We start from the raw sequence: 144,179 nt of genomic DNA on the forward strand, positions 1-144,179 counted from the left end.
TCCTCCAACTCTTAGATGTCTCCCTGGTCCAACACACTTGAACCCAACAGCTGAATCGCCTCCTAAGTGCAGTCAAGTTCTCCAGAGTCCTGCTAATGACCTCATTATTTGACTCAAGTGTGTTGAAGTAGAGATGCATCTAAAAGTTGGAGGAGACCGGCCCTCCAGGCCTGGAGTTGCCCACCCCTGCACTAGAGTCACGTTCACCCAGTCGCACTCACAAACATGGCACATTTATGCACCTATACGCAGATCGGTAGACAATTTGGGGTTAAGTGCCTTGCCCAGAGGCACATCAAAATGTGGCAGGAGGAAGCTGGAATCGAACCTACACCGTTCCGATCACAAGACGACTACTCTACCCACTCAGCCAAAGTCACCCATCAGTTGCTGATTGACAGCGCTAAGACCCTCCTCCTCGCTCTGATTGGTTGTTTTTGTTCGGGAGCAGTGCAGTTATTTAGACACGACTGTACCTCAGGGAGGAGGTGGAGGAGATTGATCTTCTCACAGATTATCTCATAAACTGTCACAACATGATGATAGCTAAGAAATATGTAAAAAAAAACAACTTTTTTTTATAAAAGTTAGAAGCTTAAGTTGCAGCTTTAAGGCTACCGATGAGAGGGTAAAATAGAACATAAAATAATCTGGATTACTTGTTTAGTATTATATGGGTTAAGATTTATTTTATACCATTGACCCATTTTTACCCATTCTCCCCAATTTTATTGTATTTTTTGTTATATTCAATCAGGTGACAGAATATAAAAACAACAAACTTGTAATACTTATAAAACATTCATTTGAACATAATGGTGTACATGTCATGTTCTGTATTGACTTTATTCATTGGTCAAATTTTTAATGTTTAATTAGGCTTAAGCTTTGTGTTTAAAAGGGTGCGGTTGGATTTTTTTTCTACTGAGGTTGTGTGACATTGTCATAAGTTATAGTTCTCTCCCTTGCAAAAATACGTAAAATCACAGCAAGTTGGTAGAAAAAAGAAGCCCTCAAAGTGGTTGGCTAAAAGCTAGCCAGACACAAGAGGATAAAAACAACCTAGCCAGTGGAAATCACAATCTTTTAGAGAAATGGTGCAAATATTCTTTTGTCCCAAGCACTATTAAAGCTCTCAGTAAATTTTGACCATGCATGGCAGAATGTCTAAAGATGTTTACTGTCTTGCCGTTGAGTGTGGTATTTGTGTTGACATGTGTATTATGCCTTAACTAGCTTGACCGCTGGTGTGCACTACATGTTCCCGTTTCCACATGCGGGACAATAAAGAACTGGACTGAACTAAGACCGATTCCAGGAATGTCTATGTTCATTGAATCAAACGTGGTATCGCCACTATGACAAAGCCTAATTTTTTGCCAACTTGCAGTTCTGTTTTTCATTTAGCATGTGAGGTCTGAACTCTTATTTGTTGCTTGGTTCAATATTGCAGAACCTTTTCCAACCTATAGGAAGCCGGGGTCACAATACTGACCCAATGTTTGCTTAACAATACCAAACTAAAGTCCCAGCAGCACAAACTTTGCAATGGGTTTGAGAAGTAATACAAGTTCTTGTGTAAAAAGAATCTTGGTGCTATATTTTGCAGAATGTTTTATTCAGGACAACACTTGAGTAATATTCAGGCTACTCTGCTGGTGTAAGAATCTTCCTGTACTTTAAGTTCTGGCACTCATCAGTTGGACAGCTATTAACTCTCCCAGACATCCTCAGCGCTCTGGGTAATCTGTGCCAACCAGCTTTTATTTCCTCAAAGTCAAAATGTAAGTAAGACAGTCCAAGGAGAAAATTCCCAAAGCTTAACATCTGTCTCTACGAATATTTACAAAATATGCAAATATATGCCTTTTAACATAATTTTACCAGCAGGAGAAGGGATTTCGAACTTTCCGTTGAGTTTCCGAGTGCCGCTTACTCTTAAGGCTGTATGTCTCTTTCCTTTTCTTTTTTTTTACCATCTTGATATTTGTAGCCCCCTCACTTTAAAATGCTCGACCTTGACTCACGCGGCTCCCATAAACGGTGGCTTCTTGGAAGCATCAAACGTTTGCCATTTCTCTCTTTTGTCAGGCTTAGTCCCACACCAGTTTGGTTTATTGTAATTTACTGGGTGTGATCTTATACACATCTATAAAAGTTAACAAGCTCGCTGTTAAACCCAGGTTTGGACATTTGTAAGGGCTTTGTGCCTCTCTGCACTGCACAGGGAGAATACAGAGGACAGTTGTCGATGTATTGGCTGTTGGTGGGTTTTGGTAAATACATCTTTTCTTTGATCGGCTAAAGTTGTTTCCACTCGCTCGTCTATTACTGGCTTACTCATTACTGGCTTTCCCATGGGAGTAGTAGACTCCTACCTTTTAACACAATAAGATGGGACACTAAATTATCAGAAGTCTCCTCAAGATTATAAGGACACATCAAGCAGTCCAACATCTGTGCCGCCAATACAGTTTCCCCCAGATTATTATGCGCCTGGTGGGCCACCAGGCTTTACTTGCATCCCCACCAGGCTTAGTATTGTTTGCTTATTATAGGTTTTCTTATACACCAGTGACAGTAATGGCAAAGACGGGTTAAAGAGTCTCTTTGGTGAAACGGCTGGAAGCACAATGGCAACATGGTGTGGTCAGTCTGTGAACACAAAGGGAGTCAAAGGTGAGTTGTCTTTTTTCCACATCTGGTCTTGGTGTCAAGTGTGGAAAGACAGGAAGTCATTTACTGGTTTACACACCAACAACCTCAGCGGAAAAACTGACTGGGCATGGATAAAGGATCAAAGCTTTTGGACACTTTAATCAAGATGAAACAACTGAAGTGCAAAAAAATATATATTTAATTGTATTTAAGACTTTGTAGTTGGTGTTTAGGTGTTGTTAATAATGTCATGCAATAGCTCCTAATTACCAAGTGATATTTTCAAATTTCCTGCCAACATTAAACTTTTTGTTTTTTACATCCAAAACACAATAGGACCAACACAATGCAAAACATAAAATCTTACCAAGTACTTTTAGTCTAGTTGCTAGTGCAAATATCAAATATCTTAGTACACTTGAAATAAGACAAACATAACTTAGCAGTAACTTTTCAGCAAGATATACAAGCTTGTTTTAACTCAATAATTCCTTCATGTTGTCAATAATGTACTTGTACCATTTGCAGATTATTAATCTTATAACAAGACATTTTCCCCATGTTATTAGTGAAATAATCTGCCAGTTTAACTTTTTCATCAATATAAGGGAATTATTTTCTGAAAACAAGCTTCTACACCGTGCTGAAAAGTTACTTGTGAGCTAGTTTTGACTCATTTCAAATGTAGAGATTATTTGCATTAGAAACTAGACCCAAAATACTTGGTAAGATTTTGTGGTTTTGCAGTGTAGTGCCTTTACCACCGGGTTTAGCAAATTTTCTGGGGGAAACCTTGCAATGGGTTGACAGGTCCGTCTTTGGCTGTGTCATGAAACTGTACCCTTTTTTTTAAAAAAAAAAAAAAAGGAAGAGATAACAGCAATGTGTGGGATAGTTAATCCCTCTGATTTGGAAGCCTTGTTCCAATCTGGCTCCAATCACCGTGTAGAGTTTCTGAGGGCACTGCTGATTTTCTCGCCTTGGTTGAGCAATCGCCAGGAGACGGGCGGACATGCGCTGCCAACCCCAGGATCGCAAGTTTTGTAAAAAAAAAAAGAAAATATAATCTCACGTTGAAATGACCAACTGTGTGTATTGCTTGTGTGCTACTCCTGCCAACTTTGGCAAAACCAAAAAACATTCCAGCTGGACTCCGGTATGAAATTTCTTCATACCCTTCCTCTGCATCAGAGAGGTGGTACTGACATTTTTACACACACACACACACGTACGCACGCACCCTTTCAAGTTCCGCAACACTATGATATCACGGTGTTTGGCGTTTGATGTGGGCATCTGAAGAATCGTCTCGTAACTCGGCATAAAGCCGCCGCAGTCGGAGGAACAGCCCCGCCGCTCCCATTGAAGCCCGTCAATGGCGACCCGCTGGATCAAAATAACCGCAGAGAAACCCCTGTGGCTTGCGCACCTTTGTCGCTCCCTTTAGAAGGCACATTGTTAGACATTCAAAAGGGACGTGGAAGAGGTTATTACTTTGTCAGAGAATATTTCCAGCTGACAAAGGAGGAGAAATATTCTTCTTCGTCTCTCTATCGGCCTGCTCACAAGCGTGAGCACAAGAGAGTGTAACCTTGGTGGTTGGTTGGCGAGGCGCTGACCCGGGTCACTTTGTGTGATGTATGACGCACCGTCACGGGGCACACAGCACATTTATTAGACTGTGTAATGATAAAAAAGATAGTGAGGGTGAAAATGGATGATAGTTGAATCGGGGCCCCACACATGGAGACGAGGACGCCACTAGCAGTCTCCCGGCGGTAATATCATAAAGCAGACGAGAGGAGATGCTCCCCGCGAATACAAATGCCACCTTTAAGTTGGAATCATGTGACCTGAGATATGCCACCATATTGAAACGGGGGGAACTGTGGGAGGAGGATGGTGGGGGGGCGAGGTTTAACTCTTGGGTCGATTAATCCTTGTCATCATCTTGGCATTGTGGAGAAGCAATTTAGATGGTAAATACAGTTTGCATTCCATATATCACTTGGTTGGTGTCGGGGCGCGCTGATGTTTGGATGCACGTTTGGAGGCTAAGCAGGATTTATGCTAAATAAATGGTCCCATGTGTCATTGAGATTTTAGATTTCTTTTCATGGCAACAGGAGAGAGAGAGAGAGAGATTTTTTTTTATTTTTTGCCAGGGCACATTTACATTTCATCACCTGTAGAAAAAGTTCAACTCATAGGACAAACTGTTTTTGTGTGTGAGGAGGAGAAGAAATGCGGGATTATAAATTACATTTGCCAACTAAGAGTAATGGAAGGACAGGGGTGGAAAAAAAAACGGCTTCGCAATAACATAAACCCAGGAAGGAAAGTAGTTATGATGATGATGAGCTTTTTTTTACAGAATGCAAGGATATTCATATGTTCTTACAAGAAAAGACCAGAACTTACATAGACTTCCTTCACATGCGAATTATAATATGAAACTAAAGTATAAACTTTTTCTCATCTAAATTCACCTTTTTCTTTCTAAACATTATTTGCTACAAACTACCAGCCAGTACAACTTGCTACCAGTTTACTTGAGTTGTCTCAACAGTCTCTGGGAAGTAAAAAAAAAAACAAAAAATACATCAGAGGATATTTAATCTGAGCTTCTATTGAAAGGTTATAAGCAGTCATTATCTTATAAGCAACAGGAGGTTCACAAGCTAAAAGCTAATTTTTAAAGCCACCCAGACATCTGGAGGAACTCGTCTAAGAGATGTCGTAATGGTGGACTGAGCAGTTCGGGTGGTTTGGGTATGAGATGAGGACACTCCTTCAGAGCTACTTCATGCCAAGAATGTACATATCGCATCTGAAAATGGAAGGAACCGCACAGGAAAAGGATACCCAATGCTAAGCCTGTTGCCACCACGACCCAATCTCAGATAAATGACAGAATACAGATTGATGGAGGTCAGCCTTGATTGTGGCGAATCTTTCACATTCCTGCTTTGACATCCTGCTGCTGTTGGCCCTAGCAACAATACAGTCTGAATGTTCTGTGACCTTTAAAGAGCAAAGGTCGTCCAGGGATCTTGGCTTCACAGAACAACTTTCCATTCACGATAAAACAGGAGATAACGATGAGGTCTGTACAGCTGCTGATAAAAAACAATGTGAGTTTACTGGACAAAACAGAGTCCTGTGGGAGGACAGACATTTTCACAAAATAAGTTTCATACAGAAATAATTTCAACAAAATTAGAAATTATTTTCTCCTCATTAAGACATAGCTTCCCTTCCTGGCATACAGGAGAACATACCAAAACGCGGTGGCCATTTCGCATTGACAACGTACAAAGTACAGTGAAATTTTGCCCTTTCATCAGATTGCAACCAAAATTTTGGGATTATTCTTGTACACTAAAATGAAACGGATGGGAAATGTTTGTGAACATCAATTTCCAAGTCCTATCTTAGATTCCTGGTCCGTGTGGAAGTTCAGACTTCCCTGTGTCAAACAAACCAAGCCCCTTGAAAAACCTGTTCCCCTCCTCGCCTGTGGTGGCGCTGCACCAAGAACTGCAGAAGGAAATGACAAAGATCTCTGAAGAGCTCTGTAAACAAAAACCATGTGCCGTCAGTTTTTCCCATAAGCTAAAATGTCATGTTCCACTGGCAGATTACTTCACTATTAACTAGTATTTTTTTAAAATTAATATTAAGAAATGACTCGAAGTACTTGGTCAAAAATCTATATGGAATTTAAGATTTAAATTCAAATGAACCTATCAGATTGCAGCAGAAAAAAAATGTAGGTAAACTGAAAGGTTAACGGGTTTGACGAAACGTTGCAAACATTCAAAAGTTGTGAAATGCTCCACGCAAGGTACCGTAGAACAGATCAGTGGCATTAAATTTGCTTTTTGCAGTGCAGCTCTCTACCTCAAACAAACGTTTGCACAAATGAACTCGAGCCTTCGCAGCACGAAGCCATGATGCCTATTAGTCTTTCAACATATGTCACAACTACCTTCACTAGAATCAGACTGGGAGGATTTTTGCTCAGCGCCGCTACACCCCGTCTGACTTTCCTCACATCTTTACTCTTAATGAGCAAAAAAAAAAACACTTTTGGAGGCCGTCCAAACACCGAAGTCGCTACTCTGTGGCTCTATAGGAAGACGTGGAATCCGTAGGAAACGGCGAGGGAAAAGAAACCTAGCAAAGCATAGAAATCACGACGCGGTTCCAGCACTCCCCTGACTGTAATGTATGAGATCTACGGCCTTAATATCTCTATTTAAAATCATAAAGTGTGTCTCTTTATAAGTCCAGAGAAAACTCCGCGGCGGCTGCTGCTCCACTCCACTGGCGCGGTGACAAGAAGTGGCTTGATATGGAACTCATGTTTCATATTCAGTAGTCAATGGGGTGAATAGTGAATTATGCTCCAGTCCGCCGGCAGAGCATACGCACTCTATGCTCTGTGTGCATAACAAATGCAAAGCAGTTTTACATATGGTATTGGTATGACATCTGGAGCTAATGGAAAATATATAAAACATAGCTTCAGAGTGTGTGATTGAATTCTAAATTGTACTTTTCACATGGATGCCTCTCTGGGTGATCATTCGACCAAATACGTAATTCTTTTTTCTTTTCTTTTTTTAAATGGTAAACAGGGAATATGAGCTGGGTTTCACTTAAAAAAAAAAGGAGAAAAAATGTAAACAGCAGAAACCAAGCCCTCTTTGTTTTGCTTTTGTCTACCTTGTACCCGACTCCTACGGAGGGGGGATGATGTCACCCCGAGACGTTACACACACGTTGACCCTGGATGTCTGTAGTCGAGTGAAACTCGTGGAGGGAGCACAGCTTCAGATAATTGACAGAGGAGCGGCTTTGAAATGCTGATTAGGCAGAACCTGCCCTATAACCACCACCACCCCCTCTAGATGGATCGCTCTGCATGCGGAGGAGGAGGCTTTTGACACGAGGAGGAATCCTTAAAAGGAAGCTGTTTCTGATGGAGTTACAGTATCATCGCACATCTGAATTCAGAGGCGCTTCTCCAGAGATTCCCTCATAAAAAAAAAAATAAAAAAATGGGGAGATGTGAAAAGCCTTCGTTAGGGCGTCAGAGCTTCATTAAAACCTCCTTTCTGGGTTAATATTTCCTGGGTGGATGCATGTGAGGTTCTGTCACACTGCCTCGGCCTCGTCGCCGCCGCTATTGGCGCTTCGTTACGCTCGGAGATAGCGCCACGTTGGGAGATTAGGATCACGTTTGGAATTAAAATTTTAAGGCTCATTAATTTTAAAATCGTCCCGAACATGCCAGCGTGTGTTAACACGGCATGTTTTGTCTTTTTTTTTTTTTAATTATAGTATAGTGGATCTCCTTGATTAAGCCACCAGGAATCACTTGGTAACTTTTGTCACCGCTTTTAGCGGGACAAAGACATGTATGAGTGTGGACAACCTCATTGATTTCATTGCTAAACCAAATTTTGGTCCAACTTCAGGATTCAGTCTTCTTTAGTTCGTGCCAAACATCAACTGTGACCCACAACAGCACAAAGAAATGAACCGGACCTTTTGGGCCACAATTCCAAACCGTAAATTTGCCACAGTAGCAACTCCGAGCATTACCAAAAAACCACCATGCCCACAGAGAAACATGGCGGTAGCATGACGGTCTGTGGTTATTGTTCCTCAACAGTGCAGTATTGTGTGTTTTCCAGGCACAATGCCAATTTGTACCTGGAATCAGGTAACTATGTTACGTTCAGCTGTTATAAAATTGCTGTTTAAATCACCTATAGCTTAAAAAAAGTGATTCTACATAGCACCGCCCCTTTAAGTGAAGATTGCGTTGTCAAAGTAGATAAAATTATTAACAGTCTGGTCATTGCTTTCCTACATAATTCTGTTTGATTCTCATCATCCTTCACTGTACCGTCAGTGCTTTCTCCCATTGAAATGAATGTTTTCCAGTAGAATTTCAACTGGGCCAATCAAAACACAGAAAAGGAAGTCACATTGATTTTCTGCACTGTTTTAGACTTGTAGTCTGCCTGTAGTTATAGCGATAGCAGCGGAGGAAGTGAACATAGTCGTTGAGTTATGTGTTGGCCACGCTTCCAAATATCAAACTAACATTATCAGCCGCCTCGTTGGATTGGCTCTTCTCTCTTTGCAGTGGAGGATGGTTGCTGAGAGCATGGGCCATTTCCAGTAAGCTTCTTAGTATCGAACTGGAGCATCGTGTCATGGCCAAGTATTAGCAATTGGGTAGGATTTAAAACTTCAACAAAAACCACACATCCAGAAAGCAATTTCTCAATAGCCAAGAGACCAGACCCTCTGTACAAAGTCAAGGGTTTTTACCCAGCTATGAACAGTCCCAATACTAAGTCAATTTTAACAAAAAACCTTCAGGTCCAGCATAATAGCGAGTCTAAGCAACATCCACATAAATAAGTAGATAAAAGATTTTTGCTAAGTTTTGGGGATAACATAGCCAAATTTTAGAATCGTCAAAAAAAAAAGTGGGTCCACGTGAAGAGAGCTGTGGTCAAGAGACACCCGTATAATCTGATGGAGTTAAAGAACTGTCGTCAGATTTGGAAAATGTTATTGAGCCTATTAAGACCAGGTTTCCCCCAGAAAACTTGCTAAGCCCAGTGGTTGGGCGCTAGGGCAGTCATTCATCTGGTGGCCCATCGTGTTTTTGAGTTAAAAAATGTTTCAAGTTTACAGAATTTCACTTTCAATTTCACTTGATACTTATGTGTTATTAAAAGATTAGAATACCTGAACACCAACTATAAAGTCTTAGAAAATGAAAACATTTGTAAAAAACAGTGCTTAGCCTGGTGGGGGCACAAGTAAAGCCTGGTGGGCCGCCAGACTTATAATACACTGGGTGAAACCCTGAGTCAAGATATGGGATGCTGAAATAGTTAAACCAAAGGAGATTGGATGCTTAGTTGAGTTAAAATATTAGCTCAGGGTGTGTACACTTATGCAACTAGGTTGGCGCATAAAAGTGACAGGAGACCGGCCCTCGAGGCCCGGAGTTGCCCACCCCTGCTTTAGAGGAATGTAGTGTTTTTTGTACTTTTATGTAGAGCCTGAGATGTCCTGTTTGAATGTGAGCTATTCTCCACAGCAAGGTCATTGTTCCAGAGGGTATTTGTCTCCCCTGTAATACAATGAGAAATATTGACCAAGAAGCTGTGAAGAACCCAGAAAGGGCTGTGGCACAACTTTGTCACCCTGACATATAAGCAAGGCAGAACAGTGAGCGTAGATTAAAAGACTTGATGGTGAGGAGAGACCTATCACTCAGGATGAAGGATTGAAGGGTTACCCAGAGGCTATTTGCTCTCACCCTTTTATTTATTTTTTCACGTCGTATAGCCGCCACACACTGGAGGCTGGTACGTGGAGCTCTCCCCGACAAACAGGACGACTTACCCCCGTCGTCTCGCTACGCTCGGGGTCCTGACAAATTTGTCCCCTGGGAGCAGAAAGACCTCCTAACATAACTCAGCACTTTGACCTTTCAACCCAAAACGAGGCCTTTTCTAGCTGTGATGGATGGCGGTGTTGTGAGAGTTTCATGATATTTGGAGAACATCCCCCCCATCCCTTGTTTTTCCTCAGATACGTCTGCTGTTGATTGAAACAGCTCTCCCCACCCTCATGTTCATCTTTTCTTATCAATTAACATGTTGCCAGAGGATCCTGTGGCGCTTTACGCGGGATTACAGATGGATATGGTAATCTTCAGGGAGTCTCTCTCTGTCTCTGACGTCAATGGGGCAATTTTTCACTTTTTTAATATCCAACTGCCAGAATGTGCATTTAATGGCTTCCCAGGGGCTATAAGCTCAAATGCATTTTGTGTCAAAGTGCTGTACCTTGGAGTGTTATGGGAAACTCCCATGGTGAGGTAACCTTTCCATTAGGGATATGAAATCCTTTCTATCCATCTTTGTTTTTGACCCAAACCCTAAACTGTTAGTCTACAAAAACTCTTGTAGCATTCTAAAGCGTGTAGAAACCAATCAGCAACCAATACAAAGAAAAATGAGGGTGGGCTTAGGTGGAGGGCCAACTGGAGTTTCTTGTCTCACCTTGTCCTACCTCGGTTGACACAGAAACTGTTGAAAATACAAGTGCCAAGGTTTGTTGTTCTTTGTGAAGCATACCGTAGTGTCTCAACTTGTACAGTTTCAGTCAGGGTTCATTTTTGCCTTTTTCTTAATATATTTCTTCCCTTCTTTACGTTGAACACAACTTCACCTCTTCTATCATTTCCTGAAGTCGTTTCACTCTTCACCCAAAAAACGTCTGCGGCAGATCTGTCGTCAAATCAATCATTAGAAGGGATTGCATCCTTCTAACTCTTGCAGTACAGCCATGATTCATTTCATTTCACCAGTTAGTTTTACAGCCATTCACACCATGAGAAGTGACCAAAACGTCTAGCGTTGGGGCGATTCAAGGTGTTTCTGTCATTAAGTCACAATGATCAACACACTGAAACAAATACAGAGTAGGACCAGCAACAAACATGACCTTAACGGACTCTGTAGATGTGATTGTTCAAACGACAAGTTAAAAGCCTGATACTTCCAACTGTGGAACCCTTTAGGGTGAGAGGAGACAAGTCTTCAGGAAACAAGAGAAAAAGTGCAATTGTCTTATACAGGTACAAGTCAATAAATTTGAATGTTTTTATAAAGCTCACTTTAGGAACTCAATTGGCCAAGTGAAACACATTACATAGATTAATTACACATAGATTTATGTTTTCAAGCCACTGTTTCTGGTTTTTAAGAAGATTTTCTGCGTACAGATAATAAAAACACGACATTGATTTTTTTTTGTAGTTTAGAGTATTACACAAGAACAATTAAAAAAGCTATTTTTAATTCGCTTACAGGTTGTTATTTTCAAAAGATACTTTTAATCTGAAAAACAAGTCTCGACGAAGATATATTCCCATTTACTGACAAATATCCTTACTTAAATACTCTGGATATTTCTGTCCTGGATGCCACAGGCTGAGGTTGGGGCCATTCCAGAAGCTACGTCCTTTCCAAAAACCAGTTTTATGCTCGTTTGTCCTTTCTGAACAACTAGCTGGCTACAAGCAGCTTGACCAAAAACTGAACATTTAAACTCGAGGTTTTTTTTTTAACCCCTTTTAAGAATTTACAGGAGCCTTGCAGCATGAAAAACAGCAAACAAGCAGAGAACAGATAAGAAACGTGGCTATGTGGAATTTTTGCTTTCAGACGACAGAATGATGATGTTCCGAAACAGCTTCGCTTTACTTCTGTTTAAACGTAAACCCTTTGTCCCCGTGCTACTGTGTAATTGTTCATGGTCACAGCACTGCCAAACAAAAAAAAGAAAGAAAGAAAGAAAAAAACCCCACCTGATTTCCCATGAGCCATGGCCTTTTTCTGGGATTCAACACAAGAAACTGCACATCTGAATCCAACAGTTGACAGCGTGGGAGCTGACTTTTTGTGTTTACCCATGTGGATTACACAAGCAAAGCGAGTGTGAGCTAATTGATTCTTAAACCTCATGGATACGATTGTGCATGGTAGACAAGAGCATCAATTTTTTTTTGGTTTTGTTTTCAACTTGAATTATTCAGAACAACTGCTACTCCAAGCCTTCCAAAGCAGCCAGCAGATGACCTGCAGTCGGTAAAAAGACAAAGTTCATAGACTTTGGTCTCTTTTGCTTTAGCTCGCCTCTGTGTGTCTAACACGAGAGAACCTGGGCAAAAGGATTTCGGCTTCCGAGTCCTGCCGGTTTCACCGTGAAATCCATAGGCTGAGTGGAGAAGCAGGAGCAGCGCATGGGGTGAAACGGGGCGATGTGTTACATAATGACCTGACAGGTCTGAGCAGTGCGAGCTGCTCCCTGCAGATCGGTGACCCAGAAACATCTGCAGCGGGTTTTATGGCTCATACTGTATTACAAACAGCAGAGCTCTCGCCCACGTCTGCGTACTGTATGGCAATGAGGGAAGCAGAGGGCTTTTTGTCCCCCCCACCTCCATAATGATCTCAAACACCACAAGTAAATATCAAATACCTTATAACTATGTATCCATTATATATCTATATAATAATGTCATAGTAACATTTACATTTGGCCATATTTCCTTGCATTCTTAGGATTTCTCTAGATTTCCAGTGTTGCTAGAACTCACCAGAGAAATAAGCAACCAGGTCTGCAAAAAATAAATAAATAAATAAATAAGTCACCCCTCCTGTGGCCTCATAATGCACTAGTTATTGAGCATTTTTATGTGTAATAACTCAAATATTCCCCTTGATGTTTACTTTGAATTTGGCTGTGTGGTTTGACTAGCAGGAGCTAACAGTGAAATTAATGGGACATTTATTGCAACATTCATTTCTTGATAATTAATCACTATATATTAAGCCAGTAGCTCAACACAGATGCTTGAGGTGAGATTGGTTATGTAACAGTTTTACGTGCTGCAAAAACACCAAAAGTCTTTTTGGTCTAGAATCTAGTGCAGATATCTTAGTTTTGTCTAATTATTTACAAGTAATTTTTGAACAATATACACTAGCTTGTTTTAAAATCAACATTCTTTGAATATTGATTAAAAAAAATAAAAGTACTATTTCCACAGGTAGATTTTTTTTTTCACTTGTGGCAATTTTTGTTTCCATAAGTGAAAAGAAAATATGGTAGTACATTATCAATACAGAAGACACATTTACCTAAAACAAGCTATTATATCTTTCTGAAAAGTTTATTGTAAGTTATTTTTGTTTTCATTCAAGTGTCCTTAGAAATAGGCACCAGAATCTAGACCAAAAGTATTTAGGAAGATTTTATGTTTGTAGTAAAGGGAGGAAAATATTGAAGGCGTTCTTAATTTTAGCTCACCATAAAACTTCCACCAAATACTAGATTCCAAGATCTCAAATATAAAATATTTCTTAAGTTTTACTTTGAAGACATCAGCACCGGATTTTGTCTGGTATCATGAGGGTCATCTGCTATTTTCAGTCCCAGATGTGCTTGTGCTTTAGATGGACACACTGTCTTATAAATGTCTAAGATTCTTATTTTGAAGTAAAGAAAGCAAGTATTTCTTGACTTCCTCTGCTCTATGGACAGAGTGGACCAAGATTGCTGGTTGGACTGGCTGAGGACACTACATAACATACGCATTGAAGAGGCTCCCATCACTTTTAAATCCTTTGTTTGGCTCCTAGGATTACAAAAAAAGACAATTACTATCTAACCTTTAGTCACTGTGCTCCTAATGGTGATAAGTTAATTGGCAATTTTGACATTTTTGAATGAGTCTGAACTGTATTTGATGATCTCCGGTTTAAAACAGTGGAAAGAGGCAAGAATCAACAGTGCAACCCCGAGTTGTCTTACAGATCAAATTAAACAAGTTTTTGAACTAGAAATTCTGAAATATGAATCTATACTTGAGGGAAGATTTCATGAATTAATATCTTTTTCTTTTGTGTTGATGTTGTGCCAGTTTAACCCTCCCACCGTATTAAAAAAACTGGGTCATTTGGACACTTGCCCTGTGAGCGTTTCACAAGTTTATTTTGCGTGGTTTCGGGAACTGATGGTCTGATGGGACAAGTGGGAGTGTTCGTAAAATCTGGTCTTTTTCTTGTATTGTGTATGGTCTTGTTTTATGAGCAGCGTGAGGTAACACACCTGCAGGATCATTCCACCATTTTTAAACTGTAACTGTCCTTACACCCACCCCACGTACTCTGGCGCACTTCACTACGCCAGAGTAGTGAAGTGCGCCAGGTCCGCTAGGGTTAGCGATAGCTCCTAAAACTTGCTAGCATCAATTCGGATTGTGGGAAATGAAGGGATCTGTCATGAGAAATGTGGGCCATCAGTATGCTTGACTATGAAATCCAAACTGTACGCAGACAACGTATGCGCAAGTCACTAACAGCACGTCTCAGAAAGTGGGATCATTTAATGATGTTTTCTAACCGTTTGCTATCTAGCAATCGTTTCCTCAACCTTTGGACTCACTGGAAGTTTGGGTCTCATTGCCCTGCCTTCATTTCAGAAATTCAATTTGCTCAAATTGTGTTTTTTTTCCAGTCATGTCATGTTGAAATATTTTGTCCCTCCCCTCCACTTCCCCGGCATCCCATCAACCATCCAAAGTGCCACAGGCGTGAGAATTGAGTTGAGTGTATCTTAAATAGAAAGGAATAATACAAAACACCTATGGGCGCACTCAAATGAATTTAAATCTCGCACAAAGCATCAGCGATTCATTTCGGAAGGCCTCCCTCCCTCCCAGCCAGCCAGCTGTGATGTTTACCGCCCCGGCTTGTCTTTAGTTTATCCACACACACAAATCTGCTCCCTTCGCGCCGCTAATGGGTGTGTTGGATGGTGGTGGGGGGAGACAGAGATGACTGAGAAGAGGAAAGGAAAACAGAATAATTAGACAGATCAGAGGAAAAGATCCTTTGTTAGAGGTCATGCGACTGATAAACGATGGGCTCGCCTGCGACGCATGTTAAGTGAGCATCGGTGTAATTATCCGGGCTGCGGCGTCCGTACCAATGTGTGTAATGTCACGGCCTTTCTTCCCCAACTCCCCTCAGGCGCTTCCCTTCCTTGTCTGATGCAGCACCGACAGGGAGGGAAGGTCACTTGACCAGAAGAAGAAGATGGAGGGAAAAAAAACAAAAAAAAAGGTCAAGGGCGGGACCGTGCCCACGCAGAACCGACCAACCCGCTGCCACTGAATGGGGGAATTTAATTAAGAACGAGAGTGACATTTTCTTCTCCCCATCGCTTCGTTCCTGCCTCCCAGTGTGCGAGGTTGGGATTATCAATTTTTCTGAAAGAACAGCCACTTCAATCAAATGAGAACAGAGCCCCCCGAGGGGATTAATGAAGGTTTATAGGCTTATTTTCAGCGCCCTGCCTCATCTTTTTTTTTTTTTTTAAGCAAGTAAAAAAAAAAAAAAACTTTCAGGAGAATCTCTTGACAGAATTTCTCTCTTTTTACCTAATATTAGAACTTGACAAGTTTGTGTGCGACACAAAGCTTTTTTTTCGAAACAAGTATCTTCATTATAACATAAAAAAAAAACACACAAAAAAAGAAAAAAAAAAAACAACTTCAGGAACAGTCTAAATTGGGAGGAGCTGGTGCCGTGACAATCTGTGCTTGCTTTGCAGATTCTCTGGAGCCGAGGGGAGACCCGGCGCAATAGAAAAAAAAAAAAAAAAAAAAATGGAGCCCCTTCCTGAAGGTCTTTCGGCGCGTTTCCGTGGGCGACACGCGGGGAGATCAAGGGAGGCGAGAGAAGTGACTGGGCAGGCCGCGGGCCGCCTCTCTCTCCGGGGACCCTTTGCTTTAATCACAGCGCAGCCGAGCAAAGTGATGCTGAGCTCCACATGCGTTTAGTCTCCTTCCCCTCGCCGCGTCGTCTTCATCTCGGCTTTCCCTCCACGTCCTCACGCTGCCGCTTCGTCTCCGCCTACTAGCTCGCATCTTCAAACGGCGTTTGACAAGCGTTTGTTTATATCACCGTCAGAAAAGTATACAGCATTGGAGAGATGTTAATAATGTAAAAAAAAAAAAGGCAGCTGGTAAGCATTCTCCTGCAGCTCTAATTGAGGAGAAAGCATGTCGTCGTCGTCCCCCCCCAATCATCGCTGAGCCTCCTGAGGCTAGCTGCCATAAAATCAGAGCTTGGAGCAGTCATTACCAGGCAGGGAAACATATGGTGTCAGGTAGCTTCACACCCAGGTGTCCGGCGGCTAGCTGAAGGAATAAAAGGCAGGGGTCGCTGGGGCTGACCATCATTGTGAGCAAACCTGGCCGTGCAGCGCCCTCGCTGCTGCCTGTTCTCTCTTCTCTCTCTGAGAAGCTGCAGTCCTGTCACAGGCTGGCCGCGCATCCTTAAGAGGCCTTAACATAAAATTCATTAAAAAAACGGAAATTTATTTAAAAAAAAAAAATTGAAGTAGGTCTTTAATATGTTAAGTCTTGACAGGACTATTTAATCTTGTATATTCTAATTATACATATTTTTCTCATGAGTTCTTTCTGTCAGGCAAAAGTTTACGTCTGTCTATGACTCAAGGACCACCCATCCGTTTTCTAACACCCTTGTCCCTTAGTGGGGTCAGGAGGTGCAGGTGTCTATCTCCAGCTAACGTTCCGGGCGAGAGGCGGGTTCACCCTGGACAGGTCGCCAGTCTGTCGCAGGGCAACACAGAAACAGAGAGGACACACAACCATGCACACACACACACACACACACACACACACACACACACACACCTAGGGAGAATTTAGAGAGAATTTTTAGACTGTGGGAGGAAGCCGGAGTACCCGGAGAGAACCCATGCATGCACAGGGAGAACATGCAAACTCCATGCAGAAAGACCCCGGGCCGGGAATCGAACCCAGGACCTTCTTACTGCAAGGCAACAGTGCTACCAACTGCACCACTGTGCAGCCCTGACTCAAGGCCATATAGAGTATAATTAAATAATAAATAAATGTTATATATTCATGGTTGTGGCTACCAGTAGGTCACTGCTAACAAACTGTAGAAAATAGCTACCTAGCTAGCAAAGGCATGTTAGCTACCTAGCTAAACGTTTTGCATGTCTCATGGATAAGGGCACTGATTTGCTGAAGGGATCTCAGCGTCGCATCCAGTCATAAAGGTCATCTGAAATATCTCCCCCCTTATTTATACAACTGTTAAGACCAATAAATTCAGCTGCTGTCACTTGACTTCTGACTCACACAATGAAATGATTGAGTTAATCCTGACACTGCGTACAAGCTGCAGCGTCAGTCCAAAGCCAAACCTTTCACACGGTTTTCCATACAAACTGTCGTGAATGTAGAACTGTACTGCGCCAAGCCGTGTGCTGCTGGCGTGATGTTTCTAAGATGTCCAGAAGAAGAACGTATCCCCCTGATGAGCTGTCCAAAATTATTTCCATCTTTTTTGTCATAAAGAACTTATAGTTCTACGTATATAGAACAAAACACTTCCCCCTATGATTGTATTTGCAAAGTTTCCAGTTTCTTGTGGAACCAGCTTCCATTGAGGGGGGGGAAGTACTTTTAAAACTAAACTCTAAAACTCTACTTTTATTGATCTTTGCGCGTCGCTCAGGAGAAGCGCGGAAAATGTCCCGGTCGGACAGCGGGGAAGTTGTCCTCTTCGCTTTTGCCAAAAAAAACCCGTCAGATCTGGAAGGGGAATCTAATGAGCATCCTAATAAATGAGCCTTGAAAGCACACAAGAAATTCCATACTGAATACAGTGGACCCCAGTACAGACGGTTGAAATACAAAAATACTTGGGACTTCCTTTAAAAAACAAAAACAAAAAAAAGGTCTAACTTCCTGTTTTAACAGCTCAAACACCAAATATATCTTAATATGCACGGTGCACTACCACAGGAGCTAATATCCGGAGCCTAGCCAAGGAAAATAAATGACTCTAGATACCTCTGTACACGCAGCTTCTATTTTTCATTGTAATAAACAGAAAAAAGTATGAAAAATAAATGTAAATACTGCTCAGTCTTATGCGTTTTCCTTTGTCGTGAGGCTTTGTTGTACTCTGTGAAAGTTTGACTGGATCACTTTGCAGCCCAGTTCAATCCACCAACCCAACTTCTAGCTTCTTCTCCCCAAACAGCACAACTCCACAACTGCCGAGCGCTTCAGTCTGCAGAGCCGAAACTATTTTCTACTCCACAGCCGGAGTCCCACGCAGCGGGACTCCAACGCTGCAGCCGCACTCCCCGTCAAGTTTAACTCGGAGCTTCTGGCATCATCTCCGCATTCCCAGAACGCTTCTTGAGGCGAAAACGCCGTGACAGTGAAAGCAAGCCAGTAGTGGTGCGCACGTTTTCTCCCAGAACAGCTCCTGGAGTCTGGAGTTGGCGTGCACATATGAGTGCGTTTTTTTTGTTGTTGTTGTTTTTTTTTTTTTTTATTATTGTGAGAAGCTAGGAAGGGGGAGCCATTAGCATCTTAGCAGAGCCTGCGCTGTAAGATGATGCAGAGAAGTAAAACTGTCAGTAAGTCCTTATCAAGTCAATAATGTCTCTGTTGCTTGGCAGGCGTCAAAAACAAATGGCGGTTCATGCTCCGCCTCCGTTTTCAAACTCATTTCCTCTCGTCTGCATGTGCTATAGTATGTGTGTGTGTGTGTGTGTGTGTGTGTGCACGCCAACGCGGAGGAGGGAAGGAGGAGAGAAATGTTATTGAAGTTACTGTGGTGATTCAATTTCAGCTTCCTTCACCCCCCCGTACTCCCCCCCATGTCTCGCTTCCTCTGCTTCACTTCCTCACCAGAACAAAAAAAGAAAATATTTCTGAGAGGAATTCCCTGGTATGCTGGAGCCGATCTGAGCGAAGTTCAGGTGAGAACGCGTTTTTCCCCGCTGGGGGAATCGCCGCTCAGATATGCGTCCTCACAGATGTGCTTGAGCTGCAAAGCTGAACGAAGTAAAAAAAAAACAAAAAAAAAAAAACAAAACAAACAAAATAAACAATGATAATTTCTATAACTTCCGAGTATTTTCTGGGTGAAGCTTTAAGTCTGGAGCATGGAAAGCAGACTTTGTACTTTTACCAAAAGGAGGCGACTGTTAAGGGTGAGTGGTGAACATGAAGTTATGTGTGTTGAATGTTAACTGAATGTTGTTTGGCCTCATGTAAAAACTAATTATCTTAAAATATGAAGCCTTATCAAGGAAAAGTCGGCATGAGTTGGTAAGAGCAATAAAAAATAAAAAAACAATTCTATTATAAATTGCTCCTTTAGTTTAACATCCTACAAATCAGACCAGAGTTCACTGCTACCCCTCTGCCCCCTGACACTGCCTGTCAGCTGGCTTAAAGAAGTATATTACATTCCTATTAGATTAGATGGAGAGAATCCAGGGACTAAAAATTTAAAGTTTGGTGAGTTGGATGACTTTGACTAAGCCGTTCTAAAATTGGAATATGGTTTCAAATTAGGATGTTTTGAATTTGTGAAAACAAGGGAATGATGTAAAGAAGCTCTTCTCATTGCTCTTGGTAAGCTAAAGCTGTTTGAAATGTGAGTTTTCTCTGGACCTAATGTGTGCGTACATTGGGTGTCGATACAACCCAACGTCAAAGGGTTCTGCCGTATGTAGAGGAGGGAAAACTGCAAGACCAGAAATAAGTGTACAAAGAGCAGGAACAACTGTGCAAGTCAGAAAAAAACGTCGGCGTACGTAGATGACGCTGCTGTGTCTTCTCCAAATTTTAAGAATTGGAACAGCTCGGTTTCGACGTCACACGATCCGATGCGAGCGCCTCGTTGCGCCCTTATCGTTCTACATCGCATCGAGCCGCCACAGCAACGAGCGGCGCTGGATGTGTGAGCTTGTTAGCGGGGTGTTTTTATTTCATTTCTACACTTCCCCGTCCACCAAGCGCCGTCCATCCGCCTCCTCACACATCCACACGCGCCGTTTCTCTCTCTCTCTTTCTCTCTCTTTCTTCAGTTTGAGCTGAAGCGCTTCCTCTGCACCGACTGCCTCACAGCCACCATCTGCCATGTTGGAAATCTGCCCTCAGCCCAAGAGCTGGAGGCCGACTGGGGAGCTGTACATATATATATATAGCTCACCATATTTCACCTCTTTAAGAAGCATGAGGCGGCGGGGAGGTGGTGGCGGGCGGGGGAGATCTTGGTGGTTTGTAAATCAGAAATCACAAATCATAAACAATTTCACGCGTCTTTCAAAGCACCTCGGTCTCGCTGTGGTGGGAAGTAATGTAGCCGTGTAACCCCATTCTGTGGTTTTCCTGCGTCGGGCCCTTTGCGGCTAAGTAATTAGAGCCGCCACATGTTCTGGGTGAGGTGGGGGCGAGGCGTTGCCAGTGACCAGGTTGGCGAGCAACACAGGGGAAAACCCCTCGGCGGTTGCCAGAGAGAAGGTTGACGGTAATTCACGTTCCCCTGCGGCCGTCACTGGACTCGAAAGGGAATCCCTTCCCTCTGTTTTGTCAGAGCGCCGCCACGGCAACCCCAGTGTTTACTGTACCGGCCTCGCTAGCAACTACATAGCAACGGGCGGATGACGTGTTGACACAGCAATGCCTATTTATAAGTGTGAGCTCTGTGTGCACAAGAGGGTAAATAGAGCCTCAGCAACAGGTGCTGATTAAACAAGCTAGAAGTCAGCTGATGAGCAACACAAGGTCGCATCCAGAAGAAGAAAAGAAACGCATATGGACGTGGAGGTCTCCATAGCAACGGAAAATAATAGCATTTTGAGTGGAGGCGGATCTTTTTTTATTTTACCACGGTACATGCCTATTAAGAGCATCTTGAAGAAGTATTTATACCCATGAAACTTTTCACACTGTTTCACGCTGCAACCAAAACAAAGACACGTCTGTCCATCGCCGGGGAACAGGGCACACCCGGGACGGCTTGCAAGTCGACCCATCTTCTCCAAGCCAACCACAACCATGCTCTTCAAAATGAAACATTACTCTAAACATAAAAAAAAAATAAAAAAAAAACCTGAAAAAAACCCCCGGAAATGTGTAGCATGCATGTGCTTTTAGTCAACACTTGGTTCACTGTAATTACAGCTGCAAGTCTTCTGATGTTCGCCTCAACCATCCCTCCGCATTTAGAAACAGATATTTTTGGGAATTGCTTAGACGTAGTAACATTTCATGGAAAAATACAGAGTTTTCAACTCGTCTCGGGTTCCTAATTAGATTTAGTTACAGAATTTGACTGGGACATTCATAAATACATGGATGCTTTAGTTTAAATCATTTCTTGTTGCATATTATATGTGGTAGTTTGTCAGTTTACCACATATTTTCAGCTTTGAAAGAGTTTTCTGCCACATGGTTTAGTAACATGCCTGGGAAGCAAATAGCCCCTTTAGCCCTTCTAGGCTGAACGTAGCGGTAACGATTCAGCCAAATTTCCAGTAACCATAATTCTGCCACACTTTAAGCTAGCCGAAAAAATTCCAACAATTTCTGAAATGGGAGATGTTGCGCTTTACAGCCAATATCGGGTTATTACGGTAATTTCACTCCGTAGCAGGGAGTGAAATGAATCTGAGGGGCCACTCTTTTAATAGATGGTAAACTGCAAAGATAACTTGCTAGACATTGAAAGTTCCCGTTGTTATGGGTAAATATATTTACTCACAGGACATTTAAAGAGCTGCATACAATTAAAACAGGCACAAATATCCAGGCGGAGATTTGAAACGCAGGACTCAGAGGGTCGAATGCTGAGCAACAACCGTCGCATCGTGTGCACCTGATATGAAACGCATCTATATAGTGAGAGCTGAATTCTGACACAACCCAGCACAATTCAGCATCAGACAAAGTGGGGGTAGAAAACAGACTTAACTCGTCCGTGGTAAAATATCAACACCCAAAGAGAGCTGTGTAAAGATGCAAAGTCGAAATGAACGCTAAGAAAAACTAAAATAAAATCCATAATAATGAAAGAAATCCCTGCCAACAGCGAGAAGGATCGCCGGATAGGACGGCTCTGTGGAGCTCAATTAGAAATCATCTCTATCATTAACTCAACCCATAAACTATTAATGATCTCCAGCCATTTTTCATGATAAGGCTTCCAACATTTGAAAAATTCTCATTAGGGCCTAAATTAGGGCGCCGTGGTGGATTTAAAATTAGTCATATCTGTTTTTTTCAAAATTCCAAAATAAAGATTTTATGACATATCTCCCTTCACAATTATTTTTTTCTAGTCCATCTTTCTCTCTCATTCCCCCCACTGAGGTGTGTGCTCTGTTAAGACTACGAATACCTCAGAAAGTAAAGCTTTGAAGTCAAAATGGGTCAGAAATTCACACACTTCCCCACACAAACAGTAGAAATTGAAGGGGAGACCGTGTGCTTTCCAGCCTGTTATACCCATCTCTCAAACTCACGCACACACATTGTTTCTTCGGTCGCGTCAATTCAATGCGGGAAAACCCAATAAGTTCACCCTCCGCAAAACACCTGACAACTCTGATTCTCTACCTGAAAGTGAGCGCGGATGTAGAAAAGCGCGTCTGCGTGAAGACCCCAGCTCCCCTGAATTTTAAACAGCTCTATAGGAACGAAAATGAAAGCCATGTAAAAATTAATATTACATTTCCGTGACTTCCTATGCCGTTTAAAAAGTAATGAGTCTGAATAAAAAAGCACTCAAGTTAATAGCCTTGAAATATTGCGCCCCTGACATTTCATCTGCGCTACCAGGAAGCAGACAGTGTTCACATTGTTGGCCATATAACCCGTCTTTTACATAATGCTCGTGTCCATTTGATAACTTAATTGTTCGCTGCATTAGCGGGAAGCTTTTAAGGAGAATCTGCTCGGCGTGACGGGGATCGTCTGAACGATCGTCAGGTTTTGGGCAAAACATGGCCGAGCTGCGAGAGGTCTGGAGGAATTCTGCAGATGAGGGAGCCGCACATGCAGACGATCACACATCCCTGGGTGTGTTCTCCTTCTGTCCCGCTGCACAAACACACACACACACACACGCACGCACGCACACACACGCACACACACCCACAGACAACACCCCTTCATTCCTTCTGGGTGTGATCCTGTGGAGGAGTGTAAGTGGGGACATCCCCCTATGGTTTTCTGAGTTGTTTGACTCAATGCCAGTCTCCTTTTTTTTTTTTCTTTTCCATCATGAGAACATGCTGTTCTGTTTGCCCGTCTAGAAGAAGTCTGTTTTCATCCGCAGCACGGGGGTTTGTAGCCAACGTTTCTAATAAAAAGTGAGCGTTGCTCTAAATGTGTGCACTTTGACGCATCGCCTCGTACCTGCAGCAAACCCGTGCAGCTGTGTTTCACCAGCTGGAGGGATTTTATTTTATTTTTTTTAACAATAATAGAAATGTATAAACTTCTTGTTTGGATTTCTTTCGTGGCCTTTCCAAGCTGAGCAGCCAAAAAAAAAAAAAAAAAAAAAATGCAAGTGCATGTATGTTCGTATGTGCATAGCAAGAAAAAAAATACAAAAGAAAAAAAAAATACGATAATGTCAAAATATTACAAGAATAAAGTCATATGAGAATGAAATCAAAATAACATGAGAATAAAGTCATAAGATGAGAATAAATTCATATTTTGAGAATAAAGTCATGTTACAAGAATAAATTATGTGAGTAAAGTCAAAGCAATACAAGACTATAGTTATAATAATATGCGAATAAAGTTAATATTTTGAGAAGAGAACCATAATAATACAAGCCTAAACAAAATCATAATAATCATAATAAAGTAAATATTTTGAGGTCATCTAAGGAGCTCTAGCCAATTAATATTCATTTATTAACTTTGAAGCAATTCCTCCTGAGCAAGAAAGTGGCGACAGTGGAAGGGATCAGTCCCTTTTCAACAGGAAGTGATGTGTCACCAATGTTCAAAGTAACGCAGAGTAACTTTCTCGACTAATCACGAGAAACGCTATGCAGTGCTGCTCTGTCAGCTAGGATTAATGCAGCCTGTTCCTAAGATCCGAACATTAATTTTTTTTTTTTTTTTAATTAAATTCTTAAATCTCCAAACAGAGTGCAGGGAACATACAGTACAAAAATCTGTTTTACAAACCAAAATATAAAAAGTGCAAGGATTTTGGTTGGTTGTGGCGATGTTGTCCGTAGTTATTTGAGCTAAAGCAAAACGAAACAAAGCTGTTTACGTTTACATATATTAAAAAGCAGCATCATGAAGTGAAGGCTCCCAGTGTTTGTGAGTCGCTCATGTCTTTGTTAAGAATAACTCTGCCCGCTTTTGCTCTTTATCTGCATGAAAACTATGAAAACAAGACCAACGCTGATGCATCTTCAGCAACCGCTGGGAGGCTGAAACGGCGCATCAGTAAGCAAGCTCCAAGCTCACCAGCTCCAAAACCCTGAATACACACATTTTTGCACCAAAATGCTTTTTGCACACGTCCGATGTGAAAAGAAATTCTGCTCCGGGAAAAAGAAATCTGAGACCAAGTGCACTGAACTGGCTGGGACGCAGCAGAAAGTACTAATCTGACTGCGTGATCGAAGTATTCTCATAGAATGCTATGTTCAGTCCTGACTTCTTGCAGAAGAAATTATGTATTAACATAATTAAGATTTTTAATACAGCTCTAAAACACAACTTAAAACTGCTACTGGCATTATTTACCCTTCAATTTTGTTAAACTTCCTCCAACTGGCAGACTGCAGCCTATGAATGGGATTATTTATATCCTAAATTTACTGCCTACAGACAATCCTGTGTTACTGGATGTTTTTGTTCTGGGACAACCGCTGCCGAACTGTGGTAAAGCAAACAAGCTAAAGGGCCTGGATTCAGTAATCCGGAACATCTGGATGTCATTTTTGTTGCTCTTTGAATCACAAAAGCCATAAATATCTTTTTGGTTATTTGAGGGGAAAATAAAGAAAAAAAAAAGAGAAAACGGAAAACAGGCATTATTGTCTTGTGGCTAGAGAACATTGCAATATAGCTGAAACAGGAAAAAACAAAACATTAAACGGCTTTGTGATTGTCTCGTCACCACCAATAAGGAGGAATGTCACATTGTGGGATATGGTAGTTGCGTTTCCATTACAAATGTGTGCAAAACTTTGATATTCAGCTAACGTTGGGGGAAAAAAACGCAATTGCGGTGTTTTCCAATTTAAATCACAAGTTAATCCATTGTTTAGCATGTGTTAAATTAGGCTATGTCAAGTGTGGAACTGTGGTATATCTTTTAGTTGGAAAATCAATAAAGTTCAAGTCATAGAAGTCATTAAAAAACATGTCGTGCCATCATCCTCCGACCACTTCCTGTCGTCTTCTTCGTCATTTCCGTCAGTAGTAACATCCGGTTGTTGATCTTGTGACTTGTGTCGTTAAAAAAGTTGCTCCACTGCACCAGTTTTGATACGGCTGACAAACCCCCTTGTCCTAGCGCGAAAAATCTTTTAGCGAAAACATTTTTTTGTTTGAAAATGTGTTTCCATAAAGCGTAGTTATTTTTGCAATTCCAATTTGTGCAACGTTATAGTCGATGGAAATGCAGCTACAGATGAGGAAATGTCACAGCCCCTCTGAGATTTGTAATAAGTTTATGAATTCATGAAAAACTCCTGTCCAAACCAATCACACTCTTTATAAAATATGAATCATTCCTCCTCAATCATGCATTAACTGAATGTATGAATGAATCCAATCTGTACATTAAAAATATACCTAAAAATAACTTGTCTGGCAACATGAAGTAGGTTAATATATCTCAGAGTCAAGTCAAGTAAAGCTTTGTTGTCATCTCTGCCATCATTCAACATAATACATGGAAAGAAAAAATATTGCTCTTCTGATTTGAATGGATGACACACAACAGCATCACAGTCAGACCGAGCAACCAGAGGAAGATAAATAGATTTTTTCACTGTATTCAAAAAATTTAATAAAACAATTAAAAAAAACAAAAAAATCTACCCAACAACTAGTACCCTGATTCAAACAAATTTAAGAACAGATGAGAACTAAATTCACTCACATGCATTCGGTCTACAACAGAATTCCTGAGGCCTGTGGATCCCAAGGGAACCCACAGTGAGAAACATTACTCACAAACGAGGAAAACATGGTGAACCTTCCCAGGAGTGGCTGGCTATATCGAAAAATGACTCCAGCGCTACCAACTCATCTGTGAGGTTGGAAAGGAATCCAGGACAACATCTGAAGCACTGCAGAACTCACGTGCCTCAGTTTAAGTTCAGTGTTCGTGATTCAACGATAAGAAAATAACATTTGTGGGAGAGTACCAAGCCCAAAACCACTGCTGACCTAATATAACACATCTCACATTATTCCATAAACCACTGCGATGATTCACTTTTGGTACAAAGTGTTATGTGGACTAATGAGACAAAAGTAGAACTTCGGGTATAAATTTGCTGAATGGAAATGCAGCAATTTTGAAAAAAAAAAAGATTGTTCTCTTCATGTGACTGGTGTCCTAAAGAAGCGTACTAAAAATGGAAATATTTTATAAGAGCAGTATTTGTGTTGGTAAGGTTATGATTGCTGCGTCATGCTGTCAAAGCCATACAGTTATCTAAAAAGTAAAACAAGTAATAGTTATTTTCATCACTTTTATCGTTATCATGATAGATCCACAAAACATTCAGTCAGAACTGGAAGTCTTTATCAGCCATCCCTACAGTAACTTTATGCTTCTGCAATATTCACAGTTTGTTCACCGAGCAACTCGCCTTGTTGTTACTGTACATCTAGTTTAATTCCTCCTGGTTTGTGGTTCTTAAATCTGGGTCTGCATATTACAGTGGACTGGTGACCTAAAAGAACAGCAGCAAGTTCACCTGTGGATATATGATCTGAAACATGTAGGTGTGACCAAAGAGCAAAAGAATCAGGAGAAATGTATTGTGGGAAACACCTTTTCATGTTACTGCGTATGACTAACACCGGCATGACTTTTTTTTTTTTTTTTTGTTGTCTTCTGGGTGAGGATTTGAATCTCATAAACTGTTTAAGTTAAAAAAAAGAAAAAAAAAAGAAGAACCTTAAAACAGGAATAAGTTCACAGAAAATTTGAAGCTATGTGCGAAAAAAAAAAAAGTGCATCACCTGCAGGTCTTGAACCGGGGCCACACTCTTAAGGATTAAATTGCATCTGACAGCTGTGTAGCGCGAGAAAGGCAATACAGTGGGGATTAGAAAATGAAAATAAATGAGCTTTTAAAACCTAATGAAGGATTTAACCTAAATGAAGCACAGCTGGCTGGTAATAGGGTCTGCTTCTACGTCCAAGGCAGAACAGTCTGGAAGATTTCGAAGGATTTCAACTCACTATGACTCTCCCCCCGCCCTCTCGCAACCTCCCTCCATCATCTTGTGGACATGCCTCTGGTATTTACTCACGCTTTTCCTGGGGTCGCCGTGTCACCAAGCGTAGCTGATGGGAACGTGCCGTTTTCCAGTGTTTTCCCTGGCTGGGGCAATGGGGGGGGTGTGGGGGAGAACATGGGAAACGAAGGCGGGCATCCTCCGTCGTCCCACCCTGAACACAGAACCTGACCAGGACTCACCCGCCTGCCATTGCGCTCCGCCGGCGTTGTTCAGAGCACGTGAGGACATAATGATGTCAGAAATACGGGTCTTGACCTTTGCAGCCTCTCTTCATGGGAAGAACTTTAAACCAAAGTGACAAACTATCCTCCTGGGTAGGGAGCATACGGAGGAATTTAGGCACTGATATCCATTACACTAAGAGTTCACAAACTGCTTTTTTTTGTTTGTTTTTTGTATCCAGCGTGTATTACTCATCCTAAACACAAGCGGAGTAAACATAATTAACATTTAGGTGTGCTGAACAATAGCTTGAAATTTCTCCTCTGATAGATTAAGGAAAAACACGACAAAAAAGAAAAAAAAAAACATTCGTACAGCGGGGGGGAAAAAGAAGAAGGAGAAAAAAAAACTGGGCTCATTTCATGATTAAACAGCTACAAGATCAAAATTAACCAGATCAAAGAAACTCCCAGAGTTAAAACTGAATAAAGAATTACTCAGTGGAATTAATTTATTTTCTATTTTCTCTGTTAACATGCAGTACTTTGCATTCGGCATTAGGCAGCCACGGCTTTCGCAAATTGCTTCTCCCCTCCTCTCTGTTTTCGACTCTGGCTTTGTGCATTTGGAACCCGCGAATGAGCAGCGGATGCCCTCGGACACTGCCGGGGTCGCGCGGACAGATCCCTGCGTGTTGGCTGTCGCTTCCCACACTGGGAACTGAAGTCATTTCTCAAAGCGGACAGGAAACGTGTTATGTAACCGCATGCAGGAAGTTGGCTGCAATTTAAACAACTGATGTAACTTTTATGCAGAGTAAAATTCATACTTCTTTTCATACTTTTTTTTTTTTTTTTGCATTTTATGAGATTAAAGCCACAAACCTCAATGTCTTTTGAGGATTTTATGGATTAGACTAATGTTCAAAGCTTGGGATATAATTAAATACTTTAACTTCGCTTTGGCCCTTGGTCCTCATCGTCCTCTTTGAAAACTTCTGAAGCCTTTAAGGATTAGCTGTATTTATATTAGTCCTGTCAATCAATTAAAACATGTAATCAGATTAATCACACTGTAGCGCTGTGATTAATCATGATTAATCGCCACGTAAGATTAAAATATAAATATGCACACAGTTGTGTTTTTTCAGGAATAGTGCTGTGAGTAAGCCCCGCCTTCTGTCGCAAATTAACCAATTAAAATGTAAGCAATTATCAGTTTGTTTGGATTTTTTTGCAGCGGAAAGCAGGTCATGGAGTCTCCCAACCTCCTTTCTGATGCCGCCCTGGGCAACTGCCCATATAAAACCGCCACTGTATCCATGTTTTCAAAAAAATCGGTTAGTAAAATGTCTTATTGTCTCAAACCAAACATGTCTGACAATTCTCAGTTTGCCAAGTTTTTGTATTCAGGACGGTTTAAAGGAAGTCATTTTGTTTTAAGCGTGAATTCAGAAACGCCCCTCTCCATTCACCGCCAACGGAACTTGCGCGATGAGGCGGCCGTCGCAATTCGTTCGCGCGAGACTTTGAGCTTTTCGTATCCGTAGACAGCGACGCAGCACAAGAAAGTTGGAACATTTTTCAACTTCTGCTACTGTCTCGGAAAACTTTCACCTGTCGCCGTCGTTCACCATGTGCCAAGTTCATCGCACACAACTGTGAATTAGGTAGCTAAATTAGTGGAAGTGCTGAGACTGTTTCCACTGCGAGGATTAATGCATACTAAGGTTCATTTAGTATTTGAACTATGAAAACATGCAGCAATAAACAATACCAACAAAAGAATCTAGTTATTTGCAGGCAATTGCCTCCCTACAGACCTAACCTTTAATACCGTGTGTCCACTGTTCCTTTACTTGCTTATATCTACAGTTAAATCAATTGCTAAAAATATTCAAGTAGCTAGAAATGACTTTGTCTTCCCACCATGTAAAACAAGGATGTAAGATTAACTGTTTTTCACTCATCTTCACTGGAGTGCCAATAAATGAGAGTAGCACCGTGTTTCCTCAGTGACAAAAGAAATGATTTGATTGGGATGTAACTTGGTTCGCATGCAGACTAGTGATGGAAATTAATATTTTTTGCAAGGAGCTAGCAACTGCATCTGATTGAGCTAATTAGCTACCAAAAATAATCTTCACCGTGGCAAAAATAAGACAAAAAAATTACTATACTGATAATACAACCTCTAAACTACACTAAGACATATCTGAGTGTAAAAACAGTGGGTGAGAATCCATCTTCCGCATTTTAAAGGTCACTTTTTGTGTCTTTTTTTCACTCCTGCTTGTTAACAGTCTGGTATTAAATTGGTTCATTTTTCTGTATTTTGGTGTTTGCTTTGCTCTGACCTGTCTCCCTTTGTTTTTGTAATTCCCTCAATACATTTTAATTAAACTTCAAGCTTCGGGCTATTCATGCTTTGCCTGTGTGTAGAATACAGTGGATGTGTCAGAATTAGTTCCTTTCTTTCCAAGCACAGAAAGCGCTGCTGGCAGATTGAAACCCACTTATAAATACTTGTCAGGAAGGTAATTCATTACCGTTTCTTGTTTTATGGCAAATAAAAAGCGGAGGACGTTGCAGCATCAGAGCGGTTGTCGAGGAAACGGGTACGGCACGGTTCTTGTTATGCCAGAACTCGCATGGAACGTCACATGGGCATCAATTACACTCTCCAATTCCAGCACTGTAACATCACCTTCAACCTCTCAATCTGCCTCCATATCTTAGAAATAACAACTGAGAGGTTCAGCAGTAAGGGCACACAGATTGTAACAAAATCAGTACAGTGGATGCAGGGTTCACGGTGTCAGATGTTATACACCCTGTCCATCACTAGCTCTGTTACCATTACAAATGTGAGCGAAACATCCCACTAATGTCAAAAAACCCCCACAATTTTCCAAATTCAGTGTTAAATGAGAAACGGATGTAAAATCACACATGAACAGCATGCTCACCTTATAAGTCATTGAAAAAAAACATGCTGTGTCATCATCCTGCAACTACTTCCTGCCCTTGTCTTCCTTGTGATTTGCCCCCCTGGGAACAACCGTTGATCACGTGTCGTGTGTGATGCGGAAAAGTTTTTCCATTCCAGTTTTGTGAAACACATGAATTTCAATAGGCCCAAAAAGTAAAAAAAACAACCCATAAAATAAAATAAAAATCATGTCATCCTAGAGCCAAAACATATTAAAAAAAATAGAGTCTTTCAAAATTGCCCCGTTTCCATTAAGTGAATTTATTTTTGAAATGTCAAATTGCGCAATGCTATGCGCAATTTGGAAGATACGGTCACTTTGCTTCCTTTACAAAAGCAGGACGTGCTTACATGATGTTTGCTTTCCTACTTGTAACGTACAAATTGACGCTGTGGGGCAGCCAATAAAAAAGAGAAAACTGGGGTCTTGTGCCCGTCGCATTTTATTTTACAGAAGCCGTTTTGTTTGAGTCAGAAAACAGAAAGTAGTATAAGATACCTCTCCCTTCTATGATAGGTTTTAGGCTCATAAGTCAGACATCGTTTCATTACTTCAGCATTAGAAAAAAATCTTTTTGTACTTACCTAATGCCCACAGTACTGTGAGTAAACACTCCTTTGCTTTTTGCTGTTGCGTCACAGATGTAACCAGCACTTTACTTTTTGCTACGTCTGAGGACTTCAGCCCCTTGGTTTTTACTTCTTCTGACCTTTGAGGAAAGGCCTCTTCAAAATTCCTGTGTTTGGAATGGTAATGATGTATCAACGTCGGAAAGCAGTTTCTTGGCATATGAGGCGCATTGGTCTTGCAGGGAGAGTAAATACGAATTGCTCAGTACATTCCTCCTTAAGCAGCCAATTTTCGTTGTCCATCTTCCTTTTACTTGCGAAGTTGGAGCATGCCATGCTTTCTCAAACTTAACAGATCGGCAACTTGTTATTTTCCTAAGCGCAGTTTCCGCTGATGCATTCGCCTGTCGGAAGTGGTAGCAACCTGTCAACAGATTGTTGTCACTTATTTAGCACGTAAAAGGTTACAAAGTGGTGGTTTTTCATACCAGAAAATCTGGATCGGACCATTACCATTGTCCAGGGAGTAGGCGACCAGGAGTCCAGAAACAGGTATTTGAGGGCCATTGTTTTAGGCTGTGGCTATTTTGCTATGAACTATTTACCTATGATCATGAAAATTGACGGTGTTTAAATTCTAAATGCAGTATGTGCAATTATACACCTGTAGATGTAAATACATATGTAGTTATTTTTTGGTAAAGTTCATTAACTGACCAAATGTGGACCATACCCCATTCGAGTCGGGTCAATTTAAATTTATTTATGTAGCACATTTCAGCATCAAGACTGTTCAAAGTGCTTTACATCATAAAAACAACATCAATTGGGAAGCGAGCAAGAAATTTTACATTTTGTCAAAGGCCACCATCCAAATCATCAAATACACATCAAATATGGTGATCAATGTTCCACTTGCTACGAATGAAAGCCAACTTTACATAGGTTGGGTTTAAGCTTTGAGTTAGAGGTTCTCAGCGTTTCGGCTGTTTTGCAGTTCTCTGGAAGTCTGTTTCTGATTTGTGCAGCGTAGAGGCGGAATGCTTCACACGTTGCGCCAACACAGATCCTGAGTGATGCGGTTGTGTCCAAACGACGCTAAATTCAGGTGTGCAGCAATCAATACAGTGATAATGGCTAACAGCACAGCACATGCCAGTAATCTAATGAATTTGGCCAATTTAAATGCGATACACTTCATTACATCATTGACAAGTTATTAGATTATTAGCCAATAATCTAATAACTTGTCAATGATGTAATGAAGTGTTTAAGCGAATTATATAACATCATTTTGCCAATTGTATAAAACGGAATCTATGTGACTATGATTTCCACTATGTTTAGTTTTTGAAGTGCAAACTCAAGAAAAAAAAAACATTCTATTTTCATTATTATTATTACTACATAATTCTGAGTAGGCTGACGAAACCTCCTGAGGAAGGGCTGGGCTATTTAACGAACATTAAAAACAGTACTTGAGAAGCGTGTAACTTCCAAAACTGGCTAAAAAAATATATATATATTGCTTTAAACATTCATCCTTAAGAGACAGAGAAACAAGACGGGGAAATATCTTCACAGATGTACAGATAAAGAAGGCCAGAGTCTAATCTGCAAAAGTCTTGTCAAAAGCAGGACTTTAGTGGACTAAAAAGATGAATAGTGTTTCTAAAACTCTTTTTAGTAGCTTTTTGCCAAACTTTTAAAGGAGCGGAGAATATACCAGCAGCTGTCCAATTTAAATCAAAGAAAGAAAGACAGTAACACGGAGGGGGTGAAAAAAATGGAGCGAGTATGATACTGCAGTGTATGAAACTCGCAGTTAAATATGGAGGATGGAATATTCAAGCCCCAGGAAAAGGGTTTCTACTCTAGAGTCGGACATCTGCTGCAAATCAACATCGGGATGCAGCTGAGTGTTTGGAAGACAGTAATTGGGTCTCCATTACTAACGAAGTTGCGTAAATTAAAAATTACGAAAATAAATGTACTTAATGGAAATTGCCATGCCAATATTGTAAAGATTTACGATTTTTACTAAAAAAAAACAAAAAAAAAAACGTTTTTGCACGAGGATGAGGGGCTTTTTGGGCCATATGAAAATAGATGTATTTCGGAAAACTGCAGTGGAAATGATTTTTTGCATCACAACAGTCGTGTGATGAAAAGCTTGATGAAGGCGACGACTCCGTCTTGTACAAACTGAAATAAAAATAAATTGGACAAAAACTCGTTTTTGAATAAAACATTTTTCCGCTGGGATCAGATGGTATTTCAGTGATATTGAAATAGATGTATTTTGGAAAACATCAATGGAAACAATTCTTTTGCATCATGCTAGTTATGTGATAAACAACCGTATGTTACTACTGGCGAAAATGACAACGAAGACAACAGGAAGTTGTAGAGGGATGACAGTTTGTTTTTTTTAGGTAAGTCCACGTGGCTCCACCAGACCTCTCACTGCATCGCAGCTCATAAAAAATGTGTGCATTGTCCACACATGTTGAATCCATTCTGTAAAATCGGCAACTACAATTTCCACAAATTGCCGCATACTACAAGTGCTCTCAACCATAAGGGGCTTGTCGCTCCAACACCAGAATCAGACGCTAACATGTCCTCTGATGGCTGTAAGATGAGCGCTAGCACCGTGGCTGAATTATGAATTCATCTCACATAACTGTTAACATCCATTGCTGCCATTACTTTTAACGACTTATGGCGTGAGCAAGCTTGTCCACGTGTGATTTTTATTTCATTTCGTATTTAATGGAAACACCACAACTGCTAAGTTGTGCTTGTTTGACATTAGCGGAACATGGATAAAGATTTAATCACACTTGTAACGTAATGCAGCTAGTGAGAGAGGGCTGAGAGTCGTAGCCTTTCCTCCAAATGTTAATGAGGAATGAAAAAAAAGGCTGACTTTAAAGACGCAACAGGAAGCGTCACAGGAAGCAAAGTCAGATCATGCTAAGATAGTTCCACCTTGCGAGGCAGCTTAAGTTCTTGCAAGATCGCAAGGATCAAATAAGGCATCCTGCATCCTCTCATGCTGATTGTCTGCTGCTAAAACACACGAGCTTAGCGCTAACCGTGATTATCTCTTGATTGGATCTGCTTGCAGCGTCGCATTGATCTTGCCTCCATTGAACTGTGTGGCTCCATGATTGATACGGTTAGTCCCACTGGATTGTGCAGATTACCCACTGAACTGCATTGAATAATAGTGAAACGGTGATGAATTTATGACTTTAATTCGATAATCTCTTTAGACCAAGAAGGGAGGCTGGAGAGGGATGGGGGGGGGGAAGAAAGGCAAAATTTGAAGACAGTTCTTTGGCTGGAGTGTATTTAAAAAAAAGAAAAGAAAAAATGTGCTGCAAGAGCTTAATGGCCCGCTTCTTCCTTTATAGAGCTGTATCATGGGTGTGGCGCAAAAGCCCAGCGGCTGCATACTGTGTGAGTGAATAATAAAATAAATTGTGTTTGAGGAGGCTTACATTAAAGATTAGTCATTCATGAATCATGAATAGGAGGGGAGAGAGTTCCTCTTTGCTCTCAGTTTTCTCCCGGCCTTTTATGGTTTACCACCAGAGCTCGAAACCAAACCCAGGCCTCTGCTCTTGGAACGGGCCTGGCCTTCCTCTGACTCACAGCATGACTTATTCGCCACTCTCAGGGGTTTCTGGCGGGTGCCGCGCGGAGCGCTGCAGAGTCTGGTGTGCCCCCAGGGGGGCTGCGTCTGGCAGGTGGCCGGGCCCTCGACTCGAGAACTCAAAAAGTTCCGGATCGATGAGCAGCGTTCCGATCGCCGTCCGCTGAATCGCACCGGCTTTTGGGTCGACTCGGGGCCGTCGTGGACGTGTGAGCCGAGGCTGCTTGGGGGAATCAGGAGTTCCTAATAGAGCAAGTTGAGATTTAGTGGAGAACTTTTGCGGCTGGCCGTTTTGCCTCCGTAAATTTGCGAGGCTTCAAGAACATTATGTTGAAAAAAAAAAAAAAGACAACATAAGCATAATGAATCAGGTGGATCATAATACTGGGAACAATTTCAGCTCTAAACTACAGATCCTTAGATAACAATGAATCTTTATACATTTCAACCCCAAATTTAAATGTGTTTTATCAGGGTTTTAACATGATAGACAAAGCAGCATATATAACACAGTGGCTTGCAAAAGTATTCATAGCCCTTGAACTTTTCCGTATTTTGCAACATTATAACCACAAACATAAATATATTCTATTGGGATTTAATGGGAAGGTGGTGTACAATTGCGAAGTAGAAAGAAAATTATTAATGATTCAAAATATTGTTTTACAAATAAAACACGGAATAGTGTGGTGTACAAAATATTCAGCATCCTTTTCTCTGAGTGCAACCAATTGCCTTCAGAAGTTGCCTGATGATTGCTAATGGCTAAGTAGAGTAGTGTGTGTAATCTCATCCCAGTACAAGTGCAGCTGTGCATAACAATTATTTTTATTTGGTTTGTTTTTGCATCCCCTTTCAGAATGATGACATGAATGAACTTACAGAACTGACCAACTCTTTAGCACAAACCGAACCAAGCCAGTGTTTAGAGGCAGAGAACAGGCACAAGGGGGAGGAAACCAACACAGCAAACGACCTGGGCTTATTTCATAAAGCAAATGTTGCACGACGAGTCGTGGCCACTGCAGTGAAAAAGATATAATTATAAATCTGAGCCAAATGATACATAGAAACATCTGGATGGACCCTTTCAAATAAACAAAATAATATGGAAAACTTTGCCAGAAATGATTTCTTTTCCAGTCCGAGTCAACAAATGTTTTCAGAATGACTAAAAGAAAAGATGAGACTAAGAATTAGATCCACATGTGTCAAATTCAATTAAAATTTATATTTCAGCCCTCCAAACTTAAAGCAACAGAATACTCATAGGGTGGGGATGTTTAGGTTTGAACAATCCCAATCCGTAGCTTACATATACATAATCAAGTATATATATCAAATATGACTTGAAAGAAATTTGACTTCCTGATTTAACACCTTGAAACTGGGCCTCTGAAACTGCAGCTCTGAGGTGGAGCTTCATCCTCGAAGGCGGAGCTAGGTCCGCCCAGGAGTATAGCACATCTGAATGGTTGCAACAGGACATTAAAGGATTTCTCAAATATGCATGAAAGAGTCAAAGCAACACTCCAAGTATGTTTTCGATGAAGGAATTAGAACATGATGTAAAGCTTGAAAAAATGATTTTACATAATGCTCCCCCTTTAAGAACAGATTTGGTGGTGATCGTCGCCTTCATCGACAGTAATCAGACATAAAAAAAAGGAGAGAGAAATCGGAAAGACATTCAGGAAAAGCCTCGAGGTTAGGAGTTGAAACCCAGACAGCTACATTGAGATCTGATAGCCTCCATTTATGTGGCGTCTATGCTACCACTCCACCCCAACAATCTGGTCTACTGAATGTCTCTTTAAAAGGAACAAATCCTTGAGATCCAGCTTCAATTAAAGAGCCATAAAACCCATCTCTGGTCTCCGGACATCCAGTTTTTTTTGTTTTTTTTTTAATAATGCCACAGATTCTCAATTGGATCTTGGACTGAACGTTGACCAGGTCATTCTATCACATTAATATGGTTTCATTGAAACCATTCCATTGTAGCTCAGGCTGTATGCTTGGAGCCGTTGTCCTGCTGGAAGATGAACTGCTGCACCAGTCTTAAGTATTTTGCAGCTTCTAGTTGAACTCTATCTTCAGTTCTGACCAGCCTCCCTATGCCCGTCCCCTCCCACTCATAATGGATCTAAAAATGTGTGTGTGTGTGTGTGTGTGTGTGTGGGCGGGGGTGGGGGAGGTGTGTGTGTGAATGTGGCTGGGAGCATAAAAACATCCTGAGTCGTCAGTAAGACTAGATATGGCATCCACAGCGATGAGGCCCATTTACATTCAGACTCGAACAGAACATCTCAATACATGTATTAACTTTTCAAAGCCACATAAGTGCATTTTTTTATGATTTAAATCCAAAGAAATTAAACTGACTCATTTCAATTGATATCTATTATTAACTGCACAGTCAAATGTACCAGGAAATCATGTGTTTGTTGACAGAATTAAAGACACTGAGCTGGTACAAAGTGATGGTTTAAAGAATTATTTTTTTATAGGATTGGCAGATCACTAAAACATAAAGCGTTATAATAGAGTTATTATAAGAGTTTGTGTTTGAGGCATCTGTGTTTGAACATGTTTGGAATCGTCTTGCTGAGAAGCTGAACGGTGACTGAAGTAAGAAGTTGATGCAGAAGGATAAAAAAAAATAGAATGGAGTTTAGGTTTATGTGCAGAATTGGGATGTAAACAAGATCCCGTGGTTTGAGATCTTGTGATAATTCCTCATCAAAGTAAAGTCTGTCTAAACAAGCAAAGTTGCAGTGAACATGTGACTTGGGTAAAGTAAGCGTCAGCTGTTGTTATGGATCCTGGATATGAAGGCATGTGCTTTAAAGGGATAGTTTGAGATTTTATTAACACACTAAGAGTGAAAATACACAAAAAAAAAAGAAACAGTTTCAACATAACAAAATAAGAAAGTTATGGTTTAATTTCTAAAACAAAGTTTGGAGATTTGAAAACACTTGATATATGTTACTCATTTTTACCCTACTGGTTGATATTCAGTAAAAATTGGTAATAAAAATCACTTTGAGATTATTGTCAGTATCTTCTACAGTCAGACTGGACTCTCCATCCCTTTGACCAGGGCCTCCACCTGAACGTATTGCCAGACCGGCAGGAAGCGGGGAGACTTTCACCTTATCTCCTATTGATCTCCCTTTCTCAGCGGTGTCATTTATTTGCTGGCCGATATAAGTGGGAGTGATTAGAATGAGGCGCTTGATTGATTTGCGCACACACGCCGCGCGACAACCGGGAGGAAATCAGACCTGGCGGGGAGGGAGAACATTCATTGGAGGTTTGGCCGGCCCCGTCATGCCACCAAACATTATCCGTTGGGTGCGAGTGATTGCAGAATGCGCGAGTGCTTTAAATCAACCAGAAAAGCAAACAAATGCAAATTGCCTCCCAATTTGCTTACAAATAATCCCCTACCCCTGTTACCCTCACACACATTAGCACACACACACACACAATCAGATGATAGGATAAATGATGGTGTGGGTCTTTCCAATAGCACTTCCTCACTACAGACTCTTCTGATTGATTTGAGGCTGATGCTGACCCTGGCACTGAAGCACCATTACAAACATCTCCAATGTCCTTGTTTGCGCATTATGTATGGCTGAGTAACTCTAATAAGCATCTTTCCCTTGTTGTGTTAAAGGAACAGAGTGAAATCTGGCCTTCAGTCTCCCGATTGATTAAAGGAGCGGGCCTGAACGCAGAGTGTTCAGGCCGACAGGTCAACAGTGCCGCGCGTTGGCAATGTCTCGTGATTTACAACGTTTGGGAGTCTTTGTCACCCCTCAACAGGTGGGTGAACACTTTATTCTGCACATTAGCACAAGCCAGGAGCTTTTAAGCGGCACTGGGAGCAGGTGACTGCCTTTGGCTGTCTCACGCTGCTGAGGACACACACCGGGGAACCTGAGTGCTCATACCGGAAACAGTAGAATGAATTAAACCACCAGAAATTTAGGTAAACAAATCAAAGATTTTCAGCTACATTTTCCCTATAAATGAAGGATGGTGCTGCCTTCAAGAATGTCCAGACACAAGTAGAATAAAAGGACTCAAACAAGTCGTTTCACTGAACAAACATTTCAGCAGCAAGACGGTTCAAAGGGCTCCACATCATAAAAACATCATACACTCATCATTTATGAAACCAGGCAATAAACGTTAGATCTTGTCAAATGCCAACAGCAACTCTTAAACAGATGGGTTTTTAGTATTCATTTAAAGGAACTCAGTGTTCCGGCTGTTTTTGCAGTTTTCTGGAAGTTTGTTCCAGATTTGTGGTGCGTAGATGCTGAATGCTGCTTCTCCACGTTTGGTTCTGGTTCCAAAACACCTGAGTGATATGCAAAGTTGATACAACAGCAGCAGATCTTCAATGTATTTTGGTGCTATGCCTTTCAGTGATTTATTCTTGCCACTGTAAGGACTTTATATCTGGCGTGATGTGCTCTTTCTTCCAGGTTTTAGTGAGAACGCAAGCAGCAGCAATGTGGATCAGTGGCAGCTGTTTGATTTTTTTTTTATACAGACCTGTGAAGACACGGTTGGAGTAATCATTGTGACTAAAGATAAATGCATGGATGAGTTTCTATAGATCTTTATTTAATCCTGGAAATGTTCTTCAGGTGATAGAAGGCTGATTTTGCAACCATTTTTATGTGATTCTGAAGGTTCAGGTCTGACTCCATCACTACACCCAGATTTTAGGCGTGATCACTAGTTCCTAGCTGTAATAAATGAACTACATTTATTAGTTCATTAATAAACTATATCGTTCCTTTGTAGGTCCAAAAATAATAACTTGAATGTCAACTCAGCGAATCTTCTGTTTTCATTTTTTTTACCCATCGCTCCTTCACATAAAAGCCCAACAAAACATATTTTTATGTTTTCTCACATCACATGTAATGCAAATCCTTGTGCAAGACCCTGTAAGATCACTTCTTCCATGTTACTCGAGCAAATTTATAGCCTTCGTCCTGGATGTTTTCTTTTTTTTTACTTCTTTTAAGTAAAATGTTTGTTTAATTAACTGGAGTTCAGCAGAAAGTCAAACCAATCTCCACTAATGATCCGGTCATGGTCAAACACTGCTGAGAGCCACACACATGCTCCCAATTTTCTTAAAAGCAAGGCTTTTACTCATAAACAGCAACTCTTGTTGAAAATGACTCGTTTCACCGAGGCTTTCCCTCAGCGTTATGGCCTTCTTCATAAAAAAAAATATAAAAGAAATGGGAAATGCGAGGGAAGATTTTACGAGAAAAGTCTCTCTAAAGTCAGGAAAGCCGATGAGGGCATTCCACCACGACTCTCCATTAACTACACCTTCCTTCGCCCTGGAGACAAACCTTAGCTGGAAATGCAACGGTGATGTTTTCACATTGCAATCTCCAGCTGAGCTGAGGTTTGACCCTCCCCAACTATGGATGAGCGCGGACCGGTTCACCTGCGGGGGGAAAGCCGGCTTGTCTCCCGAGCGGCAGATGCTGTGATCATTAAATATCTGCTTACAAGTGTGATAGCTCAGTCCACTCTTCTAACTTTGCATTCCTGTTGCACGAGGAGACATCTGGAAATCACAAAGGCAGCTTTGGCTGTTTTGCTTACAAGCTCTGGGTATTTTTCCTAAAAAATAAAAAAATTGTGTATATTTCACAAAGACTCAATATGGAGGAACTATTAGCATGCCATATAAATGGGATAAGTTGGACAAATCTACAGGGTCTCAATTAGAGCAGACCTGTTTTTATCTCAGCAGCGATGTGTCGTAATGAAGCCTGTTGGGGCGTATTTGAAACGTAAATGTTGCTCGATGCGGCTCTTAATTGATCAGCTAATTGTCTGGAGAGATTACTTATGAATTGGTGAGAATCGCCTCTCTGTGGCGTTGAGGCCTTCGGTTTCTGTATATTTGCTGCCTAACTCATGATCTACGGTTGAATATATGGAAGCGTGTGAAAAGCATTTGCTGCTGGCACGCCGTCTCTCCGATATTAGCAGCTAGTCTGGTTTATTTATGCATGCCTGCTTTAAGGATCTGTTTCCGAGCACTTAGGAAAGAAAGTGGCCAAGTACGGTAATGAGCAGTCCATCACTGAACCAAACTTTGTAGAGAAATTTGCAACTGGTTCAGGCATACGCTTCCTTAACTATGCTTGCTTTCAGCAGGAAATTGATTTAACGCTTTTAAAATGACTTCTTCCTTTCAAGTGGAGTTCCATTGAGAGTTTATGGGCGGTCAGTATCTTGCCTGAATTTTAAAAGTATTGTGCTGTAAAACTACTGTTAAAAGTACATTGTTTCCAATAAGTTACTCAAGTAAATGTAACTAGTTACAACTTACCTCTGGTTCTATAACATCCAAAGTCAGAATAGCCATCTATCAGCAAATTTCAGAGTTGAAAAGTAAATCGGAAATCTAACTTCAGCTCCTGTAGTTTTGATCAGTGACGGGACTTATGGCTTTTTGAAAGGAAGTGAATATAAAGAATCTGTTCGCTTCAAAAGATCCGTTCAAATGATCCATTTTTGAAAATGTAAATTTTTCTAAGAACTGGCTATTTTATCTGTTACATAGTTTTGTTTTTGTGTTTACAAAAATGTCGAATCATCTGTATTAAGTAAATAACGGCAGTATGTTCTTGTGGAAAAAATATGAGTGTCGCATGACATGTGCGACACTGATATTGTGGCAGATACCACAGTAAAAAAAGCGTAGAAACAGGAATTGTCCAGTCAGACCGTCAGTTCCCAGAACGACCCTGGTGGACCTCACAGGGTAAAAAGTTTGTGGGTTCCAAACCCTCAAACTTTTCACATTGCAATCTCCAGCTGAGCTGAGGTTTGACCCATATTAGACTCCACTTTGAAGAAAATGGTCCAGATAGAGCAACTTTGAAAACGAATTTGGACAGCTGAATTAGAAGTTTAGCTGTGTTTTTAACTAATCCTAATGGCAAAATTCTGCTTTTCTCACTATAATGAAAGTACTTAGTCTGCATCTTTTCCCAGCAATTGATCTTGAATGTCCTTCCCCTCCTCAGAGAATTTGGTCTATACCCTGTCCTTAATTCTTATCTATCTGCCTTCCTTTCTTCGTCTGTCTGTCTCTGTCCGCCTCACTCGCTCACACTTCCCCTCTACATGCATATTAACGAAACATGCCGTGTTTCTCCTTGCCTGAAAGTCGTTTATCCTAATATGGGAGGAAGTTGCGGCCTTAACCGTCCTCCTCATGACTTATTCAGGATAATGTGCGACGGTGACGCTCTAATGGCATCCTGTTGGAGAGCCACTAACAAATGGCAGGCCCGTAGCGTCCACCCGGAGGCAGATTAATAAGTGGTGGCAATCGATAGAAGTGGCTCAACCCCTGGGGCGTTCTGTGGGAAGGAAATCAGGAGGGACAATAATACCTACAGAAAGTATATAATGGACCATATGTTTGACCAGATGAATGTATGTTTGCTTCCTTCTCTGAATACGCTTGAAGTCTCCAGGGCAACTCGTCCTGAATGGAAGGACATAATATACGTTTCTTACTTCAGGACATGTCAGAGGATGTGAATGTAGATGGAAAGCAAAGTTTCCAGTGTTATACTGCTCTTCTATTCACAGACGCCTCAAGTGTAAAGAAGCATCTACAGACTGGAAGTGTTTGATATGCCGTGCCTTTCTCGGTTCTTCCTCGGTCGACTGTTTCCTCTTAAACATATTGACCCTACAAAAAAAGGGGGAGCACAAAGAAGAGCAGCAATTTGGTGGTCGGCCAAAACGGAGAAAAGCCATCGATAAAGCTACACAGGCAATACAGCAAAGGAAAATCGGCGCATCTCCGGAGCATTCCACTTTTTAACCGCAGCCCTTACAACTCCCTTTTTTTTTTCCAGAGTAAAGTTCTAAACGATGACAGGCCAATTAACCTGCATCATTAGTTCACAAGGAAGCTCTTTTAGATGAAGCCGCGAGGCAGAGGTTTAGGGGAGGTTTTTGCATTATTGATCTGGTGTCAGAGCCGGAAGCAGCGGTTGTCATTGGGGAGTTGACGCAGGCTAGAGCGAATTACAGTAATGGCTATCTGTGCCATCTGAAAATCAGCTATCATTGTTAACCGCTAATGGGCTGTAACATACTGTTAGTGTGCTAGCTAATGCATTGCAAATCAGCTGGATTTAGTTTCCTCACCCTCATCTGTTTCTTTTTGTTTTTCAAAAATTTTAAGGACATTGCCTCTGCGTGGATTGAGCAAGCATAGAAATATTAAAACTTTTGTTTTCAGCAACTCATCATTTTAGGCTAAGGCCATAACATCCTTCCTGTAAACTCCCTAAACATACTAATGAATGCATATCCAAAGTAAGTAAAGAGTAATGCTAGCTAATTTAGGGTCTTTCAAGGAGTTTGGAGAATATCCATCAGCCATAACTAGGACTGCAAAGGAGAAATTGCATCATCACTGTCCTGGACCTTGCTACTAAACAATTCTTTATCCCAAGACTAAAACACACTGTCCTTGCCAATAAGGAGCTCATGGTAATAGCTTTTATACTGGAATTTACAACATAACATAGTTGTTATAGTCTGGCTGGCTTTCTATGAACTTCCCATTTCCTCTTTTGCATTTCTAACTGAACAACCAAAGCATAAAGTATTTCTTCTTTGCATCTTATGGGACACTGTCACTCTAAAACTGTCATATTGATGTGTGTAAGTTTAAAAAGACAGCATTCACCCCCATAACAAGTGTGTGAGATGTACCTCTGCATAACCCAAGTTCATGGAGAGGCAGACATTCCTTTTCAGGTCTCTTATGGTTCCCATTCCACGTTGTCCATCTACTGAAGGAGCAAGGCAGCCCCAGACCATCACACCACTACCGTCATACTTTTTTTCCCTCTGAAATGGTATTAGATTTATGCGAGACGTAATGGGATGCAACACTTCCAAAGGTTCAACGTCTGTCTCTGCCATCCTCAAGAGAGTTACCCAAAGGTCATGGCGATCGTCAAGGTATTTCTTGTTAAATGTAAGACGTACATTTTTGTTCGTTTTGGTCAGCAATGGGTTTCCTTTTTTTGCCCAGTATTTCTGAGAGTTGAATCATGAACACTGACCTTAGCTGAAACAAGTGAGGGGATCATTAAATCTTGTTCTAGGTTTCTTTTGTAACTTCTTGAATGAGTTGTTTATGAACTATTGGAGTAATTTTGGTAAGGCAGTTTAAGACTGCAACAAGTTTCCTTCTTTTGTCAATTACGGTGGTTCACAGATGTTTAAAAATCTTGTAAATGTTTTGTAGCCCTTTTTTATGTTGACATAATATCAAAGACACTGTTTCTCATCTGTCCTTCAATGCCTTTAGAATGGAGCATAAGGCCTTGCTGTTTGAGATCTTTCCACCTACTTCATGTTGCCAGAAAGGTCCTACTTACATTTCGTAGTCGTGCTACATCCAGCAATGACAACATAGCAAAAACAGAAGGAAAAGAGACATATATTTGTGGTGTGTGAATGGTTATATGAGAACACCACCTTAAATATCTCTGTAAAACCAAGTAGAGGTTAATAAATATGGTAAGAAGGTGAGGATAAGTTGCTTTTTACAATTTCCTCTTTCAGCCTGAGATGTGTGAGGATGTGTGTGTGCCTGGTGACCTGTCTCATGTCGCCCTCTGATTGCTTTTGAACAGATTTGCGACCTAGACAGTGTGTACGCCACCTCTTGGACAGTGAGTGCTCCCATGACCGTGATGAATGAGCGAGTGAATGTGGAAAAGAAGTCGCCGTTCTCCTCTGTAACAAAACCTTTGAAACCGTTTCAGCAGGCTAAACTGGATTTCTTATTCAGGCCAGATCCTACTGTGTTACTGTGTAAACTCCATAAGCAGCCATGGTTTCTTTGAAAATGTGTCTTCTCACTTACAGACAGCAGAACTGTGGCAGAGGAACGTCTGTCGGTTCAAATATATTTTTGATTAGATTTTTGACTGCTGGCAATCATCTGGTATCTAAAAACAAACCCTAACCCTTAGGGTTAGGGTAGGGTTAGGGTAAGGTGGATAGGGTTAGGGTTTTAAAATACAACTATAAAGGGACTGGCTTCTCTTCTACTTTTTTTTTTAACAAGGTTGGTCTCTAGTGTGAGGATTAATATTCTCTCCCTGCATTTGCAGGCACAAATCAGTTGTGTTAACTTTTGTTGTGTTCTAATACTTTGAAAAGAGTGTTTTCTGATATACATCATGACTTTCTTCAAGTATTTTTTTCATAATGATACAAAATCTGCATAAAATCACCTTTGAGGGTATCCGCCATGACAATTTTCTGCTTGGGCTAAAAGGAACTGACAACATCACTGCATAACATCACTTTAAACTATCCAGACTTTCCCTTGGACTGAGTTCAAGAATGTTTGTTCTTCATGTACAGTTGAAACCAGATGTTTACCTACTCTACCAAAAGATTATTATTATTATTTGTTATTTTTCTTTTTTACAATTTGACATTATGTAGACTCAACGATGTTTACGGAGGAGACGGGGGAAATGTGTTTTTGTGCAAACAACAGCAAAGGTCCGTGTAAAGACGTTGCTTGAAACTGACTGGATATTGTTATGTAATGATTCCTGTGTCGACAAGCCCACTCAGAGAGGAAGAAGCCATTACTCCAACAGCAACATAAAAGAAACAAGATTGCCAATGCAATTAGAGACAAATAAATATTGAAAGCCATATCCTGTGGTTTAATGAAATTAAAATTGAGAGGGTTGGTCATAATGGACGCTTATAAGCCTGGGAACATCCTCCCAACTGTTAAGTATGGGGTTGGCAGCACCATGTTTTATGGATGTTTTGCAGCGCCGGAGGTACGCACTGTGTGTACCTTGAGAAATGGAAAAAACAATTATTATAGTTATTGGATTTTTTTTATAATTTACCCCCTTTACTACTGAAAAAAAAAGTATTTTGTATCAAAACATCCTGTATGTAGCCTACATCTGTGAGAGTCTGTACATGTAAGTCCTTAACCTAACTTTTGTTTGTTTTGTGGCTTGGAGCTAGCTTGGCTATTGCCTTCCTGAGAAATTCCACTCGAAAATAATCCTTCCAGCAGCATGTGGATTGTCTCCAGTCGATGCCAGACCAATCAGCGAACAGAAGAAGAAGTCGTAAACGATGAGTTTGAGCCATGGCAGCCGAAGAAGTGAACGAAGCCGTCGGTGTTGGCCACACCTCGAAATACTGAATTAACATCAACAGCCACTTCGTTCAGCTCGGCTCTTCTCTTTTCGCAGTGTAGGATGGTTCTTTACAACACAGGCAATTTCTGGTAAGCTTCATAGAGTCAAACTGGCACGTTACACACGTCACGGGCAAACTTTAGCAATTGGAGAAAATTTTAAACTTCAACCACGGATCCAGGAATGGACTGCAGTGCTTAAGTAGCTGGAGGGGTTCACAGCAGCTACACTTTAAAAGAGTTTTTTTTTTGTTTTATATCATGTTATAATGTTAGTCCCTCATCAATAACATAACTGGAGTGTTGCTTTGATTCTTTCAAGCATGTTTGAGAAATCCTTTAGTCTCCCATGGCAACCATTCAGCTGTGCAAAATGACTGGGTGGACCTAGCTCTGCCTTTGAAGACATAGCTCCTCCTTAGATCTGCAGTGACCAAGTTTCCAAGCTTCCATCTCTAGGAGCAGCACTCCCCTAAAACTCCCCCAATCAGCTCCTTCAGACTAGCCAGCAACAATTAGCAAAGACCTGGTGGAACTGCACATCCGTTGAGCTCATTATAGGAGCTACTTCTCATTTAAACGCTGGTAAAAACATTAAAGTGTTAATAGAGGAGAGATATTGTGACGACTTCCTGAAGGCAGAGTTTCAGAAAGAGCAGGAGTTTTGTTTTTAAAGAGACAGATGCCCAATTTCAAGGCATTAAATTACAAAATATATATATTTTTTATGTCATGTTTGATATATACCACACTCTTATAACTGAAGGTAACAGTTACTTTATTATGCTATAAAATGGCACAAATTTTTGGAATCCTAAGCGACTTAAAAGAGGTAAAACATAACATGATTGGTCTTTTTAAACGTGCAAAAAGACCAATCATGTCTTTGGTCATAATTGAAATTTGCAAAAACACTCCTGGGTTAAAATGCATGAGACATATCCATGTTCAAACTGGTCACTAAGGTTTAGTCTTTTTTCCCTCCCCTCCATTCAAAGCGTTTTACAGTTTGAGGGAAAAAGCGTTTGGAGAAAACCTTGGTAGATCATCCCCAGTTTTATGATTTACTGCATCCTGCAGGTCTGCCCAAGAGGCGATTAATATTGACCAGTACCACACATTTATATACAATAAATAAATGATTGGTGAAGTCTGAAGTCTCCTTTCTTGCATACATTGTTTTTTATCGTCCCTTTATCATTTTTATTACGCCCCAAAAATCTGCCTAATAACCACTGAACTTTCACATTCTTCATCATATTGTGAAGGGTTTGGGGGATACAATAAAAGCTGCATTTTCTCACCTCATATGTATTATTAACTACCAAGAAAGAAGATTCTCTCATATCTCATTAGCCATAAAACAGCCTGTATAATAGCGTCTAAAATTGCTCGTTGCAGTGCGGTGTCGAAGAGCACTTTTTTAATAGGACAGAGACTAATATCGGGCTTTAATTCCGGTGTTAAAGATGCGAAATTCAGCGAGCGGACATATTGTTATGGAAGTCACGGAACCAGAGTGCAAAGTTTGCTCTATTTTCTTCTTCGTCTTTTTTTTCCTTCTCCTCCACCTTCCTTCCTGCGCCCACATCCCTCGCTTTGAAAGGCGTGTGGTCTTAGTTGGGGGGGGGGGAGGCGGAGAGCATGATCCCGAACTTCATTAGAAATGTACTACACGTGCCTTCGCAAAAGTGATATGTAAGCAGAAAAAAAAAAGGAAAAGAAAAAAGAAACCCCGGTCGAGAACGCGCCGCCTGCTTCGCCGCGGCACTACTTTTCTGCCTCTGCGTGCCACGAGCGAGCCTCATTACCTTCAAAGAGCATTTTCAAACAGCGTTTCGGGACGCTTGCCAACATTTCTCTTTCCTCCGGAATTTTTCAAAACAATTTGGTTTGCCATCTTTATTTTTGTGATTTGAGCTCTGAATAATTAATGTTCGCTCTTCTTTGCCTCATCAAGCGCGTTCTCCTTCTCCGTTAGCTTGATGGAGAGAAAGGCGATAAATATAAAGATATCATTGTACACAGGTGTAACGTTCAAGGATGAGGCCTGCGCGTAATTACCAATAAAGGGCAAGTCATCAGCCCCAAGCGGTCACAAGTGCAAGAAATAACTTATTGAGTGTCATTGACCGGATTAATCAATTTTACAGCTTCTTGCTTGTTTTTGTTTTTTTTTTATTTTGTTTTGTAGGTTGGGTGTTTTAGGATCCCTTAGCTGTAGGACAGAATGAAGCATTCAGCACATTTTTGCAGATAACATAAAAGTCCCGGGGTTATGCCTCTCAGTGGAGTTTAAAATGAGCAGCGAGGCTGATGCTTCAGAAAAAAGGAAAGAAAAAAAAAAACGGAGCCGGCGTTAAAGATGAAACCAGACGGAACTCGGGTTCGTTGGAAGACGCGCTTGCAAGAGATAAGTTTGCAAAAGCAACAACTCCACCGTGTCTGCTCCGTTACATGCGGAGAGTGTAAAGTCATGGGGGAAAACGAAGAGCGACCCCAAGATTCAATGGTTTCACAACAACATCTGGGGAAGAATAACTCCAGAGTAGTTTTTCTTTTTGACTCAATCAGTTTCTCATTGTTGAGTTTGTCATTTTTGGCCTGGAGTATTTTCAACATGGCTTCATTGAGGTCTGCAGGCATTCAGCTCACTCACGTTTCACATTTGAAATGGTTTGCGGTCCGGACTTTGGGTCATTGAAACCATTTGATCGCTTTCTTTTTGAGGCTATCAGGATGTGGATTTGCGCGCAAGCTTAAGAATTTTTTTCTTATTATCCCACCTGCTGTCTAATGTACGGCGATGAATTCCATTGTAGGTGGAAAACAAAGAGTAATTTTCCACCAAAAAGCTCAGAAATTCTGAGAATCTCAGAAACCTTCTGGAAAAAAACTTGCAACTGTTTCAAAAGTGGAAAATCTGCTAGAAAAAAATTCATTCTGCCAAAAATGTTTGAAATTTTCCATAAAAAAGATTGAAATAGTAAAAAGATTTTGACTTTCTAAATAGCATGTTTTTTTCAAGAGCATGTCTAAAATTAAATTAAACTTCTAGTTGAATTTTTCTATCAAGTTCTCCACTTTTCACTGTTCCCCTCAGGGTTCTCCCGACCCTACATGTGTATTTACAAATTTTTGTGTGTGTGTGTTTTTGAATTATATTTTGTGGTTTCAAAGTCATATTTTCACCGTATCTGTGAAAAGAAAAATTTACACAAGTAAATACGACACAACTTGAATAAAGTAAAATGCATGTCATAATTGAAAAACAAAGTGTTATTTATACATTAATGAATGTCACATGAATGCCCCCAAACCAAAAAAAAAAAATAAGTTTGCCAATTAAAAAAATGTAACAAACACAGATATTAGAAAATAAAATATCTGTGGTCAATGCTAGTTTAGATGGTCTCAAACATGAAGACAAGAAAAAAAGAAATAAAAAATATAACTGACACTTTTAGTGGCATTCTACTGTGGAAATTCAATGCAATTGTGCCATGAAAGTGTTTCAAAACTGCCAAAACAGGTATATCTTATATTTCTATTTAAAAACATCACTTTGTTCCTTTTAATTTTTTTAGCAATGTCATTGCGAAAGGTCCAAAGTGTCGCTAGCAAACATCCAACATCCCTGATTTAGCAAAGTCCCCTCATTTGCTGATGATGTTAATCTGGAGCCCCTTGCCGTTTCTCTACTTCTTGCTGCACTCTGCCTTTATGTTAACTGTATAGGCATTAATTATGAAGTTCCTTTTCCAGCCACTGTATTTTCGTTTTCCCTGCATGCACACATACAGCGGGGTGGACAGCGGGGATTTGTGAGTCTGGTGGATTGAGCGTGATGAGCTCTGGTTCTCATCCTGCTGCCTCTTGACTGATGGCTGCCCTGCAGGCACGGCTCACCTGGTCGCCCCCCCCCTCCGTCTCTCCAGCAACCCTTCACCTCTCCCACAGTAAATTCAAAGCCCTGTGATTCGTTTCACTTTGTCGGAAAACCTGCAAACGGATCCAGCACATTCAGTCACATTTTAAAATGTGGAACTTTGCTCCAATCAGAGATGATTGGTGTAATCGAAACGAGGGAAGAGTCAGAAACCGTCAAGACCTGAATTCAATGCCGATCGACCGCGGAGGTCAGACGGCAGACGTGATGTGAACCATGGTAACAGCCGACGAGCGGAAGAGTCTCCTCCATAGCCTTACTCTTGCACGTCTCTCAGGGAGGTTTCTCCTCGCAGGATAGACTTTTCTATTTGCAAAACATATTTACTCGGCTGCGGTGTGGAGTGAGTCTGAAGGTCTGAGCCATAAAATTCAATGGGGTGAAGATTACGGGCCTTGAACGACGCTGTGAAATATGAATTAAGTCGGCCGTTATTAGACTTGCAAAGGGACGGTTTAAGCTGCACTTGGGCAAATTGGGAAACAAATGTATTCTGCACGCTTTAACAGTATGGGGAAAGAAAAGAAAAGAAAAAAAAAAACGCAGGGCTCTGCTTGCCAGGTTGCTGTCGTCAGCAACCAGACAGATGCTCTTATCTGTTTGTTTTTCTTTTCCTGAATTCCCGGTCAAGTGTTTGAGGTCAAGCATGTTGACCCCTGTCCTGCAGCTCAGCAGCCACCGGAGATGGACCGCTATCTGATAGATGTGGACTACATATCCCTTCTCCTGCTCTGCGTCTCTCTTAAGCTCTCTATCTCCAGCTGAGATGAAGAGAGCTGCCCGGCATCCCCAGAGGACGGAATCAAAGTTGACCCCGCTTCGGCCAGACGCAGAGGGGAACGGAGGCAGGGGAGACACAAAGGAAAGGCCCGAAGCGGCTTCCAGGTTCAAAGGCCTTTATCACCTCCAGAAGCTGACCACTGTCACCTCCAGTAGAGCCCACTGCCTTTGATTGTCTCCTTGTTCTCTTGTATCTACCAGGGGTTATCCGCCTCCGCTGATGCATGCTACAGGCTGTTAGCTTTGACAGTGGGGCTCTGAAGAGGGGAAGCGGCAGATGTCGCGTCTGACAAATCATGCCCAGTCGGGCTCCTTCCAACTTTTCTCCCATTTGGCGAAGTTCTCATTTCCTTTAAAGTTGTGGATGACGAAACGAAACAGAAAAGATCTAGTAAGTCTGGCTCACGTTTTGGTCTCAGGCCTCTGAGGGATATTTAAAATAAGTCCACTTGTATGCAATTATGTTCTGTGTAAATGCAACCAAAACAAACGTGGGAGTTTACCGATATCGGGAGAAATGAAATCATATAAAACAAAAAGTCATATAACGGCTAAAATCTGATGCCACTCCATTTTTGCTTACATTTTGTCAAGAAGGAAGTTGCACTCAGCGTCTTCAGAGGTTTTTGTGTCGTCCCCTTCAGTAGTTCCACAGGTGAGGAGGTAAACATGCTTTTCAAACGGTTTGGTTCGTTTGGCACAATGGAATGTAAACGAGAACGGCGCAGGCTGAAAATATGACAGATGTTGCAATTTTAGACCCCAATTGAGTCAGAAGTGCAAACACCCTTAATCTGAGAGGTTCACTGGAGGACACTGGTGAACAGTATGCCCTCTGCTCTGCTGAGACCACAGATGAAATTCTTGTACTACATGCAAAATGCTAATGCAGAGAAAAGCAAACTAAGAGATTGGCATTAACTAAACAGTTAGTTAACAGTTAGTTTTTCTTCCACAGCTCAGGTGGAATAATCTGTTGCCAGAAAAACTACTAGGATGCGTGGAACCTTGGACGAAAATATGTTAGCGGCTATAAAAATCTTAAGACGGGGGTTCACTGACAAAAGAAACTAGCTAATCCAGCTTTTAAAAAATGAGTTAATTTGTGACAAGCAATCAACTTGTGTTTATCCAAGTAAGTATATTAAGCCTAAGTTATGTTAAACAAATGTTAATAAAGTAAGTCTGACAAACTTCATTCAATTACATGCAAGAAATGAAATCAGCTTTTTTAAGATTCCGTCCGAGCTACGTTGGATAAGGTGGAACCGCGTTGTAGTCGCTTACTGGCCTAGTTAAAGTTCAGGAGTAGATCCAATTAAGAAGTAGAGACTTTGAAAAATCTCCAGATGTTAAAAGCTCATAGATTAACCTCAAATTATGTCCTGCTGTAATTGCAGCTTAAGTTTGTTTTAATAAGTGTTTGGTGTTTGTGATGAATACTAACGAATGCTGCACTTTTCAGATTTTAGGATGAACAAATTCCAAGATAAGCCAATTGAAAATCATAACCAGCCATGCTGATCTGACCACATAAACCCTAAAAATATCCAAAAGGCAAAAAAATACTTTTTTTCAGGATGTTGCGTTTGCTACCTCTGCATTCACTCTCCACCTGATTTAACACCGTCCTCCCCTGTGAGCGCCGCCATCGACGTCCTTCTTCTTCGCCTGTCCTTTTTGGGTCTTTTTACAGATTTAACTGAAATTTGCTGACACTGCCAATTTTTATTTTTTTCTTTCCGTCAGCCTTCGACTGAAACCCCATGTAAATCAAATTAATGGCAGCAGGCTCCAATGGCATCGTTTTTTTCTCTTTCTTCCCTCTTGACGGTGTATCGCGTTGCAGGGCAGGCACATGGAATGCATTCCGAGGGTGTCGGAGGAGGGCAAACGCGCCTCATTGGCTTTCCTGTGATGTCCTCGACCGCTTTGAAGATGTCCTCCAGCTCCGTTCACCTTTGAATTCTTATCACGGCCCAATAGATCAGTAGTGAAATATACCCTCAAAAGTTATGAATTCATGAATTTTACACAGGAATATCTCTCACCAAGTCGGCATCACCAAGGGTAAAGTTTTCCTGCTCTGAGGGTAAAGTTGCAGGCCTGTAAAAAAAATAAATAAATAAATACATAATAATAATAAAAAAAGAGAAGTAGACAGCAGCATTGGTATTCAGAGCTAACACCTGGATCATGTTACATGGAATTAACTTCATGTGAGGGATCGCCTGTGCTTATTTCATAGAAAGGTCACCTTTTTATGAGGCTGATAAAGGTGGAAATCACACAGCATGGGAGGAAAAACGATGTCCTACACTGCTTACGCTGTGCATCTTTAAAGGCTTGCAAAAAATATTCACACCCCTTGATCTGTTCCATGGTCCGCTACATTTTAAGGACAAGCTTCAGTGTATTTTATTGTGGTTTTGTCTGAACGTAAACTAGTGCTAAATTAAGCCGAGGAGGAAAGACTGCTGATATTCAAGAAGTGATGTTTGCAGGGAAATGCAAGTAAAACAACCATTGATATAACAGTTAAGTTGCAGAAAAAGCTATAAGGCTTATTAATAAGGTGGGATACCGTGGACCCAACGATAAACTCTTCATTCAAAGTAATACATTAAAATTTAAAGATGCTGTTTATATACAAATACTGGAAATAATGTATAAAGCATTGAACAAAAGTCTTCCTTCTGGTATTCAGAAATTATTTAAGCTAAGAGAGAATAAATATAATTTGCGAGGTATATTTATATTTGAATGTGCAAAAGAGAAGAGCCAGATAAAAGTTGTAGATGTGTTTGTTTCCGTTATTGGTGTGAAACTGTTTAATGAATTGAATGATATGATAAGTTATGTTCTTTCTTGGTGAGCTTTAAAAGAGCTTTAAAATGTAAAATGATAAAATCGTATGCTGTTATATAGATTTATATATGTATTGTGAAGATATCTTGGTTGGTTGTTAGGTATAAAATGGCATAGGCAAGAATAAGCTTGGTTTCAGGCTTATGGGTTTGTTTATTTGTTTATTGTTTGTTTTCTGTGTTTAATGTGGACAATTTACCAAAATAGAGTGATTGATGATGACGATGCTCTTCATCCAGTCTACTTGTGTAATTTGTTTACCTTTTCAAAACGTGGCCTTTTTTTTTGCTTATTTTGTCAGAATGTGGCTTATTTGCTTTTACTGTTCATAAATCTAACTGAAGTCAGTCTATCTGTATCTCAATGATTACGTTAAAAGTAAATGCGTAAAGCTTTACATTTTATAGAGTAGGTTTAGTGGACCCAGTTGACGTAAGTAAATTCAACATTTAATTTCTTAGGCCTTGTAAACACATAGCCAGGTCTTTATAAAAGTTAATATCTCCACCACATCGTTTAAAAAATAATATTGTACACACAGGACCGGTTTTAAAATAGCCTTCATCCACACAAACCCGATGAATTACGCCACTGAATGTTTTTAACATGCCAACCCATAGGGGGCAGAGTAGGGCAATACTAACATCTGTATCAGCCAATCACGATCCTTCAAAACAACCACAACTTTCTGTTAGGAATTAAACATGGCACCAGGAGGCTCATTTGCATGGATGGATATAAAGGTTAAACTACTTTTAAATACTGTGTCAGAATGTAAGTTCATGAAACACAAGACAGTGCCGACTGGGAATCGTGTCAAAGGAAGTATGTGGACGTTGAACCGCCAACCAAATTATTGATGGTTTTTAGTGATTTAAGGCTAAGTTTACATGTGGATCAAAGGCCAAATTGCGAAAAAATCCATTTGGTTTCCCAAATATCCTGATACGTGTGGACAAGGCCTTTGAGCGTGTTGACTCAAGGGGAGTCACTGAACATAAAACACTTTCCACCAATTTAAATTTTTGTTTGTAAGAGATGTTATAACAATGTATCATATTCCTTGTTGCAAAAATCCAAATAATCTGTCACGCAACATCTTCTATATGTCATAAAACACCCGTACTTCTTCATATTCCACATGATGAAGTACGGGCGGGTTGACTACTTTTCGTGAGGCGCTGCAAGAAGTGTAATTTCTCTGCCAGAACTTCCACATCTGCGTCTCGCAGGAGTCATCAGGTTCTGCCTCAATAAATAAGACTTTGTTTTTGTTAATTACTGTGGTTTATTAACAAAAGGAGAGTTCAGACATGCCCTGCTACAGGTCACTGTACAATTCTGACTGTGTTTGCAGCTCTCATAATAGCTCCAGCAGTGACTCATTCCTTCTTCACGTTTGCACTTGCAAACAATCACGAGTCGAACAAGCGTGTGTTTGTCGGAGTTGATACACACACACACACGCACGCATGCGCGCCCCCACACAAAGGTTCATACAAAACAGTGTATGGGAGATGCAGATAAACAGCTGTGATTTACTTCGCTTTTCCATCTCTGCAAACACCAAAGTGCCAGATTGCAGCAGGCTTACTCACATCCCTCCTGTTTCCTCCGCTCAGAATCTGCTCGGAGGGCGCGCTGCCTGGTACGCCGAGGCACGGCGCAGGTCAGCGGCGAGCAAGGCCCCGTTGGCAGAACGCCAGAGACGATGGAATAAACAACCGTGATTTACTCCTGCCCTGTTTGGCGGCTCTGAACGGGGCGGAGACGTCCGTCGCCGTGGCCTCCTCTCCTCCGAGAGAGCGACCCAGGCCAGAATGTCCCAGAGGTTGAGTGGGGGGAGGGGGAGAAAAGAAAAAAGAAAAAGGGGGAAGCAGCTGGGAGTGTGAGAGCACACAAATGGATTAACAATAGGAAATCCCACACTTGCACAGAAAAAAAAAAAAAAAAAAAATGGCACACCACAGTATCACATCCTCTTGCTCTTATCGGGCCCACATCTGTTTCCTGGGGCTCTCGTCGGCTGACCAAACGCCGTGAGGCGGAGCGGGAGGAACACGGCTGCTGCTGCTGCTATTCATGAATGCTCATCTTCTCACAACCCCCCCACTCCCACACCCTCGACTCATTTATCTCTCATCACCCCTCACAACTGTAAACACTTCGAGGATGTTCGTCCTGGATAGGGCCTTCGGTAACAATAGGAGGGACCGCCGTCGACATGCCAGCACGGCCGTCGAGCGGATGCAGGATCCCGACGCTATGAGTGAACTCGTTTTGTCGTTCAAAATTCAACCAGTAGAACAGAAAGGACATTTTTCCCCATTTTTAAACTCAGCTGAGAACTTTTCAAACCTGCGTTCCATTCCGCACACTGTGACAACTGACCTGAGGTAAGCAATCTGGAGTAAGGCAGGATTCACCTGTTGAGTACTTTTCTTTTCAATTTTTCTCATCGCCTCTTCGTCCACTGGTTCCTCTTCACCGTACAAATGCAAGGATTCTAATAGTTTGAAGTAGATTTGATGTTAAACTGCACCGAATGTCCAGGTAAAATCCATCTTATGACTTTTAAGGTGTTACATAATTTGGCAGTATTACCTGCTCTTAGGTCAGAGCTTTTTTCCTGTTGAGCCTCGTGGATTATGTAACTGCTTCCTACTTGCTCCGATGATTTTTTTTTATTTTTTATTTTGTTTTAAACAGACTTGTCCATTGACGTCCTTTTTCTTAAATCAATGTTACACCTAAAGGGAGAATTCCACATTTGGTATAAACGTCAAAGAGTCGGTCTTGGAGTCAGACACAAAAACATCAAAGTGGTGTATATGAATGCTGTCTTAAGAAACTTTAGATAAAACAGTCAAAGGTGTGTGTTTTTTTCCCCCCCAAAAAACTTTATTGTTGTAATTAAAAAAAAAGCAGGATAAGTCTAAAGATAAAGTTCCTCTCTAGAATCTTGCAACAATATGTTTTTTGGGGAGTAGTCACACGAGGGAATTCCTCTGGTCCGCTCAGTGGGTAAGCAGTCATAGGTTCGCCGTGGTAGAGATGGCACCAAACATTAAGAAAAAAATATTTCTAGTCGACATTTTCAATATTCCATAGCTGTTCGTGAATGTGTAAATTATATTATCAGTGTAGAGTAATATATATTATCACATAATATATACTGTATATTGTTATTGTAATATACTGTATATTATCACATAACACTATCTATTTGCAGAAGATACAAGGTTGTCCTCTTGTTTGGTCTGGACAAAAATCTGACATCTTTTTTGTTTGGTGTGGTTTGCTTTTACATTGTTCTTTCTTTGAAAGCAAATTATAATTTGCAAACAAAGCCATGCCGTTGGATTGAAATGATGGAGGCGGGAGAGAGCAATTGCGTTACCATACATCTTTGAAGAGCAGAAGTAAGGCCTCCTGCACAACCAACATGGAATGGTAAGTCAACAACAAAAGACTTCTCTTTCCCACTCACCATCGGAGCGCGGCAGACGCAACATCTTTCCGTTTTGGGGGAAGCAAAACGACGCAAAAAGGGTTAAAAAAACTTGCAGATTTCAACTGATCGGTTTGGATCAGACAGGTCCAACTGACTGATGAACTAGCGCAGATTTCTCCGCATTTGCGAATCGGGAGAAATTTGGGAGGCTGTGCATTCAGACCCCAGCAGGTGAAGTGATGGTAATTTAAGTGTAGCCATTTAATTTAATTTATTATAAGTTATTGGGGCCACAGTCAGTGGTTTGTGTCACTATGGAGAAAAAGTTAGATGGGTTTTGTCTACTCTATGTGTGATGGGATCTGGATTCACGGTACAACGAGGAGAATATGAACTAAACCGCATACAATAGCCCCATGTTAATATGATTATAATTTGACGGGTAAAAATAGTACATGACCCATTTTTTTTATGTTGTCGGTCGAAATGATGGATAACAAAAAAAAGTCTAGCGCGACCTCTGATGTACACACTATGACTCTAAGGTCGGTTTTCCCCTTTTGCTTACCAAGGAATGTACACACAGTCCTCCATCCACCAACACTATTAAAATATAACACAGATCAGAGTGCAGCTGAGCTTCACCAAAATGGTGAGTGGGCAGATTAATAAGGTAAGATGGCATCTCAGTGGTGACCACAACACACGTGCATCACAGTCATACACCCACTCACGCATGCAATAATGCAACCCAGGCAAGAGGGATTTATACGAAACAGAGCTCAAAGGATGAAGGAGATGACCTTACAGGAAGAGACCAGTCACCAACTGCTGACAGAACAACCTATCCATCAGGGCACCACATTAAACACCAGGGCAGCTTGTTAACCCGTGACTCAAATTCATTTCTGTGATTTAAAGCTAGTCATGCTACCACAACAGCAGACTTCACAATATAAGTAGTTCAGCTATTAGCTTTCGTTCAGCCAGAGAAGTTACACAAGAGGAATACTAGGGGATATTAGGGCCATTGTAGATATATATATATATATATATATATATATATATATATATATATATAAAATTAGTACATTTCTGCCTAAATAAAAACAGAAATTTTGATATTAGTCTCAAGAACACGTGGAAATTTGTGAGTTTGAAAAGTCAAAATTTGCGGACCCCACCCCCTGCCCCCAACTCAAATTTAGAGATTAATCTCACAAAATTTCCAGAAAGAAAAATCTTCAGAATTTCCTGTTTTCATAAGTTGCAAACTTTAAACTTTTGGAAATGTGGAGTTTCAAAAAATCCAAAATATTTGGATTTTTGGAGGATGATTGCCATCATCCTCCATCATCACTTTGGAGGATGACGGCACGCCATGTTTTTTTTAATGATATCACATGAACGAACTTATACAAGTGATTTTAATTGTGTTTATTTACTGGAAACACTTTAACTGTGAAATTGTGTTTCTTATCGAGATTGATGGAACACTGAGAAAGTTTTGCACACATTTGTAATGGAAACGCAGCTACAGTTTCAGGTTCGAAACATTTAACTTTAACAGAAAGTATATCTAAGGGTACAAATACTTTTTCCTCAACACTGCATATATGGAAGAAATTCACATCTGGTCATTTCAGGAAGAGCTCAGGACGTATCACTCCCACACAATTTTTTTTAACAACGCTTTTTGTCTCATTGTATACATTTTTGGAAAGTTAACGTTTACCTCGAGCGAAACAAAGGCAAACAGTAAGTGAGAGTGAGCAAAGGGCAATAATTTGTTCCATTGTGCTCGGAGCGTTTTAAACACCGAAGCAGAGCGTGGCTGCATGTGATGGAGCATCGTGTTTTTGCGCCCAGCATGGATGCGCCGCAGGATGTAAATGAGACCTTGATTGCATTAGTAACCATTTTCCTCCTCCGATGCGCGGCACATACAGATGTTAAGGATCTGCGAACCACACACCCCTCTACCTCCTACCCCTCTTTGAACCCGGCCTGCAGGGGTTAAGCGCAGCAAAACAGTGCAGCTGTAAGAGATTTGCCTCTCCACCCACCTCCTCCTCCTCGAGATATGCATTGCTTCATCTTCCCATCCCACACAATAGCATCGCTTGCCTCCAGCTGACCCGCGCTGCTAGGCCGCTGCCCCCTTCTGTTGCCATAAGCCAGCTGGTTTCCTCTGCGTGTGCGCATTGGTAAGTGTGGAGATATTCTGATTCAACCCAACAAACGCAAAAAATAAATAAATAAAAGGGGCTTTGCTGCTGGTGGGCTTCCCTTCGCTTCTCAAAACCTCACACACAAACAAACCTGCTCCAGTGGAAAAAAAAAGGTGTGAAAGAGGTTATGAATGAAAAGCGAGGCAGCGATACTGAACAAAATGTCTGAGTCATTTCAAACTCATCATAATCCCTCCTCTCATCCTGAGTATCCCCCCCGGAGACAATCCATCATCCCTGTAATTTATGTAATACTTCTGAATGGAGAAGCTAATAAGGCTACGTTCACACCATGCTCAATTCAGATTTTTTGCTGACATATCTTTTTATTTTTTTCGTTCATACTACCGAACCATGCGACTGCAATCAAACTTCTGTGTGACCCTGCACATGCAGAAGAAGAACGTAGACGTCACAGAGCCGCGCACTGTTTACGTGAGTAATAATGGATGCCGCCGCTTATGGTTGATGGAACTTGCAAAAATTCAAGAGAACTTTCTCAGTTTTGCAAATATGTTTTCAGATGGTTTTTGGTTTTTCACAAAAAAAAAAAAAGCCCAAAAAATGGGGAGATGGAAACACATTTGCCGAATAATTTCTGACGCTGCAAACGTTCCACTGGCGAGTCTGTGCCTTATCAGAGGCACACAACTTATTTTGGAGTCCAAACCTCCAGCGTGGAAGGGAAAACTCTCTCCATTTTTCTGTATTACGTTGCATCAACATCTGTCAAAATTAAGTTGTCTTTTTTGTGTAGCCCGGTTCATTCGCTCCAAACTAGTAAAACAAAAACAATCAATCAAGTAATAGCCCTAGTGGGAGAAATGGCTCATGGTCTTTCGCCACAGACAAAAGTTAAATCCTACAACCGCTTAAATCCGACATCCACTCTATTTTTGTTCACATTTCATGAAGAAGGAAGTTAAGCTCATGTTTTCGTGTCATGTCCTTCAGAGGTTCCTGCAGCGCCACCACAGGCGAGGAGGTAAACAGGTTTTTCAGAGGGTTTGGTTTGTTTCACACAGTGCAGGGAGAAAGTGAACTGCACCGGCTGAAAATGTAACGAATATTGCAAATTTGTTCTCAAACAAAATTTCAACATTTGTTACAGTTTCAGTTACAAAACTACAGAACATTTAGAAACTTTAGAAAACCACTAGTAAACCTGCAGTCTGAGGGAAAAGCACTCTATTGGGAACACAATCAGATCTCTGATATATGAAGATTGGTCGAGGTCTTCATGTGTGGGCTAACCCTAACCCTCTTATCACCACAGGCAAACGACTAAAAAAGCTAAACGTTTTCCAAAGGCTCTTGTCCGAAGACAACTTTTAAAAGAAGAAATCAAAAAACTCCACATGGTTTTTATTCGTTCACTCTGTGGTTGAAACGGGGAAAAAATTAAAGGATGTACGATAACATTTGCAAGCTTCTGTTTTCATCCACAGGTCTAACAAGATCCCTGTTAGAACCCGATAGCTCTGGCTGATTTCTGCACAGCGAGATATCTCTTAAAGACTTCTTATCTCTTAGTTTTTATGGCTCTGGCTCACCCACTTTTCCTCCTCCCTCTATGACCCCCTTAAAAAAAACGCCTTCGCCTTCATCCCCTTTCTTCTCTCAGCTACAAAGTGAAGCTAACTGCCCCAATAAGTCCATCCTTAAGCAATCTAAGCAAAACTGGGGCCCGTCTCAGAAGTACCATCAAGAGGCCGCCTTGCATATGCTTTTCTGAGCGCTCCCTCTCTTCCCCCCCTTCCTCTGCTCTCTCCCCATCTGTCTGCGGAGGCATCTCAGTGCCGCCGAGCCGAGTGAAGATCAATGGCCGGCTCCTGCCAGTTCGAGCCAGGAGACTTTTCGCTGTAATCTGTGCCACATCGACGCTATAACCCACAAAACAGACAGGTTCTCTGCAGGTCGGAAAAGCGTTCCTTTTTGCTTTATTTGTTTTGAACCCCTCCGCCCCGAACGGCTTCTGCTTTTTTTTTTTTTATGGCAGTTACCGCCTCATTCGGAGGAGCAAATGATTCATTCCTGTGGCTTTAATGTTATTCAATAAAGTATCTCCACAACTGGATGTCAACTCCTAAGATGTTGGGGCCCTTGAGCTATAGACCATTTACAGAGGGAAAGAAAAAAAAAACACTATTCCTTTTCTCCACAGGAACGTTAGCAGACTGGCAAATTGAACATGAGACGGCAGCAAGAGCTGTCACTTTTCACCACAGGAACGAGAAGAAGCGGCTCGGTCAATGCTGCTGCATACATAAAGGCCTGCCAGAAGCCACTTCAGACCAAGAACTGGATTCCAATACGCAATTCAAACAAGCAACGGGTATAATATGACAATTACACACTTGTAGCAGTCTTCTTTGCCAAAAGCCCTCGCCGCTAATGACAGGAGATGGCAGTTAATCGCGTTCTTATGCGGGGAAATAGCGGTGGAAAGGCGCTGTAACCTGACAGCACAAGTATCTTTCTGCGAACCCGTTGGGTGCGGTTCAGGACAGTTCGGCGTAAAGCGTGCGACAAAGAAGAGTCTGCCGGTAAAGACGGGGTCGTCGTCGTGCGGTACCACAGTGGTTAAAGGGTCAAACACGGGGGAGAGGTTTCCGTCTTCGCGTCACATTCACTCAGGATCAGTTTCTCGCCAGCTCCACGTTGTTGGAAAATGGAAGCAGTCTTTTTTTAATTCCAGATTCAATATCCCAGTGTCTAAGCAAATCAATCAATAAGGGCAATGTTGTTTACAGATACATCATAATCCATTTTATTTATGGATTTGGTTGTGTGTTTTTTAATTTGTTTTATTTACTGTTTTTGGTAGTGGTGTTTTATTTTGGATATTTGAAGTACTTCCGAGTTTCAGTGTTGTGTGCGTGTGTTGTTATTTTATAAAATAAATTTAAAGTTTATTGGTCTTTGAGATTGCCAAGTTGCATGAATATGCCATTATTAATATATTACTTAAAAATGGTCTCCAAACAACATACTGTTTATCACAATAGTTCTTGGAAAAATTATATTCCAGTAAAATTTGTTATTGTGACAGGTTTACCAACGTCCATATAACTACAGTTTTAAAGTCCCTACAATGGCTCCCTGTAACTCAGAATAAATATTAAAATACTTTTTTTTTAAATCTTATAAATCACTGAACAGTTTAGCAAAAAAAAAAAAAAAGACATGTTGTTGTATCAAACGTCCAGACCTCTCAGGTCTTCTGGATCTGGTCTGCTCTCCATCCCCAGAAGCAGAACCAAAACCAATCACATTCCTTGCACCACAAATCTGGAACAAACTTCCAGAAAACAGCCGAAACACGGAGTTCCTTTACATCGAGGCTAAAAGCTTGCCTGTTTAGAGTTGCCTTTGATTAGTAGTAAATAGAGTATTGAACAACATATTTGATGTGTATTTGCTTGATGATTGTGACGATAGCTTATAACAAAATGTAACGTTTATTGTTTGCTTCATAATTGATTTCTGTCTGATTTTATGGCATAAAGCACTTTGAACTGCCTTGTTGTTAAAATGTGCTACACAAATAAACTTGATTTTACCATCTTCTTTTGCTTGTGGTTTTGCAGATTCCCTACTTAAATCTCGACCGCAGTAAAAATATCTGCCATAAATTCATGTGAGATCCTTGAAATTCATACTGTACAAAAGCCAAAATTAAGCAAATGAAAATTGTGGAAAAACTGACCCACCACGGGAACGTAGGGGCCCCGAGAATCTGCAGCATTCTGCCATCTCCGAATGGATCTCAATGTCCAACTCCACGTCCTTAAATAGCTGAGGAAGCCATCGTTGGTCAGGGCGATGCTCGTATCTGCTACACGCGTCTCGTCCATATGGAAGCCAGACAAACACATGTTTGTGAGCGCATCCAGTTCACAGGATCAGCTGTCCTCTGTGACCAACATCTGCTAGCCTGGCGGCGCCCCAGGCTGACAAATTTAGCGTGCAAATGCAGGCATGCAAGCACACACACACACACACACACTATAACATATTAAAAAATAATAAATAAATAAATAAATAAATAAATAAAAAGCAGCATCTAATGGCCAGACGCCCAGTGAAACTAAAACATTTTGGAATAAGGATGCATTTCTGTAATTGCATATAAAACTAAAGTGGCAGGAGAAAGGTGCCCTCATACCTCAATCGTCTTGAGCTGAAATAACCCCCATCATGTCCCGTCTAATCCCATTGCGCGGCCGTAACGGCTTTTACCCTAGTTAATTATTTCCCAAATCTTAAAACAAATACATAAGGTACAAGCCTTCAATTGGATTTCAATGTGCAAGTCAGGCCTCTGGAGGCTGGAACCGCTGCTGTTCCATATCCATTTTTACTCGAGGTAATCAAATGACCGATAATGCTGGCTGTGTGTTCTCAGAGATGAGAGGAAATGCAGCATCTTACAAAGATAAGAAATCAGTTTCTGCTTTTCTTTCTTTCTCCCCTTTTTTTTTTTCCTGCGTTTGATTGGATTACATCTGGGGAGGGTAATCCTTCATAGTGCTCACTCTGGGAGTCCATGCACAGCAGAAAGCAAATGTGCGAGTAGGGAAAGATGTGGTGGTGGTGGTGGAGGGGTAAGAAGTGGGGAATCTGAATGGGAGAGGATTTGGAGTTTTGAATCCCAAGACAAGCTGAGAAAATCCGGGTTTGGGGGGTGTGAAGGAGTGAATCAGTAACTCTACTGCCTTCTATCCCCTCGGTAACGGCTGATGAGGCATCCTGAAAAGAGAATGGCCCTGTGAACTTTGTTTAAGTGACTCCTGCTTGATTTAATTTTTTTTTTTTTTTTTTTTTTTTTTTACAAATGAAGCTGATGTGACTGGGATAATTACATAAAAAAAAATAAAGAAAATAGTTAAAATATCCATTCACATTCACTGGTTTGTAATCCTACTTCCTGAAGTTCAAACCAAGCATTACAAAGGCGACGACCCCGGTAACAGCTAGGTGTAATCAACTGTTAACAGTGGAATTATTCCTATTAGTTGGACAAATACTAGTAGCAAAATATATATTCTTTTCTTTGTTGGGGAACATTCAGTCCAACCGAATATTTTCTTGGAGGTGCCATGAAAGTGCAATGACTTATCCAATGGGAGCCGTAAAGACCCTCTTCCCCCAGGACAGCAAATGCACCATTAAAATGGATACGAACACCAAAGCCCTGTACCTAATTTGGCAGAGGATTCCTCTACCTCTATTCTCTGAACAGTCCTGCACCAGTTCGGTATCAAGAACAATAGTTGGTTGCAAATATCACAAAAGAAATCTGCGGTTGGTCTATTATCATTAACTGGCTACCATTAAAAGTCACATTGGAGCCATTGCATACACATGGAGCGGTAACACCGGCCAACCAAATGCGCTGGAGCTTCGCTGGGGTTGCTAGGTGACGGACAGTGCTTGCCGACTTGTGGCAATACATTCTGGAAGGTTTTTGAAACGGCTAATTTCATAGACACCAAAATACGTAACTTATTGCCAGAAGACAGCAGGGTAGTTTAAGCGTCCGGGCTGACCAGTCATAGAAACCCAAACAGAAGTATAAAAATATACAAATTGTGAATTGTTTTCAGCTAAATGGCTGGCATTATATCTTCCCATATAATGACAGCAGACCTGATCTGGTCAGGTCTGCTTGTGAAAACGGTCTGTAGGTGCTGGTGATCTGTGGCCCCAAGGTCTGAATGTGTTTGGAACATCTGTCTGGGTGACTGATAGACCTCTGGGGACATGACTTTGACTCTAACCACTCAGATGGACACAAGCAGAGTGAAAGACATTAGCTGCTGCTGACAGATAGTCACCTTTCAAGTCTCCTGCCAAAAAGACAGCTATCACTTTGCGTTAATGGCCGAGAGATTCTGATCTAGAGTTGGAATAAAAATTTTTTTTTTCTCCCAAAATTGTCTTGTGTTTTTTTCAGAACAGAGGGAACAAACAGGTCAAATCAAATTCAAAGGGGGGAAAACTATACCCTAGGGCTACAACTACTAGATCTGAGAACAGATTAGATATTTTCCCTTGTCTGCTTAGTGTTTCTTGCTTTGTGCACACTTCTGTGAAGACATAAACACTCGTCTGTAGGATAATAGGGCAGATTTAAAGAGATTGAGGGCTTGTGTACATTCTTTGAGACCTTGTCACAAAGGCCATCTAAGGTGAAGTGAGCCACGTTCGGCTACCGGGCCGCAATGGGTACGTCTTGCACTCAAAAGCCACTCGGTATGTGACCTGCAGGTCTGTACAGGTCACATACCGAGTGGCCTTGAGTATTACAAAAGCCACTCGCGCCTGGCGCGGACGTAAAAATTAATAGAACCTCATATTTTCGCCACATCCTCATTGCTTTGACAAGACAAACATTTAATCTCGAGGCATTGCAGCACGGAGCAAATTATCTCGGGTCTCATTCTATCAGCTCCTAAATGAGATGATATTGAATTAGATTATGGCAGAAAATGAGGCGTTCACACCAATTGAAAGTAATCAAGGTGGCGGTATCAAGGGATAATGAAAGCCTCTAGAGCTAATCCCGGCCAGCGGAGGGGTTTTCGGATTAATGGCAGGCTGTTTGTCAAGTGAATAAAGAGGAAAATAAAAAAATAGTGGCAAGGTACAGTAAAGAGGGCAATAGCATAATGACACCGGGTTTGCAAACTTCCATCAGAGGGTAAATTGGCTAAATATACATGCCGTCTACAGATGACCCGGAGGGTGGTTTCACTGTACAAACCAATGACTGCAACTAATTTAATTTGGTCTGTGGAATTGTGCCAAGACTGGATGACAAGGCTGTAATAGAGGAAGTAAACCTGTGTAATCAGCAGGTAAACAAGTGCATAATAAGTGTCAAACATCTTGTTTCGTTACAGTCCGTACTAAATTATGTAGAACATGCCTCGGGAGAAATCACCTACCCAGTGTTTTTTATTGGCTTATAAAGGTCTCACCCCAAACTAGAGTGTCTCCAGCTTTTTTGTTTTGCTTCTTTTTTTTTTTTTTTTGCCCTGCGGCTGAAACTATGTTGCTCATCAGGGTTGTCCAACGGTGTTGCAAGATCTTGTGGGATGTTAAAACACCAAAATATGAAGTGAAGTCTGCCAAAGTGCCATCTATTTGCTGCAAGAGGGAAACTTTCCCCTAGTGAGGTAAGTGTAGGCTTTTTTTTTTTTTTCCCCCCGAGTCGAAAGGCAACAAGATGTTGAGTGGTTTAGGCTTCAACCCCTTTATATGTCATCAGTCGCAATCAATATTATTAATGAAACCTGCCAAATGCAAAATAGTTTTCTTGGCACACTGGAGAAAATGTTTGCAGTAAACTAATCAGTCAAGAAAGATTTATAATAAATTATGCGGTCTCTCCACACAAAATACCACTTTTAATGACTGTTGCATCTCCAACGTTTTTCACCCGCTTCATGATAAGAATCTTTAGGATTTAGTAAAACAACCCTTTTGAGATCATGACTTGCCTCAAAAAAGATTCATAACCCAGGCTTTATGACCAAATGTCACTTCATCAATGTTCTTGGGTTTCTGTCAGACAGTCATTATTAGGGAAAATAGGTGTTTGATACACCTACAAAGAAGTGTAGGTGTGTCAAACCTCTACTGTGAGAGTTTAAGTTGTCCTGTCCAACAATACTAAGGTTACGTTTGCAAAGAGGAAAACCCCACAAAATGTTTCTGTGTGGCTGCGTAAAGGTAAGAGAATCCTTGACAGTCAAGATATAGAATAGAATAAACTTTATTGTCCCCTAGTGGGAAATTTGTCATGAAGTCAAGGGTGTATATTGAATCGTAGCAGCTGCCTCTGAAACTCTGCCTTCAGGAAGAGTTTCAGAAAACTCAAAATTCCTACTGCATGAGGTTGTTGTTTTTAATACTTTTTTTTTACATGTGCTAAATGACATAAAATAAGATTTATTTGTCTTATTTGATATATATATATATATATATAGCATTTTTTATAACAGCTGAAGGAAATAGTTACTTAATTGTACAATAAAATGGCACCATATGCCTGGAAAATAGATAATAATAGTTTCCCTTTAAAGATCTCTTAGTTCGTAGATTGTGAAGTATTTATTTATGAAAAAAATTAGAATATCAATTTTACAAAAATATTACCAAATTTTTGGTAATATCTTGTCCATCAAGCAGCACATATAGTTATTACATTCCTAACATGTAATATAAGATTAGAACTCAAATTGCACACAATTTAACTACAGTATTTCCACTATTTTATGTTCCTAAGATCTCTTCTAAACTGGGGAACGGCAGCCAATATTTTCCCACCTGACCAACAAAACTATCTTGTCAATACTAAGCACTCAAGGTGAGAGCCAGTCATTTTCTCTCATGTTTTGAAGTGAGTAGGCAGACCAAGGTGCCATGTAATTTGAAAGTGTTAAGAGTTCAGAGAAAGAGAGAGAAAGGCTAGAGGGTAAGCAAAGTGAGGTGAACGTACCGAAGATTCACTTCCAAAACCAGAATGATACAATGTCAAGAAAACACGAAAGCAAAACATGACGGTGCCTGTGCACATTCCCAACGACCGCACACTGTGTAGTCGGGAGGCCCTTTAAATCAGAGCGGTACAAAGCTGTTACGTAAGACTAACTCCCTATGAAGATAAAATGCACAAGAAATGCTGCTTGCTTACTCAGGGTGTGGGGAAAAAAAGAGAAGAGTTTGGCTGCGTGACCAAAGTATGGCCCATTGACCGATAGCATCTCTTTATATGAGCCGTTCGGAGAGCCAGCTGCTTTATGTCTGCTTCTCCGTCAAATAGTCCACTCTGTTCCGCATGGGAAGGGGGGATAAATCAAGCTTCCAGACTGCATTCCTAACTCATTCTGGCTTGCTGAGAGTGGTGTTCCAACAACAACAACAAAAAAACTCTAGCTGTTTACCACCATCCACTTCTTCAGCGTCTTATTTAGCTTCCTCCAAATTTGGCCTTTCTTGAAAAAAAAAAGAAAAAAGAAAGAGCGACCGCAACCGTCTCAGCCATCCCCGGAATTTACTAGAATGATTGTTTTGCTGCTCCTCTGCTGGCGTGTGTATTGCATTATACATGTGTGTGTAGGGGTGTGTGGGGGTGTGTGTGCTTAGCTGCAGGGTAAGGAGTGGTGAGGGAGTTCCCCCCCCACATCTGTTCACCATAAGAGCTTGTTGACAGCAGCTCTTCTCTTTCAGCTCCCAGTTCACTCCTTCTTTGGATTCTGTTGTCGCCACTCCTCATCCAAGATTAAGTAGAAGACGGCGTTGGCCCCGTGTGAAGAAAAATCACATTTGTTACTTTAGACAAGGCCCTCCGTAAGGTACAGGATCACGAAAGGTTTTGTAAAGCCAAGTGGAATCGTCTCCATGTGATATTTCTCATGACGGTCTCATATGGTGTTTTCTTTTTAAAAATAGGGAGTAAATAGTCCTTAGTTTAGATGGAGTTAGTGGCGTGAACACATATAAACTATATTGGATTGTGGCAGGGATGGAATAAATAGGAAGTGTGCGACTCGTTTCCAAAGCAACACAAAGTGAGTGTGTGGCAAGACACAAAGAGCAAGCAATCTGGAGTTGAGGCCCGTGTTTTTCCGTGAGAGGATTGAAAGCCACCCAAGCCTGTAATTGGGAAAAGGGCCATTTGGACCATCAGCGTTGTCCATTTGTTTTTAAATTGGGGGAAGCGATCGATGAGTAGCATTAAAGAGATCTGCGAGAGATCTAAATGGTTTTGCGGGCCGCGTAATCTTTACTTCCTGCTCCAGAGATACCGGCCCTGAAAGATCGGGCAAGAGAATTAAAGCCGTGAGGACGGCCCAATCAGATCGGACCGTAGTCACGTACCGACACCCATGCATCGACCCCGGAGTGCAATTCTTTTTCTTAAAGGTGTTACAAGTTAAGATCCCATACCGTCCCTGAAAAAACATGCAGACAAATCAGCCGTAAGCAGGCACTTGGCTACCCCAGTCGCTTGTTTCAACTTTGATTGCGCCGCTAATGAGCTTTGCTGTAATGACTTTTAGTGGAAAGGTGTAATTGAAGTTCTTGGGCTCAATTATAATCCCTGTGGGTTGTGTTGGCATGACAAGGCAAGAGTTGGATTGAGTAATCTCACGTCTTTGTTCTTGCTAAGGTACTCAGGTTTTTTTTTTTTTGCCCATCGCCTCAAAGAGTATCGATCCGCTCTCGCTCTGTTACATGCACGGCATCGACAGGCTCGCGAGCCGAGACGCCGTGAGAACCTGTGGGTGGGAACGGCTCAGCAGGAAAAGGAAATTTCTGCCTCCAAAGAAGAAAAAAAAAGGGGGGAGTCATGTCTGCTTTTAAAAACACTCTCACTGTAGTGGCTTTTTTCTTCTTTTTTACAGGTGAAAATCTCGCTAAGGACGCACACCTGCTCTAACATCCGAGAGACGGCCGACTTAAACTGCTGGAGCTGTACAAATGGGTCCTCTGAGGACTTCTCCTGCGTCTTCCCTCTCCTTCAGAGTGGAACGTTTTCCAACAGCTGGTAGGCGATAAAAAGTGAGTGCAGTCGGGCTGCGATTTTTAAAGAGGCTCAGAGAGATTTTATGGAAGGAGGTGGGGGCAGACGAAGAAAAAAATAACTGTTGAGAAAAGGATGTCGTTCAGAGATGCGCAATTGGGTGACCCCGGCTCATATGTGAAATCTTCTGCATCATTCCCACAAAGTCTAATTAATTTCTTGTCACAGCGAGGTGTTCCACCCCTGGGTTTTACAGACGGCTAAACACACAAGCCCTTTAGCATATCTACAAAGTGTAATTTCCACTCTGTAGTAGATGTCGTAGTTTGCGGTGGGATCCACGTTTTCCGCAAGACGTAAAATAGTGTCACCGACAGAAGAGGTTAAGAGCCAAATGGGGCCTCCAAAAAGGACATATGCAGAAAAATGTAGGAAAGGCATCTGACTAGCAAGCAGCTGGTGCCAACACTTATTATACCAGGGAACATAAGTGATCCTGAGTGGACCGCATGGATGCTTGGCAGAGTCTACGATATTCAATGAAAGCAGTAGACGGAGGATGCCTTAAAGACACATTAGACGGCATTATCAACGTCCCGACAGAGTGTGGTACAAGTCATGTTTTTGGTTTTAAATTGGGCTGAGACTGCATCCTGCCACTGCCCACCATGCCGAGCACTGTTCAGTGGCATGTAGAGTTTCCGTCCTCAGCACACCCCATCTCACCGAAAGGACAGAAATCAATTCCTTGTAAGATCTCTCCAAGATTACCTTATCTGGTATAAGAACAGCACTAGAATTGTGAAGCTGGCCCACCAGAGACTTCCTATCAGCGTCCTCAAAATAGTTTACTGAGCTTTGGAGCACAGTGTGTTGAGGTCATGCTTCTTAATGGCTGCATTTCCATTACAAAAATGGCTGCATTCCAATATTCTATTGTACAAATGTGCGCAATATTCTATATTCTGATGATGTTGAAAAATATTACCATTTTGGAATTGCAGTGTTTCCATTAAATAAGAAATTAAGTTAAAATAACATATGATTAAGCTTGTTATTATAAGTTATTATGGTTTTGCCTTTGCTTTTGAATTCTGCGAAAAAGCACGAATGAGCAAAAAAGGGAAATGGAAGCACATTTGCTGATTTATTTGTAAATAGTTGAAAATATTGTATATTTAGTATATTGCTGAGCAGAAAAAAAAGATATTTGTTTTGTGGTTTTAGTGGGGTTTAGGGGGGATGCAGGTACTTTTAACTTGGTGATTTCGTCCTGCGTGACGAAACGTTCCCACATTACTGCATTAACGGAGAGCAGCCTAGTGGATTTTCATCTGTTCAGCAAGACTGCACCATATAAACTTGAGATCATCTCAAGGTTAAGAAAAGAGTTGAACTGGCAAAAGAGTTTCGGAGGTTTGTTTGCAAAGCTTGTGTGAATATGACAGCAGCTTCTGACATTTTTCTGAGAACAAAAGATCAAGAGCGAGCAGCTGTTGGCAGTGGGACCGCTAACTGTGTCCTTGTGTTGTGCTGAAAATGACTTCAGCGCCGAGCGGCAAACAAATCCCACTGTTGCTGTTTGTGTCAAGGCAACATAACAATTTCCAAGCAGTGTTTTTACAAGTTTTAAAAACTGCTTTTGCACATTCCAGCTCTGCCTGCCATTTGATTTATGCGAGAAAGCAGGCTCCACCCGTCGGCTGCGAGGACGAACATTCACACCTGCGAGCGGTATACCTGAAGGAATTGCACTGTCTGGAACAATAAAATGTTTTCATACAAGTGGTGCAAGTACCACGTCGATAAATACTAGGTTCCTGCTGTAGCATCATCAGGTCAGGAATTTAGCAAGGGAGAGCGGCTCAGAGCCCCAACTTGTGGGGAACCCAAAAAGTGTATGTCTGCGTATTTTTACTTTTTTTGTGTGTTTGTTGCCAAAAACGGCAACAGCAAATACCTATATTGGGTATTTTTGTGTAGATGGTTAAAGATGCAGTATTAAAAAAATATGCTTTTGAATATTGGTTAAAATTAAATAAATCAAGCTCCTCTGCCTTTTCTCTATGGTGTTGCTGTTACTTAAAAAATACACAGCTCCGTCAGAAACCAGTCAGAGCCAGGAGGCGGGTCTTTGTGCTGGCAATCACCCCGTGTACGTACTGTTCGCATCTTGTTGTTTTCCCTCTGTTATGTTGCATCTAGTTTACCACAACAGAGTCTGCCAAGAATGCTAAGACTAGATAGCATGGTGCATAAACAGTTTTCCTGGAATGGTAAGTTGTTTCTAAGTTGGACATTTAGCACCACGTACACAGGGTTGATTTGACAGCCTTCCCCTGGTTCTGATTGGTTGTTTTTGACCGGGAACGGTGCATTTCTTTTCACAGAATATCTGTCTGACATTATACTATCACAACATGGTGACAGTTGTAACAAATATGTAAAAAACATGATTTTGTAAAAGTTACATGTTTTTGGTGGTTTTAAGAAGTTTTACAAACCCTTAAGTCCTATGTAGGCTCAGCCTCCGGTCCTCCTGCCCTGACCAAGACTTTTTCAGTTTTTTGTTATGTTGTTAAAATAAACCAAATCCTATCCTATCCTATACTTTATGACTGTTTGAAGGGTAATTTTATTACACCGAGTGAAACTCTCAATTGTAAAAACATAGTAAGAGATTTCTCACTGAGCATGACATGAAAATTCAATATGGCTACCATGCAAAAAACAGAGCTACAGAAGTTTAAAAAATAACGTCCAAATATTTTTATCTCACACGTTAAGAACTATAAAGCATTTTTTCATTGAACATGCTGCAAGAGCAACGGTACAATGTAGAGTGAAATTCATTTACATTAACTTATAGTAGTCTATTTAGAAGTCCTATTAACCTGTAAAATTTTGAACTGGAATACTGTTGAGCTTTACGTCATTCCCACATGTGAGTTTCCATGTTATGTTTGTTGCCATGTAGTCTGAACAACTCACTGTGGGTTCTTCACGATTTGTCTACTTGACTTCACATGAAAAGGCGTTTCTATGGCTTGAAAATCTAGACTGTTTGTCTTTTGTTTCTCGGTCACAGTTTCCCATTTACGTCAACCTTATTGATAATTGGAACCAACATTTCTCTTGATAACCTCCACAGGCAGCTCAAGTATCATCTTGAGAAGCACGACGACTCCACGCGACCTCTTCACACTCATCTGCAAACACATGTGGACGACCGAAACGGAAAGAAGTTCCTTCTCAGCACTTTCCTTGACCTTATTTGCGATAGGAAACGATGAGATTCTTTTTGTACTGGCTTTACTCCCAGACTTGTACGACTGAACAAAACAGTTCGTTTAGGCTCCAAGAATGAAAGCACAACGGGGCCCAAAAAAGAAAAAAAAAAAATCCACCTGAAGGTTTCAGTCAAAAAAAAAAAACTTTTACACATCATATGGAATTTTTTTGTTCCTTTCAGTCTGAATTCTGATGAATCTGTGCAGAGGGGCACACTGAGCCTTTTTTAGTATTCTGTGCCCTTTTGCTCTTCAGCCTCGTGGCTATCCCCTGTCTCGAGACGAGTCGCGCTCTCTCTCTCTCTCCTCTCTGTCGAGTCTCTTTGTAGCCTCTAAAAGTGCTCGTCTCCCTCTGAACCCGCCACTGTTTGCCTCGGCTTTGATGTGAGTCGGGGAGAAGGCAGTGAGTTCTCACCTGTCAGCTTTCATGGCTCCCTGAAGGTTGACTTTGAGCCGGTGTCTGTTAAATTGGGATTGATCGCAACAACAGGAGTCACACATCCCACACAAACACACACATATATATATATATATATATATATATATATATATATATATATATATATATATATATATATATATACGGAGTCACACGCACTATGTAGGGGAAAAATAAAAACGTGGCATTTCCTGACAGTCGCACAGGGGTTGCTGCCGTACGCTTGAAAGTAACCGTTTTTCATGGCCGACGAGGCAGTTTGATGCAGCCATTTGCCATTGTTGTTTTCTTTTTTCCCCCCCCTCCGCCATGCCACAGCGAAATGTCAGTCACAGGAGTGAGACGTAGCGTTTGCTTAATTCGTTGTCAGTTATTTGCTAGAGTGGTTGTTATGGAGAATTACGGTGAGGGAATAATGTCCCTCGTGTCATGTGGAGTCTCCAACCCCAGCTTCCTGCCTAACTCTGAAGCCAGCTATGTCGCTCCTAAATCCTGGCTCCTCTGGCTGACTCTTCGGAACATGGAGACTGAATAACAATTTTCAGACGTCATGTCGGAGCTGCTGAGCCACATGTTCAGACTGAAAATTCAAACCAAACAACTAGGGATAGGCAATTATCATAATTATCGTGATAACTCTCTTGATTTATCGTTGTCGGGATAAATTCAAATTAATGCTACAAATCGGACTAAAATGCTATTCTGTTTTTTTTTCCCACCAGAGCGTCAATGAACATCAGTAAATTCAAAAATAAAGCACCTGGTTACTTCGCTAAATGTACCTTTAAATGATTGTTTAATGTTTAATGAAGTATTTCAGTTAGTTAATATAGAAGGTTTCTGTGTTACAGCAAAAATTGCAATGCAGTGTCTAGTTTTAGCTATCTTAGCCACAGTGCTAATGCTAACGCCAAGCAAATAACAACGACATACAGCCTGTTTATTCATGAATTAATCTGTTTGGGGATTTTTCTGTTGAGTGTGATTCCAAAATATTTCCAGAAACTCACCTATTGACAGATTTTTGCTGACAAAATATTCAAAAAATAAGGCTAAAATATCTAGCAGCAATGCTACTTGACATGCTACTGGTTGATGTTTTCAAAACAGCCATTCCAGAAACACAATTTAATTTAATTTAATTTAATTTAACTTATTTATTTATTACCAGAGGCCCACTGTAGGGCTTTTTGAACAATTTAGTCATAATTGTCATTCCACGCTGATTAAAATGTTTACTATTGCAGTGGAGCTTTATTGCATAATCAAAAATTCATTCTTCTGTTTTGCTTTCATTTTTGGGACGTGGAGGACAAACCAGATAACTTCATGAAAGAAACGCAGACAGTGATTGCTAATCGTGATTCCACGGCCAAACAGTACTGAGGAGAAAAGTCTAACGATAGATGGGATCCTCTACATCCACAAAACACAAATGACAGCAGCTATGAAATCCTTCTGAACTTTTTGGATTTAAATATATAGGAGGAAAGATTAAGTTGCAAAGATAAATTTAATATTACCGCTTCCGTTCTGATCTGTTGACTAGGAGGTGTTTTGTTCTCCATTTCATTTGATTCATAACAGGTATTTAATGAGATCTCACAATTTTAAAGCCATGCAATATTTCTTGTCAAAACTAAGTCTGCCTCGCAAAGTACCCAACTAGTACCCAACATTAGTTCTTGGCGTGTGACTTTGTCTGGCGGATTAAATACAAAGTTATTATTATGAGCTCCCGATGTGACGGGGATTGCTTTAAGCTTGTGACCTTGTTGTAGCTCAATTCCAGACTCTTATTTTGAAGCAATAAAATAAGTAAACCTTAACTCACCGTGTCGTATTGACAGAGGATTGTGACAGGTGTAATTTCTTTTGCCATCTTGGTAATGGCAGAAAAAATTATATAATTGGACACTGAAGAACAAATCTTTAAAATACAGATTTATTAACCCCTATTTTATTTGTGAAAATACAAAAGGGTGCTTTTTTTATTTTAGAGAAAAAAAAAGATAAATATTTCCTATTTTTAAAACCGATACGAGGAACAACTTCACAAGTTGCTCAGTATTCCTGATTTTAATTTTTGTATTATTTTTCATAAATGTAATTTCATTCTTCTAATACTATGACTGTATTCTAAATGATTTTTTTTTCTTGCTAAACCTGGCCCTAATAACCCACTGTACTACAGAATTAGGCAAGCATGAAATGTTTTTAAACTTTTTTACAACATGGACAAGCTGCATGTTTTTGAAAAAAAAGATATGGAAACAACCCAACTGATATGACGAGTGAGCTGTTTGGCGTGCCCATGGTTATGACAGCGGCTAGTGTAAAAAAAAAAAAATTTAATTTAAAAAAAGCACTACTAGCTGATTTTTCGCTCCTTGCCTCTTTTAGGTGTGTCAAGCACAACAACAGGAACATATATTTTCAAAATAAAACGACTGTCTCAATGTCAACGTTGGGCCTGTTACTGAACAGTCTGTGGCCGGTGGTTGTGGTTTCCCACCTGACAATCCAGGAGACGAAAATTGGAACATTTGTTACATTTTCAGCTGGTGCAGTTCACTTTTACTCTGCACTGTTTCAAAACAAACCAACTGTTTGAAAAATCTATTTGTCCCCTCGCCGGTGGTGGCGCTTCACCAAGAACCCACTGCAGGAAATGACACGAAAACCTCCGAAGACGTGAGCGCATCGTCCTTCTTCGCAAAACGTAAACCAAAATGAGAGCAGCGTGAGCCTTAAGCGGTTGGAGGATTTCTTTTTTGTCATTGGTCAAAGACCGCAAACCATTTCTCCTGCTAGCGCTAGACTCACACGTTTGCTTGTGTTGAATTTACCCAGAATGCACTGCGCTATAGTACAATTCCTGTTTTTGGAGCAGTCTCTGGTCCGCTTGGCGTTTACATGTGCATTTGAACCGCATCAGAGTTTGCTTAAACCAAAACAGGTATACCAGTTTGCTGTTTTGATCCACATCAGAGTTTGATTTACGCATTCACACTTCCCAAACCAACCTGACTTTTTTAGGCAAATGAACTAGATTAAGGCGGACTGAACAAGTGTCGTAGGCACCCTTAGTTTTCTCTAAAATACAGCTAGTATCTCATCCCATCCTTTTCTTGTGAACCCCACATGACATATCATTTCTCCAGGATATAACGTCACACCCCTAGTGAGAGATGTAGTTCCACCCCGTGTGTTTCTGATTTCGTAGAAGACAAGAAGCAACTGTGACAGAGGTGAGTGTATTGGCCAACGGGGGACGACCAACATAGACACACAGCTGGTGAAAAAAATAAAAGTTTTTAGGAACATTGCCAAAAAACACCCCCCAAAAAAACCTCCCTCTATTCTTCGGACGACTTCAAAAGCCATCACTGATCGGGGAGAGAAATTTATTTGGCTGTGGAATCTCAAATAAAGCCTCCTTATCTGCACTGATAAATGCGTAAGTGGGGAAGGGAGAGCAGGGAGGCAGGAGGAGGAGAGAGTACGGCCATTAAAGGAGGGGATGGGAGGATACGAGAGCCCCCCCATGGATGCTACTGTCAGCTGTGGGAACCCAGATGAAAGTGGTGCAGTCAGATACCAGCGCCCTTTGATCGTTGCCTTTGTGTGATAAACATCGCGCCATGCCAGGCCTGCTCAATGCTTCGTGCCAGGCCGGCTGTGAAGGTGGAGGGCTTTGAGCGGAGGGGTAGGGGGGCTGCAGGGGGCTTCCAGCTCAGCTCATTTCAGTACCAGCAACACCAGCACACGCATAAATTATTATTCTTTTAAAGTCACTACAGCAAATTCCTTCCTCTTTCTCTTTTCTGATTTTTATCTCTCCACGATCCCCCTGTAAGATTTCTCGTCTTTTTTCTTTTTTTTGTTAGATACTCGTTAAAGATGCTGTCTGGGTTGCACCGTTCCAGCCTTGGCGCACGGGTCCTATTTGAACCAATAATCATCAAGTGTTCAGATTTAAAAGTGGGCTAGGAGAGCATGCTGCGTTTCCCCCTCCGCCCCCCGTTCCACCACGTGTTGTAATAGTAATACCGTCCATGAATATTTCATGTCCGCCACTGCTTTGAAACACTCCAGGTTTGCGACGTTAACTGTAACAAGGAAGGTATGAGGGAATTCTGCCAGAGTTCAGCCTCGGCATAAAATCCTCAACGCTTCTTACTTTCCACGTCTTCGTACTACTTCTTATTCTCGGTGTAAAAGGAACGGGGGTTTGGGGGGGCTGTCTCTCGGCTCCCCGCTCGAGCGCCTACTGTAACAAAGCCACATGGTGATTTTTATTCGCTTAAATAAAAAATAAAAAAAGAGAGAAAGAGCGAGAAAAAAGAGAGGAACAGGATTACTCCGGCGTTTGGTGTCGCTGCGAGGCTAAAAGTGTGTTAAGTTGGAGGTCGGGAGAAAGAAAGTGCCAGGCGTGTGTGGGAAGTGGTTTTGGCAGGGTTGGAAATTAATGATCTCAACATGTGCTGCATTTGGACGAGGGGAATCATCAGGAAGAAAAGTGCAGACAAAAGCACTTGCAGCACAGCCGTGCAGAGGCCACAGATGGCGAAACCGCAACGGACAGAAGTTGCGAAGAGAACTCGTGATAGAAAATATGTTGCTTTGTTACTGTAAAAAGACTCCAACGGCCATTTCATTCAGAATCCCGAGTCAAGCGCCGTCGAACGGGGCCGACGCATCGCAACGACGTCTTCCAGCCGTCGCCCTATTTGCTCAACAGCAACATTGCCGAGGCGGTGCGCAATTCACGCAGATGGCCAGTTTATGAATATGTGGCCTTAGGTTGATGATGCGCGGTGGAGCAGAAATAAAAGGATCCTCTGCAGGATAAACGCAGAGACTTTATTGTCTTACAGGGGCGGAGACGGGTGAGGAGACAGATTGTTCTCGATGGAACAACTCGCCAAATCACGTATGTAGAAAACGAGGAGGCCACGTCAAGGTAACGCATGTGGTTGCAATCTGTGCAACTCTGCAACGGATGAAGTCGAAGGTTTAAAGTAAAGCGTCTTTTTCCATTCGTCAAAATCTTTATACCACAATTTGTAGAATTTTCTTATCTTACCTTCTCTTTTTTTTTTTTTTACACCCAAAGCACTCGGCTTCAACAGAGTGTGGTTTTAAAATGCTTTTAATTAGAGATTGGACACGGTGACTTTTATTTGACAATTGGCCAACTCGCAGCACAAAAGAGGAATTTCAACTGAATAATAATTTCTTTTTAAAAAAGGAGCCTTTTTCTGAGCGTTTTACCGATAAAATACAAAAGTTGTTCAGAATAGGCGACACGCTGCTGACTGCTCTGATTACCATCACAAAAAGCTGCAATACAAGAAAAAAAGAATATAACCAAGTGGCAATTTAAATTGATTAATGAGTCCTTAAAGGGACAGTACAGGAATTTTGAAGAGAGGGTCTCTTCAAACTATGTAATAAAACATGTATTAAGATGCTCAGTGGAAACTGAGCGTTAATACTAGCATCTATCCTTTTCCTTATCTCTGCTCTATGAGGGCACAGCCAATCAGAGCCAAGGAAAATGAATGGCGCTCCTGGATTGGCTGCTTTGTAAATGCCAGCCTGTGGCATGTCAGGTAGGATTGGTTCTGGGTATTTCTAGTTTCCCAATTAGTAGTTGCTTTCGGATATTTTAGATGTGCTTTACAAGAAATTCCATCAATACGTAATTTTTTTTGTAAATAATTTGGACTGAAAAAAAACAAACAAAACTCAGAATCCATAAATGCTGAACCGTGAAGAGGCGGGAGTCCTCGATGTAGGAAATGCATCAACAGGCACTGGTGGTATGGAGCTCCTCGGCTTTGTGGCGATTTAAGATGAAACGTTAGTCAATAAATAGTGCCACCATTTTTTATTTTGTAAAAAGCAACAATACCTACGAAGCATGTTAAGAATATTAAACTCAGTTTTAGTAAACTTTGAGACTTCTTGAGTGTTTCAATAAACAGACTCTAAAAGCAGATGCACTACCACCACTGTGGGATTGTAGAGAAATAGTCAGAGACGTTTTTGCTGCTTTGAACATTTTTGGTTATTTTGTAACTTGTGCTGTGTTTATAAAACCGTAAAAGTTCAGGCTCCCATTTTGTTGTCCAATTTTGTGAATACTTGCCACTTAGGGACAATTTGATCTATCAGAATATTATCTGTTACAGATTGATTCATCATCCAGAACTGTCTAACCTGGATGGATACTAAAAAAAAACAGGAAAAGGTTTATCTATAAAGTACAACTGCATATAAGGTCCATTGTACATAGATAGAAAAAAGTACATGTCCAAATCTCAGACATTTTTCAGCAGAAAGTAGGAAACTTCTGAGTTGGAAATTTGCAAGAAAAAATTCTGAAATTTGGAGATTAATCCCAGAAATCTTCAAGAAAAAAACTTGGAAATTTGAGTTTCAAAAGTCCAAAAAAAATCACATTTTTGAGGCTGAAATTTTAAACTTTTGGTTTTTATACAGACATTTTTTTTTCTTGAAAATTTCTGAGATGAATACAAAAAAACTCTGCACTTTTTCTTTCCATCTACGGCCGTCCCAACATGCCATCGTGAAAAAAAAACTCCTAATGTAAAAGCTGAACCTTTAATCTATCCCCTTACGATGTTTTCCTACGCCTTGCAGCTTTAAAGGAACAATAAATCTACACGCCGCTGACATTTCGCAAACATCTCCGCAATTGTACGCACCACTCAGAGCTCCTTTAAGACAATCGCAAAACACAGAAAGAGATATCAAGTGTGTCAAAGTTTGAAGGGGGTTGGGGAGGGGGGGGTGATGTCAGAGCACGCAGAGCGTATCCAACATTGTCATTGTGGCTCGCCTGTCTGCCTGTGGAGAACACGCGCTGTTGACAAGAGGTGAGCGCCGGCTCCTCTCCGCATCAGTTTTGGATCACTACTCTCAATCAAAGCCGGTGGGGCCGGGTGGGCGGGGGAGAGGGCCCCGCATAATGTGACAGAGCCTGTCTCTCTCTTTGGCTTTTGAAGCCTCGGGAAGGGCTCAACGAGAGCAACCCCTGTCAGAAACCTGCCCACAGGCCTAGACACAAAGAGATCCAGGAATGATAAACAGAAAAAGTTGCAGACACACCAGCAAACAAAAGAGTAGCAGTAACAGGGGGTGGGGAAAAAAAAGAAGAAAATAAAATGGGGGTGAGGGTGGAGGAGGCTGGGGGGGTTCGATAAACAGCGAAGGAGTGTAATGAAGAACCAGGTAGACGCACGAAAAGCTGTACAATATCCAGCTTCCACGTATGATAAGGCTGCACTTTTCATTAGGCGTCCTCTGTGGAACAGCTAAACGTATTTTCAAATAATGGCAGTCAGCTTTAATGACATTATGAGCCATTAAAGAGGAGGGGGAAGAAAAAAAAAAAAACTAGTGACTGATCTTATCATCTTCTTGTTTCACATTGATTGCCAGATCTGATATCTTGTTTCATATCTCTGCCCATCTAATGCACTAACAGCTGTGGAAATCCGAGCCGATGTGCATTGTTAACTGTGTTTATTGTGGTTGTGTAATTACAAACTGTATAATGCGCAATCTAATTTATTAGATTAGTGGAAAGGGTTGTAAATCCGTAATTGTGAGACGGGAGGAGGTTCGGCCGCGGCGTGCAGTTGCTGCTGTAAAACAGTGCCATCTAGTGCGCCCCGGGTTGAGGGTGGAGGCGCTGAACAGCAGCCGGCAGCTCGGCGTGGAGGACATGAAGTAAGATCGGTTTACGTCTCCCACAAGCACAGATAAGTGGAATGGAATAGTTTACCCCAATAAATAATCCACAGAAGCAGAATGTTCAGTTGGGAAAAAAATTCAGGATCATTATATTTACACTGAAAGACTAAAAAAGCAGGGGGGGGGGTTTCCTTCCTATTTTTTTCCACTATTATTTTGACCTACAACCTGAACAACCCGACTGAGACGTGCCTGCGCTAAGACTCAACCTGCCACGGTGACGTGTCGCGCCTCACACCTTGTTCAGGAGACGGGTATTGAAAATATTCCTGACGCATTAGACATGTCATGAAGTAAAATGTAGGGAGCCATCATGAAGTGGGGACATACTGGAGAACAAAAAGGTAGAAACAACGGATGTGTTTCCACTAACCGAAACGATGCAGGGGAACAAATTTGGAAACGCGCGGATTTCAATAAAACTTGCGTTTTTCAATAAAAAAAGGTTTATGCGCTAGCATGAAGCGGTTTTTCAGCCGTATCGAAACAAGTCACGTGATCAACAGCCGGATGGGATGTTGTGACTGATGAAAACGCAGAAGAAAGTCGACAGGAAGTGGTAGGTGGACGATGTTTTAGTTTTTTGTTTTTTTTTCGGATAACGTGCAGTTGGATCCAGCGGAGCTCTCACGGCGTCGCACAGTTCACGGAAAGTTGCGTGTCACTCAAACATGTTGAATACATATTACTTCTACAAAAACAGGAACTACAATTTCCCCCAAAACGCTGCACATGTAGTTGCTTCCTAAGTATGCGGGGCTTGTCGTTCCAACGCCTGAATAAGATGCAGACGAGACGTCTGATATTTCCTATTTAATGGAAACGTGTTCTTTCCACATTAGGAAAATATGGACAAAGATTTGCGCACATTTGTCACTCAAATACTACTGAGACGTTACCAAGAAGCACCTAGCATCATTGAAGGAGCTCCAAGGACTTCTGGACAACGTGGGAAAATGTATTACCTGTAGGCAGTGATGTAACAAAATGAAAAATTGCTTTTGCAAAAAAAACAACAAAAAAAACAAATTAGTGTAAGGATGTGTAAAGCTAATGTAGCCAGGTAAATTTCATTTTTAACTTTTCATCCTTAAAGACTTCAGATTGTTTTTCAGTCGTGTTGTATCGGTTGTAAGTCACATAAAGCGTTCTGAAAAGAAAACTGCTTCGTGTCTTATATTTTATGATTTGCCAAAAGGTGTACCTGCTGCTTACGTTTTGAAAACATTTACCAAATTTGAAAAAAACAATTTTTCCCTGGATGCAAACAACATCAGGAGCCAGACACGGTCATTTGAGGACACGCTAAAGGAAAGGATGCTGGGACGTCGGAAAAGACTGCACATGTCGCCGCCGCACATTCCTTCGCTTTTACACCACGGAAAAGAAAAGTATCGCTCCAGATTTGCCATCAAATCGTACCGAAGATAGAAGCTGGAACATGAGCGCAGCCACAATCTGAAAATAAACCCCCTAAGCCAGATCCTTACTGGACCTCCTTAAGCTCTTTCCTTTTCTGTCGTGGCAAAACGACAAGGAAAATATTAGTCAAACTGGCCACTTGTGTGTAAATGAGATCAAGATGGATTAGGAGCACTGAAACCTATTTGAGGCCTTCTGAACCGCGCGAGTTTTTCACCCAGAGTCCCAGATGCGAGAGGCAGAACTGGGGAAACTTTGAATGCGATTTCCTCTCTTAAGCCTTTAGCGTAGGTAAAGGCATTACAGGCGATCAAACCTCTTAGCCTCGTCTACTTGTGGGATTCGATGTGCATTACTGACAATGAGAAATGGTTTGCCTGAAACACAATATCTCACATCACCGAGAGATGGAGGGCAGAGAGGCAGCGCAAAGAGGATATGGAATGACAAGACGGAGATTTTGAAATTGTAGTTAATGCGGCCTTCAGGGAATGGGAAGAAAAAAGTTTGTTGCAATTCAATAGAAAAACTACATTTAAGGGGAAAGAAAAATTGTGATTGAAGGAGTAATCCAGGAATCAAAGGAATGAGATTGCTGACTAAACTTAAGGTACATAAAACATGATCTCTTATTAAAGTAGCATAATTTCTCCCTAAAATGACAAAAGAGCAACCTTTAGTTTGAGTACATTTAATGAGTCGGAATGAAAATCTCATACAAAATAACTTTTTATCTCAAAATCAGCTCATTTTTCTTCCGTTCTGCCTTCGTTTAAAAATGGAAAAGAGTAGAGAACGTGATTTGAGTTAAGTCAGATGTGTATTGATCTTTATAGATTTGGAAATAGCTAATATAAGTAACTATCTACCTAAACGTGTCTACATCTACGATCAGTTATTGAAAACGACTGGAAGTTGGAGAAACATCCAAAATGTATCGTGCCACTAGGAGGATGAGAGATGAAAATTTTATCCAAAGTTCACCATAAGGTCCAAGTGACTTAGTCCATATTTTTATGTGAGTTAATTTTCCTTACATTAAAGAGAATCAGCTTTTAATCTGCATGTGCAGGATCCTGAGTATGTCTAAATCTTGGCCAGAGCGTCTCCAACAACTGCAGTTCATATTTTCTCTGACCCTGCATAGTGTTTCCTTTCAGCCATTAACATCTTCAGCTCACACTTTAAGTTTAATGGAAAGAGAGTCGTGACAAAGAGAGACAGAAGTGGAAAACCACCATACAAACGGCTCCATTACTCTCATGCTTTCCAATGTAGAGTGCTAATGGACACGCTCAAAATGAATCTATATAGTGTCCTTCTTTTCTTTTTAAATAATCTATGGAAACCCAGTGGATATGTATACACCATAGCTTATCAGAAACTTTAAGAAACATATTAGTTTCTCACCAAAAGTTTTTGTGATCACCGGAGGAAAACGTAGGGGAAAAAAATTTGTTTTCAAACATTTTCTTGGTAAGTGGTCAGGGAATTAGTAGCTTGGGAAAAATCAGCACCTTGTTCTACGCTTTGCTTCGTTCAGAGGGTCTGGACTCCCAGCCATTGAGAAACAATTGCTTATTTGATTCAGTTCAGGTTTTAAATGTTACCCAATCGCTTACATTTGGCTGTAATGTGCGAAATGCAGCAGTTCTACTCTATGAAGCTTACCGGAAACTGACCGCGCTGTAAACAACCATTCCCCACTGCGAAGAGAGAAGAACCGAGCCGAATGAGGTGGCTGTCAATGTAAATTCCATATTAATATGAATGGGAAACGTGGCCAACATGGACAGAACGGCTTCGTTCACTTCCCTTGCTGCCATTGTTAAAACTACAGTCTGACTATAATTCTAAAACAGCGCAGAAAATCAATGTCATCCTTCACAACTTCTCCATTAGCTGATTTGCCCAGTAGGAAATATGACAGAGGAATCCAAGTAGATGGGAGAAAGTCCAGACAGTCAGTAAAGCGTGAGTTTAATCGAGCGAACTTGCACAGCAATGGCCAGGCCAGGCAATTAAAGAAATGAAGCAAAGTGTGAATTGCTTGTGTTCAAAACAACAGATTTGAAAGGTTTGGTGTACAAATTTACCAGTTGTGCTTTTGAAAAAATTGTTTTTTTTACAGTTTATTACAATTTTTTTTCTTTACTTAAACTTTCTATACTTAAAATGAGAATTTTGAATTGCTGAGAGTGATTTAAAAAAAACAAACTGAAATTGTTAGCTAAAAATACATTTACCAATAAATCTGACAAGCAAAAAAAGAAAGAAAAAGGAAAAATTGACTCAAGTATTTAGATAAAGACATTGAGTAAATAGGAGTACAAATAAAGATAAAAAACTTAATTCAAAGTTAGATCAGCTTTGAATTATGCTGGCATTAGCCTAATATTAGCATAACATGCCAACACTAGTTATACTAAGGTCCTTTGGCTGAAAGTGGCAAGTCATAGATAAAACCTTTTCAATTTTAAGACAAATAGAGTTCATTAATGAGTACAGCCAAAATACAAGTTAAACGCATTCTGCCACTATTTGGTTCGCTTAACAAAAATAGAGACATGTTGATTTATTTTTATTAGGGATAATAGATTGGATAAATCTTACAATATATTGTTGACTGCTTTGTGTTTCTTTATTGTGTCACTGATAACTTCGATATTATCAATTCATATTCATGTCTTAGGTAATGTGATGCCACCATGTCTAGCAACTTTAAAACCAGTCAAAACTGTTCAACATTTTTTTTCAAAATGACTTTTCTGGAGAGATAATGGACTAAGCTGTGTTTTGTAAAAACATCTTTTATTTAGCTGCATATTATACTTCACATTACCTTCAACAGTACAGAACGGACTGAATTCATACGGCCGACGCAATAAATCATTGCGTTTGCCAGAGATACGCTTTCAAGATATTCCTACGAAGTTTGGATGTGTTTTGATTAAAAAAGTCAAATCTGCAGCTGAGTCATCACTTCCCATTTTCTTCTTTGAAACGATGTTAGATTTCTTTTCAACGGAACCCTGGTACAGTAACTATATATGGATGTATTTCTAAAGAGCCTTAAATGAAAAGCGAATGGGGGAAAAAAATAAAATAAAAGTGATGTAACTCCGCTGGCCGACACGCTCCGAGACGGAAAGGAAGAAAGGTGAAATAAAGCCCGCATTGAGGCGGCTCTCCTGTAATAGACATTTTCACCTTGCCGTATTCAGTCCGCCCTGACTTATCCGTGCCCTTGCTCCCCCGTCACATAATTGAGCTTTTCAAAGTGGCGGCGCGTTAAAGGCCTCGCGTATTGATATATGGCGTTTGAGAGTGACTAAAATTGAAGGCTTTTATTAACAAAAAGTGGCTCAATTTTTTCTAATCAGGCCGAAGTTAGCGGAGCCGAAAGAAAGCAGATGTTTCCCCGGACCAGCTTTTCACCTTGTCGGAGGACGTGCCGCCTCTGACATACGGATACGGAATGTGGAAAATGTGTCGGAGTTGGGGTGTCAAAGTCAGCTGGGCTACACTTCCTTTCTCTAAATAGACTTTCCTACTGGGACTTCCTTCTCCAAAACGTTGTTTACTTCAAGCCCTGTCTTCTTCCAACCACTTCCTCTTCTTCCTGCTGTGCTGCGGCGTGTGTACAATATGTTTTATCTCCGTCTTCGCATCCCAAGCTCGTGCGTTCGCCTTTGACCTCCGAGTTACCGATTCCTCGGTAACTCAGGCCGTGGTTATTCAAGTGTCTGACACCAGACAGATGTTCATCCGGCCAGCTGACATCTGTGACCCCTCTCGCTAAACTAAAACATGCAGTGGATGAAGAACCATCCCCCTGAGGTCCTTCTTTTCTTTGTCACCCCCTCTCCATAGGAAATGTCCTGAGACAGTGGAGACAGGATGTGCTGCGGGGGCGGGATGCTACCAGCTGAGATCAGAGTGTCAGAATGTCCGTATGGATAATCTGTATGGGTGCACCGCTTGCCGTCCGAATCAATATCCATCCGTCCTGCACATCTGTTCACAGGTTACACGGTCATAAGATTCAAGCTATTAATTTATTGGGGAAAAAAGTAATAAAACAAAGAAATCTGTCACTGTAACATCAGGGATTTTTGAGGTTAGGTTCTGTTAAAAGCAAAGGAAAAAGAAGAATATCAGCGCAAAGTTACTTTGTGCCCCTATGGACACATTGCACGTTACTGTTTAGGCCTGTAAATCTCAGGCATGTGCAACAATGCTGGGGGGGGAAAAGACAATTCTTTTACTTTTCATCTACAGCCGTGCTGCCGCGGTGGAACTATTGTGTTAACAAAATGAAACCTTGGAATGTACGCGTTATTAATTTATTTTGGCGCGCCACAGCAAAGGGTTTAGCAGCTAATCTAACACTTGCTAAATTAGATTAGCTGATTTAAACGCTTGTTCTACCAAAGATCTATCAGAGTTGGTGTGAAGATCACCTTTTTTATTTATTTTGTAAGTGAATCAAAACACACCGAATTCTCAGGTTAGCATAACTGACCTATTTCCCGCTTTCACCAATTCATCTTTTCTGTATCTTGTTATGAAGTTGTCATCGTATTGACAATTAGTAGCAAATAAGTTACTACCAGAGAACTGCTTTTTATGTTTTGTTTTTAGTGCCTGTTCCACACAGGAAGATGCTTAGTGGCGCAACGCCTCCGAGGTTTCATCTTTTTGTGTAAGTAATCAACAGCTTAGAGGTTTAGAAAACTTTCTAGAAACCAGGCAGCTTTCTAATAGAGGCAAAATGTTACCTGCTTATACATTTTTAAAAGAAACTTTCTTCAAAAATGTTTGTTTTTCTAAGGTTGCACTTGAATTGCTTGTTGACATTTTTCTCTGTATTATTGGAAAATCACTCATTTCAGATTTAGACTAACTTCATTTTGGTAAATTTACATTACAAAGAAAAAAAAGAAAACCAAAACACTATTTTACAAAGCAATAATTTATCAGAAAAGGCTGAAGCCAACTTGCCTTTGCTGTTCATAAACTCAGCCTCAGCAGCCTACAATAATGATAAATATCTGCTGTCCATATACATACATAAGTACATATAAATACATTTAGACTTAGATATGCATGTATATACATACATACTCGCATTACATTTAAATGACTACCAATACAATGATAGCTTAATGGAACATTGTTATTATTACATTAACATTTTAACCTCTTTAACAGTTATCTTTTTTTTTTTTCTAAGAAAATGATTTATATTTTTCTGGTTTTGATATGTTGTCATTTCCACAGATTTATAGTCGGAGCTGACGAGAATTCATTTGATCTAAAATCATTAAAGTGTCACATTATATGCACCTGGACAGCTATTTTACTCCAAAATTGTATTTTTTTTTCTATTACAAGTGAGGAAAATCGCTAATGTTCGTAAATCATTTTTGATTCTCATTTAATGTCCCCATTTGTTCAGCAGCTTTCAGGTCAGGACAAACCCTCCCCATCTGTTAGCAGCCTGGCTCAGATTGCACTATAAATACTTTGTGCCAAAATAAGTCCCAACTATCAGTGTAATTATGCTTGGATGTCATTAAAAAGAAAAGAGAGAGAGAGCATACTTTAATGCTTTTATTGCTTCCTCACAGGTCTGTTTTCTGTGTGCTGCAAAATTAGGAGTAGAAGCGAAGTGTAAATAGTAAGTAATTGTTCAGAGTGACGTGATGGTTGTCTGACGGAGCTACTTTTCCCTCTCGACCTCTTGAGTCCAGAGGTTAATGAGATCATTAGCATTCTGCCGGGGCTTGCCCGCCGTCTCTTTCCCGGCAGGATTTGGACTCTGCTCTGAGGCTGACTAACCCAAGGACTCAACACCGGGCAAGGCTGAGCACAGTGTGTGTGTGTGTGTAAGAGAGAGAGAGAAAGAGAGAGGTGGGTGTTTGTGTAGTCATCCCGAAAGTCTCAGATGATACTGGTACTGTGAGTCAGATGCCGAGAGTGAAGGGAAGAGGATGAGGAAAGCAGATCGGACACTGGAGGGGGCTGGTGGTAAGGCAGGATGTGTTAAGTGTTGACTGGATCCGTTACTCAGATGGAGCAGGACCTGTTACTCAGAGGGAGAGTCCATTACCAAGGGATATGTGCAGACACACACATACACACCCACACGCCAACACATTATGTTTCTCTTGTCTTTACCATGACTTTGCATTAACTTCCATTCATTTGTACAGCCGTACCCTAAGCATAACCTAAACTCAATTCATACTTTAATCCTAATCCTTAACCCAAAAACAACATTTCTTCAGCATTAGGTCCTGACAATGTATTATTGTGTATAAAAATTGTTACAATGTATCAAAAACAAAACCATACACACACGTCTGCATTTTTACTCATATTAGGACTTTCCACTGACTTCCATTCATGTCAGTAACTATTTATGCTTAGCCTAGACATTTTCCTTTACCTTAATCATTAATAGGGTCAGGGTTATCTATTAACAACCCTGACCTTAACCAAAATCTAATTCACAACATTCCTCTAAACATAACCAATCCTAAGCAACATTTTAGGACGAGGCTTTGGTCCCCATAAGGTCCACTGGTGTTCAGATGGTTAGCAAATATTCCAGAAATGGTCCTGAATAGCCAATCAAGTACACAAATGCAAAGACTACAGACTGAATGCACATATCTTTCAACAGTTTGTGAACTTTGGCATCATAGACCCAATTCCAGAAACACATCTGGAATTATTTCAAGAGCAATCAGGTGGTAAAATGACTCTTCATTTAATTTTCAGAATGCATGTCTTCAGTCAGTAAGCAAACAGCTAAAACACTAATTGGTAAAATGTTAAAATGAGTGTATGATATGGTAAGTCAAAGGAAAAGCCAGGAAATCTAACATAAATCAGCATAAACACCTTTCAAAAGTATACATACTACGCTTAGGGTTTTAAATTTAGCCACATTGGAGTCGGAAATGTAATTTTACATCTAGTGATTTTATATGATGAACCAACACAAAACTGCATAAAAAAATTATAAAATGAACTTTATTCATTCTAACTAACCAACAGATGAAAATATAAAGGAACCAGATATTCACATATTATGTATAAATATCTGGTTTCAACAGGATTCCCTTAATACAAGCACTTAAGATTGCATTACATCTAAGCTTTGGAATATCAAATGCTGGTTTTTGCTTATCTGCAGTTTTGCAAAGATGCTGTTGCTTTTTCACCAGTTTCCTAAGAAGTCTCTAAATGTTTTAGGAACTAGACACTCCTTTCAGCGTGGTTTCAGATCTATCTCGGTGTAAATAAACAGAGCGCAGTGGGTTAGCTGTTCTCTGAAGGACGCTCCACTGACTCAGTGTTATTCTGCTGCTGTTGCTATAGTTGCAGAAACTCCTAGCAGTGATGGAAACAGCAGTCTGCAGCCTCCTGCTCCCTGTCATTTCCCTTGCCCTAATTGCTTTCAGTTGCTGTTTTGTTGTTGAACGTGAAACTGTATGTGTGTGTGTGTGTGCGTGGGCGTGTTCTTCCAAAACAGCAGGGGCAAGATCAGTTATGTAACCATGGCTATAGCTTTGTGTCCAGGGCCGGATTTGAAAGGATGTAGGCTCCTGGGCTGGAGCCAGTTCTGATGCCCTTTCTACTAAGAAAAAATTCCTTTACTAATGCAAATTACACAACATTAATAGGTGTTGCATAATCAACATGTAGCAGAGGAAAGCGAATTGATCTGGTACTGATACCAGATCAATATTGGATTGATACTTCGTGATAAGATCGACGCTTAAGTTTCAAACTCTGTCTTGAAATTTCTTTCTTTTTTTTTTTTTTTTTAAATTGTAATTTCTCACAACTCTACCTCAAAAAGATTTACTTTCTATTTGCTCTCAAATTATAACTTTTTTGGACTTTGGAATTATTTTTGTTTTTCTATCGTTTCCGTTTTTCATGTTAATATGTTACAAAAAATAATAATAATAATAATAATTCGTAGACACCTGTAAAGTCTGGCCAAAATCTCATATGTTTGAAGAAAATAATCAAGAAGAATTTCACAATCCTCCCAAGAAAAAGAAAATAATCCAGAAGTTTGATAATATGTCAAACTTAAGTTAAAAATATTAGTATACTGGCCCTTTATTTATTTAGCATCGATTCCAAAATATGCGATATCGCACATCTCTAGTAGTAATTTAAGTATGGTAGGTTTAATATGTCCTTTAGAAATTAACTCTATGTTGTTTGCAAAGAAATCACTATGGAAACTGTGATTTCCAAATACTTGTATATTGTGTATTTTCATAAAAATCCTAAAACAATACAACTCAAATGATTATTTATATCATTTGAGTATATATATATATATATATCAGTGATCAGCTTCCAGGATCTTACAGGGAACAAGAGAAAATGCCAGAAGCTAATCTCTTGGTCTGTTGTCATATGTCTGGAAAAAGAGCAGAGTCTGTGACTCAGGAGCCCCCGCCCCTCTCCCCCTTTAAACAGATGACTCTGTTGGTAATGTCAACACCTTAACTGGGCAGTAGAAGAAGAGGAGTGCGGCAGCAGGAGTTTTGGGAGTTTGGGGGGCTGTGGAAGTGATTTTCCATACGGGTGAGTCGCACTTCAGACATGGACTGAAATTCAAGGTGGCAGAGTGCAAGCTGAGGCGCTCGCAGCAGCGAGCCACTTCTTGCACAATGTGAGTATGTCACACCTCTGTGCCAGAGTGTTGGGCTGACCCAAATATAACATGCTGGGTTCCCCACCTCTCCGATGCCGAGTGTTAACACAGAAGTAACCTGACTGGAACCAGGTCAAGGGAAATGTAGAGGGGAGAAAGAAGAAAAAGGGAAAATCAAACATCCTGAACAAAAGAGAAAGAAGTTATAAATGTTTCATTGAGATCTGCAAATGGTCTCTGGCTAACCTTTCATTTTGAATTTGCAATAAGTGAAAGGGCACGCGTTGCTTTTGTGCGTTTCCAGTCAGGTTTGGGCCGAAGCGCTCGATGCTCGTATTAATTAACATGTCAAGTTGATAAAACCATTCAGGAAGAAAAGTGGCAGCAAAGTCCACAGCAGTAATGTGATCTTATGTTGCAAAGGATCTTGTGAGAACCTGTCCAAAGAGCGACAATACAGTGCTTATAAAAAGTATTCACACCCTTTGGATGTTTTACCATTTTTATTGTTTTTATAAACCAATCACGATCAACGCAACGTAGCTTTTTATGACTAAAAAGCAAAGAAAAACATGCTTATAGTCAGAGTAAAAACTAATTTCTGTAAACTAATCTTTAGTTTTTTACATAAGTGAACACAAATTCACTACTTTAGCAGGTGGTTTAGGTTCCAGCTTCCCTCACAATTCAGTTCAATTCAGGTCAAAATTATTTTATCCCCCATCAACTCCTTCAAGTAAAGGTGAGCAGATCGGTCCAAAATATCAACAATACCAAGTCAGTGTCAGCACTTGAATGGTAAAATCAATATTGTAGTTTTGTGTTGTAGATTCTCAACTCAAGAATATTTGTAATGATTTGCTCTCAAATGATTTTGTTGCACGTTGTCTTTTTGCCAGGGTTGGGTTTTCTGTGTGTTTATTTTAGGTTCCTGTGTCTTTTTGAGTCTCCATGTTGTCCTGGCTACCCCTTGATTGTTCCCAGGTGTGTCTTGTTCCCTGATTACCTTCTGTGTATTTAATCCCACATGCGTTTCTTGTTCCTCGTTGGGTCCTTCTCTAATCTGTCTCATCTTCTAGTCCTTCTATTGTCATACCAGTTGCTGCCAGTTTGAGAACTGTTGCTGTCGCTCGCCTGTGCTGCCTGGATTTATTACCAGTTGCTACCAGAGTCAGAGCTGTTTGCCGTTACTCATCTGTGCTGCCTGGATTGTTTGCCTTTTTTCATCATTAAAATCATCATTTTTTTCACTCCTACCTGGGTCCTCGGCGTCATCCTCCCCATCTTCTCCACTGCAAATCATGACACTTTTTTATTATTGTTAATATTGTTAAAGTATTTCATAGACACCTATACACTTTCTCCAATTTCTGAACAAATTAATTTAAAGGAAAAACAAAAAAACACACCTAACGATTTGTCAAACGTAAATAAAAAGCATCAATATCGGTATCGGCGTCAGTATCGTATCGGTGATACACGCTCTGTATTTATTTGGTATTGGATTGGTAGATCGACAACTTCAATAGAGATAAAAGGGTGTTTATCTAAGAGACAGTAAATTAAAAAATCTGCTTCTAAAATAACTTCTGTCTTTGAAACATATTATATATAACCAGGAATATCCAGGCATACGGAATGCTATAATAGTGACTCAATCAAAATGTCAACACCTGCACCTCTGAAAATTCTCTTCATGTCAGTCCGGTTTGAAGGTTTGAAAAAAAGACAGACAGGTACTCTGCTGTAGCTAATATTAAAACGACCAGTCAATGTCATTCATCCACTCTCTCCAGTTAAAAGTTTCTCTTACTTTCCAAAGACTCGTATTTCAACTGGACCCAGAGACTGCCTGTTGCTTATTTTAATTAGCTTCACGCTTGTAAGGCACGAGCTGTAACGACAAGAAACGAGCCGTACCTGTGTTTTCGGTAAACTGCCTAAAACACCTGGCAATTAACACGGAAGCTAATACGCAGCTCTGCACTGAGACGAGCTGCTTGACGTTCGCTGCTGTTGCTGACATGGCTTTTGCTTCGGTGGTTACAGGAACGGACATGATCCAGAGGAAAAAGCAATAGTGCAACAGCATCTCACAAAGCATTCGACACCGCTGAATACGTAACCCGATCACTGCGTGGAAAACAACAACAAAAAAAACAAATAAGCGCCACAATTTCCACCTGTCATGTACACCAGGCATATTGCACCAAGCAATATTGTACAGTCAAAGCAAATAAAATTCATCTGACAGAGAAATGACCCAATAATATTCCTATTAATCTCAGACTGTGCTATCTAAACGCTTTAACCACCTTGCCATCTTGACAAAAATTAAAAAGGAGAACTTGAGGGCACTCATAGAGAGATGAAATTTCATTTCTAAATGCTCAGTTGATCCTTTTATGTATGAAGAACGATGAAAGAAAGCGGGGACAAGCTAAAAGTAATAACCCCAGTTATGATGCAGCAGAATACTGTGAAATCTACCCCCCTCCCCCCCGTCCCAGGATACAAGCACTGGGCTCATCATCCTACTTTTTTATTCACATGAAGATGAAATATGTGGTTTGCAAACATAATGAAAAATTGAATGAAAAATCCATCCAATTAATTGAGGTGTCTTGATTTGTTTGCTAAAGAAAACAGCAGGTCTTAGCATAGCAACGAGCAAGGTTAAGCCTCAATATTATTAGCTCGATATATACTGTATATATACTGTATATATATATATATTTTTTTCTTATTTAAGATGGCATTATGTCTTTCAAACATCTTGAAAATATTCAAGTACTTTCCTGTCTGGTAAAGAAAGTTTTTAATTAGCTCCTGCTTGATTTTTTTTTTTTTTTTTTTTTGGTAGCTGGTAAGAGCTGCGTGTAGCAGCTGTGTTCTCAGCTTTCAGAGCTGATAATTGTCTGTCTCTGCTTGAAAAATTTTCCAATCCATCTGAAACTCAAGCATGAAAATCTGTTTTGCAAAAGTGCATCTAATAAAGACACAGTAGATATGCTGTGTTAAGCAAATTTGAAGGAAAACTATTACTATAATATAAGAGGGTTAGGGTTATTTAGGGAAGTTAATATGAAAGAAAACAGCTTAGGCTATAACTATTGCTTCCAAAACCTTTTTTCAATACATATTATGTAATCAACAATAGAGATGCACCGATCCAATACCAATATGTGTATCGGTTCCAATATTAGAAAAAATTCTAGATTGGGTGGATCTATTCAGTCTAAATCTATACGTTGTGCTCTGAGCAACATTTGGCATTATTATTGATTTTACATTTAGAATTTCTAATCACGCTTTCTGAACCGTTTGAATAGCTTGTTGTAGTTTTTCTTTGTTTTGTTTTTTTACCTAGGTAGTCAACCTTTTTTTTTTTTTGTCTGAACAAATTAAAGTTGTTTATACATGTCTGACCAAGCTTATGAAACTATTGGTGTATTTAAATGTGTTGTACTGGTGCAGAGTTGTCAAATACATTTGTAATTCAGTAGATATATATCTGTGTTTAAAAAAAGGAAACATTTTAAGTCGGTTCAGGATTGCGTTTCTGTATCGGATCGGTATTGGCTGATCCCAAAAACCTCAGATTTCTGTATCGGAAGTGAAAAAAGTGGATCGGTGCAGGCCAACTGTACAACTCTGAGGGAAGTATAAAAGAAAAGGATTTCATGAAATCCGAATTGCTGATTAGAAAGTATAAAAAGCATCCGGTGATTAAGTGAAAAATTGAAAATTGCACCTCCATCGTCTCTTATTAATACCTATTTACCCTCAGCAAACAAAACCGAATCCCGAGCTGCTCTCAGGACGCAGAGGCATGGAGCAATAATTAGCTGTGGTGCGCGGGGAGAATTTCCCTACGCCGCAGAGATGAGCTGTAAATGTCCCAAAGATGGCGTCTTCATTAAGGCCCATGCTTCTGAAAGCAACATGCAACCCGGGTGGCCGAGGATCACACCGTTTCCTCTCTGGTGTCTCCCCGATGCTCCATCGCTCTCCAATGGTGTCTCTAAATAAAGATTAAAAAGAGAGGAGACATCCAGGGTGTTTTATTTATTTATTTTTGGTCTGTAGGAGTGTTTGTATGTGTGTCTCTGCATGTGAGCCGTCCAATAAACCCACAACCAGCCTCTAGTGAGCTCATCTCATGCAAGGGCTTGGACTCATTTTGGACATGGTGCTAAATTGAAATTCCTCCATGAGCTCACAGCTCATCTGGACCTGTTTTAGCTTTTGAATAAAATCCTCCCAATTGCTAGAAGATAATTAAACTGTTGCATACAAAATGATACGCATCTTAACAAACAGGCCCTAGAAACGTAATAATGAACCTCGAAGTTTTCACATGTTGTCACTTAACAGCCACAAATTTTAATGAATGTTATTGGTATTTATCGTGGCAATCGAATGGAAAGTAATGCTTCATTGGGAAGAGAAAGAAGAATGGGTTGTTTTCAAGTTGGGGTTTTTTCTCTGAGAAAATCTGAAAAGTGTGGCGTGCTTTTGAATAATTGTGAAGGCAAAAAAATTTGGTTTTCAGTTGTTGTTTTTATCTGAAAAGTGTGGTGTGATTTTGAGAAGAGAAAAACATTGGTTTTGTGCTTTTTCCTGAGAAAATCTGAAAAGTGTGGCGTGCTTTTGAATTGGACAGAAAAAAATCATAACTACAACCATATATTTTTCTCTCTTCCCGAAAAAATCTGAAAAGTGTGGCATGCCTTTGAATTTAGCCCAGCTACATGCATAATTGGAAAGAGGAAAAAAAAAGGGTTTTTTGGGGGGCGTGGTGGGGTGTCTGAGGAAATTGTATGTCTTGCCAAAACGGATCCCATGAATCTTGATCTTTAATCACACATCTGGCCTTTATGGAAGATGGAGGGAAAAAGCAGATGTTCAATCAAGCTCTGGGTTGTGCCACAACAAACGTAGGATACTGAGAATGAGGGAGAAAGTGTTTTTACCATAAGAGACCAATGCTAAACCTTTGACCTACTCAACATGTGTAATGCAGGACCAGCACTACAAAACTTCACCTCAGTATAACATAGCTGAGGACAAATGCAGGCCTTGCTTTTCAGGCTTTTAATTGTGGTGCTGTTTACCTCTTGCAACACAGTTATGTACTACTTTGTCGCTCCATCGCATAATAACATACATTAAAGTTTGTCCTTGTAATGAGAAAAAACTTTTTTTTTTTTTTTTAAAATCATGCCTTTTGAATACCAGCAGTTCCACGTGTCAGCCTCCCTACATTTTACAGAACGCTAAGCTTTCTATAAATAAAAGCCAATTAGTAATGTAAAAAAAAAAACAAAAGACAGAAAACAAAATGGTGATGTTGCAGAGTTTAGACATTCCTGTTTTAATTGATTTAAGCTTTGTAGTAAAAAAAAAAAAAAGTGGGACAGTTCTGTTTTGCAGCAAAAGAACTTAAACAAAGAGAGTGAGGGGAAAAAAAAGACAGCCTTTTACCTGTCAGACAATTGAGTTTCACTAATGATGTCATGTGAAAGGATGCAGGGATAAAGTACTGCTGTTTCTGAGTGTGGGGCATGTGTGTGTGTGTGTGTTTGAGGTGGGAAGTGTTTTTGGGGTTTGCTTTCAAAGAGGAGTGGGAGACAATTTGCATAGGATTGATGCACAGCGCAGTCCCAACAGGGGCAATAAAATTCAGTGGTTAAAGCCATGTTTGAGTCCTTTGTAAGCGTTTCACGATGACGCGCTGTTTCCTCTAAACATCCGCATGCAGCGCTCCCAGCTTGATAGGTGACTGCTTAATACTGGAATAATAGGATGTGCTCCATCACACAAAGCAGATACCGGGGCTCGGGAAGCCCAGTATCTATCAGCATTTGTAGCCGATATCCTTTCGCAATTCGTATCTGGTCCTCGCTGGATGCGTTTTCCACCCCGAGCTGCAGAAGGGCATCCTGTCTGCTTTATTTACTTTGTTTCCTCGACTTTGGCCGACCCTGCAGCATCCTGGCTGCCCAGGAAGCAAGGAGCCTCGAGAATTAGATTAAGATACTGTGTGAAACACTGGTTCATTCCATAATGCTGCATCGACATTGGCAGCTGCCAATAAAATTTATGACATCTTCATCATCATCCCGAGTGGAATGAACAGCCCTGTCAGCTCGCACGGCGGGTGGGGGCGGAGGAGGAAGCGTGGAAACGGGCGGAGGCATGTGCGCCGGCAGTAAATCTTTATTCATAATGCGCGTTCGGTGCAGGAAGCTCTTGGGTTGGGGTTTGGATTAAGGGTGAATTCACACCATCCTTGTTTAGTCCGCTTTAATCAAACTCTGGCGGGTTTGTCTAGAAAGTCTGCTTCATTTGGGGAGGTGTGTGAACGCGCAATCGAGGTCTGTTTCTAACTCTGATCCACGGTACAATTGAAGGGAATTCTGTGGAAGTCTGAATGGCAAGCGGACCGGAGACTCCTCCAAAACCAGGAAGTGGACTACAGCGCAGGGCATTTTGCGTAAATAGAACCAAAACAAACACACAAGAGAAATGGCTCATGGTCTTTAGCCTGGGGGAAAAGAGAAATCCTACAAAAGCTACAATTTGATGCCACTCCATTTTGGTTTACAGTTGTTAAAAACATGCTATGGCATTGTCACTTTACTTCCCGTCCTCTTCTTCTTCTTTTCCGCCAGTAGCAGCGTCTGGTTGTTTATCACATGACTCTCGTGATGCGAAAAACGTGTTTCGATTGCAGTTTTGCAAAATATGTTAATTTTGATACGGCTGAAAAACCACCTCGTTCTGGAGCAGAAATGTCTTATCGAAAACTGGAAAACTGCCGTGTTTCCACTGAGCAAGTTTATTTTCTGAATTGCAATTGAATATTTATATGGTCAGTGAAAATGTTGATAGTCTTCTGTAGAGGTTTCTGTGTCGTTTCCTTCAGTAGTTCTTGGTGCAGCGCCACCACAGGTGAGGAGGTGATCAAGTTTTTCGAAGGGTATGGTTCGTTTAACACAGCCGTGTAAAAGCGAACCGCGAACGCTTAAGACGCAACAAATGTGGCAATTTTGCTCCCCAATCAAACCGAGTGTACCGGACTGTCAGGTGTGAAAACACCCCTAAAAGCAGCGGCGATGGCGATACATATTCCGAGCTAATGCCGCTTGCAGACGTGTCGCCGTGGGAGACAGGGCCACTTCATGACCGGCTCCTTCCCCTCTAAGCTCCGGATCTGCAGAACAGCTTTACGTATCCACTCGACCCGTCCGTCTGACACGACCCCAGGGCAAGCCGAGCGAGGAGACACAGGCGGGCTTAACCAAATCTCACGCTGCCTGCCAGAAAAATAGCTGTGCAGGTAATGTGGCCTGCATTCTTTCCACACACACACACACACACTTGCGGACACACGCCGATACACACACACACACACACCCCTTCATCCCAGGTGAATTCCATGGATTTAACAGGGACACTTTGAATCCAGCCAGGGCTCAGATGAAAACAATCTGAGAACATGGCTAGCTGATTATGTATGGTCGGCGAGGGGGAGATTCTCATTCATGTATGCATCTCAGCACGCGCTCTTCTTCATTATATGAGTCTGCCGCTCACTTCCATGCAGACTTCTGAGGAGAGTCTGCCGCAGAGCCCTGCTACATATCCAGAACCTGTCGCCTCATATGAATTTTTTACTGTATTCACCTTCCATGCATTCCTTACGGTGGATATACGGATTCTGCATCGACCAAAACATAAATCGATGCTGTGTTTTGAAGCTAATGTTTGGCTTTTTGAAACCCAGACCAAATGAGATTTAAAAACATCAGGAGTTGGTTTTTTTTGACGGTCATTTTCACACAATGATCTTTTGGTCTCGAGCAGAGAAATTTCACATCATCGCATTTTTTTTGTGTCCGGTTCAAAAGCAGCTGCTAGTGTTCTGTGGGGAATGTCTCCACCAGTTTTACCCGTCTGGAGATTGAGATTTTTGCCAGTTCTGTTTTCCAAACCGATTTTAGCTTTGTCGAATCTGACAGATGGCTTCTGCGAGATTTAATTGGCCATTCTAACACATGAATATGCTTTGATGTAAACATTGTGCTGTAGCTCTGGCTGAATGTTTGGGGTCGCTGTTCGGCTGGAAGGTGAACCACTGCATCGGTGTTAAGGATTTTGCGTCCTCTAACAGATTTTCTTTCAAGATATTTTTTTCATTACCCTGCCAAAAAAAAAAATAAAAACTCTTACAAAGTATTTTTGGTCTAGTTTCTAGTTAAAATTTTTTTAGTATACTTGACATAAGATAAAAATAACTTACAAGTAACGTTTTTAGTAAGACAAATGAATTTGTTTTCAGTCAATAATTCCTTTTAATATTGATGAAAAATGTATAGACCTACAGGCAGATTATTTCACTTATAACATGGGAATAATGTCATTATACTATCTTATACTAATTATGACAGGGTCTCCCCAAAATGTCTTTAAAAGAAAAAGGAATCAGGCACTTGAAATTGAACTTTAAACCAAGTACATTTGAACGTAATGACTGATTTTGGAACCCATAGAAGGATCAGTCATGCATGTAAATCAGAGCGAAAGCAGAAAAGCAAGTAAATGAGACGAATACTTTGGGAGGATGGGATCTGTTGTTTAAAATAAGGTAAAAACAACAACAAAAAAGGAATATGACAAACTCAATATGAGCAGCAATAAGAAGTAATATTTCCACCACATAAAGACCAAAACAGGCGGAGGCTGCGGCGAGGTCATGAAGGAGTCCGGCGTCTGCTTTCGTCCGGACGCAGCGATGCAAGACAATCTGTGCTCATGGAGGTCAGAAGTTAATGAAATTCCTGTGTTCATTTAAATAGTCATTTAGGCAGTACACTTTGCTCCATACAAACCGGTCATAAATCATCCTAATTTAATAAATGTAGGAATAATGACGAGACGTCCAGCGAAGACACTTACTCGCAGACCGCCGTCCCGCTGCAGTCGTCGCGGTGTAAATCAGAAAGAAGTCAGATGGCATTTAAACGGCGATGCATCACGTGCAACTGGGTCAGATCCTGCCTGAGGATGGCGCTATGCTCTTCCTTCTTCATATAGAAGGTTTTGTGTATTTAAAAACTTAAATAACCCCCCCTTTTTTTTTTAAAGCTAACTGCATTTGATTTCAGATCGAGCAGTATTTTTTGTTGTTTTTTCTTTTGGTTGTTGTTGTCTTCCTTTGATTATTCAGCTTATTTTCCCCCCATCCAAAAATGAAATAAAATAAAATAAAAATCAGCCAAGTAACAATTTGGATGCATTAGCAGACAGCCAGGGTTGGCCAAGATCTATATTTTACAAGCTCTATATTTCCTAAGGGAGGCGTTAATGAAGTGTGAAGGAGACAATCTGGTATTGTAGGGAGCCCTGGTGAATATGAATTTGGTTTGTGAGCTAAAAAGGGTCATATAGTTCAGGGGAACCATAGAAAAAAAACACAACTATAAGCAGAGACTTTATGGAGCAACAATGATTATTTTTTTAATATTTTACCTGCAGTGCCTTCCAAAATGTTCCACATGGGTTACATTTACAAACCACTAGATTTTCTTTGGATTTTATATGAAACAAAGTAAAGTAATCTAACCCTTTACTTCAGTATCTCTAAATAAATTGCAGTGTAACCAGAAATCACCTTATTAGTGAATACACTCCAGCTGTGTGCAATTTAAACCTGTGGCGAAGTCTGAAGAAGGATCAGCCTGAAAAACAATGTCCCACATTTAGAACCTCTATCATGTTGAAATCATCGTCGTCAAAGTCTGAAAAAGTGCTCAGATTCAGTAAAAAAAAAATGTAAGTTGGACTTAAATACGTTAATCACAGGCCTTACATTTTGTTGTGGCAAAACTAACTTTGTATATTCTTAAAAATGTGGTTCTATTTTCTCGCTGAACTTTTCTGTCAGGTTAACGTTTGATTCGTGCGCAGACATCTTCATTACGGTCCGTGACTCGAGGCGGTTGAGGCTACTAGCTGCTAGTGCAGCTAGCTTTTCTAGCTAGAAAAAGCTAGCTAGCACTATCATAGTTAAGAGCAAATTTATCTCCGGTTGGCTGAACCAACTATTTCTAATGTCTTTTTTTCCTGGGTTGTTTTCATACAGCTATTGTACCAGAGAGCAATAAAGAGGCAATAACTAAGCATGAACGTGTCTCATTGTGTGACACGCATGCTATGCTTGATTGTAATTCAGCAGGATCCCTCAACCCTAGTTATTTAAATCTTAAATCTCATCCAACGTGGCTTTAAAAGGTTGTGAAAAGTCTTCCGTTTAAACTTCTGATACCTGCAATCCGAACCCTGATGCATCAGAGAAGAAGCTCTGTAAACACGTTGAAGGCTGCAAAATTACAGGCCATAAAAAGAGTCCTTTTATTTAGAGATGCAGCCAAAATGCTAAAAGCTCCTCTGGAGGAGGCAGAGAAATCCGCAGCACAGGTGAGAGAATCTAAGGACACAGCAACTGTTAGCTCTGCACTCCACAAATCTGCTCTTTATAGATGACTGGCGGGAAGAAATCCAACGTTGAGAGAAACTTATAAAAAGGTCAGGTAGAATCATGCTGACAACAAACCTCTGCATGCATCCCTTTGTAATGGTCAAAGCATTTTCCTGGATTAGAATGAAACAAATCCAGCCCTACAACCCATTTGAATGTTGGATTCACAAAAGTTGAAACAATTCAAATCCCAATAAAATATGTTTCGAGTTTTTGTTTGTAAGGTGTAAAAGATCAAGACTAATATGAGGAGGGCATGTTGATATCAGGAAATCACGATGTTTTCTTTTCATTTTTTGCATTTATCTGTTTATGTTGTAGTCAAACATCATCCATTTCAGTGTTTTTTTTAACAATCTACTGCCCCCTGATGGTTGAAGGCTATATTACCTCAAATGAACCTTCAGAGATTGCATTACAGTAAACCCAGCGTTCCATATTTGAAGACATTCAGCACTGTGTTCATGCTGATTTGCCCGGGCTCTTTTGAAATGTACGGACCCCCCTCCTCTGAGCCGTTCTGCCGTGAGAAAAACGTCCCGTTTGTTTGACACGACAACAGGAATCGCCGCTGTAAGCACGAGCGGAAGGGGAAAACATCCAGCACGAAGGCAGATCAATGAAATCGGTTTGACTTTCAAGCCTCCAAAATGCCAGAGTACAAAAAAAAGCAGCATTTCTCTGTGGCCTATCAGAACCCGCTGATGCTTTCTGACATTTCCCTGCAATTTCCTGCACTATGTAAATGTCCCCCGGCAATCTGATTCAAACAAATGTCATGAGCTAAACAACAACTGGACAGACTTTTTGGGGGGTTTTTTACGTCTTTTTGTCTCCTGTGTGTGCGTTCTTACTTTTCTTTTTTCCATCTTTGTCTCCCAGAAAGTAGGTTAATGGTGGAATAAAACCTGCAGACAGGTGTGACATTTTTCTTCCCTTTGTTGTGTAAAGGAAAGAAAAAGAGAAGTTGTTCATTATGTAGAAGTGAGATTCGTCCACGCAGTGTGGCGTTTTCGTCACGCTGACATACAGATCTGGCTCGGCGTAAACGTTCGTTTTTGGAAACGGGAGGGCTTTCTACCCTGCTGTAAAAAGTTCAAAGCTTTCTGTTTTGTGTCTCTTCTGCTGCTACTGCTGGGGTTATGGGAGGTTCAGCAGGTCTTAGGCCAGACTGGACGAACTGCGGAAAGTTGACACCGGTTTGGCGAGTTTACCGCAGAGGCCTGCGAGTGCGACGGAATGACAAGGAGCTAAATCCGCGCGGAACCTTCCGGAGCTCCGGCGTGCCAATGCGAACGACACCGTCCTGGCTCTAAAAGTGACCCATGAGGGCTAATTACCGGTCCAGTCTGACAAACGGGGTATCAGGGCATTAATCATCCTGTACAAAACGCTGGCATACATCCCATTTCAAACGTTGTGGACTGAATCTTTGGTTTCTAGATCTGAAGAGGTAAAGTAAGGGAAGATTTGGGAGAGGGAGGAAACATGCTTCTTTGAGTTAAAACTGCACACAGAAACGACTCTACATGTTTGTTCTGCTGCCTCTAGCTTTATCTTGCTGACAGCGCCACCAAGTGGTGAAGACCCGAAATGCCCAATGATGATGCCCAAATCATGCAATAATACTGATATTTTTTGTCAAAAGTTATTCTTTTAGCCTAAATCATCTTTTGACAAACAAGAAGTGGTGCTTCTTGTCATTTATTTATTTTTTAAAAATCACTTTGAGAGGGGGAAAAATACAGACTTTTAGGACAGTCACCACATCTGTTGCATTTTGTTGAATATTTTCAAATCCTTCTTGCCAATTAGCATATTCTAATTAAAATCAAAAAAATGTGATGCAGTAAAATCAAAGAGAAGTGATAGATTAAATAGTAACTTAACAAATTGTGTTCATAAACACGTTTTTCTTTTGCACACATTATCAACCACATTTTAAGACCAAAGATAAGCTGCATAAAACAGCTTTTAAGTTACGATATCAATTATTTTGATAACTGTCGGCATGAGGAGGGCTATAAAAGATCATTGGGATTCCAGGGAACCGCAGTTAATTTCCCACAAGAGCAGAAACCATGGAACAGTGGTGAACCTTCCCAGGAGTGGCCTGGAAAAACTCATGGAGGGTCACAAAAGAATCCAAAACAACTAAACTTCTGCAGGCTTTACTCGCCTCAGTTGAGGTCAGTGTTTATGATCCAACAATTGGAAAGAGATGCGGAAAAATGTCCTCAATAGGAGAGTTTCACATTCGCCAGAAAAACAAACGGATGACTCTGAAGACTTTTGGGAAAATATTCAGTGGACTGATGAACATCCTACTACAGATCTATATATATACATTGCATTGAGCAAACTTGCGAGTCCATGCCTGACTGTCTGAAGAAACCAGTAATGAAGATTTTTGGAATTGCTTATTTAAAGTCTTGACTTGGATGCAGTTGACATGCTGTGGCATGACCGTGAAAAAAGCTAGTTCACGGATGAAAAGCCTCCAATTACAACCATTACAACAATTCTGCAAAGAAAATTGGCCAAAATCTGCACGTCAGTAATGGAAAAACTCAGAGGCAATTATCTCGATGGCGGCTGTTGTCACCAAGGGTGGCACAACTACTGATTAGGAGTAGGTGGTGATTAGATTTTCACGTGGAGTACAGGTTGGTTTGGATAGCTTTTTTTTTTTTAAAACAACCGTTTTTTGTGTGGTTTTTTGGCATTTACTCAAGTTGCCTGTGTCAAATATTAAAATATGTTTGATGGCCTAAAAGACTGGAGTTTTAATTTAACTGTATAAAAGGCCAGTATTATGTATTTTCCAGGCACATAGTGCTGTTTTATAGCACAATCAAGTAACTATGTTAACTTCAGTTAAAAAAAAAAAAAAAGAGGCTATATCATCACCTTCCTAAAATAATTGCCTAAGTCATTTTTCGCCAAAAGTGAAACCACCTTTTTCTTTCCAAAAGATGTTTTAGTCTAAAGAAAGAAAATAAAATCACTTTGGGAAAAAAATGACTTAGGCTATAAGCTTAGTAAGGTTACAATATATATAAAAAATATGACTGTGCACAACTCCTTGGAATTGGACCTTTGCCTCTTTAAGAAACTCCTGCTCTTTTTGAAACTCTGCCTTCAGGAAGTCATCACAACAGCAATCCTACTAATCCTTTAACAACATTTTTACCGGTGTTGCACTGAGAAATTGTTTGTATAATGAGCTCAGTCCCACCAGGTGTTTGCTAACTGCTGCTGGCTAGTCTGAAGGGGCTGAGTGGGGAAGGATTGCACTTTATTATGGAAGCTTGGAAACTGCAGCTCTGCGGAAGAGCTTCATCCTCGAAGGCGGGACTAGGTCCACCCTGGCATTTTGCTCAACCGAATGGTTGCCGTGGGAGATTAAAAAATTTCTCAAAACGTGTGAACGAATCAAAGTAACACTCCAGGAATGTTTTTGATGAGGTAATAACATTATAACATGATGCAAATCTCATAAAATGTACACAATACTAACTCTTAAGATCTTTTGAGTTGAAACCTCCATTGTCTAACTATTATGACTCAATGAAAGCTTGCAAACCTTTTAAGTTTCGTCCAATATCAAGGTTTAAACTAATTGTAGCCATTCATGTGTTGAAACACAGGCATGTGAAGCCATTTTAATGCTCCTTTAGTTTTGGATATTGTTGCCTTTTTGCTATCTCATGCCGTCGCCTCATAAATGACTGAACTCCACTTGAGCAGGAGTGAATAAACCTTGAATCATCCACCTTGGCCATGTTTAAGACTCCCTCTTTCTCTCTCTCTCCTGTGGGACAGTATGAAGAGTTATTACACACGTTAAGAGACGCAGAGGTTCTGTGCTTGCTGGCCTTGTGTGTGCGAGAGCTTTTACTGTTTTAACACAATGCTTCAAGTGGCTCTGATTAGCCTGCTGATAATATTTATGGGAGTTTCATCGCTTTTGTTGGACAGTTAAAGCCTTCTCCGTGGTTTATGAGGCCAGCGTGTTTAATAAGAGTCTGGATCGGATTTCACCGAGCGACGCGCAGCGAGAGCTTTGATTTCCATTTGTAAAGCACACAAACACGAGTTGTCCCTGTGAAACGCCTTTATCTGCGTAACCGGTGGCGTGTCCGGATCTGTACCCGGCTAATTAATTTCTGTACACATCGTCACAAGTCGCTTTGTTTCTGCTTTTATGCACTCTCTGTTTGTGATGTCGGACAGATACAGTGTTATCTTTATTGAGCAGATTATCAACGTTTTACCCACCCAGAGAAGCAATTAGCTGATGGAAGTGTACTTTAGTTTTTTTTTTTTTTCTCATATTATGCCATTTGAAACTTCAGAGTGTAGATGTGGAAGATACACAGCAAACATTGATATGATTTCCAATCAGAGGAATATGTTGGTAAAATTAAAAGTTATTTTAGAGGTAAATCTCTCATACTATGGTTTATCTTATGTTCCATAGGTGTTTAGGACTTTTAGCTTCAGTTATTTTCTTTCTAAATGTAGTTATGTCCATCTTTTCAGCTGCATTTCCATTACAAATGTGCGCAAAACTCTCTCAATATTACTGCGACGTAAAAAGAAAAACAATTTTGCAATTGCAGCATTACAATTAAATACAAAATGCAATTAAAATGATACGTGTTTAAGTTTGTTCCCGCGATAAGTCGGTAAACATTAGGTTAGGGAGATTTTATGGAGACACATCTAACTATTTGCGAGGTGAAAAAATTTCTTACGCTTTTGATGTCATCTGATATACTGTGAAATTCATTTCCCTGAGGGTTGGACAAAAAAAAGCACAAAAACTGTTCTTTGTTTTGGTCTAGTAATTGAAACGTAGACAATAAGCATTAGATTTCTAAACCTCACAGGAATATAATAATATCCAAAATCAATCTAAACTTCCACCTGATTTCGATGAATGATGAACGATACGATAAATGCCAACCTCTGTCTGTTACTAGAGATGCATCGATCCGATGTTAATATCCATATCTGTCCCGATATTGAAAAAAAATTCTAGAATTCTATGCGTTGTGCTCTGAGCACAAGGATATTATGTCTATTATTTCAAGATGTTTTGGTTAGTTTTACAAGCGCAAAATATTGTTAGTTACAGTTTTTCCTTATTCCCGCTTTTATTTACTTCACTTAACAAAAATGTTTCTTAACTTCAGTTTTTGTTCCTTTGTTAGTTTTAGTAAACTATATTAACCTTGGTGCAGAGTCAGCAATCAAGTTTGTATTTCAGTATATTTAGGTTTAAAAAAAAAAACCCAATATTTTAAGTCACTTCCTTTGGTATCAGCCAATACCAAACCTCCGATATCTGTATCGGTATCGGAAATGAAAAAAGTGGATAGGTGCCTGTTACCGTCTCGTTCAAAAATTAATCACATTTTATTTTCCAGTAATTTAAACTAAAAGAATCTGTCGGCGTCTGTGGTTCACTCATATGGCACAAGGGAATAAAAAACTGCAACAAGACACGGCCAGACGGCTGTCAGGTGGTGGGGAGAGCATGATGGGAAGGTGGAAACGGGACAAACCGGTGGAACAAAACTCTCTACAGGAGGGAACAATGAGGAGGTGAGGATGTTCCCACAGTCGTGTCAGGGGATGCTAGCACTAATGATCTCTCACTAGCTCTTTCAGCTGGCCCCATCTCAGCACGGAGGAGAGAAACATGTCAGCTGCAGCTATACACACTCCTATCTCTCTCACAAACACACACACACACACACAAGAGACCGGAGAAATGCAGAGATTCAATATCTGTTACAGACTCGAAAACCAAACGTATTTGGCTATGAGTGCTGTATTTATTCACGTAATTAAGCTAACTTCTGCCCGACTCTCAAGGCTGTGTCTTTCCTGACTTTTCCATTAGGAGCTCCAGCGTCTCCAGTCTGCCGTGACAGCACCCAGGAAGCTCATTAGCAGCGGAAAGAGCAGGAGGGCAAAAAAAACAAAAAAACAAAAAACACAAACAGTGTCAGCTGCCAAGACAAGTAGCACAACAGCAAATTGCCGGGGTGCTCAAAGTAGATGCGTGTTGGGAGCGAAGCCGCGTGTCGGTCCCAGGATGGAGGCGGTTGGTCTGAGGCCAGCTCTCCTGCCACTGCCTGTCGGTGAGGATCCAGAGTGTGACAGGCTGTCAGAGCCAGCAGCCGGAGGAACAGTGGTCCTGCCTCCACGTAAACACAGCCCCCGTCTTTGTGCTGATGGGTAATTAGCGGGACGTGGAGTGGGAAGCGACGGACACGATGGAGGCACACAGAGATGCTCTGCTAGGTAAAGGGGGAGATGGGGGCACGAGGGGCTATAAATGCGACAGATTTTTAGTGTTTTCCCCTGATAGCCCAGTAGACTCTGTTTGATTGGGGACCAGAATGGTAACATTTGTTACATTTTCAGCTGGTACGGTTCTCTTTCACACGGCACCGTGGCAAACGAACCAATCGAACCAATCAAATCGAAAAACTTGTTCACCTAATCGCCTGCACCAAAACTACTGAAGGAAACGGCACAAAAACTTCAGAAACTCTTTCTTCTTCATAAAATGTACATTTCTCTCGTCTCTGGTGAAAGACCACGAGTCATTTCTCCTGTAGCAGTAAACATTTGTTTTGGCTCTGCTGACCGAGAATGCCCTGCGTTGTAGTCCACTTCCTGTTTTTAGAGCGGTCCCCTGTCTGCCTGCCGTTCACATACGCATTCACACCGCACCAGAGTTCACTTCAACCTAACCCAGACCAATGTCTTTAGAAAGACCAGAGTTTGCTTTTTTGGTCCACATTAGACCAAAAATGCCCCCCACCCAAAAAAAAAGAAAAATCACACCTCCCCAAACAAATTGGACTTTCTAGGCAAACAATTAAAGTGGACTAAATAGGGTTGGTGTGAATGGACCTTAAGTTTGCTGGAACATTTCAACCAGTTGGCACAATCTGGCGTCTGGTGAATTTGTTCTTCACCAGACGCTCTTTCCTTGTTCTAATTTCTATCTCAAAGCAGAAAACCTTAAAGTGAACATTAACATCTTGTGCATTTAGAGTAGGGTTCTGTTACTCGTCATTTTTGATAAATCAGTTATTTTATGAACTCAGGTCTGATCCAAAGAAAAGTAGCAAATAAAATGTTTGCGAGTTCAAGTAAAATAATAGAAAAAGAAATAGTAAATCCTCTGAGGAAAAAATAAGGGGGAATAAAAATCCTTTCAGGCCCTACCACCCTCCTGGGGACCATGTGGCCTCCGTATGGAAGGTCCTGGGTAGATACATCCAGCATCCAGTCCTCAGGCATCTCAGCTTTGTCCTTAGTAGCAGATTCTGTCAATAAAAAAAATAGAAAAATTAAAATCCAGTTTGCACACAATGTGCAAGCAACTCTTAATTCCTAAGATAAAATAATTCATCCACTTAAATTAATTATCCTTACGTTACATTTGGTTTTTCAAAACAAAACAAAAAAAATCAGTCAATAAACCATCTCTTAGAAAATCTATTTTCTGTTTTCGCATATTAATGTTACTATCCAGTCAATATAATTTTGTAAAAAAAAAAAAACAGTAATAGTAATCCAGAGCACAATCAAATCACTCATGAAAGCTAGACATGTGGAACACGTTACAGTATATTCTACGCCTCCACATAGACTTTGAATGTAAGCCAGACGCGCCTGAAGCTGAAAACGCGTTTAGTGTAAACGCACCATTACACACAGAGGTACCCGTGTGCAGCAAAGTGGCGCATTCATGGAACGTGGGAAAAACAATACTTTACGAACAATGACATGTTTTACTTTATGAGCTCGAAAATCCATTTCAACCAAAACACATGATTGACAGAGTCCATGTGACCGCCATACTGTACACTGGTTAAAAAACAACAATTACTGAACATCATCCATAGGAGCACACTGGTGAATCCCATTCAAACAGCAAAATTAAGAAGCTTGGAGAAATACAACCGCGACTGGATGTTTTCACTCAGTCGCGGCAGAATTTCATTTTGTTTTTAATCCAAAAAAATATTACCAGCTCAGAACATGTTGTGTAGTAGGCAGCACAAATCCCTAATCCCCTCTGAGTGACACAAAAACCAGATGTAATGGGACTGAAAACAAGCAATCACGCTGATGCGGCTGATAATGGGTTATTACTGTTTACACTGGCTGCTTTGTCGTTTGCTTGCTCTGACATGTCAGTGTGAAGAACCTGACATGTCATGGTTGGACTATTAGACCACGCTACATCCACAAAGAGCTCCGAAAGTGTAAGCTAAATTCAGCCGTTGTCCTGCTCCAGCAGTAACTTCAGTATTAACAAAGTGTCCTCACAACTGACTGTTTGTGATTTTACTACTACTACCACCAGTACCATTACCTACCACTACTACTAATAATAATACCTTATCTGGCCTTGTTATGCCGTCAAACCCCATCTAAAGGGAAGCTAAAATCATTTTCAGCTGACATGAAGGCCATTTACTGTCATTAACCAATCAGAATAACAATAACTGATAGCTAATTTCGCTTTGATGTGTACTAATCATCTATTTGATGTATTTTGATAACTTTTGAATGAATTTTTAAAAGTGTATGGAAAACCAAGTGCTTTATAGCATACCAGTGGGTTGCACATTTTGCCTGGTATTAAATTATATTAAGAAAAAACAGTGACTTCCATAATATTAACTAGTCAAATGGCTTTCTTAAATATTGGAGATGACTCAGAATTTCACAGTGTGGTTTGTAAAAGATTGCTCTCTGCCATTCAAGGACGTGTAGGCGAGTCACTCATGTAGAAGTAGTGATTCTGCAACACGAGAGAGGCAGCAAAAAAAAAACAACCAAAAAACAGAGAAACTCCTGGCAGCTTGAGATTTACTCATTGCTTAATTAGCATGCAGAACCCAACGGTTCAATGAGAAAATAAAAGCTGTGCTTCTTAATCCCCCTAAGACACGGTATGTCTCTCTAGAGCTGGGTTTTGAGAGAATTAAAAACTCCTGAATAACAACTTAATGATAAATATTAATGTTGTACAACAATGGCAGAGACACTCTAGGTCAGTTTCCTCTAGTTTCTCTGTTTGTACGAACGTTGCCGCACAGCTGTCTGGGGATCGGCCAGACAGAACCAAAATGTCTGGTACCACGATGAAGCCGTGCAGCTTCGTCATGGCAGCTCCCCTCCCTGGGGACAGAATCGAGGGGCTTCACAGGGCCGGAGGTCTGTCCTCCCTAACAACAGGCCTCCGGCAACAAAGTCGTGATGGATGAGCCACGTAAAATGGCAAACGCAGGAAGAGCCCCTGGAGGGACATAATTTCAAAATCAGCTGGCAGGTTTGCAACAAGTCGTGTCTCCGTGAGCGCGTTTTTGGCAATTACTAAAGCAAGTAAAAATGTAACACAAAACTTAACTCGTGGAATTTATTTGCCTTCATTTTCCTGATGTCCCATTTGTCCAAGTGATTAATGGTTGTGCTGTTTTCTCATGGAAAAACACCAAATGTGAATTATTGTGGAGTCAACACTCCTGATAAAGCTGTCTGTTGGTATAAAGCTCATGGCCTTAAAAGACCAGTTCCCATTTTGCTCATTTCCAGTCTTAATATTTACTTAGACTGTAATTTTCCACTTCTTTTTATAGGGCAGGATCCTGCACATTTTTTTCCAAGTACATGTCAATGAAATATTATGTCCCACGCGTGGTGTTGATAGTGATGTGGCTAAACATCTTTCATTTGGTCAAAACCATTCATCTTTGAGACACAGAACAAATCTTCTTCCTGAGCAGTGTGATGGTTGGACTATACCCATCATTTGCGCGTAATTGTTAAGAACCGATAAGAACGGAACCTTCAAGAATCTAGAAATTGTTCCCAGGACTGAAACAGACTTGTACAGCACCACATTTTTCCTTCCTGCATCTTGGCTGATTTCTTTTGACTTTGAAATCGGCAAAATTGGGCGGAGGGCTTTATGGACCGGACGCTTTACCACAATATTTTGTGAAACTGTAGTGATAATGACAAGAGTGACGATACAAACTACTTTTTTTAATGTAAATTTACGGCTACGACCTCAATCATAATCTCACAAGAACAAATGCTGCTCTTGGAAAAAACATACTAATTTGTGATACACTTCTTTAGGACACCAGTCATAAAAGGACATGTGGTTTGCATCACTAAGCTGCACACATTAACTGGATTCGATCAAATGTATTACTTCTCTAATTGAACAGTGGAACCAATTTTAAAATGAACACTTGTGATGGTATGGATATTGGGAGGAGGAGGGGTTTAATTCAAATTTATCGTGACAACAATAAACCAAAATTCTTATTGCGATAAGAAATGTATCACGATGATAAAAGATGCGATAAATGCCCATTAACATACATTCCCAATGTGAGCCTCCTATCAACTCAAATGTAACAATTAAGCTATCAGAGGTTTCCAAAGCCATGACATCATCATCCGGGCTTTGTTTAAAGCGATAGTACTCTTTCTGCACTAAACCTCTGGTTGTAAAGATAGGAATAAATAAATCTCTGACATATTCTCTTCTGAAATTCTTCTGGCATTTGGAAAATATAGACATGGGCTATCTTAGATGGGAACTAAAAAATGTAACTAAATTTACTGTTTTACATCTTGAGTTTCTGAGTTATTTCTTCATGTGGGCCGGGAAGTGAAACTCGGGCATGATGCCATGAACCATCCTGGATTTTGTTTCTGTGCAGGAATGAGTGTAGCCCTAAAAGGCCCCGACTTCTTCAGGGGGAAAAAAATTGATGTCGAGCTGATTTTTTTTTAAAAAGAAATCACCTCATAAAGCCGACCCTGCTTTATACAGGAGATAGGGAAAAGACAGGAAAATATCCATCACTTAGCGGTGTACGCTCCCAGTCCCCAACCGAGAGATCCGTCTTTTCTCCTCTTACAGCAGAGCCAGACATTCTGCTGTCTCTATAAAAACGCTATCCCTGAAGCACCTCTCCCTTCTGGCAAACCTGGAGAGCATCTGATCCCCAAACACCATCAATCTGAGCAGAGCTGCTGCTGCTGGACCGCAACAAGTTTTCTCATATTCCCTTCACTTTTCCCTGCAGGAGATGGAGGCATGTGAAAATGTTGTGTAAAGCTGTATTCACCAAAAAAAAAAAAAACCCTGAATGTTCAGTAAGGATTTTCCTCAATCATTGTGGATGTAAGAACGTTAAGGGCGTTTCCACACCTGGTAGTTCTGTAGATTCGGTTCGACAGGGGACCAGAATTTGCAACATTTGTTTCATTTTCAGTTGCTGCGTTTCGATTGCGAAACAATCCAAACTGACTGAAAAACCCGTTCACCTGCTTGCCTGTGGTGGCGCTGCACCAGAAACTACTGAAGAAAACGACTCAAAAACCTCCAAAGCGCAACTTCCAACTTCACAAAATGTTAACGAAAACGGAGAAGCATCAGATTTTAGTGGTGGTAGGATTTCTCCGATAAAAATGAAATAACACGAGCCGTTTCTCCCGCTGGCGCCGGACGCACGCATTTGTTGTAGTTTTACTTACTACAAGCACTGCTTTGTTACTACGTGAGCACTGCAAACGTAAAGCAGCAAGTTCGAGTATTATTGCAAGTCTTCCTGCAGAGTTGCTGCTCAAAAATATGTTTGGCTCATCAAATAAGAAAAATCTCAGGGTTCCTGTAGGTTTAAAGGCTGATTAGTTTGCTTTTTTGGTCCGTATTAGAATTCGATTACGCATTCAGACCTAATCATACAAGCCGGACTTCCTAGACAAACAAACCAGAGTTTGATTAAAGCTGAACAGGGCTGGTGTGAATGCACCCTATTAATCTATCTATCAAGAGTGCTAATAGTTTATTTGGAACGAACACATAAGGTTAGACATATAAGCTGAAAAGCGTTCATTTTTTTGATTTATACAATACATGAATTATCTTACTTGAGTTTGTTTTGAATTTCTTTGATTTGTAGTTGGAATATTGAGTCACAGTCACGTGTGTGTGGTGTGTGTGAGAGAGAGTGCATTAGATCAAAGAAACCAAACTAAAACAAGCTTATAAATGTATTGTGGAGTTAGTTCATGTTAATAAACCTGAATTCATTTCAAAATATGACTCTATCAACTGACTGTATGCTTCAAAATGGCCACTAGGTGATAGCAAAGCCCCACAGTTTCTGGTCTTATTGTTGGATTCAGTAACCCTTCATTCAGAAGACTTATAAATGTCATTTCAGAGCTAAAATTTCCCTGCAGTCCAATTCTTTTATAATGCTAATACCAGTTATTACAGCAGGACTCTTATGCCAGCTGAACAAATTGTGTAAACCACACAGAAACATGTAGAGAAAGTGAGCTCAGTTTAACCCAGCTCCACAGATCTGACCCAAAAAACAACAACAACAACAAAAAAAACAGCAACTCAAGGACAAAAATACGACTGGTCAGAGCTATTAGAGGAAATTACCCTTCTACATTTCCTCAAAATGTGAATCACTGCCTTTCTTGCCAAAAACTACACATCCCCTAAGCCTGTTTTTCTCCCTCCCTTTCTGCTCTCAAACCATCTGTGGAAAATTGAGTTACTTTCCATTTGGAGGAGTGAAACGCCAGACCGGAGTGTATTACACGTTGCACGCAGAGATGAGAGCAGAAGTGCAGCGGCTGCTGGCTGTCACTCTGTGTGATTGAGCACGTCCCGGTCTGGGCTGATCCGAGATAAGATCTGCGCTGGACGTGCACCAATGGGGGCCCGGGTCCACGTGCACCTGGAAGCTGCTGGTCACAAGTGTCGTGTTCGTTTCCGTTAGCGTAGAACCGGCGCGGATTTGCAGCAGCAAATCACCCGGGGTTTGGAAAACGAAGGGAACAATTCTGTGGAAAATATATCAGCTGGGGGAAGGAGGGATTTTTGTGTCATGAAGCTACACAACTTTCCACCAGAAGATGTGTGGTTTTCTTCAGTCTCATACATTCCTTACCTACTTTAGCTGAAAATCGCAGTTATTGTTTTTTTTAATCGCTGAATATTCAAAGTTTTCCTGGAGTAAATGCACTAGTAAACAACTATTTTTGTAAATAGTATGAATACATTCTTGGTCATCAAGTAGTGGGCAACATAGCCCAGCACTTACAGTATGTGGTTCCTATGGCGCTACCTTGGAATGGTGTAACTTTCATTGACATTCTGTCTGTAGGTTGGAAGTCATTTACGTCAGTTCATTAAAAGATTATGCAAACTGCATTACACACATTAGTCAAGTATTAAATTTATTTAGAGGGATATTTTGGAGTTTTTTTAAGTGAAGCTCCTAAGTTTGACAGAATACTAACACTTCATGGTTTAGCTCATTAAAGTTAGTTAATAATAACGAACTAACATGTTTGTATTTGGTTTTGATTCAGGTTTAAGTTGTAGTCTTTAGACAAAGTTTCTCTCTGTTCCCATTCGTACACCGTTTTATTGGGTCTCGTGTCCATTTCTGTTTTCCTGTTACAACTTTCGTTGTCTCGTCTGCTTGTTTCTCCGTTTCCTGCCCGCGTTGTTTTCCGCAGGTTATGTAATAAAATATGACGCAAGATGGACTGAGGAGGGGCACCTGGTTGGCCTGCGTGGCGTTAGCGCAGCAACACGGATGCTCTTCCACTGAGACAGCAACGACCTCAACAACAGTTTCTTGCTATAATGTACTCTGTCTGGCACAGGATGCTTTTAAGACTTAAACTAATCAAAGAATGTGTATCTTGTTTCCTATAAGGGAAATTAAAAATGCTACCATTCCCAGTTTGCTCTGCTCATGCAGCACGTACAGCGCAAGTATTAACTATACATCTAGGGCAGAGGTTAATATGTTTTCCTTGGTTTTGATCCAGGAGCAGACAAAGCAACATCCCAGTTGCTGTTTTATGTCATTTTCTACCATTGTAAGCAGTTTCCTAACTTTTTTTTACATAACATGTAAACGTCAATCTTACATGGTAACTTTACTGTATTTACAAGAATATAAATTGTCAAATAACCTGCCGTTAAATTTATAGCTTACCCCATAGATACCGTTTCCAAACCGCTGGTACCCCTGAAGATGTCCTCGAAGAACCCTGTTAGTACTTGTAAGTACTCCTGTTAATACTCTGTCAGTACACCCGTATGCACTTGCAAGTACTCTCTACGTTCCATAGTTTGGATCTTTTCACCCTGTATATGTTACTACTTTATTGAAGTACAAAACTATCATAGCCCTTAGAATTTAAAACAATCTAAAGAGATGTTTTAAATTTGAAAATGCGTGACTGAAATAGAATTGTAAAGCATCCCCTGGTTTTTGTGTACATTATTATTATTATTATTATTATTTTTTTTTTTTTTGCTGTTTTGCGCACCAAAGTGCGACACAAACATCCAGCAAGGCAAACACGGCTGGCGTAAAAGTCATCCTCCGAAGAGACCAAACGTTCACGTGGCTAGCTTGCGAGCCACCCCGCTAAATCCCTTCCTTTTGCCAGTTGACTTTTCCCCCTCGGGGTGACAGACAAGCTGCAGCGTTGATAGAAAAGGTTAGCAGCGGCGGGATCGCACAAACTGCTCGCCGTCGTTTGTCTCTTTCACGGGGAGTCCGCGTGCAATCGATCACGACTAACCATAATTGAGCAGCGGCTCTGGTCGGAGGAGGATGCTATCCATCACGCTGAGGGTAATGTGACACTCATAACGTTTGCACACAGACTCAGTGGATGGACTCAAATGAAGTGCTCTGTCCTTTGAAGCGGCGTGCCTGACAGGCTAATGATGATGGAGACGAAGGGTTATTAAATCTTCCCGTGTTCTGTCCTAAACTCAACAAAGTAGGCCTTGGTTTGCTCTGAACGTTGAAAATTTCATTTGATTTGGAAGAACTTTTCGAACCAGTCCTCTGCTGGATGTGATATCCGTCGGATAGATGCCTCTTTATTCTGCTTATGGAAAGTGATTCTTAAATGGCCAAACTCTAGTAAAGGAGGACCGATTTAGTGTTTTCATGGGACGGCGCTAAAAAGAAAATCCGTGTTTCCCGTAAGGCCACAGAGAAACACTTGTCTTTTTTAAACTCAAGGCTCCTTTTCTTTGGTCCACAGAGCCACTCGTGACAAGCCAAGGTGGTACGTTATTATTTCAGTTCATTCTGTCTATTCCAGCTCTATAATTACTCCCTACATGTCATTTAGCTCTCTCTTTTTTTCAAATTACATGCCTGATCCTCTTTCGGGGATAGGATTTCCCTTGCCGTGTATTTTAATGCACTCTATTTTAAACTGTTGCTCTGTTATTATTTTTCATTTTGGGTTTTTCCTTTAATCATTCTCCTTATGATCTTGCTTTTGGTATTTTGTCTGGAAGTAAAAACTACGAGGCAGTTAGCTTCCTTAAACCTGCTAAATGTCCTTCTTTGTTTCTGTTTTTGGAACAAAAAATAATGTACAACAGGCGGGGTACAGCTGGCAAACTTGGTATGGGCCACCTCATCATGACAAACACATACATGTCATCCTACACCCAGAGTCAAGGAGTTACCGCTCCGCTCCTCCGGTAATACTCTTAAAGGGGCAGTTCAGGATTTTGATTAGGTGGTTTTAGCAAGTTATCCGCCTTATTACTGCAATATTTAATGCATTTATCGAGTTAGACTTCTTCTTACTTGTGAAGAAATGCTCACTTGCAGAGCAAATATGGAAAAAAGCATTTTGAAACCTCAACTTTTACTCTCTAAATGGGATTCTACAATCAGAACTTTGATAACTCCATTGCTCTTAACTAAAAACGGAGGTAAAAAAAAAAAATCTAATTGAATTCTGAGTTTTTCATATGTGCTGATGAGTTATTCCCAATCCTACATTACCAGTTTTTTTTTTATAAACCAAACATTAAACCTGATCTGTTCTCAACAGCACTGTTATCCCTTTTCAGAATGTCTTCTTTCCTCCATCTGCTTTTTACTGTCAAATGTGACAAAAAAAAACAACAAAAACCCAGAAACAAATTCAGGTGCCATAAAAAACAAAACGCTGATAACAGAAATTATTCTATGTCCGTTTGCGTTGGTGAACCTAAAGTTGCTGCAGTGAGCAACACGTTCAGAGTTTCATAAGAACACGTATGTACGAGTTTAACTATCAAAACAGCTAAAAAAGAAAAAAAACACTTAGCTAAGATGCTAACCAGTACTATTAGCCGATAAAACTGTGATCTTACTGGAAGTTGCAAACACAATAAATTCTACAGTAACATCACCAGGAAGCCTTTAACTTCTCTTCTGCGGTAGGAAAACATGTTGGTGTCTTAATTTTGAGTTTACCAGATGAGCTAGTCAAGAGGCGTAAGATAACAGCTATTCAGAGGGAGACCAAGACACAAACAACAGTTTACCATCTTAAAACAACTCTGTCCTTAAAAACACAGTAGCGGTTCATGCTAGCACTATTTAATGAACCTTAAAACCACTTTCATCTTTGCTCAGTGGGGTTATTAACACAGAAACCTATTATTGTTTACAAGTTAGCCACGTCTTTGTGAGGCTAACACAAAGTTGAAGCTAGCTCATCGTCAATAAAAAAAAATTGCCACTGATTGTCCTAAAAGTATCTTGGAGACTTCATCCTATGCTACAATTTGAATCATTCGTAAGGTATCTGTAATTGCAACCAATTTCAGGAGGGATAAATAATGTGATGTGAGACAAATAGTTATTTAAAAAACTCAAAAGCAACTAATTATGCGTCGAACTTTTGTTTTTTGTTGTTCTCAATCTCCCAGTTTTCTGGAAGTCTGTTTCAGATTAATGGAGAATAAAGACAGAATGTTCAAAGGTTCACAAACACTATTCACAAACCCAACTGCGACCTTTGTGACTTGGTTCAATACAGTTAAGGTATTTGATCTGGACCTCCCTCAGGCCAGTTGTTAGCTCCAGAACGTAACCTGGATTTAGACTCAACGAAGACGCCAAGAATGGTAACGGTTTACAGGTAAGACAATAACTTAATTACAATAACTTTTTATCATCACGTTACGTAAAAAAAAGGGAAAAAAACGGGGGAAATTCTGGGAGTAACAAAGATGTCAATTCCAAGAGAGTTCCTCCTCTAATTTTGAACCAGAACATCACATCACTGGACCGATGACAAGCGCGGAGATCGACGGCGGCGGCGATGGGCCTCTTGTTTACATGAGCTCCACAGGCGGAGTTCCCACAAAAATGCACAGGGATGCTTTGTAAACAGGACTGGAGCGAAGCTGCTGTTCATCTGCCAATCCAAACAGAGCGAGGAGCTCATGGTAAGCTCCACGGTCATCTCTAATTCTAGCCTTGGCCTCACTGGAGAGCGGGGCCGCGGTTCACCCGCACACTGCCAGAAAGGGAGGGACACTTCTCTGACTAGTGAAGAAAAATGTGAACCACACACACACCCCCGCACGCCCGCCCACACCCACACATACACACACCCACCCCGCAATGCAAAGACAGAGAAAATCTCTTATTTAGTTCACAAATAAGACATTTTTATGAATGTCTCATCCTAAAATCATATCAAATTGGTTGAAATAAATATTCTTGAAATTTTGTTTATGCTAAAAAAAAAAAAAGGTTTTATGCTTCTCATTAGTTCAACGTATGAGACAGACATGAAGTAGCGTCTTTACACATCTAGAGATTGACATTTTTGCCCTTTCTATTGCAAACTAGCTCTAGGTCAGCCAGATTAGATGGAGAGTTTTAAACGGTGCCACAGATTACCAATAAAATTTAGATTTGGACTTTGACTGGGACATTTCAACCGACTTTATGTGGAGGGTTACTGTCCTGCTGGAAGGTGATCATTGGCCCCAAGTAAATCTCCTTTTCTCGGGCATACAAACTTTTTGCAAAATGAGCCAGAATCCCAAAGCTGCACTGTAAGAAACATAATCCATAAAATTCATGGTAAAAAAAAAAAAACTAACTAAAATACCAACAGTTACAGACCGTAAAATCCAAAAACACAACTCAAAAATTACATTTATTAAATGTAGAAACACAGAAATATGTTGTAAAAATCATAGTAATTGTAAAATCTATTGAAAAATACCATATTGTTGCCGGCAGTTAATTTTGCTAAAATTAACGGTACCAATCGGCCAAAATAACGGATTTTGCTGATACTTATATTTAAATCTACAGCGTGAACAAAGAAGAAGAAGAAGAAGAAGACCTTTGTTATAGTTTCCCAGGGGGGAAATTGACAGACGCCCTAAATCAGAAATAAAGAAAGTGACACAAAAAGAACAAAAGAAGGACCCAAATAGACAGGAATAAAGTAAAGAGAGAAAGAAAGATATTATTTTCACACGTCTGCAGCTCATCCAGAGTTACAATGTTCGCTTCATCTTGCTTCTCTGATTTTTTTTTTTTTTTTTTAAATCGTGCGCCATTTTCATCTATTCACCGTTATGTACCACTTCGTGTTGGAATTCTTTACAGGGCTCTAAACACGACATCTAACTCTGAACTGCTGCTGATGTAATCATCTACCCATTACCTCCAACAATGTGCTTTAATTGGAGCACATTTTCAGACGGGAAACCCTGATTGCATCCGATTTCGTCAAGAGCAAAATGTGAAAGCAGAAAGTCGAGTATTTCTCCCCGGTCGTCTCCAAACAACACTAGGGGGCGCTAACCTGTAATAAATCACTAGAAATCATCAATTTCAAAGCAAAGGAAGTTCTGTCTGTGTCCTCTCCTACTTGTTAGAGAGACAGCTGATGGATCACTTCTCCGTCTCTTCTGCTGGGAATAACCTTGTTGTTAAAGTTGGAGGTAAACTTTGGTAGCGGAGGCGCTTGTTCATTAAGCCGGTGGAGCGAAGTGGAGACAGGCTAATGAGAGGCCACTTTCTGACAGACCAAAGGGGATTGTGTCATAATTGGCAGAGAACATAGAAAAAAACCCTGCAGAAACAAGAAGTTAAATGGAAAAAAAAAAGCTTTCCCCACTTAACTGGATTTTACTGTTTTCCACAGATTTCACGGTTGAGCAGTCACACATATATTGATACAAATCCATAATCCATATTCTGGTCTAAACTTGCTTCTCGCTCTAGTTTTTTTTTTCTTCTCTTTTTCCCCTTGTGGGACTGTGTTGAGTATTGATCCCCAGCCTGAATAATTGAGGAGCTTAAGTTAAGCGAGCAATGTGAGGGAAACGGTCCTGAGTAGCACATCCCAAAAATTGGGCATCAGGTTTGAAGTGCATGAAGCCGCGGAGCGAGTCAACAATTAATTAGGTCCGGAAGGTGGTTCCTGAGTGCGCTCGTGTTTTTAAGGAACCTGTAAAACGAGAAAAGTCCTGAAACATCCTCTGTACTGTGCGGACCGGACGCTGTGTTCATCTCCACATCAACAAATTCAATTTCACGACAACAAAAGAAAAAGAAAAGTGCCAACCAAGGAATATTTCACTATAATCATTTTTTATGGCTCCCTCTCACTGCTTCTCATAAAAAAAAAACAAAAAAACAAAAACTGTTGAGGTGTTTTAGCCTTGATTTAAAGAAATGTTGTGTTTCGGCAGTTTTGCAGTTTTCTGTATTTTTGTTGCGTAGAAGCCAAATGCTGCCTCTCCATGTTTGGATTTAAGCCAATGGTTCAAACTTCGGACCATAATTCAGGCGCATAAGGTGCAAGCCTCACTGCCTTATCTCCAGCGTATTCATGATTTGATTTCTTTGTTTTCTGAGTCCAAGTTTCTTACTTTTATTTTCATCAAAAAAATCAATAGATAACACACATGTACACACACACTAGTTTTTTGTTTTGTTTGGGGGGGTCCCTCACTCCTCCTGCCACAGTCTGGAGCAACGGCGTGGGACAAGTGCTTACAATGAAATGTGACCTAATGATTTGTGAATTGTCTGCTGCTCAAGTTGTTACAGAGAGACGGTCCTCGGATCAGAAGCTGGAAGCTGCAACAAACGGCAAAGTGTTTCTCAGCACCCACTGCAGAACTTTCACGTGTAAGACACGAAATCGTCAACCCAGGCTGACAATATGTGAAATATTTGTTGTTACATACACCAATTTCTTTTTTTTATGAGTAAAACGTCATTTCATAGCATTTTTTTGCTTTGTTTGATTGACTGCACACAGAGGAAATCTCAGCGTTCCTTGGCGACGTAAATAACTTACATTTGGATATTTTTTATCTGTATAAATGCTACAGTTTGGTAAACTGGGTGTTATGTTAGTTTGAGGTTTCTCGTTGGGAATTCAGTTTTTTCTCCTGGGTACTCTGGTTTTGTAACAATTTAAAAGCAATTAACACCAGATTAGTGATTTTGCATTTAGCTTTTGCTTGAGTGTGTGAATGCATGGTTATGAAGTTATGAGAATATGATGAATCATTGTAACATTTCCTTTTTTTTTGGATAATCAGTAAAACCGATATAAGTTCTGTTTGGCAAATTCTAGAAACAGGATTTTTGTGTAGATATTCTTAAAAACTTAACTTATAAAGAAGTCTACATGCATCCAGCCCTGTTTAGTCTGTTTTAATCAAACTCTAGTCTGTTTATCTAGAAAGTCTGGCACGACTGGCAGTGTGAATGCGCAAACTCTGATGAGGACCAAAAAAAAACTAAATCTGGTCCGCCCAACAACAAGTGAGACTATAGATGTTAGCATTTGTGGTAGTGCTAAGGCAGTTTTCATTGTGCGTATTAATGGATATTAAGGTATAGTTTGTGTTTGAACAAAGTGGGCAATTTTAATCAGACTTTCTCAGTCGCCGCGGTTTTTACAGTCCATGCTTTTGTTTTATTTATCGGCTTTAAAACATTGTTGTAAGAGAGACTTTTCCAAACCACCCACATTCCTCACCCATTAAGTGTCCCCAGGTCACTTTTTAAACTTGTGCGGACATTAAAAATAATGTCGGATCCACACAGACATTTGTGAAAACATTTGTAAATTTGTTTGCCGGTCATTCACCGTGGACGTTTCAGTTATCGGGGTGGAAAGAGCAAAAACACCGAGGACATGCATAGTTCAACTCAAATTGAAGTCAAGAGATGAGATGACAGGAAATCAACAGATGATGTTCTCTGCTTGGCCTCTTTTATAAACCTGTGTTTTCAGGTTTCATACACTTTCAGGTCATACAAACTGGAATCTGTGCCTGTTTTTCTAATTTTAATCTCTTGATCGGTGCATTCTCTCACACCTTCCCTGCTTTTTAGGTCACTGCGGTAAGTAATTTGCAAATTTAAACACCTTTTCTATTAATTTATTGTTACCAAATTTACTGGATGACACTACACTCTTCCATTACCTCTGTAGAGAATGAGAATGTTGGCTTCTTTTACAGAAATATTATTTTTATGGTAGTTTTTTTCACTATTATTTTTAGACAGTGTACTTTGGTTTCACGTCCCGTCCACTTTGGGGTGAGTATTTCCTTCAGGAGATCAAGTTGCATCCTCTGTTCCTCCAGTCCAGATCCCAGCTGTCTGAAAACCACCCGTAATTGTTTTCTCTTCCTCGATACAATATCGTCTAGACTGCAGGTCGGTTATGAATAATGACGGCGTCTCACCTGGAACCTGTGGCCTCATAGTGTACTAACTAAAGATTAACCTCCTTTTTTGTAAATAAATCACTATGCTGCTGTTGAAAGAGGAGAGACTGAGCCTGCCTCATACTGCATATTTCTTGTAGTTTGAGAACTTTTACTATAGTCTCTTGCAAAGATGTTAAACTACATCCTTTTCACAATTTGTCATGCTTGTCACTACGAACCTTTGTATTTTATTGGGATTTTACATTTACAAACTAGTCATAGAAGGAAAATGACAGTTGTTTTGCAACACTTTTCACAAATAAAAATCTGAAAAGTATCGCACGCATTTGTATTTTTGACCCCTTGAGTGAATCCTTGGTAGAATGAGTTTTTTAAACCTTTCCACCTGCACATCCTTTGGGGAATGTCTCTACCAGGTTTGTTAAATTAGAACTGAAAGTTTTGCATGAACATGTTTTGATCTAAACCGTACTATTTTAGGCTTGGCAGTAAAGTACAGTATATTATGCTATGTTATGTTACGGTATGATATGCTATGGTACAATATGGTATGGTACAGTATAGCATGGCATGGTTACAATATGTTACAGTACGTACGGTAATGGTACGGTGGGGTATGATATGGTATGACATAAATGATGGGCCAGGCAAGGACGGCATTCATCAGAGAAGCAGCCAAGAGGCCTATCGTAATTCTGGAGGATATACAGATATCCACACTTCAGGTGAGAGAGTCTGTTGACATGGCAACTCTTAGTGCTTCACTCCACTCTTCACTATAGACGAGTTGCAGGAAAGAAGTCTTACCATAATATATCACACCACACCATGCCATACCGTACCATTTCTTACATACAACATCATAGCATTTCTTACCATACCATACTGTACCAGCTGTGCCATGTTTTTTAAATTTTTTGGTTGATTGATTGATTGATTGAACAGTGTCTTTGAGATAACCTAACTCTGCTTCAAGCTTTTCCACAATGTCAAAAACCCCGACCTGTGTGCTGTGCTCCTTGGCCTTCACGATTGCGGTTTGATCACTATTGTTCTCGGACTCCTCCACACACCAGCTGAACATAAACTGAGCTTAAATTACACACCAATGGAGCAACTGTGAGTAATTTAGAACTAAATTTAGGTCATTTAGATCTAATTAGATGACTTCTGAAAGCAAATGACTGCATTGGTTTTATTTAAGCGTATCAGAGTAAAATATTGAAGGCTGTCTACATGTCTACAGCTTCTAAAATTTTTACTGAGGGTCATTGCGTTGATCTTTCACAAAGTTTTATATTTGCAAATCATTTTAAGCCATTTTACTGCCTTGTGTTTTTGCAGTATTAAGGCTTACATTCCTACTATTACACCTGTCTTTCTTCTGTCTGGACACTGCGTAGCTGATCTCCAGATCTGGTTTATACATCGCTGACATTAGAGAAAGCCCAGGTTTTGTTTTCTTTGCTGATTGCCATGCTCACGAGGTGCACCACCATTTAAACTCACAGACAGCGAGGAGGGCGCATGGCGAGTGTTAGGTCTCCTTCTTTAGTCTAAAATGAGTGGAAATACCGATCACAGCCACATTTTGCACAGCTTAGGGCTCACCATATAATTGCATCTGTTTTTCCAGTTCAACACCCAGTTTGTGTTTTCCTCGAGACAAAACCCTCCGCCGGCGTGAGTCAACAGCGTGGAAAGTGTGCGATCTGGGAAGTCTAAATCTGGCGCAAACGCGTCTGCATTTATTCCGAATCGAAACACACATGAAATGGGCCGTGCCAAGCTGGAGTTCCTGCTTGCCGAACACAAATGGAGGAAAGCGGGTCTCTAATTGCAGGCAGGTCTGTGTTTACTTAGCAGTGACAGAGGCAGCCGCCGAACCTGTGTTTATTTTTGACTTTAGATGACTTTAGAGGAGAATAAATCATCCCCATGAGGCGGCATCTTAAAAACCCCTCAAAGTCAATGTCAAGTTGAAAGAAACCTGCAGTTTGTGGAGAAGTAAATGTTTTCTCCACCTTTATTTTTCCTTTTTTTTTTTTTTGCTTTTTCGTGTGTGTGTGTCTTTGAAGAGCAATGCCAGAAAAGCCCCTTTGGCTAATGCATTAGCAAATGACTGTTTCCCCTCACTCCTCAAAATGTAAAATATCCACTCTCGTGCATTAATTGTGGACATTTAAGGAATCTTGGGGTAATGGTGCTCGGCGCCGTGCTATTTTCCACTTACTACCTCGTTATACGATAAAACACGCAATGATGGGCCCATTATGGAGCTATGCAAAGAGGGATTTTAGTTACTGTAAGGACTGCTCCTTTCGCTTGGTCCTCTTTGCCCAACAGAGTGGGGGAGATAATGCGAGTGGACCACAGTCTGGAGAGCTTCCAGGGGTGCAAAAAGTAGCCACAAAGGTAAAAGTAATAACATTAAGGAGATGTCAGCGGTTACAGTCAGTGACATGGAGGATATGGCCGTGTTTCTAAAGATTACAACACTTTTAGGAAATATGAGCCATTGTACACACGAAATACTGTTGTGGCTGGGTTTTCGAGAGAGTGGGCAGTTTTAACTAAACGTTGGGTCAAAAAGTGTAATGGCCCCCATTTGTTGGCTTTGAGACTGGAACCGGCTGCATTCATTTCAGAGGCGGCCATTTTGAACTAAGCAATGAGCCGAGCTTCGGAGAGCCTCGACCAAATAACAATTAGTTTGGTGTTAAAATGTCGCTGCGTGATCGTTTTAAAGTCATTTTGTGAAAACAATGGCTTTGGTTCACCTTAGAGAAACATGTTTCTTCACTGAAGATAAAATTAATGACAATTATTTGCACAAGATTCATCATAGCTCCAACACATCCATCAAAGACTATGCAAGTTAAATATAGATTTATCTAACAATATAATGAATGTTTTTGTAAGATGAGGTATCCGTACTGCTTATTTGTACGCATTTCTCTGGCGAATTTGTATTAGCGTCCAGTATTTTAGTTTCCTCAGTTTTATATTTTTCTACGGAATGCTCCTGAAAGCATCTCCCCCCAAACAAAAAAAAAAATCTGTGTCCCACAATTTATTGGGTAATAAGCAGTCAAGAAGCTCCTGGTCTCTGTATTTGTGAGGATGGTAGCCTCGTTCTGCTGTAAATCTGTCAGCATGTGCACAAAGTGTTACTTTTCCAGCTTAGCCCGTGGTCCCACTCTGTAGCGATGAGCATATTTTTTTGTCTGAAGGTGACAAGAGCTGCTGACAAAGTGAGCGAGCGCCAGGATATCCTGACGGCCGACGGCAGAGGCCATCAGTCCTTCAGGAGGCCCGGCTCAGAGGATTAGAACTCGCTGGACCGTGAATCTGCCGTTTGCCCACGTTTCCCTGGTTCAGGCCACCGTGACCCGCTACTGTATCGCGAGGTTCCAGCGGGGTACGTTCGTGGGAGTGTTGCCCTTACTGTGCCTTACAAAAGCATTCGCAACCTTAGAACAGTTTTGGATTTTTTCATTAGTTTAGTTTTATTTCTTCGTAAGCTAATTCGTTTAATCAGTTTTTAGAGTGGGTTTGCTAGTTTGAAGTAGTAATTGGTAAAACATTGTTAAGTTTCACTTTAGTTTTTATTAGTTATGGCAGTATTTTTTTTCCCCCACACTTTGGTAAATGTTTAGGTACAGAATTCAAAATAGGATTAGATTGTATTGTAGGATAATGATTAATCAACAGAAGATACCATTTTCAAAAAAATGTATTCAGATCATTTTGAACAACCGACTGGAGTTTTTGCCCAACTTTTTGCTCTTTCCATTTTGCGATCTAACGTAAGTGTCTCCGACTGAACAGCAAATCTGTTTCAATAAGTTTGAAAGGATAATAGATTCATAAACACAAAAACAAAGGACATTAAATCTATGCTTAAAGTTAGTTTTCTAATCGCACAATGTGGTTTGTTAGTTTGTCCCTATAAATTACCTTTATTTATTTCAGTTAACGAAAACGTTTTCTCAATTTCAGTTCTCCTTATTTTGTTCGTTTTCGTTAACTACACTAACCTTGCTGGCTTTAAGTATTTAATTTGAATTTTATTTGGATTGTGTGCTGCACATCGACAACATTTTACACATAACTGTGAATTAGGGGGGAAAAAAAATTAAACACCATTTTTAAAACGTTTATACACATCTGTAAAATGACCCCTGGATTTGACCTATGACCCTTAACATACAGCCAGAGCCAGAGCACTTGAATGAAAATCCACGTCGTTTTCAGATGTTTTCACATTTGTCAAAACTGCATTTTTTTGCACTTTCCATCACAAATATGCACTACTTTATATTGACCTCATCAAGAAAATGATGGTAAAATTCATATTAGTGTGGCATAGGACTACAAAACAAAGGAAAAACATAAAGAGTGAATATTTTTGCGTCGGCGTGTGTGTGTGTGTGTGTGTGTGTGTGCGTGTGTGTGTGTGCGTGTGTGTGTGTGTGTGTGTGTAACGCTTTACTAAATTCATAATGCTTATTTCAGGTTTGCGTTTGTTAACACCAACATGGCCCAGTTTCAATCCAAATCATTAGGCTTCTTCTTTTTATTCGTGTTCTTCCACTTCAGGTTTGACAAAATGTTACATTTCTCCTTTTTGTTGCCAGAATAAGGACACGCACGCAGAGCCGCCGTTTAATTTGTCGGCCGTTCATTACTGCTGCACCACGGCGGACAAAGCACTGCCTGTTATAGCCGGCTCTAGCTACATTTCTGAAACGTTTGCTCATTCACGACTAATTAACTCCTCCGTGCAGTGGCACATGAGTGGAGACGGAGAGCGGTTCGAACCGTCTTGGCCCGCAGTAAACAAGACCCTGGCGGGGGAAAAGAAAAAGGGGGTCTTGTCTTGCCTGGCTGTCCAATTTTAATAAATCGATGCGCTAATCACCCGGTGCCCCGGTTGTGCTTCCAGTCCCGATCCCTTTGAGCTTAATTTAATTAGGTTCTAATATTGAAAAGGCCCAACGTGGACACAGAAGTGCAAGGTGTAATTGATTTTTTTCTTTCTTTCTGTCTTTCTGATATACGCTGCTTTTAGGTGGAAATGATGTTCAGGGTGAAGGGAATTTAATGACAAAAAAGAAAAAAAAAAAGAGTCAACAAAGAGCCAATTTCTCTGGCTTAGGGAAAGTTTAGGTTGAGATTTAATGGAGGGAGAATAATCCTTTACAAATAGGCAGCGCATATTTACAGGGAACTTTTCTTATTTAAAAAAGAAGATTTGCTTTCTTATGGTTTTTCATAAATTGCCTCCGTGTTGATTCAAAGTCAAAACGCACAATGAGACTTTTGTTTTTCTTTTGGTCGCTTAAATATATTTCTATTGACATGAAAGCCACACCAGATGTTGGAAACAACCGGAGTGCTCCACGTATACAAATAAATACATAAAAAATAAGTCCCTGAACTAAGTTATGTCGCAAAGTGAGATGCTACAGGGAATTCGTATTGAAGATATTGAATGGGGTTGTAGAAAGTCAAGAAACCAGCTGAAATATGTCAATATTTAGAAAGCATACCTATTGCTATATGTAAATAAACATCAGTTTGTTTAATATCATCCAATAGTCTTTAAAAAGGCTGCTTTATGCAAAAGAAAAAGTATGTCTCTGTCATTAGCACATTTAGCAGCGAGTACATGAGGATGATCGACAGCGCTAAGACCCTCCTCCTGGCTCTGATTGGTTGTTTTTGGTCGAGAGTGGCACATTTTTTTCACACGGCAATAGGAGCTCAGGGAATAGGTGGAAAAAAATTATATTTTCTCAGTTTACCTGCCTTAAATAATACTGTCATTACACAATGATAGTATTATCAAATATGTAAAAATTAAATCCTTTATTAAAGTTGTACACTACAGCTTTAAGTGCTTAGGTTACAGAACAGTAATGAAACAGGAGTAGGAATTGGTGAAAGGAGCGAACTGACGCGGAGCTGATCTTTCACATCGTTTACCGTTCTCACTCCCTGGTAACCATTAAAGCTTGTAAAGACGTCTGATCAAAACAGAGAAAGGGAACGGTGAGACTGAAGAAGAACAACAGATCTTTTGTTGTGGTTACTGTGCCAGAAAAGGACCGCAGGCTAAAATGGAACCGTGTCACAAGTCAAGATATGTCACTGATGTTCCAGATTTCCAGTCCAATCAGATCCACCGCAGAATGCTTTAAAAACAAATTGATTTTCTCCCGCCAATTTTGATTTTCTCTCACTTTTACGTGAAATGAAAACCTCCAAAATCGGCCGTGTGCTCCATCCACACCGCTGAGGAAATAAGCATCCATTCTGCCAGTGCGTTGCTTTAGCCTGACAGGCACTACAGCTCCCTTTTTCATCATCTTCTGTCACGTTTTCAGGCAGCAATCACTTATCATTACGCCATGTGTGTGCTGAAATATGTAGCAGTTTTAGCAGTTTACCCAGGTAGGAGATTTCTTTGCACCAAAGGTGGACAAGATTTCGCTTGAATCAGTGTATTTCTTTTTTTACTTTTTTTTCCTCTCGTCCAACTCTAAGCCTTTAAAGGTATTATTTATTTAGGTGCACCTTGTCTAGCCCTAGTCAAGCTCTGGCCTTGCTTCTGGTACCAGCGGGTGTCCCAGTCAACATTTTTTGCATCTCACAAGGCTAGCTGGTATAAATATTTCAGTTCAGGAAAGCAAACAGCCTCCCCACCCCCCAGTCTATTAGTTGATTGGCAGTAGAGGTGACGGAGTATTGGAAGATTAGTTATTCATGGCTGTGGGCTTCAGTGTGGGCCGCTGTAATAAAAAGTAAGCAAACAGAACAAACATTTTGGCCGTCCATCTCACGGAATTTAATTGAATAATTCTTGCTTGGGCTGTAAAGCTTCGGGCTGATTCCAAGTGGCACAGCTGTCCCATGAATAAAACATGAAGTCGGCGAGCAAATATTAGTATTAGTGGTTCTGATTTTGTGTTTTTTGGAGGGGAGAGAATGTCAAGCAGGCACTTTTGTTTTGCAGCATATTGTGATTATAATTGGTCACGTTTAGCCAGCTGAAACACACGGCTTAAGCACGGGACAGAGAAACAATCCGTTACGGTCTGGTGTGTTTCTCTACAACATTCTCTTGGCCATTTTTTTTTTTTTGTTCATAATTACTAGTCAATGTCTTGCCGTCCATCCGCGTTGGCTCAAATTGCTACTGTCCACTTATACACTTGACAAAATGAGATGCAGGGTCAGGATTACTGTAAGGGTCAGGATTACTGTAGGCGCCAGCATTTATTATATCGTTTATCATTTAGCATAAAAAATGTAGTATCGTGATAAGAATCTAGATTTGTCATCTCAATAATTTTCAATTGATGGATAAAAACAAAATTATGGAAGCCTGTTTCCGCCACTCTGTTAAAAAATTAAAATAAATTATCTCAATATAATGAAATAGTATCTCAAAATAATGAGTTACTATCTCATTATTTTGAGATGTAATGAGATACTACCTTATTATCTCATTATAATGAGATAGTAACTCATTATTTTGAAATACTATCTCATTATAATGAGATACTATCTTATCTCAATTATCTCAAAATAATGAGATAGCATCTCATTATTTTGAGATAGTAACTCATTATTTTGAAATACTATCTCATTATAATGAAATGCTATCTTATTATCTCAAAATAATGAGATAGTAACTCATTATTTTGAAATACTATCTCATTATAATGAGATGCTATCTCATTATAATGAAATACTATCTAAAAATAATGAGATACTATCTCATTATTTTGAGATACTATCTTATTATCTCAACATAATGAGATAGTATCTCAAAAATAATGAGATACTATCTCATTATAATGAGATAGTAACTCATTATTTTGAAATACTATCTCATTATAATGAGATACTATCTTATTATCTCATTATAATGAGATAGTATCTCATTATAATGAGATAGTAACTCATTATTTTGAAATACTATCTCATTATAATGAGATACTATCTTATTATCTCAAAATAATGAGATAGTATCTCATTATAATGAGATAATTTATGGGTTTTTTTAACAGAGTGGCAGAAATGGGCTTCCATACAAAACTGACAATAGTTTCTGATATTTTTTTTTTACCATGTTCTGTTTGTTTAAATATCAGTAAATTCAAAAAATTATTAAACGCGGTTAGTGAAATAAATCATTTTTCTTTAAATAAGTGGTGCTCTGAAGGAAGCCTGTTTCAAATGGTAATGTTTTTCAATAACAATATTTGGGGCACTATGAATGCTGTTCCATGCAGTCACAGTCGAACAGTTACCAAACAAATAGTCTTTGAATCCTAATTTTCAGTGTTATCATGATAATACAAAATATCACAATAAAATTTCATGTCACCCACAAAACAAAAAACAAAACAAAAATCTATCCAACACTTTCTGAGTCGTCTGGAACAGAAAAATATCCAACAAGTAGTTTGAAAATAAACTGACTAAAGGAGTTGAAGAAATCCTGTAGCTTCAGTTTTGTTTCTACATTCACTTTCAGCTTTAAAGCATCAAGTCGAAAAGTATTCGCCATGCCTGACAGGTGGGCAAAACTGCTGTTTTGCTGCTTCCGCTTTCAGCTTCGCTTCTACCTTTCGATTGTCACCATAAAGAATCTGAACTAGATAAGTTCATATTCTTTGTATCTCTAACAGTCAGTGAGTGAGACACAGAGGTAAATTTAAAAGACACCAATTGACCTAATCACTTTTTCCCCGAAGGTAGGAAAAACCGGAGCACCCGGAGAAAACCTATGTATTGAGTTTAAAGTGTGTCCATTTAAAGAACGTCTCCAAATATTAGTGAGTGAGAGACTAAGGTAAATTTAAAAGAGACCAATTAGCCTAATCACTTTTTCCCCGAAGGTAGGAAAAACCGGAGCACCCGGAGAAAACCTTTGCATTTAAAGAGATGGGATGCATATCAGGAGGCATCCTAACCAGATTTTCCGGCTCAAGAACTCAATGGCCTTGGATTTGGAGGCACCGATCCTCATCCCGGCCACTTCGCACTCGGCTGCGAATCGCTCCAGTGAAAGCTGTAGATCACGACCTGATGAAGGCAGTAGGACCACATCTTCTGCAAAAAGCAGAGATCTGATCTTAAGGCCACCAAATCGGATCCCCTCAACACCTTGGCTGTGCCTAAAAATTCTGTCAATAAAAGTATTGAATAGAATTAGTGACAAAGATTAGCCTTGGCGGAGTCCAACTCTCACTGGAAACGAGCCCGAGGTACTGCCGGCAATGAGGACCGGACTCTGGTCTGTTCCTGAGCTTCTGTAGCTCAGGATCAGATCACCAAGGTCCCTACCTTCAGCTGCCATCCTTTTGACTCTGCACCCCACCAGTTTGTCTCCCCCAAAGGTGGTGAGCCCGAGTGAAGAGGGAATCATGTCTCCTCTTCGGCTGTGCCCGGCTGGGCTCCATGGGTTAAAGCCCAGCCCCAAGGTGTATACGCCTCTTCTATGTGATGCTCACAAATGCACCTCATAACATCTTGTTTCCTTTAACCTCTAATGAGGGAACTTTAACGTTCCCATCAACTGTGGCACGCCTGCCTGATTGACCACTATTTTGTCTCTGCTCATGTTCCCTGAGGACAATCTTCCTGCCTGAACGTGTAAATGTTGGCATTTCAAGCTTCTTCTTGCTAGGGGGCATTGGGCTAACGTTTAACTTATCTACTTTTATGAGCTTCTCTTCTTTCAATAGTGGATCTAACCTACCTCCACCCAGAGACAAGGTTCCTTTATAATGAACTGAGTTTCTGTCAATGGATGGAAGAAATTTGGCTTCCTGATTGTTGGTCTGCGTTTTATTTTGGGGTATTTTCGCAGCAGCATTATCTTGTATCTTTGTCTGTTCTCTCTTTATCGATTCATTTAAATCCTTGTATTTCTTCTTCTCCCAGTAGTTCTTAGTTTTCATTGTATTAACTTGTTCAGTGAGATTCTTAATGCACTCTTGATCCCTGTGTCTGTTTTGAGTTAGTGCCTGTATCTCACCATTTAAGGACTGAATTTTCTCCTTCAGCCTTTTCCAATCATATTCTGTGCGGTAAAAACTTCTTTCCTTATCCATGGCTTCTTGCTGTCGTCGTGAGTCTTCTTCCTGTAGTTTTACATTTTCTTGCCGTTGTGAGGCTGGGAGCGTTGAGTGGCTCTCAGCCTGCTTCTTCAAGGGTTTTCCCTCCTGGAGAGCTCTTGCCTTCTCATATGACTGATTCCTGTCGGACCTCTGGTTCTTTATCTCACTTTCTAACTTTGGGATTGTCTTATAGTTCAGGTTTTCGTTTTGTCTTTGAGACTCATCTAGCTGTTTCTTGAGTGAACCAATGTTCTGATTTAGGTGCACAATTTCTTCCTGAGCTGCTTGCAACTCTTCCTCCACTGCGGTTCTACTCTGATGCTTCTTATCTATTTTTTTAAACCTTTGTATGAAATCCAGAATCAAAACGATCAATTCATCTCTACTCATTTGTTTAACTTCGCATTCTGTTAAATAATAAGTGTTAATTGGCAGCATTTCGACTGTCCGACTGATGTATCACAAAAGCTACGAAAAAATGCACTGTTCAATCCAATATGGTAAACCCAACGTCCGAGCTGCTGCTACTTGACTTCTGCAAGTTTGATTCAGACGCTGGATATTCAAGGCATCTGTTCATTGTGATGTCATAAGGGACAGATGCCTTGTCCCTTATGACATCATAACACTTTGGCATCATCAGATTACATCAGTGGAATAATGTCATGTATGCTATGTTGCCAGGCAACAGCAAAGCCAGCTCACTTTCCACCATATTCCTGGGAGGCTTACTGTGTGAAACGATTCTAAAATTCATTAACTCTTATTTGAGGAATTGTTTAAGAGAAGTAGTACTGCTCAGCACGCCACGCTGCCAGAACTCTCTATTCCTGGGAGGCTTACTGTGGAAACGATTATGAGTCTTACTTCCGGCGCCCACCGGACGTAGCGGCATTTTACTGTAATTTGTAGGGTTTTTTGTTTATCTATATTCATGATAGAAGTTACATCTCTCTTTTCAGTTACTGTACAATGTTTGGTAAAATTTGTTCACGGAGACGCTGTCTGCCATCAGAGAGCTGCTCAGTTCAGAGGACAGTTTGTGAGTTTAATCACGGGGAGCGACAGGAACACAGCGTTAAGTTTGGTAATGGAGTGACGGTGAATTAGCAGCGCTGCTAGCAGCTCGTCTCTCTGAAGAACCGACTTTAACAAAGAGAAAAGCAGAGAAGCTGGTCAGAGTTCTGGGCTGCAGGTTTGTGCCAACAGTGTAAAACAGCAGAAATACATAATATTAGCTTGATGTGATGTGAATTTGAGTTTTCATTTGGATTTAAAAAGTCATAAAGTTCATGATCTGAATCTTTATCATTATGTTTGGGCCAGCAATACATTTCTATAGTACAAAAAAATATATATCTGGGTTTATTTAGTCCATCACAACCAGAACGTCGAGGTTCTCCGTTGCTGAGTGTCGCTGCAAATAAGCGGAGAAAAGACCGCAGCTGTCCGTAACCCGGAGAATCTCCTCACTGGACCCGAACCGAACCGAACCGAACCGAACCACACATTAATCTGTTCTAGAGAACAACTTGCCACTAGAAAGGGCCGTAAGATGCCCCTGTGGAACTCGGGTAACTGCTGTGCTCTAATAATTAGACCAAACTTAATTTGTGGCAGCAACAGGTGTGTTTTGAACGTGCTCCCGAAACCAAAAAGACAGTGTTTCTGTGATAAGAGGTAGTTTTCATAGCCTACCGACAGATAAGGAAACAAAAAGAATTCGGCTAAAAATTCTAAACTTGGAGAGAGAACCCAAAATGCTTTATGTGCTCGTTTCATTGTGTGGACAAAAAGCCAATGGAAGAAAACCCGCATAGGCATCCGAAGCAATTGAGTCAGTGAAGTAGCTAGATATGCTAACATTGAGTGAAATAAATGAAATTTTCGTATTCAACATTATAAAACAAAAAAAAGCTCCTTGAATAGAAAAGAAAAAGAAAACTCAGTTAAACTGATTACCACAAAATGATGTTGATCAGCAGGTCCTGTTACAAAGTCTACATCTCCACCTTAGTCAGTATAGGTACCTTCCAGTCCGATTTGGCGTCCATCAGTAGGCCACCTTCCCGGCTCCCCTGGCTTGATCAATCTGCAGCCACAGACGATTTCCCTCCTCCCAGGTTTCTTTGGGTAGCATTTTAGCAAACCGGATGCCCAGTTCTTTGCAATAAGTGGATTTTTTGGTCTTCTTCCAGATTTCTTCCTTCTATAATCTTCGTGTAAATAGCACAATAACGGTTCTGTGTTTGTTCTCCATCCTTCGTCCCAGTCGATGAACAACATGCACGTCCCCCTTCAGCCTTGATGCAGATTCAGGAACGATGTGCTTCAGAGTACATATGACTAAAGCCCTGATGTCTTCATCTTTCTCCTCCTTCAGACCTTTTATGCGAAGGCTCCATTTCATTCTGTACCTTTTCTCTGAGCCTCTTCTTAAGACCAGCATTCTCCTCTCGTAGTTTTTTACTTTGCTTTTCCAGCTCTTTACCTTTTGCGGCCCATGTATTTTCAGGCAGTTCGTTTTTTTTTTTTTGTTTGAAATGAAAAATGAAAAAACGAAACTAGACTAGTTTTTTGTTTATTAAACCAGGAAGGTTTAAGGAAGGTTATGATATAAAAATCTATTTACGGGTGATTTTTAAAGTGGTTTTATGAGACAAAACTTACTCTAAGTCTTATTTAATGAGCTTTAATTGTCAAGTTAAATATATATATATATATAAAACAACTTAATCTTAAGATTGCATTTTATATTGCGTGCTTTCAGTTTTACATAAATCACTCCTTGCTGTATAGCTTGTAAACTACAATTAGTTAAACAAGACGAGACAAAACAAGAGAAAAAAAACCAAATCCCAAATAGAAGTGCTTTTTTTTTTGTTAAAACAATTCTTGCACACTTCCACCCATCCAACTCTCAAATATAGTTCTGCTTCATGTTGGCTTACATGTACACAACTTTCTGTTTATGAACTTTGAGAAATATAGATAAGCATCCTATTAAGACAGCAGATGAGATCATTTTCCAACCCAACATGCATTTCAGTAAAACTCGACACCTAACTTGTTTAGCAGCTCTGTTGCAGTAGACACATTATGATCTGATAAAGTAATTTGGTGTTGCAAAAGTATTTTTGCAGCACTGATAAACAAAAACAAAATGGCATTTTCCCAAAAATCATAGGGGTGTGCTGGAGTATGTACTTTTGGTCGTTTTTGCTTCGAGAGATGGCTGGCCAGGGCCTGAAGGTCCACCACTGCCTCACACATATGCTGTGTGTGGGCCTGACTAATAAGGGTTAACTGGGGTCAGAGGTCAAAGGGGGGAGTTGCCCACCCCGTCACAGTCACCCTGCGATTTTGAAAATATAAGACGACAACCTCAAGATGTGATTTAGCGTTCTGCTACTTGCAACGCTGATTGGAAACGATTTATGCCAGCTTTGTACGCCAGAAAACACATTTCTGTGATTTTCTATCAAAGATGTGGAATATTGGCGGTAACTGGAAACATTTTTAGTTTTATGTAACAGTTTTACGTAATTTTTCTTGAATTATTCTAGTTGAAGAGACATAAATGCAACTCAAAATGTGAATGTATACTTTCCCTTCTAAAAAGTAAAGAAATGTTCTCCAATTTATATATTTTATCTCTCAAGGACCATAGAAGCTGCATTGAACTGTGCAATTAATATTTAACTTGCTGTGTTTCCATTGACAAATAATTGATCAATAGAATTACAAAAATGAATTTGCGTGATAGAAACATGCCTATTTCGATTTTTTAAAAACCCCATTTGTGCCAGGATGAGACAGGGGGTTTTTTGTGTGTGTCTTTTTCAGAATTAGTGCATTTTGTAAAACTGCATCGGAAACACTTTTCACATCACAAGTCACGTGATCAACAACCGGCCGTTACTAGAGGCAAGAAACATGAAGAAGACGACAGGAAGTGCTCGTAGAGTGATGTCACAACACCTATTTTAATTACTTTATCTTGTGAACAAGCCTATTCACGTGTTTCTTACTTAGCAGAAACACCGCAATTGCGAAATTGTCTTTTTTTGACATTGGCGGAATATCGACAAAGTCTTGCGCATGTTTGTAATTGGAAGCGCAGCTACAGTCTCTTCTTTCACCTTTCATTTGTTTTCTTCTTCCTGTCTCGGGAGTCACGAGTCAACAAGCCACCTCGTAGGACCACGCTGAAAACAAACATACGTACGTTCCAACGCAGGCGAGGTCCACGCGGTGTTCGCAGAGAAGTCTGTCGTTGCCCGACTGCAAGACGGAATCAAAAATCGCACTTTGCATGACAAAGTTCCCTTCATGTTCCTCTCCGTCTAAATATCCGCTTTCTGTTTTTTCACAAAACCAGTGCAATAAGAGCGTGGTCACAGGTGAGGCGCATCATTTTAGAAAAGATGGACTCAATTACCTTCTGTGGAGAGGATAAATTTCCTCATGCTGTGTTGTCTTTATTACTGCAATGTTTACATTCATTAGCGCTAGTCTGAAATGTGTCCCAATCTCTACATCCACCTCCTTCATGCGCCAACTGCACTAGGTGTTCAGCTCTTTGTGCTGCTGTCCAAACAGATGCTATCAGGTAACGATAATGTTGTTTTTCTGCCTTTGGAGGCATCGCCCAAAGCACAGTCAACACTTCTTGTCAAAGAGACCATCAAGAAGGGAAAATACAACTTGAATTCAATGAGTTATCCCGAGTAAAGAAGCTTGAGAAAGGAGCTGGAATAACACACACACACAAGGAAAACCACAAAAATTTCCACAAGAGGTAAAACAAACTCCTGACACCAACAGGCTCCAATTTGTCCACTGATTCTGAGGATATATTTCTTTGGAACAAAATCAAGTTACATACACAAATGTAAGTCAGCACAATGTTCCCATGCATATAGGAATGGTGTTATATGACTATAAACATATATGTATACATGTATTCAGGTTTGAATGTTTTGGAGTAGGGAATCTGATAATGCTGCAGCCAGCCTTGTGGTGGGTCGTGGATGTAGCAGTTTAACGTTAATAACAATGTAGTCTTTCTTTGGGTTTCATAACTTCCTGCTTCTATTCTACGCCTGTAGAATTGACACATGCACACTCATGTTCTTCAACCCTTTGTGGATTAGTTTTTATTGTGATAAATAGTTCAAACACTCTTTAGTCTTTTTTCTGTTTATATAGGATGTGATCCCTGTATGCACCAGCAGATTGATGAAATTTGATGGATTATGGCCTTTGGCCAATATTGCATAATTACATTTTACTGGCTGCAGGTAGATGTTGGTTGTTAGAGTCACATAATCACACTTGCCTCTACTAAAATACTCTGGTGCAGAGCAGTTAGCCCATTGGAAATTGAAAACGCGTTAACATCCAAAATCAAAAAGGTACAAAATAGTGAAGAGGTGAAGTTACCAACACAACACGGTTGAAAGGTAAGAAACTACTTTTCTTCAGTTTTGTGTAAACGGACTGATAAATGTATCAGTTAGTTAGGACAGATGGCATTTGTTGCCTTTCCATTGACCACAAATTACATTCACGAAAGCTAATTAGCTTAGAAAGATGGCAATTAAAAAAAAATAGAACGTTTTTCTATCTAAAGTTTTTGTGCTAGAATGAGGTGGATTTTGGTATATTTTGCAAAATACTTTTTTGAGTCACTCAAGTCACATGATCAACTGATCGGGTGTTACTACTGGTGGAGACCTCGAAGAAGACGACAGGAAGTGGTAGGAGGACATGGCATGAACCTGTCGTCTGAACAAACTTATCCGTGTGATTCTAATTGAGATTCTTATTCACCATATTTGCAAAATTTTGCTTTTTTTGACATTAGTTTAATATCAACAAGTTGTGCGCTCATTTGTAATGGAAATCCAGCTAGCCATGCATCACGCAAGCTTTTTGAAATATGAATAAATTTAGCAAGTGTTGGTTGAAAACGATTCTGGAGATTTCACGTGTAAGTAGCCCTGTCACGATAACATTTACTGGACGATAAATTGTCCCAGAAGTTTTTGCGATGAACAATAATAAGTAATACCATTCTATTACTTGTGGCTATTTTCAGGTATTTTACTGGTAATGGCGAAAATAATGCAAGAGCACATTCTCAAAGGTCAATAAACTTTAAATTCTAATGAACATTTAAACCTGGACATTTTAAAAATCCAAGATTAGAAAAACAACAGAAACAACAAATAAAATGAACTATGAAATCTCTGTAAACAAATTGTTTCTTAACAAAAATAAATGGTTATTTGAGACCAGAGTGAAGACTTTTGTCATTCAGTTTTTGGTAGAAAGAGATAAACGACAAATCATACAAATGTTAATTATCGAGTTGGTTTTAATTTATCATGATTCATTGTGGCGGGTGTAAATGCTTTAACCATGCAAGTTTTTGTTGTTCTTTTAAAAACATTCTGCTAGCCAACTTCTGTTTCTAATGTGAACAAATTTGAGGGGTAAAAGATATTTGGGAGAAACTGACAGTTACGTGAATTTACACCTCCCATTACTCCAGACGAGGGGCAAACGCAGCCTGCTAGGTCTCATTCCTGGCATACCTCTGCCGTCCCCACCGTTCGATTGCACAGACTTTCCCTCTAAGTGGATCTGACAGAAGCTGTGGCTTTCTAAGATAATAGTCAAAGTTGGGTCCAATGTAGAGAGACGTTTGGGCCTCCGTGATGAAGGGACCGGCTGATGGCTTAAGCAGGGCGGTGCAGGCAGAGGTCTGCAGTAGTCGGGGGATGGGTGGCGGGAGGGGGTGGGGTGGGCGGGTCATCGCAGGCTGTCAGCAGGCATGAACCGGGGTCACCGCGTGCCGTGCCTTATTAGGTCTCCGTCAGTAAAATGCTGACTGTCAGGGCACGGCATTGAAATAGAAGAGGGCTCCCGGTGCGCCTTCTGCTGCTCAGCGCCAACTTTCTGGCTCAGTGGTCACGATCAAACCCGTCCGGTCGGGCCCACTGCGATCCCTTGTGTCACTCCATTAAACAGAATGTATTACTGGTTTCACGCCACGTTAAGGAGGTGACAGGGAAAGTCGACTTGACCTTGAGTGCTCCGGCGGCTGTCATTCCTTCTCAGATGTGGTAATCAACAGACTAATCAGAAGACGCGAGACGCCGCTTTCAGGAAAAATACAACGACACAAAGTTAATGAGGTTCTGCCGAGCAGTGGGGTCACCAAGCCCTTAAATAGTTTAAGAATCGACACCTCGGCCTGTTGAGGATTTAACTCGTTCCAAGAACGAAGAAGTAGGAGCACTTTATTTTGTGAGATTATATCAAGGTCAAAGATTTCTTTTGTTTTGCTTTTTTAAAGCAACGGTGTAGAATTCATGGTTTAAAATCATCAGATCACATTTAGAGACTGTGCCTATTTTTCTTTGCAAATAAGTCAAGCTCAATAAGCTTTAGAGGGCATGTCAACGTCAACTTTCAAGAAGGAGATTCTCTATTGAATTCAAAAAGTTAGAATATTATGACCAACCAGTAAAAGTTTAAAAGACATTTTACATCAATTAAGTTCCTCTGCCTGCTATCTCAATATCGTATCCACAGCTTTGTCAATGCCTGACCTGATTGAAATGGTGAGCTCATCCCTCTACGGCGTTTTTCCCTCAGGTGTTAAAATGAGCCGTTATCAAACCTCTGCTAAAGACGACAAGTCACTATTGCAAAATTACCGGTTAATCTCAGATCATCCACAAACAAACAAAATGAAACGCGTCCAATCGTCTGCAAGGTTAAATGTCTCCTTAACAACGACCAGTCCGGCAACTATGCTCACCACAGTACTGGCACTGCCCTTGTGAAAGTGTTTAGTGACATCTGCATAAATATGGATTGTGAAATAACCACCGTATTCTGTTGGACCTCAGCACAACCTTCAACACCGTTGACCCATGACATATTCTTGACCGGAAAGGTGGGTTGTATTCTCTGGTCCAGAAATGGTCAAATCTTATTTAAAGAATACAAACTTCTTCATGTCAATAGGCAACTCTTGTGAGAAGTCACATGTGGGGCACCCCAGGGTTCCATATTGGGACACCTCTTATTTAATATCTGCATGCTCTCACTAGCTCAGATTGTCACAAGTATTAAGATAAGTTACCATAATTATGTAGATGATACACAGCTCTACATAACACTGCCACCAGGTGATTATATAGAACCCACTCTTTCTACAACGATGCTTAGAACAAATTGACGAATGGATACGCCAGCTTAATGGAAACAAAACAAACAATTTTATTTGGACCAAAATGATAAGCACACATTGTCAACTTTTACAGCTAAAAATCAACTTACAAGGCCCAAAATCTGGTCGGAGTCATTGACTCTCACCTGAACTTTCAAAAACACATAAAGTTATAAAGTTGGACTTCTATCAACTGAAGAACATTTTCAGGATTAAAGGACTAATATTCCAACAAGATCTTGAGAAACGTAGCCACACATTTAACTTTAGTTGGATGGATTGCTGCAACAGTGTGTTTAGAGGTTTATCTAAAAAGTCAATCAGACAGCTGCAGCTGATCCAGAACACTGCTGCTTCTCACGGAAATTAAGAAAATAGAGCGCATCAACCCAGTTATATTTACACTGGCTCCTTGTAGCTCAGAGAATACACTTTAAAATGCGTCTGTTAGTTTACAAATCACTGCATGGCTTAGCACCAAAATACATTAAAGATTTGATGATGTATTGATTTTCCAGACCACTCAGGTCTTCTGGTTCAAGTCCAGTGTGCACACCCAGAATCAGAAGCAAACATGGAGAAGCAGCATTCAGCTTCTATGCACCACAAATCTGGAACAAACGTCCATAAAACTGCAAGACAACTGAAACACAAAGTTCCTTTAAATCAAGGCTGCAAATAAATTTGTTTAAAGTTGCCTTTGATTAATAATAACTGGATCACCACAAATGATCTTTTTAATCATGTATGCAACCTTGAGAAGTTCTGGACAAATAAAATTGTGTTGCTTAATTTCAGCATGATGAGAGGTTAACAGTTAGCTTGTGGCATTCTTAAAGCATTTCTAGTTTCTATTGTCAATATTAAGTTGATGCCTACCCAAGTCTTTACTTGTCAAATCTGCCAACAGAACAGATCAACTCAAGAACTATGCAATAATTTCAAAATAAGAGTTGCACCCATAGATTCTTGGTGCGAGTCTTACGAGACTGGCTCATAAATAAATGCATGTTAGGCTTATCGGACCGGATGAAATTACTTGATGACATCAACTGGACAGCACTTCCCAATTCACGGTTAGCTTTGACGCAAAAAAAGGGAGATTTTTATATCGCCACCACTTATTAAAACCACTAATATCTGGAATATTGGCTGTTTATCCACGGCCACATTGGAGTCAGAAGTCTGGAAGTACAAACCGACTGACTGCCTTCGCCTCACACCCTGGATCTAATAACAAACTCGCTCTGCAAATTCCCCTAATGACAGTCAGCTCCTAATACTGTAAGCTGCGTGGCCACGCCATCTCTGAACGCTGGGCCAAGAAACCCGAGAGCCCCACTGAGCAACAGGAGCCAGCTCAGGGGGGCCACAACATCCGTACCAATGCTCTGGCTAAAAGGGAGGTTTATCGGGGGGGGGGGGGTTGACAACATGCTGAATCAAAATGTCTGATGGACAGGGTAAGTCACCACCTAATGATGAATGATTCATAGGTTTAGGTTTTGTAATATGTAGCACATCTGAACAGGATATTGCGTAACCTGCATGCTTAAAAGTTAGCATCTCTGCATGGAAACAGGAAGGTTTCTAGTTTATTACATTGTTGCCTGGATTCCTGAAGGCTTAATTGCACAAACCAGATTTTTGCTCACCCCTTCTATATTTAATGGACTTTTTGCACAAGGAAATGAATTTGCATTCTGATTTAATCAGCCTTAAATCCAGGCAAGGGACCAAACGATTCCTCAAGCTTAGCAGAGCGTGGTCAACTGTAACCTGGTTGGGTAAATTACTCGATAAAATGACTCCTGCACC

Source organism: Xiphophorus maculatus, chromosome 21 (assembly GCF_002775205.1).
Source record: "Xiphophorus maculatus strain JP 163 A chromosome 21, X_maculatus-5.0-male, whole genome shotgun sequence".
NCBI classification, from domain to species: Eukaryota; Metazoa; Chordata; class Actinopteri; order Cyprinodontiformes; family Poeciliidae; genus Xiphophorus; species Xiphophorus maculatus.